Source organism: Cetorhinus maximus, chromosome 17 (genome assembly GCF_964194155.1).
Source record: "Cetorhinus maximus chromosome 17, sCetMax3.hap1.1, whole genome shotgun sequence".
Classification (NCBI taxonomy): domain Eukaryota; kingdom Metazoa; phylum Chordata; class Chondrichthyes; order Lamniformes; family Cetorhinidae; genus Cetorhinus; species Cetorhinus maximus.
In genome coordinates, this window is record NC_135895.1 from 59410190 (window position 1) to 59552415 (window position 142226).

The following is a 142226-nucleotide window of genomic DNA, read 5'->3' on the forward strand; positions in this document are numbered from 1 at the left end:
GCAGCTGGCCCACAGGAGGACAGTCAAAGCAGGCCAGGGCCCTCAAGGCCTCGGCTCTCCAGAGGAACCACGCTGAAGTCGTCAGAGGCAACAAGGCCAATCATTGCACAGGCTGTCTCCAGCCCTGCTGTGGATGTCAGGGCAGCACCTAGAAAAGTTAAGAATTTCTGATCACAAGTGGTTGCATGGGTAAACACATTTTGTCACTTATTAATCTGAAAACATATTCACTTTCACTGAATAATGTGTAATGGTGTCTTTCAGCTTCATTTACAGGCTTTGCAAGTCCTCCTCTTGCATTGCCCCCTCCACTAGCAGTTCAGCTGCATGCAGCCGAAACATGAGCGATTCTGGAGGGAGAAAATTGTGTGTGGCAGGGCCTTTCGGAGCCACATGCAGGCATTCTCCCACGCATGTGGAGCCTTCCCCCATCACACTCATCTCAAACATTCCAAGCATTTTCAATGCTACCTGCTGATTCTCTTTCAATTGTCCATCGGAGCTGATCTGCATCCCCTCCAACCCACTGATCGTACCCTCATGCAGCACCTGTGTCCGCCCAACACGAGGCTCCTTTCACTTTTGATTTTACAAGATGGTTGTTGTAAAGTCTTCATCTCCCTGCTTTCTTTCGCCTCCCCCAGTCACCCATGTTCCTTCCCCCATCACTGTTGACCCCCTCCCCAGCATTACCTTCAACCTGCCCAGCGTCACCTACCAGCCACTTTTCTTTCCAGGATGTCCAGGTGAACGTGTACATTTCCCCTATCTTCCCGAGAATCCCCCCCGCCATCCACATTGACCTCCCCGACCACCTCCTTCCCACCTCCAGGGTCTGTGTCTGCATCCAAGTCCCCACCAACCTCCCTCGCCGTCCCTTCTACCGCCTCACTCTACCCTCTGATTCTTACCATTCCCCCCTACCACGCACACCATCATGTCGCTCCCAAGGAGGTAATCAACTCCACAGACTCCTCCCTTGCACATACACCTCGACTTCCTCCCCCAAAACTCCTTCCTTTACACCTTCCCTCCTTCCTTACACCTACTCCTCAGTTTCCACACTCTCCCCCGTTACATCCGCCTCCTCCTCATATACTCTCCCCCCAACCTCACCCCCTGACACCATTGGTCCCCCCCTCCCAATCTCACCCCCCCCCCGACAGCATTGTTCACCCTCTCCCAACATCATCCCCCCCAACAGCATCGTTCCCTCCTCCCAAACCTCACTCCCCAACAGCATCGCTCCCCCCTCCCAATCTCACCTCCCAGCAGCATCGTTTCCCTCCTCCCAACCGCACCCTTGGCACGTCTCGAAACCAATTTTTGGCCTTCCCACCCTGTTGTCCGCTCACGCCCGTCATGATGTCCAACACCAATTGGGACCGAAAATTCCGGCCATTGAGTTTCTCAGGAAGTAGGTTCACTCATCTCCACAGTTTCTTCCATTTTTTTTTCCTTTTCTCTGTGGCCACACTACATTCATGGCTGAGGTTGCAGTTAAGCAAGCAATTCCCACACCTCCAATATTCCTTTGAAATTGGCTGTTGAAATGACTGTTCAACATTTTTCACTTTGTCGCTGTTAAAATTGTCTGGCCTCTGCTTGGCTGGTCTGGAAGGTATGTCAATATATGCATGGCTAACTGTATGGTTCATATGGATCAGAAGGGTCCCAAGTTTGAACCCTAATCTGTATTGAGCTATTTGATCTCAGCTGGTTGCTTGGGCGAGTGCCTGTTGAAGCTTTCAATTGAATTCATAGGTTGGATTTTCACAGAGTCAAGGAGAATCTGCAGACCTTTAAAATTGCTGGACGGGACCTGGATCTGGAAGTCCCCATTTGTGACAGATCCCATTTTTGCCAGTAGGAGAAAGGGAGTGGGGCGTGACTCACACATGTGGGAAACCCAAACTTAGCAGGACCATTTGAACATGATTGGAGACATGCAAATGGAATTGCAGGAAAGATAGGCACTCATTTGGGAGACAACTACATATTCAAGGACTTTGGAGATGAGGCAGTAGTTTATAAAAACAAAGGAGCCAAGGGTGTTTTTTTTTAAATAAAGGCTGCGATGCCAGCAGTTTTGTGAGGTACTGTAGCTGAGGAGAGGGAACTTTTTACAATGAAAATGGAAAATGCTGGAAATACTCAGCAGGTAAGGCAGCATTTGTGGAGAGAGGAACAGAGGTAAGGTTTCAGATCAATGACTTTTGTCAGAGCTGCAGTTCTGAAACAGGAAATGGTGGAAATGCACATCTGGTCAGTCAGTATAAGGAGGAGAGATGGTTACTTCACAGGAATGGTGATGCGTCGCACCGGAAATGTTAACCATCTTTCTATTTTAGACGCTGACAGATATGTGGGAAATTATTTTAACATAAGCAAATGGAAAATAAAAATCAAATGGGTGTAAAACGACTGACTGATCCAATCCTGTCAGTTTCCTGCTGGCTGGGTTAGGTTAAAATTATTCCTAATGCATTTCCACCATTTTCTTTTTTCAGTTCTGAATTCCAGCAGCCATTATGCTATCTTGACAATGAAGTAGAATGAATTTGGGATCATTCTTAATTGATTTCTTTTATGGTTGCTGGCTTGCAACACAAAACTGACTCCCAATTTTTTTTTGTAATTAGAGCCAAGGCGTTCTGTAACTAACTGAACTTTACTTGAGCTGGGAGCATTTGATGCCGACATTGGGGCCAGAGTTTCAAAGCGGGGTCAGGAACCTGACACCCAGGTGAATTCTGGGTCCCAACTCCATGCCTAACCACGTCACTCACGCAACACTATTTTCAAATGGTAATGCCCTAATCAAACAGGAGGTGGGTTTGTCTCCCAATTAGTGGCGCCAGCCACCTCCAGAAGGTGGGAGCTGCCTGACTGGCACCTGCAACAAAGTCAGGAGGTAGCCATGATGGGGCATGCCACTGCCTTGCTGAAAAAAAGCAGTTCCTCAGAGTTTCAAGCATTTACCTTGCTGGCTCTAAGAGCAACTGGGCCAAACTAAGGTAATGTGCATGTTCCAGTGCAGATTACTGGAGGGCCCAATGACTTTCGACCTTAAGGGAAGAACTTTTCTTTGTTCCCATGGTGAACCTGACAGCTGTGCATTCATGTGCAACAGACTGTTTAGACTCACCAAAATCAGCATTAAAACTTGCAGTACCAACTTCCCCCGCCTGTTATCAACCTCCTAAAGGAGCTCAGTGAGCCGTTAATTAGAGGCAAGCAGGTTCCTCATTCCTTCACCCTGCTAGCACTTTGAAAATCTCAGATTGTTCTGGAGGCATCAGAATCTGGAAAATCTGGCCCCCGCTTTCTGAAATGTGAAAGTTTTCTATCACTTAGGGTTGACATTCTTACCTTTGTAAGTACAAAAGCAACCACCCAAAAGAGTTATTAAGCCTGATGCTTATAATATTTGCTCAGGCTTTTGAAAAAGAAAGAAAGAATTGAATTTATATAGCATCTTTCATAACCTCAGGATGACCCAAAGTGCTTTCTAGCCAATTAATTACTTTTGAAATAACGTATGGTAAATGTTATAATGGAGGCAAATGCAGCAGCCAAATTGTATGTAGCAAAGCTCCACAAACAACAATTAGATATATGATCAGATAATCTGTTTTTAGCATGTTGGTTGAGGGATAAATATTGGTCCGTACGCTGCACTTCTTTGATTAACACCATGGGATCTTTTATGTCCACTTGACAAGGCAGATGGGACCTTGGTATAATGTCTCATCTGAAAGACTAATTTTTTTGTTGTTCTTAAATAATGTATTAAGTGGAAGATTTAATTTGTTTGAATTGGTGTTTATGAAAATTCTTATTCTTGCTACAGAGAGGATCCAGAATATGGCTGCTGATTTCGCCAACCTTGGATGTAAAGCAAGGGTACAATCTGCAACTTCACTAGCAGCATCATTAAAACTACCTAAGTGGAGCACAGAGGTGAACCAGAACATGGCTTTCACTCACTTTTGCGTACAGTTTTTCCTTAAAGTTGTTCAAAGCTGTTGCAGATACTTCAGGGTAACAATGATTGTAGAATGTCTAGTATTATTCCTTACAATTGGTTCTACACTAGGTGTAAGAGTTACATCTGAGAGCTGTATACCTTTTGCAACACCACACCTAAACATAGACTTAGTTAAAATCAAAAGTGGGTTACATATTTATCCTAGCATTGCACACCAATATATTTGAATCCAGCAAGGTAATCAGAATAAGCAAGAATAAAAATATCCCGAAATAAAAGCAAAATACTGCAGATGCTGGAAATACGAAATAAAAACAGAAAATGCTGGAAAAACTCAGCAGGTTTGGAATCATGGAGATTCTCTACAGATCTACCAGACCTGCTGAGTTTTTTCAGCATTTTGTTTTTATTTAAGGAGAAATATCCTCCTCTTCTGGGGAGCAAAAGAAAAAGCCTACAGAAGTAGAAATAAAAGAGAAAAATTTAAATTCTGGAAATCCGAGATAAAGACATAAGATGCTGGAAATATAAAGCAGGGGAGAAATTCACAATCTGGGTGACATCATTTGAATGCATAACCAAAGGTGTTGGCTGAAGACTTGATTGAGATCTGGCCTTGCGCTTCACTTGAATAAACCCAGTGAGCTGTAGAAATTGGGGTCTCAGAAATTGCCTGGCATGGGCAGAGGTAAAGAGCCTCCAGGTCAATTTGGCTTCGCAGTCTAAATTATAAAACTATCTAATGCCTTTTAGTTGCCAGCTTCTAGCTTCCAACATTCCCTTTATGGGTTCAAGAGATCACTACCTGAAATTCTTGCCCAACAACTCAGTTTTTTTTCTGAAACACAGGCACACAATGTCCAAGTTCTCCCCTAACCAAGTCAAATCGATGCCTGAAAGAAGGACAGCATCTTTGGTCAGGGATAGGGACTTACCAAAATTAATGTAAACAAACAAACAGTAATGAGGAAAATAATGGCAGTGAACAGTGGAAAATCCTCAGGACAAGGTGGTTTCCATCCCATAAGGAAGTAGGTGAGAACGTTGGAAGGTTATAGTTAGAGCATCTGCAAAGTTCTCTTGACTCAGGAATTGTTCCTTTAGATTGGAAATTTGCATTTTACTCCACTAAAGTCATGCTCCCTGAAGATGTTCAGTGGATAGGCCCTCCTGCTGAGAGCCCCTCTCATCTTCTTGTCCCTTTCACCTGCAACAGCTAGCGCTGCTCTGCCTGGCCTCATCTCCTCCTCCATTTCTTCACGCATAGCATTTGACTAAGCACTCCTTTTCTGCTAGTGTCTCCTATAGGGTAGAGTAGCCAGCACTCACTGTTTTTAGGTGTAGTCTTAGAGAATTTCCAGGAAAAATCTTGATAACATTAGTAACATTTTTGTGATGCTTAAACATTATGCCAAAATTTGAACCGTCAAACTTTACACTTCTTTTCACTTCAATTTGCTGAAAAAACAGCTTTTGAGAACCAGTTTTTTGTAATGTTTTGTTTTTGTATTATTATATAATGGCTGTATTATTAAATAACTTAAAAGATTATAAAATTTCCCAGGTAACACAGAATTTCCTAGAGTTCTTATCACACATTTTAAAATCATTCATCTATATTTTGAATCAGGAATTGTCTGTTGTCATTAATTTTGTTATTTGAACTTATAGACAAGTTAGTTTAGTATAATATTTTCAAAAGCAGCAAACATGGATGAATTATGTGATATCTATTCTATTCATAGATTGAGACAATTCCTCAGCTGCAGATGCTGCTACGTGACAATCAGGCCACTTCTGGTGCTTCCCGTGTCCATAAAGACAAATCACACTGGTACTCTATTACAGGAGCCAACAGTCCAAGAAAACAAACGCCCATCAGTGCCTTCACTGGTAAGTGAAAACAGAGCTGGCAACAGCTGAGACTGCACTGAAGCCTTGCCTTGTTGCTGCCAGCTTTAACTAGTCAGGGATCTGAAGCACTTCTTTTTTTTCTTTTTGCTATTGAGTCCATTCCCAATAAGAATTGGGTTAAGATGATCCAAACTAATTTCCAAACTAACATAGGGCCAGTAGAGAGGACACTTTGCTTCATCATTTTGATTCTAATCTTAAATTTGAATCTAGATACCAGAGGCAAAATGATAAACGTGTATTAACCCAACTGTCCCAACCAGTCCAGCTGAGTATAAAAATAGTCCACTCCTTTATCTTCAAGACAATAAGGAAACGTGAGCATACTTCTTTTCCATGAAGCTAAATAAAATACTAAATTAAGTATCTTCAAAACAGTATAAATTTGTTGCTTTGCTTTGTTTTGTAGGTGATCTAGATGGTACAATGTACTGTATTCATGGTGGAGTTGGAAAACTGGTAGCACAGCAGCTACAAGAGCACACTAAAATACGGGTTGGGAAAAATGGTCTTCAAAACGTTGACCCTCAACAATCAGAAAATGAACGGTACATATTTCCACTGTGACTTAAATTCAACATTTGATTTATCTGTACTGTTCCAATATTTCTATTTTATCATTTATTACTCTTTTCTGTAATTGTTGTACTCATCAAAATGAGGGATGTTGATCCTAGAATATATGCCATTTCAGGCACTGGTGTCAGAATGAAGTATTTCCAGTGAAGTATACCACAGGTTTGATGTAAGCTCTAATTTTACAAATGCCTGGCTAGCATGTGCCAAGCACTGCAAATCCATTTAGACCTGCTTTTCTATTTACAGAGGAAGCTGGATAAATACATGAGGGAGAAAGAAATAGAGGATATGCTGATAGGTTTAGACGAGGAGGGGTGGGAGGAGGCTACGGTGGTGGACAAACAACAGCATGGGCCAGTTATTAAGTTTAAAATAGTATTGGTCCTAATTATATCATAGATTTAGCAGCAGTTAAAAAATTGGCAAAGCTCCGCATTTGGAAATTGATGAACAGCTTTCTTTATTCATTCATGGGATGTGGGCATCACTGGCTAGGGGCAGCATTATTGCCCATCCCAATTGCCCTTGAGAAGGTGGCAATGAGCTGCCTTCTTGAACTGCTGCAGTCCAGGGTCATTATCCATCAGGTGACCTACACCAAGCTTACTGATGCACTGTATGGCACCATCATAAACTTCAGTAGTGTATCAACATACTTAGCTTGACAGCTGTTCAGAGACCAGCAAATTTCCTCTTGATTATCTTCCAGGATCTGTCTTTTGTTTATCTCCATCTAGCCTATTCTCACTCTGCTCTGCCAAGAGACATACCCTTCTACAAGTAATAACTATTCTCTTCAGCACTGTATGCCCAAACAAATACTCAAATTATTGATCAGTTATTGTTATGTGTAGGCCATCCAGAAGATTTTATCAAAGAATAACAAAAGCAATATAAGGGAGACCTTGGTAGGTAATTGCCAAAATGTGCTTACACCCATCAGGGGTCTATCTTGTGTTCAATTAATATTAGGCAAGTAGCATCCATATGAAGTACCGCCAAATCTGCACTTTGGGAGTAATGACAGCAGCGGGGAGGTGGTTAAAATCTAACAATCCTTCCCCAATTAATTGTCACATGTTACCTCAAAAAGGAAAAGGGGAAAATTTGCTTGCTATTTCATCCCTGGGAAAGAGCGAGAAGAAAAACTGCCAAGATTCCCAATCTTGATTGCTATCGAGTGATACTGAAAAAAAAAGGAAAATTTCCATTTTATAATGCTTTTCATAACTACTGGATGCCTTGCAGCACCTTACAGTCAATGACATACTTTTTGAAGTGTAGCCACTGTTTTACTATAGGAAACACAACAGCTAATTTGTGCTCAGCAAACTTCCACAAACAGCAATGTGATAATGACCAGATAATCTGTTTTCTTTGTGATGTTGATTGAGGGATAAATATTAGCCAGAATACCTGGGATAATTCCCCTGCCCTTCTTCAAAATTGTGCTATGGAATCTTTCACAGAGTTCCAGAGAACAAGGAGGAAGGTGATCAGGGTGATTGAGTTAGGTTGACAGCCAAATATTCGACTGAGAAATAGATTACTGAGGAGATACCTTTGCCAGTTACCAGACAATTCAAATTATAGCTCATAAGAATCAGGTTTTGCTATATCATTACTATAACCTGTGCTAAACCAGTCTCTTCATGGCATCCTCCTGTAATATCCAACCATCCATTTATATAGAGACCATTCTGCATACTACACAACCATCACAGAGGGCTTATTCATTCTACTAGTATGTTTCCCAAGTATTCATTTATGTTCACAGAATTCACATGCCACATTTCACTTCACTAAAAGCACTCTTTATTCCTTACTAAAATCTCTGCTGCTACTATTGCTTGCCACTGTGGCTGCCTTTGGTGCATAAAGTCGTGTTCTCTTGAACCCAACCTCCTATTTATCATTGGCACGCCTTCAGTCACAGAAGGTTGTGAAATAGGTAGCTTGTGCTATCCAGCTGGAGCATTCCAGGACCAAATCTTGAATGTTGCTGTAAGCCCAGTGGTACTGGGTGCTGGCTTTGCTTGGCCACTGCTAAGCAGGACGGTATAATAGTACCAATTAATTTTTTAAACCCCTGGATGACTGCTGTCTCCATCTGGGTGTCCAAGGTGCAAATGAAAGCAGTTGCAAGTGTCATACTGGAATACTGGAATCTACAACTGTCCTTCAGTTATCTGTTTGGGGAGGGGGAGGTTGGAGCAGCTGTTGCAAATTATGCAGTCATGAAGGATGTTCTTGTAAGATACTCTTCAAAATAATAAGTTCATAACATTGCAGGTCAAATATTCACATTTATTAAGCATATATGCATTATTAACAATTTTAACTTGGACAACCCATGCGTTAATAACAAAAATGGTCATCTGATCAGGCCTCATTGAACTTAGAGGTCTCTCTTCCTGTAGTGCCTGTTTTATATAATTTTTCCCCCTAATCCTGTTTTAGTATTTATTACCTACTGTTCCTTTCACACCCCCTTTTAATGATTTACACATCCTGATTGATCAGTCATTCAAATCCTTAGGATGGAGTCAGTTAGAGAATGAACTAACAATCCTGTGTACATGTAACTTTTCCAACATCCTAGGCCACATTCCTTTCAACTGATGTCATCTTTCAGATGGCTTTTGTATACAGCAGTTAAGGTATAAATGTGAATGCCTTCATTTTTCTCTCTCCCCCCATGTAGCATCCTCGTTATCTGAGGGTTGCCAATTATGGCTTACGCCATGATATCACTATGGGGCAAGGCAAGAAGCTAAACCCCAAGAACTACCTCAGTTGGTATGGGGATTGAACTCACATTGTTGACATTATTCTGCACCACACTCTAGCCATCTAACTAACTGAGTTAACTGACCACGTATCTTTACAGATATTTAACTACCAAGACATTGTCATAACTTTGTGTCACTGTGAAGTTTAAAGATGAATCTGGTGTTGACCTGCTGTCGACCAGGTTGCCAAGCTTTGAAGAACCTGGCGGCTTCCTCAAGGTTAGGACTTGGTGGATCCAGGAGGAAAGTGCCTTCACACCTACCTCTTGGATTCAGGTGCCTGCCTGACGAACCTCCCCACCAACTAGGGCTAGATATCCCACTACCACCAAGGCCGATCCACCCCCACTAGCACCAAGCTATTATTGGCAGAAAGATTAAGAACCAGAGGACATCGGCTTAAAGCAATTCGGAAAAGAAGCAATGGCGAATGAGGACATGTATTTTTTAAAGACAGGATCTGGAAACACTGCCTGAAAATGTGGTGGAGAAACATTCAGTCAAGGCCTTCAAAAGAGAATTGGTAATTATTTGAAGAGAATAGAATTTCAGGGCTAAGGGGAAAAGGTGGAGGAGTGGGACTAGGTGAGTTGCATTGCAGAGAACCGGCAGGGACACAATGGTCTGAATGATCTCCTTCTGTGCAGTAACCTTTCTATGATTCTATGACATGAGAAAAGGCTCTCTTATGTAGCAAGTAGTTTTGATCTGGAACGCACTGCCTGCCACGGTGGCGGATATAGGTCTGACTGTGGCTCTCAAAAGGGAATTGGATAAGACACTGAAGAAGATGATTTTTCAGAGCTCAAAGGAAAAGGGCAAGGAATTGAACTGGCTAAATTGCTCTTCCAGAATGCTGGCACAGGCTTAACAGACCAAAGGGCCTACTTCTGTGCTGTAACAATTCTACGATTCTATACATGGTACTAGTGGCCAGAAGTGGGGGGGGGCCCACCTCATCCCAGTGGTTGTTATCTGTTACTGGCAATAGTCACTTCCGCTTTCACAAACAAAGCAAATGGTGTGAAAGGCCTCTTATATGAAATTTCACCCAGGTATTATTAAACCTTATTTAATGATGTTGATAACCAGTGCAAGAAAAGAGCAGTTATCTTTCATGTGAGTCTTCTATTGCTACACTTTGTTTTATAGTTGGGAGTAAACACACAATGAAGGGGAAAATGGAATGTGAGCATGTTTGTAATACCTTTTTCACATTTGTATTACATTGATCAACACAGTAACAGCAAGGTAGTTATTGCTGTGAAACATACTTAAGTTTCATTTTGACAGGGTGTGATTTTCTTCTCTTACCTTAGCTGTCCTGGTGACGTCAATAAACTTCTTTCAGCCGTGATTCACCATGCATGGGGTGATGGAGATGGCACTAACTGCCATGTCCACCCCCTTCCATTGTGCCTACTCAATTGTTTTGTTTGAACTCCTTGCCTCACTGCCTGGTCAGACCCTTCTTTTTCCTATTTCCCACTGTAGAATTTCCATGGAGGAGCCATTAAACTTGGGGTCTCTAAACCCGCCTGTTGCTCCTTCAGCCTTGCTTGCTGTGTCTCTGCCAAGTTAATGCTGCAGATTCTAAAGTTGGTGCTCTTCTTCCTCCCCCCAACAGTGGTAGGCTCCCATGAGCATCTAATTGGTCCCAATCCAGAAAAAAGAAATGGGAGATAGAGAAGAATTGCCCAGGTTGAAGGGATCGGGGACTGAGGTGGGAAAAATCCACATGTAAAGAATGACCATTTGAGTAAAGTAGAAAAGGTAGCCAGCCGTTGTAGAAATTTACCTAGCACAAAAGACACCATCAGGAGAAAGGATATTGGAAAAAATAATGTTCACCTATTTGACTTGTTGGCTGCTGTTTTACAGAGAGGGGTCGAGTGCTATCACAAGAGAATGCAGCAAGTACTCAGGATTTATGGAAGAGATAGAAATGGAAAAAACAGACTTTGATTCAGACCTCATACCTCTCAGCATTGAGCAGCAAATGGAAAAACGTAATGTAAAGATCATTAACCTACATCCACAACAAGAAACGATCACAACAAAAGTAAGTGCTGTAACAACTGAAATCAGTGCTCAGTGCTAGAGGCTAAGTAATGGGAATTACAGTGAAGCCTTTAACACTTCATACAAGTTGCTAACAATAATAGAGGATTAACTGTATAGATTAGCATTGAGTTTGTTGTATAAGTACAGAAGATGTGCTTCTCAAAATCATAAAAAAGTAGTGAAGAGGGCATTCAGTAGAGAGCATACCTCTGCCATGCTGTGTTAACTGGACAATTATGATTATAATAATTGTTATTACAATTATGCAGCTCTTCTTGAGGTTTTTCCCTGCCTAGTTGATACTCTGCAACTACAAAGGTGAAAAAGAAATCATTTATTAAGAGCTCCCATCTCTCATCGAGGAGGTTTCAGCAAATCCATGTCCAACAACCTGCTCTGAAAACTCTGCTCACATTTTGACAGCTGTGACAATTTATCACATTCTAATTAAAACAACCCATAAACTTTTAAAAACAAAATTCAATTTGCCCTATTTCCCAATGTTAACGGATCCTTTCAAAAATTGCAGGATCTGAATCTGCATCTTTACCAAAAACTAATCAAGTCTTGCTAGGGACATTCCCTACTAGAAACAGTATCAAGTTTCGTTGAAGTTCATCCATTAGTTTTCAAGATATATAATTTATAAACAAACAGACTAACAAACAGGGATGAAAACCCTATAGTGGTAACTAGTAGACCTCCAATGTCAATGCTCAAAGATAATTAGCATTGGGGAGAGCCAGAACATCTGGAGAGGGGGAAAAAAAGGTCAAGCCAGCGATTGTTGTTGAGGGAGTCATAGTAAGAACCAAGAGCAGGGATGTTGGCTGCTTTAGCAAATACAGATGAGTATTGAATGACTAATAGGTTGGATTTCATACATCAGAGAAGCTGGTTCATGGTTATGTGGGACAGAGAATAGTTGGGGTTGGGTTAGGTAAGAAAGAGTCTTGAGAGATGGCCCATTCTTCCATGTTTACTTTTGCCATGTTCCTGCTGCTGTGTACCCCCTCAAAATATGCAATGGTCAGCATTAGAGTATACCAGTGCACAGCATTGAAATTTAGATATTTCTGCATGATGGCTGATCCCCAGCATGATGAATGGATATGAGAGACAGCTGTATACTGAAACTCAAAGTTTCCGTAACCCCAGACAGAAATTGTTTTCAGATGGGCACGTAAAATACAGCAGCTGGCAAGCCCACCATCTTCCTGCCCACCTGAGCTGTTCCCCATAACATGGTGGGCCCCAAAATTGACAGCCCGCCCACCATTTTTAAATAAATAATTAAGGGTCAATTTAGCTTGTTTACAAATCAACTGACTCAGTAATACGCTGCCCATACCATAATACAATTAGCTTGGACAGGCAGGCAGGAAGGAGTGGGTAGGCTGTGAAGTGTTTAAAAAGCAGGAAGAAAGTGGGGGTATGTCCTTTTGGGGAGTGCCGTGTGCTCATCAGGGCAAAGCCCTGAAAAGTTTTACTGCATTTCTTGTTCCCTCCTGCCTGGTCCCAAAACCAACCCATCCCACTCCTTGTCCCCCTCCATAGGCTGCCTGAACCCTCCCTGCCCAAAAAAGCCCAATTTCCTGACTCTGGCATCCATCTTATTTTCTTCATGGGCCTGCCTGCAGTCTTAGCAGCGCCCACAATTGAGGTCCGACGATGCCAGGACTGTTGGAGCTGCTGGCCACTTTCAGGTGAAGGGCGGGGGGTGCTAGTGGTTGTGGGGGATGGGGGGGGGTGGTCTTCAACCCTGTTAGGGGAGCAAGTCCCACTTTCACCTTGTTTAGCCTGCCCACTGCATGTTATGGCTGTAGGGCAGGCTTCTTTCAGGTGCGCCAGTTACGATCATTTGGAAGTGAAGTACAGCAGGATGCATATCACTGACATACTGTTAGGAGCTGCACTCCCTTTGAAGCAGGTTAATGATGCTAGTATAGAGTGTGAAATCTTCCAAATTCAATAAGAAACCACATGACATGCCCTGGAATTCATCAACCCAGCAGAGACATTGGCTAGAATTTTTCAGCCCCTCACGCCGGCAGGAACTTCCGGTCCCACCGATGTCAACAGAGATTTCAATGGCTCACCGGCCCTTCTGCGGGGAAGCCCGCCATGGGCAGGCTGGAAAATTCCGGCCATTGAACCCAGCAGACAAACGTCTTGCTCAGATTAAGCAAACTATGCATCCAGGTGCAACTCTCCATGTGCTGCAGGAAGTAGTGATGAAAGGATGCCCTGAAACCATTAAGGACACACCTGTTGCTATAAGACAATATTTGGCATTCAGGGATGAAGTGATTGCCCAAGATGGCATCTTGTACAAAGGAACTGAATAATTATCCCTAAGGATATGAGAAAAGAGATGCTGAACTGCATCCATGCAAGCCATCAAGGAATTGAGTCTAGTCTGAAGAAGGCAAGAGAAGTGCTCTACTGTCCAAACATGAGCAATGAGATTAAGGATCACATTAGCCAGTGCAGTGCTTACAATGAACATCAAGCTAAAGAGCCGCTCATGACTCATGACATCCAGACAGACCATGGATGAAGCTTGGAATAGACATCTTCACTCTGACTGGAACTGACTAACTATCTTGTCACAGTCAACTACTATTCAGAGAACTGGGAGTTAGACTAGCTGATGTCAATAACTACCAGATTGTAGAATGCCTGAAAGCACACTTCAGTCATTATGACATTCCTGACATTGTGATGAGTGACAATGGTCCTCAGTTCACCAGTGAAGAATTCAGGCACTTTGTAAATGATTGAAAAATTCAGCACTACAAATCTTCACACAACCCCCAGTCAAATGGAAAGACTGAGGGCAGTGAAAATTGCCAAAGGGATCATCGAAAAAAATTGAGTAGATCCAACACAGATGTGTACAAGACAATCCTAGAGTGGAGATACACAACTAGTGAAGGCATGGAAAGTAATTCAATCCCACAACTAATGTCACGCTGCACCCAAACTACTCTTCCAATAGCTAAAAGCTACTAAAGCCAGAAGTAGTAACAGGAGTGAGTGAAAAAAATCAAAATGAAAGCACAAAAAGCCAAATTTCACTTTGATAAAGCTGCCAAATCATTGCCAGAGCTGAGAATTGATGAACCAGTCAGAGTTCAAACATTCAACGTTCTCAACAAAAGTCAGCCAACTTGGGAACTGTGTAGAGAAGTTGTCATTTCGATCAGGTGAAAGTGAACGACCAGATATAATGTAACCATAGACATAAATGTGCAATTGGAGAAGCTGCTCCTTTACAGCAGACAGCTGATGAGGAAGATGCAAGTTCACAATTGCATAAGGAACTGAACAATCATCAGTCCCAGAGGTCAACCATTTCCAAACAAAAGCAACAGATCAGCGGCAACAATTACCACAGCAGCAACACTTGCCACGGCAACAACATTCCCGGGAGAGGCAACACCATCCCAGGAACAAGCAGACACCAGACAAACAGCCAATAACTCACATGTGTACCATGAGGAGACCTGAATGCTTTAAAGATTGTGCGCACAACACATGTGCAGGAACAGATGAATATGGGACAGAATAGAATGAGAAAACCATTTTCTGTGCATGCTAAGTGATTTTCGTTGTAGACAATGAATGTGCGTGACTTGCAATTGCAAATGATGGTGTTTGCATGTTATTAAGGGGGATGTTTGGGGAACTGCCTTTGTGCATGTGGCTTGCCATTGTCATGTGACCTCTGATGTCATCCTTTGTGTATAAAAGTTTGAGGGCAGAAGCCATTTTTAGTCACCATATGAAATAGTCGTCCATAAGGAAAACTTGGAAAAGAGCACAGAAAGACGGACTACATCAGTGTCTCATAGTCAGGGTCAGCTCAAAGCTTCAGCAATTACACTAAGAGTTTCAACTCTGGCATGAGGATTTAGACAGAGCTCCTCTGCTTCACAGTCCTTACTACATTCTTCATCGCTCCCTTTATCTTTCATTGAACAACATTCAAACTATTCAGATAACTTCTATATCAATCATATTCTGATAATACAGACTTAAGGTCTAAGAAACTGCAGCACTAATCAAAGCACCAAATATATTAAAACATAAGAACATAAGAAAGTGGAGCAGGCCCCTCAAGCCTGTTCAGCCATTCAAGAAGATCGTGGCTGAACTTCTGCCTCACCTTCCCACCCGATCCCCATATTTCTTGATTCCATTAGTGTCCAAACATCTGTCGATCTGAGTCTTGAGTATACTCAATAATTAAGCACCCACATCCCTGTGGCATAGAGAATTCCAAAGATTTACAACCCTATGGGCAGAATCGTCCTAGATTTGCACCAAGGCGGTGGTAGGCAGGGAAAAAGGACGTTTTACCCACTGGCCACAATGGCAGCTTTTCACACTATTGTCTCATTAGAGCCTTATTAATAGTTAATTCCCCAGAATCCTGGCGGGTCACCATCACCTCAGGCCTTCAGTGGCAGTGGTGATCAGCGCCAACACCCTGCAAAAGGACAGCCATCCAGTGCAGGAAGAGAATGAATGATCTCATCTGTTCCGCCAGGGCAAGTCACTCTTCTCACCACTCTCAACTCACACACTCACAAACCCATCACACATCCACAGGGATCTCACACCTCAAGGGACAACACCACTAACTCTCACACACACCCTAACATCTCCATCAGGCTCACATCCTCTGGAGCTCGTGCCCTCATCCTGCCCATGGCTCCACTCACCACACAAACATTCCACGTAGTGCCATGCTTCCTGCTCACACTGTCTCCATCTGTTTTCATACAGGAGAAGCTGGCTCACATCAGCAGGGAGAGGTCCCAGACCAGGGTGGAGTGGTCCTCATTAGACCCCTCACTCACTTTGAGAAGTGTGCGATTGTGCTGACAGGTGAGGACGTGGACCATGCCCGCACCAACTGTGAAGTCAGCGGCAAACACCACATCATCCCTCTCTCAATGCAACAGAGTGCTCTCTCTCCTGCTTTTGACTCTGCTGCCGTGCACCAATCATCTCAAACTTTGGTTCACAGGGAGCTCTGCCAAGTAACCCTCAGCCAGCCAGGGTTCACAATCTGGTGGTCACCGCATGGACACGTGTCTGCAGCAGGAGGAAGTGGGTTCAGCCAATCTCTCCAGCACTCAGAGGACTGCTGGGGAAGAGGCATCTGTGAGGTCCGAGTCAGATGAGGAGTCTCTGGATTTGCCCTTCCAACTCATCCTGGAGAGTCAGTAGAAGGTGGGGGAACATCACGCAGAGTTGTTGGAAGCCCTCAACAGAGTGGCACATGAGTCGGAGGAGTGCACCCGCCTGCTGTCCGATGAAGTGGTGCCCACATGTGCATGCATTGAGGTCTCCATGGGGAAGATGGTGGACACCATGGAGACCCTGGTCCAGCAGAATGCAGAGATGCACACAGACCTGTACTCCATTGTGGTAGCCATGGATGAGTTCCTGCAGTGGCAATGAGAGGGGAAAATTGGGCACCTCAATGACCCTCTAGGTGATCCTTTGCCTCAAGGAGTCAGGCCAAGGCTCTTGGGCACTCACAGGGAGAAGCAGCAGCAGCTGGACACCCAGGATCATCCACCCAGGATTCAGAGAGGTTATCCTCTCCCTCTGAGTCCCCTTTGCCCGTGACCCCCTCAACATCATCCCCTGTCAGAGGGGGCAGCTGGCCCACAGAAGGACAGCCAAAGCACGCTGGGTGTGTCAAGGCCTCGGCTCTCCAGAGGACCTGCACTGAAATCATCAGAGGCAACAGCACCAACCATTGCACACACTGTCTCCACCCCTCCTGCGGACGTGAGGAGGACCATGAGTGATTGTGGAGGGAGATGTGTGTGTGGGGTGCAAGGCATTTCAGAGCTTCATGCAAGCACTCTCCCACGCATGCGGAGCCTTTCTCCATCACACTCATCTCAATGTCCTAGAATTTTCAGTGCTACCTGCTGGGTTGTCTTTCAGTTGTCCATTCTCCCCCGACCTCGACACCCACCTGTAGCAGCCCATCGCCAAAACTGATATCCCGAAGCAGACAGACATCAACGGAGACCTCGCAGCATCCATGAGCTGCTCCGTGGCGGAGCCATGTTGATCAGAATCCACCCAACATGCAATGCACGTGTTCCTCCAGGGCCCAGTAGCTGTAGGGCTCCAGCATCTTCTGCTCCTTCGATGTCTGTGATGTGAGCAAGGCCCTAATGGTAAGTCCCAACTTCTGCACGTCACACTTGTCAAGACGGGTTCTGGGCCGGTGTGTTTTCCCGCCCATGTGAGCAGTAAATTTGATGTGGTGGGAGGATGATTCCGGCAAGCAGAGCTTATAATTCAACACAAATGTATTAAAATGCTGTCCCCAATGTACGATGGCAGGAAGGGCGACCCGCCATTGACGGGTGGAGGGGACAATCGCAAACTCGTTTCACAACGTGAAACTGATTTTTGGCCTTCTCACTTATATCGTCCGCTCATCCCCACCATGACGCCCGACGCCAACGGAGATGGAGAAGTCCAGCCTACGAGTGAAAACATTTCTCCTCATCTCAGCCCTAAATAGTGAACCCTTATCCTGAGACTGACTCCTAGTCCTAGACTTTCCAGCCAGGGGAAACATCCTCTCAGCATCTTCCTGCTCTCTATTATACTTTTGAATGAGCTGACCTCTCATTTTTCTAAACTCTAAAGAATACAGGCCAATTCTACTCAATTTTGCTTCAGAGGACAGCCCTCTCACCCCAGGAATCAATCTACTGAACATATTCACATCCTTCCTTCAGGAAGCAGACAAAAACTGTATACAGCACTCCAGATGTGGCCTTGCCAACATTCTACATCATTACAGCAAAACTTCCTTACTCTTGTACTCCAACCCCCTTGCAATAAAAGCTAACATTCCATTTACCTTTCTAATTACTTGCTCTACTTGCATGTTAACTGTGTGATTTGTGTATGTAAATTCCTCTGAATACCAACATTTACCAGTCTCTCACCTTTTAAAAAAAATATTCAATTTATATGAAGGTTAAAGTCCCTCAGGATTATTGCATTGCCCTTATTATATGCTGCTTTAATTTCCTGATTTATTTCCTGACCAACACTTTGATTACAGTTAGGGGGCCAATATAAAATGCTCCCATCAGTGTTTTCTCCTTATTTATTACATTCACTAATACTTATTCTGCACCTTGACTTTCTAGGCTAAGGTCCTTTCTCACTACTGCTTTTATTTCATGCTTTATTATCAGGGCTACCTCTCATCTCATCCTTGTTCATTTTGCCTATATTTTCTAAAAATCAAGGACCCTGGAATATTTAGTTCTCAACCATGTTCACCCTGGAACTACATCTCAGTAATGGCTACTAGATCAAGCCTATTCATCTCCATTTTTGTTATTAATTCACCTATCTGGTAACAAATGTTTTGTGCATTCAATTCTAGCATCTTTAATTTTAAATCTTTTACTATTTTCCCTGATGTAGTCTTAATTACTAACACCCTATAACCATTGTTAAACTCTCTGTACCATCTTAACACAACCTGCTTACCCAAATCACTACATTACTCTACAACCTGGACTTTTTCTCTTCAGACTTATAAATTTACCCTTATCTGAACCAGCCCACCTCTTTAGTTTAAAGCCCTATCTCCCACCCTAATTATTTAATTCGCCAAGGGATTGGTCACAGTCCCGTTTAATTAGAGTTTGTCCCAACGGAACATCTCCCTCTTTCCCCAATACAGGTGTCAATGCCCCATAACCCCTGTATGCCAGTCCACTTTTATGCCAAACATATCAAGTCACAAGCAGCCATTGTGCCCCTTGTTTGCAAATACACAGAGCCAAATACCTGTTTCAGACTAAGTGCATTTACTTTAGTGCCTCTACCAACATGATGGGTGGCACACTTCCATCTCATAATGAACATGCATTTCCTCCCTGCCATGTTGGGAGGTTTAGGTGCTCATTTACTGTCTGAAAAATGGGGATGACACCTTCAAATTTCTATACCATTAGGTGTTTAAGTTAGCTTATCAGCTAATTTGATTAAGAAAGTGAAGGATTTGAAAGCAAGTGAAATAAAAAATATGTGAAACAAAAGCATTTTTAATTTTAACTTTAAAAAAAAAAACAGCTAAAATCAGCCACTGTTCTTCCTCACAGGTTGAAAGTGAATCATGCCCTTTTGATCCTGAGGTTTGGGATCAAGAAATTGAAGAAATTAAAAATTTAGGTGGTCTTCACTCATTTAGCTCTTTAACTAAATTTGTGGACCTTCATTCCATTGGAAAATCATCTCATGAAGCAAAGCCCTGTGTCAAGCCTTTAAAGTCACCAGCAAGTACAAGGAGAAAAACCACAATACCACAAAATCAACAAATATATTTTCTGTCAGATGATGGGACAACCAAACCCTCAGTTGCTATACAGTACATAAAAAGTCAACCAGCAAAGAAAGTAACTGAGCAGACTCATGGAATGAAAAATGTTGCTTATCCAAAAAGATATTTTACCACTGCTCAAACAATCTCACCTCAACTCAGAAACATGAAAGAATCTTTACACTGCAAGAAACAGACTCAAGAACGGAAATCTGCAGGTATCACCAATCCAGCCAAGATTAAAATGAGCAATAATACCTTGTTATGTTTGACTAGTAAGGCACTGTTGCGTTCAGAAAATAATATTGTAAATGAGGGAGATCCTACATCTGGACAAAATCTTGAACCTTCCAATTCAATTACAAAGTCAGGTATTTCCTTATCTGGCACAAAAGGGTCCATGCACCATGAAGTCAAACCAGAAGCAAAAAGTTCCCCAATCATAGATTTAGAGAAACAGCCAGATGGCAATACACTGAAACTCTCTCTCCAAGATCCTGAGACCCAAGAAACATCTGCATTTTCACGTACATCTTTGCAATTACTTGAACCTATAACAACACCGACAAGTACAGTAACTTCTGACAACTCTTTGTCTTATACAAACTTCAGAACACCTTCCTCTTCATCCAGCAATGAAAACGCAGAGGAAGATGAAGATGTTAATCAATCAATAGGAGACAAAAAGATGGAAGAAACTTTGGAGGGTGGGCCTGTCATCTGATACCACCCAGTACCCTGTTCATAATATACCATTTACGCAGAATGATGACCTTAATATTTCTGGAGAAGCGAATTAACAGTTCAATCAACAATTGTCACAAGACACAACAGTACCCCTTGAAAGAATTGGAACTGAACCCTCCAATGTATCAATGATTGATAATGATGATGAAGGTAACAAGTAGTTCTGAAATATTAAATGTTATTTCAGTTAGTTGAAAATAAAACATGCTTGAAAAATAACTAATTAGCATTTCCTCTGAGGATATTACTAAACATTTTTTCTCTGTTACAAGAGCTACAGTTCAAAAGCAAATAACTTATCCAGCATTACTTACAATCTCAAGACATCGCAAAGTATTTTACAGCCAATAAAGTGCTTTTTGAAGTGTAGCCACTGATGTAATGTAGGAAATAATTTGCTAATTTGTGCACAGCAGGATCCCACTAGCAACCATGTGGTCATTTGTTTTAGTGGTGGTGGTTGAGGGTTAGTTTTTTTTGTACCCTTCCATGGGATGTGGCAGTTGCTGGCATGGCCACTATTTGTTGCCCATCCCGAATTGCCCTTGAATTGAGTAGCTTGCCAGGCCATTTCAGAGTGCAGTTAAGAGTCAACCATATTGCGGTGGGTCTGGAGTCATATGTAGGACAGACCAGGTAAGGATGGCAGATTTCCTTCCCTAAAGGGCATTAGTGAACCAGACGGGTTTTTACAACAATTGATGATAGTTGTCATGGTCACCGTTAATGAAATTAGCTTTACATTCCAGATTTATTAGTAGAATTTAAATTCCACCAGCTGCCATGATGGGGTTTGAATTCTTCCCCCCCCCCCCCAGGGCAATAACCTGGGCCACTGGATTACTAGTCCAATGACATTACCGCTATACCACTATGTCCCTTGGTCAGGCCACTGGGGAGAACTCCACTGCTCTTCTTTAAAATAATGCCATCCACATCCACCAGAAGGGGTAGGTATGTTTATTGTCTCACTGAGAGATGGAACTTCCAATGGCATCTCCCAGTAATGCACTGGAATATCAGCCTTGACTTTGTGCTCAAGTCTCTGGGCTGGGACAAAAACTCACAAATCTTCTGATTCAGGAGGTGGGAGTGTTTACCACTGTACCATGACTGACACCTTAAGTATTGATTGTAATAGATTTCTTTAATTCAGGAGGTAAATGTACCATAGTGTAATAATTTGGAGAGACCATACAGAAAGACCCCAGATTCTGAAAGGTAATTAGCTGATCTCACTTATGACTGTTGTAAGTGTACTAAAATTTGCAAGGCCCTGGGCCAAAGCAGAGAAATATCAGCCAGGATTCCCGCTCATGAACATTATCCAGTGACACCTACTGAAATCAGTGTAAGTGTATGTTGAGATAAAAGGTTCAAACTTGTTGTGAGTTCCCCACATCATTTAAATAGCGTGTTGATAGTAAAGCTTACGTTTGCTTATATCTCAATTTCCTGCATATTTTCGGATTTTTGATTTGCTTTGAGAAGTACTAAGCTACACTTCATTCTGTCATTTTTGGCCACAATTAATAAATGCGATTCATCAGGAATGGTCTGTGTGAGCAGTTAAAATCATGAAAATTGACTTACTGTCCAATTCCCAGCAGAAACCTAATGACTGCCATTTTTACTGTGACTTTGTACTTCTGACTCAGGTTGCAAATTCACCCGCTGCAAGGAGACAACACTCTGAAATGCCCTGTCCATTTTCACCACCAGTCACTCCAAGGGATGCAGAAGTCTGCCTCTCCATGGCAGAGTACAGAGTCTACATGGCAAACACATGAACTTCCACCAGAACAAAGGCTGGTGTTCTGGAGTTGATCTTCCAGGCAACGTTTCTTGGTGGACACATTTAACTTTATTTACAAGACAGCAGCAGCAGCTACATGTGTGCATCAAACTCTGTAACTAAAGAAGAACTCTTTTCAAGGTTCCCCATGCTGCTAACTTGTTGGTTTACACAGATCATGAGATCTTACAACACAGGACTATTCTTAAAGCTACACTCCTATGTTTATCAAAACCATAATTACTACATTCCTCCCCCTTTAACTTTTCTGTACATTTTGTATTTACAAGGATATTTCTCTCATGACATTACAATGTTTGCACAGGTCATGAAATTACAAATTCAGTCTTCCAGGTGGTTTCCTGATCCGTGTGGAACATCGTAGCTCCACGACTTCAGATTCTTTGACAGGAACCAGATTCTGTGGAACCGCATTAAACATCAGGTACCTCATTCAGCACATGCAGTTCAGTGTCCTCCACTCCGACAGAGACATCAGGCATGTCTATCCTTGGTTGAGCAACTTCAACAGGAACCACTGGTTCAGCAATGGTTACAGGTGGATCATCATTTTGTTGGGGTATATCCCTTTTTCTTAAATGATCCAGCCCTCCACTTCCATGTGGCACGACAATGGTCCAGTCACAGAGCTTACTCTACCAGGTAAGCACTTCTGTCCTCCACCAAAATTCCTTACATATACTGCTTCTCCAACAGTAAATTGCCGCTCATGAGTATGCAAATCATGAGTCGCTTTTTCATTCCCTTGACTTTTCTCCACCTTCCCCATCAAATTGGGAAGTATCAGACTTAGTCTTGTTCGAAGACAGTGCCTCATCAGTAATTCTGTTTCCTCTTTCTAAGAGTCTTCTTTCTACCATAGAATTTAGTCTCGGCCTTCTTTTTGACTTCACTGTTGGCCAGACCTCTTTCAGATGAATCTCATCTTGTCTTAATTCAGTAGTTGAGCTACCCATGACTTCATTATCTACTCACATCTTGTAAAGTTCTACGACTTTTGCTTTCAAAGCCTCTTTAGCTTCATTCAGCTGATTCTTCAGCTCTTCTCCTTCTTGTATCTGTTGGCTTCTTCCAGGAACCTTGAACATTGCTGCGTCTTCTCTGCCAACTGGTTCTTCAGTTTGTTCAGAGTGACTTTAAATTCTTCCTCTTTCTCTTCATAATTTTTCAGAGGTACAAACTTTGACCGGAGTTTGTAGTGTGTGAGGGTCTTTCAACAGGTTATTTTTCTTTGCGAAGCTCGCTCACTTCATCTTGAATTCTGTAATTCAGCAGAGTCTCTTTGGGTTTCCTCTGCTGTTCTTCCATTTCATTGTTTAAGACAGTCTTCATTTCTACAGGCTGCTGAATGCTTACACACTCCTTTTTCATCCTGTTGCAGTCCTTAGACTCTCCAGGCTCTTTCTGAAGTACCTTGCCTTGTTCCTTTTTCAACTCAGGAGCTCCTCCTGCTTCTTTTTGAAAATTCATTGGCCAATCAAGGTTAATTTCCCTCAACCAATTTCGACCTAGAAGGTTGTTCCTCTACCTTCTAATACCATCACTGGTAGCTGGGCCGATTGGTGTCTATAATGAATAGTTACTCCAGTGATACCTTTTACCTGGATTTCTTCGCCTGTGTATGTTTTCAAATTTGCAGATGTTTGTTCCAAATTTAATTGTTGACCACCTTTATTTAAATATCTGAAAGTGTGTTCTCCTATCACAGTGGTAGAAACATTTGTGTCTACTTCCATTTTTAATGGCTTAACATTTACTTGCACTGTGACAATGATTGGCTCTGTCTTCCCAACTTTCACGTTGAAAAGGCGAATAAATGTCAGAATTGAATGTTTCTGGCTCTTCCACACTGTATACTGTGTTTGTTGCCTGGAAGCCTGTTTAAATCTCGCTTTGCAAAGTTTCAATATGTGTCCACTTCTGCGACAAAAATTACACTCCATTTTTTAAAATTGCCAATCGTTAGGAGCATGATTGTTTCTGTGTCGATAAAAATTAGCTTTTGACTTTGCTGCTAAGCTGTTTCCTCTAAGTTTTCGGTTAGTGGGGGCTGTTTCCCGCTTCACAGCGGATTCCTGGCTTTGCGCGCCACTTTCGGCTGACTGTTCCTGCCCAACTAGGAGAATGGTGCCATTTTGTGTCCCTTGAATCGTTTGTGAATCCCTTACAGTGCTTTCCATCGCAAGTGCTACTTCTAACACTTTGTTAAAATCAAGATCCATTTCAGCCAGCAATCTTCACTGAATAGCATCCTCCTGCACGTCACATACCAAACGATCCCCGAGTGTGTCATTCAGGGTTTCACTGAAATCACAATATTCTGTTAGTTGTTTTAATTTCACCACATAGGTAGCAATGGTCTCTCCCGGGGCTCCATTCTATGAATTGAGCCTAAACCTCTGCATTGTGACTGAGGGCTTGGGTTGAAAACATTCCTTAATGAGGTCTACTAATTCACTGAAAATCTTCGAATCTGGGATGTTGGGGGCCGTCAAGCTTCAAATTAAGCTTTAGGTCTTGCTCCCACAAATACTCAGGAGAACCGCTCTCCTCTTTTCCTCCCCCATGATTTTGTGGGCTTGAAAGTAGAACGCAAGACATTCTATATAATGAGACCAGTCGTCTGTGGCTGGCTCAAAGGGATTGATTGTGTCAAACTGTGGCATCTTGGATGAGTATATCTTCCTTTCTTTTTAATGAACTTAGACACTCACAATCGCTCGGCGAGGTACAGCACCAGATCCAATTTATCCTCATCACCAGTTTGTTAGAGTTGATATTCCAGGCCACTTTTCTTGGTGGACACAGTTAACTTTATTTACAAGACAGCAGCAGCAGCAGCTATATGTGTGCATCTAACTCTATAACTAAAGAGGAACTCTTTCCTAGAGGTTCCCTGCACTGTTAACTCATGGATTATTCTTAAAGCTAGAGTCCTACATTTATCAAAACCATAATTACTACACTGGAGACACCACCTCTCATGAAGGTCCAGCTGTAGTGTCCCAGGAGATGGCCACACTCTCCAAGGTAGACTTCAGGGTTCTGATGCCTGCAAGATAACACTTAGTATGGAGGAGTCCACTTCCAAACTTTCAACCATGTTGCTGAAAGCTCTTCAAATAGAAATGCTGATGAGGAGTCTCACCCTACCAGTAGTAAAGTGGATTTTCATATACGTAAGAAGAAAACTTTCAGAAAACATTGCAAAAAGTAATATTTTATATCTTAAAGTGAATTGTGATTCATAGGCATGGATTCAGCAATATACTACTACTGAGATGGACTTGTGAACTTTATTGAACAATGGGGGTATGATTATTGTGTGCATTGCATATGGTGAGATAGTTGTTAAAATATATAACATATTGTAAGTTGTATTATTTTAAATGGCATTCATGAAAATGCATCGCATTATTGTTCATTTTTTTTCTGCGGGGAGGTGTTGCAAATGTCTGGTTCATGGGTCATGTTTATCGAAAGACTGGGCCACGTTGACATAAAAGGTCAGGGTAGAAGGATGAGAGTCATAAAACATCAGTGGAGAAACTTAAACCATGTATGTCCTAAGGGCCCTTTGGGCAGGCATGATGTTTGCAATCCTTATGGTAAGGGCAGTTGAGAGAGATATTTTTGTTTTGGGAGTTCGAGCTAAATTAGTTTACAAGCATTTAGTAAATCCTGAAGGGTTGTGAAATCCATTTCTTTTTTCAGATCAAAGAAGGAATTTTAAATGAGGGACACTTAACCTAAAGCCTGTTTGAGGACATCCCAGAGCATGTCACGTTGTCATGGAGATGGGCGGAGCTTAGGGAAATTCTCTGGTTTCAGTTTACCTATGTGTTTGCTGAGGGATTTAGTTGCAGCTTGGATTTTGTGTGTGGTGCAGCTCAGTGAGATAAGTTAGCCTAAGTAAATGACAGTTAGGCATGCAATATAAGCAGAGAAAAAGCAAACTTCATCACTTGCTGTGTGGAATGCAGCTAGGGCTTAATCTCAGTTTGGATTTCATTAGAAAAGAGAATCTGGAAAATTATCCAGTTTGAAGCTGGTGGAAAAATCTAGAGTGGTCTTCAGAGTCTTGTGGCAAAGAAAGCAATCAGCAGATTAGCTTGGAAATATTGAGAAGGTAACCAGAGCTAGTGACTGAGGCATCCACAGTCAAGAGATGGTAAATGAAAGTTTTACCTCAGAATAACTGGAACTGAGGAGAATTAAAATAAATTCCAGAGGACTATGGTATTCTTATGGGTGGCCTCTACAGAAGTAAATAACTTTAAGATTGATGTGTCTTATGAGGAAAAGGCTTGAGGGAAGAAAGGAGTAAAACTGAGTGCATAACATGCATAGTTATGAATCATATTGTTAAGTTAATAGTGCTTATTTTGATTAAGTCTTTTATATATAATAAACTTTGTTTTTGTTTAAAAACCTGAAATCTTGCAGTGTAGTTCTGTTGGTTGAAACAAGATGTTCAGATTTATTTTTAAATGTTAATGGTCCCTAACAGGGTTGTAACAGAGCACAGAGCACAGTAACCATGGAGTCAGATCATTAGTAATTTGATCCCAAGCCTGATTAGTTCTTGAAATGAACTATGTCAAACCAAAGGCAGAGCCAGGGCAGAGGACTCTGGATTCTGCCTGAAAATGGGGGAAGAGAAAATTTGGAAGGATGGTATTACTAATCTGTATCTAGTGCCTCTTGGAATCTGGCTAGAGGAGGCAATAGTTCTAGTGTGTGAACAGTTCATGTGCCCACTGTGCCAGTAGCAACCAGATGGACTTGAATAATTATTATATGCAATTTTAAGACAAAGTGCAAATAGAACTAGGTGTGTGATAAGACCTTTGCCAAATGTTTAAGCTGCCACTTTTTTACTCTGTTACAGGTAGATATGCCACCAACACATAGACTCACGTGCTGCTCTGCTGTGCCCCAATTGCTCCTATTCCTCATCACGAAATTACCTGCTACCACACTCTCCAAATACCTTGATTGTTGCTGTATTGTCCACTGTTAATCCATGCACTGTGCTTAATATTGTTTTACTTTCATTGTGCAATAAAGACTTCGCAACAGCAATAGACCATAAGACATAGGAGCAGAAATTAGGCCATTCGGCCCATCGAGTCTGCTCCGCCATTCAATCATGGCTGATAAGTTTCTCAACCCCATTCTCCCGCCTTCTCCCCGTAACCTTTGATCCCCTTACCAATCAAGAACCTATCTATCTCGGTCTTAAATACACTCAATGACCTGGCCTCCACAGCCTTCTGTGGCAACGAATTCCATAGATTCACCACTCTCTGGCTAAAGAAGTTTCTCCTCATCTCTGTTCTAATAGGTCTTCCCTTTACTCTGAGGCTGTGCCCCTCAGGTCCTAGTCTCTCCTACTAACAGAAACATCTTCTCCACATCCACTCTATCCAGGCCTTTCAGTATTCTGTACTTTCCATTTCTAAGTGCAGGACTATATGTGCATAATGACGCATAAGATGCTTAATTTGACATTTCCAAAAGTTTAAATTCATTAAGCAATTTTCTGGTTTGCTTACCCTTCTCCAGCCATCCCCCCACCCCCCTTCTTATCCTGTACATACCAACTTGTGCTAAACATTAAAATAGGAGGGAATAAGACCCCACACTTGTAAAAATAAATTTTCCAGAGAAGTTGCTTAGCAGTAATCAAGACTTATCACACTTTTAAAAATTCAGTTACACTTGAACAGGCAAGTCCTAACACTTTCTGGACTAATTAATGAGCATCTAGTGGATAAGTACCACAACTTCATGCTCTTCAGGTGTTTGAAAATTGAATCTCACGGCACAATACTGGTATAACGAAGCTTATAGAGGAACAGGGTAACTTGAACAGCAACATCCTGATTTCTGCATTTTACTGCACATGTAGAGATGCTGGAAACCGTGGTTTGATTTACTACAGAATTCAATGAGATCTGACGCCTCACCATTATTCCTACTGCAAAATCTGGACCATTGTGTCAGCTATGTACATCTACATGGTAATGTCATGATGTTGCATCATAATGCTACCACAAGAGAATTGTCCTGCAGTCATACATAATTTTTACTGGGGCCAGGTAGATCAGTGAAAGCCAGTGAGTTTCAATTAAAAAGTGCCCTTGAAATTCCAAGGGGATTTTCCTGATTCTCCTGTTGTCATGTCTAGTTATGGGGAAGGAGGAATTTTGTGATGGTGAAAAATGAGCCAAAGTAATTCAAAGAGCTACACAATGAATAACTAAAGCCTCATAAATAATAAATGGATAGCAAAATTTCTGAGCGGTTCTCCCGATTGTCCATTTTAAATCTTACACAATTTCTCTGGGGCTTTACTTGGATCTTCCATCAAAGCTCTGATGGATTGATCAAGAGACTCCTGTGATGATAAATAGGTTCCAGCTTTGCCAGATGAACTTGCAGGAGGGCAGATATGAGTTCAATATATCGTCTATGGCAGGTTCCTGAAATTTTGGGACACACCTCAATTCTATCCAGTAAAATATGAAAGGAATCGTTGTTTTCTCCATGATTTTAAGCTAATGATTATAAAAAATGGTTATGAAGAGCTGATGTGACAAATAATATACATCAGTAGGAAATCCAGTATCATGCTTTTAAACTGAGCACTGGACTGGTGCACTTCAGTGCATGGGAGACAGTCGCCAGGGTCATGAATGCAAACAGTGCACACAAGAGGACAGGATGAATGACCTCACCATGCCATCAGGGTAAGTGAGCCCTCTATTGCTCAAACTCACCTCAGAGTCGGAACTGGGACATGGACCTCAGTGGCCAGAGCACCATCTGTGCTGCCTATGCAGAAACGGCTTCTCAACGTGATGCTTTGTGCCCCAGTCATACTGCAGTGCGTGTAGTCTGCAAATAGGTAGGGTACTGCAGGTCACTGACTCTGCCACAGAGAGTTCATATTATGGAGGGGGCAGGGGGAATGGGGTAGGGGTCTGATGTAGAGGGCACCAGTAAGCACAGCTGATGACATGCCCCCTTGTGCCTTATCCTTCTATCTGCGAGATCACTGCTCTGGAGGGTGCTGCCAATTGAAGAATCCTAGTGGCTAGCTGCAGTGTATCTTTCACATGGCATACAGTAGTCAATGGGTTGCTGCTGTTGGCACACAGAGAGAGAGAGCTGGCAAGGGAGGATCGAGACCGGGCACATGGAGATGGCGAGTTAGGTGTCCGGCCTCCATCCAGTAAGGAACTATGCTTAATTTCTCTACCTAGAAACCCAAGGCTCATGCGTAGTGCCATGTTGGAGGCAGCCCATGCAGTCAGTGCTCACTCTTCACAATTGCATGTGCCAGCAAGAAGAGGGTGAGGCCAGGCCATCAACCTGGCTTCGCTAGCAGCTCCAGCATGCAGAGCAAAGGGGACGATCAGGGCAATGACGAGATTGCACCTGTAGAGCTGTCACAGTCAGCTGCACATTCCACCAGCCCAGAGACATACCTTGGTGGGTACAAGAACTAGTTCAAGCAGGGCCTCACATTCTGGTGGTCACCACATGGACACGTTTCCGCAGCAAGAGGAGGCAGGGGTAGCCAAGCTCACTGGCATTCGGAGGGCTGCTGGGGAAGGGACCCCTGAAAATTCCAAGTCAGACAATGAGCTTCTGGGAGCAGTCCTAGACAAGATGCTTGAGATGCAGCAAGAGGTGGGGAACATCAGGCAGAGATGTCAGAAGCGCTCAGAGTGGTACATGAGGTGGAGTTGTCCACCCGCCTGCTGTCTGATGAAGTGGTACCGACATGCATGCGCATTGAGGTCTCCATGGGGAGGGTGGCAGACACCATAGAGAACCTTCTCCAGCAGAACTCCTAGTTTCTGCTGGAGATGCGTGCAGACCTGCACTCCATCGCAATATCCATGGGCGTGGTTTTGCAGCAGCGATGCAAGAGAGGGATAGGGCAACTTGACCCCCATCCAGGTGCCCCTTCTCCTCAAGAAGCCAGGGAGGGGCCCTCAGGCATCCAAAGGGAAGAGGAGCAGCAGGCAGGCACCCCTAGGACCTCCACTCAGGGTGTGCAGCCCTTCAGAATTTCCTTTGTCTGTGACTACATCAGCTTCGGCCTCTGTGACCGCAAAGGGTGCAGCTGTACCAGAGCTGGAGATCCAAAGTAAGCTGGGGCCCTCCAGGCCTCAAGGACACAGAGGGCGCCCGCAAAGTCATCAAGAGCAACAGGCAGTGGTCAGCAGGCTGCCTCCACTCCTGCTGCAGATGTCAGGGTAGCACCTAGACACAGTAGCAGGCAACAAAAATTTAAGAAGTTCTGATTTCACATGTGGTTGCACAGGTGCACTTTTATTCTACAACGTTGATACACTTTTGTTAATAGACTACGCTTGCACTTTAATGAGGTCTGAGGTGCTTTCATTGTGATTCTTAGTTGTTAAGCCTGTGCTTTTCAGGGGGAACACACCAGGCTGGGTCTATGTCCCCTGGAATCATGCAGGCGCAGGGAGGCAAAGATCTTTGCCAGGGCCCTTGCGATGCATCTGCAAAAAGCCTCCCATGCTGATCCTTTGGCCTTCACGTGCTCATCAGTTCAGTTCAAACACCTTTGCATTGTAAAGGCTACATGCTGATGTTAGCCTTCAGTTGTCCAGTTGAGCTGATGTGCAGCTCTGCCCATGCAGTGAGCCAACTCCCATCCAGCATCTAGATTTCTCTACCTTGAGCAGCCATGTGCGAGTAAGCTTCATGGCTCGCCCGAACACCTTTTACCCTCCACATCCCTCCACCACACCCGACCCCCCACCACGGTTATCCACACCCTCCCCACCCACAGCCAGTGACCCTCCGAGTGTCACCGTGAACCTTCCCACAGTCACCCTTGGACCCTGCCCCACCCTTCCCCCAAATTACCTTCTGCCTCATTCATGTGCCCCCCCCTATCCGAGGAGCCCACTCCAGTGACTGTAGAAATACCCACCCTTGTCCTTTCCACTGCCAAAATCCATGCAGGCTTTTGTCTACTCTCAAAAAAACCCAAGTCCTGGATGCTCCGGCCATTCGAGGGTCTGCCTGATCAATGCTCCACCCATCCTCTGGTCCACGCGATGTTCCTGGGTCCACCATCGTGAGAGTGCTCCAACTCTCTGCCCTGACCTTCGTCCAGGTACGTACCGACATGCTCCGGACTGGTGTGCAAACCCGCCAGCGGAGGGGATGATTGGAAGGGGGTGGGGCTCATTTAAATCCCGGCAATGGGATGCAAAACGGCTTCCCGAAAGCCTCTGGCAGGAATGGCAATCCGCCATTGTCCCGCTACGATGGTCAGGACCACAGGCCCTCGCTGTCCATTCCCACCGTCAGGAAACAAATTTTACCATTCCCGGGGGATTATCTGCCCCCACCCGCCACGATGTCTGCCGCTGAGGGGGCCGGAAGGGGTGGGAAGGGGAGAAATTGAACTTCACCATTAAGGAAAATGGAAAAAAAGAAGTTGGATTGTAAATGACTGCCTCTTCCCCAGTACATATTCTCACTCCCAGGTTGTTACCGCTGGGGAGGAAATAGTTCCAAACCGTTTATTTTAAATATTCAAACTACAACCAGTTGGTGTTCTGTTTTTATTTAAGATTTATTTAAGATTATGCAGCATCTGCATAATTTTGCTTTTATTTCAATAATTTTTAGTGATGCCTCGCATGTAAACCTTGGCGATGGGTTTTCCAGCGCAGCAGGATTTGAGATATTTCTCATGGGAGAGAATGGGAAAAGTTGACCCTTGGCATGGAAGGCAAAGAAAGTAAAAGTGGTGAAGAGCACAACACCCACTGAATCTCTTGCTCTCACTGATACTGTTGATGTGGTGTTCTATTTGTCCAAGCTTTTGGAGGAAATGCTATATAAAAAAAAACAAAGAATAATACCAATAGAATGTTATATCGATAACTAACCTATGTGGGGTAATATACATTCTACAAAAAGTGTAAATAAGAAAGGGTTTAGGATAGTCATAGCTGGTTTAAAGCTAAGGTGGGCAGGTACCAGTCATCAAATATCAGTTTGTTTCACTAAGAGGAGTGCCTCTGCAGAAAAATTGTTGAAGGTTCTAGAAGAAGGATGTCTCACTGTGTAACAGTGGGGAATCTGTAATTATTTTTTCCCATATTTATATGTATGTACCCTTGTCTAAGTATAATTGTTGCTTTTTTTTCTTAAAAGAAAGGGAATCTGACAGTTAGAAATGCAGGTCCCTTTAAGAGTAAACCAGGACAAGCTTCAGAGTGAGTTAAGAGCAGGTGATACTCATTGAAGCATGTACTTAAGAGCTGGGCTTTCCCCCAGTAGGGAATTCTCTTTTGGATCCTCTCCCTGTCCAGAAGCTAAGAGTGGAAACTGGTATTTGCACTGAACTATGGCTTAACAATAAAACAGTTGTGATCCACAGAATGTCTTTTGCTGCCTGATTCGGTAAATGGATATCCACCTATTAAACAGTGTTCACTGACCTATCCTGTGAAGCAGCAACCACTGACTCTGCTCCTGTTTGAAAAACTCCCCCTCCTCTTCTATGGTTGTCTCATGTTCTGCTCTGGTCTAGGCAAAACTGATTTTAGTGGCAGGATCGTTTGGCTTCTAAAAAGGAGAAAAAGGCCAAGATTGATTCCCTAATTAAAATAAGCCTGCAGTAGACCAATTTAACAACCTATCATCAGGGAAAAGCTAAATGAAGAAAAGCCTATCTGTAAATTTGGAACTAATATGAAGGCTGTAAATGTTTCTGGTGGTTGCTTGCTGGTGGACTTGGCCACGGCCCCCATATTACTATGGCACACATATGGTACCACTGAGGATAGTCCCACGTTGTGACTGAAGTCTGTAACTATATTGTGACAGATTAAATACATGCATGCAGATTGTCATTTTATGGATTTCCATTAAAAATATTGACAGGTAGCTTCAATGTTTTTAGATAGGATGTAGGCGCAGGTGCAAGACTTTTGGTAGTATACTAGTCAATCTCCCTTGGCACTGCATAGAAATAAAGTACATGGAATTTACAACATGTATGTAGGCCATTCAGCCCAAACAGTCAATGTTAGCATATACTCCCCACACAAATAAATAGTTCTAATCACAGCCTGTTCTCAAATCCCTTCTTTCAACTACGCAATCTAATCTTAAATATTGACATGATTTCAGGGTTAGCAGATGAGGCAGAAACTGAGTCCCACAACCTCATAATACTGTGTTTAGAAGTTTATTCTGCTCTATTGTCTGTCATTTTGCTTGTTTTCCATTTTAGGATTTTCATACTTAGATGATTTCATGGCTTCTATTGGCTATGGAACATTTTGAATTCCTACAGAGCTTCTGGCAAAACATCTGTTTTTCCTGCAGGTTAGAAAGGAGCAAACAGTGTAGCTACACAGTAAGCAAATAGAAGATACTGAGCTCACAGGAATCCTTGCTCTTCCTGACATATGTCCAATGACAATACCACTATGCCACCACCTCCCCAGACTTAACATAAGTCATTAAAGGTAGAAAGACTGGTAGAGAGAGTGGTTTCTGAAGCAAACACACCCTAGGCTTCATTAATAGGGGCATAGAGTACAAGAGCAGGGAGGTTATGATGAACTTACATAAAACACTGGTTAGACCTCAGCTGAGAGTATTGTGTACAGTTCTGGGTGCCACACTATAGGAAGGATGTAAACGCGTTGGTGAGAGTGCAGAAGAGGTTTACGAGAAAGGTTCCAGGGATGAGACACTTCAGTTATGAGGAAAGATTGGAGGAGTTGGGACTGTTTTCCTTGGAGAGGAGAAGGCTGACAGGAGACTTGATAGAAGTTTTCAAAATCGTGAGAGCTCTGGACAGAGTAGATAGGGAGAAATTGTTCCTGCTTATAAATGGATCGAGAACCAGAGGGCACAGTTTTAAAGTGTTTTGGAAAAGAAGCAAATGCAAGGTGAGAAGAAAATCTTTTTCACACAGCGAGTAGTTAGGGCTTGGAATGCACTGCCTGGAAGTGTGGTGGAGGTAGGTTCAATTGAGGCATTCAAGAGGGCATTGGATGATTATCTAAATAGAAATAACGTGCAGGGTTACGGGGAAAAGGCAGGAGATTGGCACTAAGTTAAAATGCTCAGAGAGCCGGTGCAGACATAATGGGCCGAATGGCCTTCTCTACATCGTAACAATTCTGTGACTCTGTGATTACCCATGAAACAGATGTTCGTAGGCTCAGGACAACATACTTTGAGAAGCAGTACATAGAGTTGTGTTGTCTTTCTGCAACAAGATCAGCAACCTCCTCAATTCACCCCACCATTGATGGCTGTGCCTTCAACTGTCTAGTGTAATTCCTTCCCTAAATTCCTCCTCTCCACCTTACTCTTCTCATTTAAGACCCTCCCTAAAACCCACCTCTTTAACCAAACACTCAATCAACCATCCTAATAACACCTTCTTTGGCTTGATACCAATATTTGTCTGATTAAACTCCTGTGAAGGATCTTGGGATGTTTTCCTATGTTAAAGCCAGTACTATAGATGAAAGTTCTTATTGTAATGGCCCAGATTTCCTACACCCCAATGGAGATGGGTGACATAGACTAGAAACTTTGCCATCCAGCACAGAAATCTTAACATTGTAAACATAAAAGCAGGAAGTTATCAATGTTACAGCTTGTTATGGCATCTCATTAGCAGGGTAGCAATGGCCACTGAATGATTAGAGTGATGGGCAGGACAGGGATGGGGCTAGATTAAAATTTCAAAAATCTAAAACCCCAACCCGTCTCCAATTACTTAGGGTTTCAAGAGGCTGGGTTGGAGGTGGGTTAATTATTTAAATATGCTAATCAGGCTGTATCCCTCACGTTTTAAGAGATTTTTAGATTTAACAGCCGCAGGTCGAGCTCAGGAAAACTGGCAGCTGAAGTGAGGTGCAAATCACTTACCAGCAGGCAAGTGCTTTTCCAGCACAGTTTGTCTGCCAAGAGTTGCAGGAGAGCTTCCCATCAGCCCTCAAGCTAACCAGCTGCAATTCACCCACTCGTGATCCATGAGTGACCTACCTGACACACTCTTCAACCCTCCCTGTGCGATTTTGCTTACCTGCAACCATCCCCAGTCTGGAATCTCAAACTCACAGGAGGTCCTGCTAATCTGCATTCCCCACATATCCAGGTATTCAGGCTGCTATGACCCCTTTACCACCCCGTTCTCCAACTGTCTTCCTCTAACTATCAGGGCCATACTATAAGACAGCTCCATGTTTCAAAATGGCTGGGGGTATTGTTTCAAATGTGGCTGTGCTCCAACATTCATTTACCACAATCATGGAACAAATTTTGTTGTTAAACAAAGCAAAGACATCATAAACATTCCAACCCAACTGTTTCACCCTGGATGAGGTGCCTTCCCTTGACTTTTGGAGAGGATCTCAATTTTAGATTGAAACTTCCTACTGGTTATATGGTCTTCCTCAGAGCATATGGATTCAAAATGTTAAAACATTTCTCTCTCCAAAGATGCTGCCAGACCTGCTGAGTTTTTCCAGCATTTTCTGTTATTATGCTAAAAATGATTAATTTCACGTTATTGGGAGCACCCAAATCTGGGAACTTCAGCATACATTTCTCTAGTTTTAATTTTTCAATGTTTTATTCACTCTTAAGATGTCCTCCACCTTCGGATTTTTCATGACAAGACCAAGTTCCAGGACATCAAAATCGGCCTTGCCTGTGTGCCTAACCAATTGAGCTGTCCAACAAGAATCCTCAGCTGTTCCATCTCATCCTTGGTAGCAGCCATATCTTCCTGTCTGGATATAGTACGACTAATTGTGATGGGATTGACATTGTCCAAGTAAGTCAGTTGATGTAAAGTTGCGTCTGACTCACCCTGCTTCATTTCCAAACCCACATATTTGAAAGCCCCAGAAGCTTGACTTCCAATTTTAAATTCCTTCCTAATTTGATTAATAACATTTTCTTCAAGTCATTAGTGCCTCCCCACAAAAAATCGTCCACATGCATCCTAAAGATGCCCAAAAGATTTACATTGCATTGCATAGAACTTGGCTGGGTCCGCCTTCAGTTGTGAACACCGTAAATTTAACAGAACTGCCCTTACCGAAAAATACCACATCCGAGAAGCATCATTTAACACAAAACACATTTATTCAATTTCCAGAATTTTCCCTCTGTTCCTAGTACTTCCCTCAGAGGTTGTAAGAATACTTCCTTCTTGACAGGTTACCTTGAAGGAAAGCCGCTTTTGATATCACATTTCCAAGCATAAGTTGTTAAAATGGCTAAAAGGATCTTCATAATCACCTTTCCAGCTATTGGAGAGACTACCCTAAACTCTCTGTCCCCCAAGCATTCCTCAAAGCTTCTGTCTACCAACCTAGCCTTGGCTTTATAGGTCCCATTTGGTAGGACCTTTTCCATACAGATCCATCTGTGTGACAGAGCAGGTTGACCTCTATCATCAACCTCTGAATATACCCTGAATTCTTTCCAGCTTTGTAACTCTTACAAAGTTTAGCCTCTTTTATCACCCTATCTTCTAATCTATTAGTAGCTACAAACACCTATTAACTACCCTTCATGTATTTCTGGGTTTCATTCGCAGTAGGCTATCACCCCAATCTTGCAGTTCGCCTTGATCCATAAATCTATTAAAAGTATGATCCACCTCAGAACATCTTCCAGCAATTCCTTCATTGTACAAGTATCTGCGACTTATCCCCGTTGATTTTGAGAGTTAGTGATCATGGAGTCCTCCATTCTCTGTACCACTGCAGAATTCCCAACATCTCTCATGAAGGTAGCTGGAGACAATTGTTTCCCCCCAAATTTTTTTTAGGTCAGCAGTCATTTGTCCAAAAAGAGAGTCATCACCACAAAATTGAATACCGGTTAAAACCAAAAGCCTATCCATGTGTGAGATTTGTGCACAAATAATTTGAATGCAAGTACAGGCTCTGGAATTTCTAGATCAAATTTCTTTAGGCTTTTATATAACCTTTCAAAATCCATGACAAAGTCTATGGACAGATTGTCCATCTTAAATTTATTAAATATTGACCATAGGCTCATAGGCTTCTAATAAGTTATCTTTTTTGTAAATTCTGTCCATAAATTGTAGGAGAACCAGCAATCCCTCTTCGGCATCTAAGTCAGTTACATTCAGTTCCAAAAACACTATTTCTAATCTTACTTCTTCCTGGTAAAGACAAGGCCAAAGCCATACCTTGCTTTCTGTTGGCTACAGAAGTGATCCGAGTCCATACCTCCACCTCATCCCTCCATTGTTCGTATGGTTCCAGTTCCAAAAAAAACTGGTAGGTAGCCATAGGCCGAGATTTTCCATGCCTGCTGGTGTTGGGAATGTTCAGTGGCATGAGTGGACAATATGTCACAATCGGTTTCACGACAGCAAGAAACCAGTTCGCGATCGTCCATTCATCCCGCCGATGGTGGAGAACATGGCTTGCCATCAGGCGTTGGGAACCTCATTGTAATACATCAGCATATCATTATTAGGTCTGCCCGCCAGAATCATTCCCCCCGCTGGATCGTCTGCCCACGTCAGCGGGAAAATACGGCAATGTGTTTCACGACAGCACATAAGCGATGTGCACCTGGCGGGCTGCGCTTTGCTCGGGACTTCAAGGTTTGTTTGCCTACCTTTCTTTGGTCAGCACTCACAGTCATCAGCGCCAGGCTTCACAGCACCACTTCACTTTTAGGGAGGCTGACGGCAGGTCTCTACCTACTAGATCAGCCATATGTGGGTGGATTTTCAATGGCTGCAGGGCTAGGGCTTACTTGGCGAAGGGGGAGAAGTGGCCTCAGGCAAGGGAAGAGGCTGCAGAACAGGAGCTGTACTGGGGAAGGAGAGTAACCCAGGGTGTGTGTGTGGGGGATGTTGATCTGTGCAAGTGACCTCAAGATGGTGAGGACTGAGGGGGGCAGTCTCCAGGGGAAATGAGGCCAGATGGACATGTGAGGGTATGTGAGAGAGAATGGGTGGTGATGTCCCTTGAGCTGGCAGTGAGTGAGATGCCAGTGAATGAGTGATGGGCTTGAGTGTGAGAGTTTAGAGTGATGAGATGGTTGCCATACCCCGGCGGCATGGATGAGATCATTCATTGTCTATCTGCATTGGATGGCCAACCTCTTCTGTGCAGCATTGGCACTGATCACCACTGTCATCGCCTCCCAAGCCTGGTTGGTTATGCCACAGTCCATCCTGCAGCCAGAGTGGGGGGTAGAGGATATTGCGGCAAGCCTTTGGGGAGTCCAAAAGGCATTCCAGTGACGCATCACCAAACTTGGGGGCTGCAGTATTTTTGCCTTTCGTGGACACCTTCCTGCAGTAGTCGTGGGCTGGAAGCGCTGACTTGCATGTACACGGCTGGACTTTAAATATGGCGCCAGCAGATTCCAGTCACAAGACGCTCAGCCAATCTGTTTCCTGTTGTCGTGAATTGCACAAGTTGCCCAAAGCTATCACCTGATCAATTTTATGATGGGTTGTGCTCAACATTATATTCATTCCAGTCAAACAAGCACACACATGGACATGAACAATAATTTTTAAAATTTGCCTCCAAACTTTGCACTGCTCTCAACTAATGTTGGAGCACAGCCCTATCAGCGCAATCTGATACCTCAATCTCCAATCTTCTTGTATATGTCAACATAGTGAGGGCTGGACAAAAAATGCCCAATATAAAAATGATTATGAAATGGTAAATAAATCAAAAATGGAGTGAAACAAAAATAGCTGGAAAAACTCAGCAAGTCTGACAGCATCTGCAGAGAGGAAGACAGTTAACGTCTCGTTAATGGAGTGATGTGGTTTATTGCCACAATTCTGTCACCAAAAATGGTCTCCAACCATTTGCTTAAGGAAACCTTCTAGCCACCCTTGCCATCGGCTGTGAGCTCACATTGCCAGTTGCAAATAGGAGTAGATGGGAATGACCAAGCCTTTCCCTCCAATTTTCTCCAAGCAGTACCTCTACCCTGACTCCTATACAAGTGGCAGCATGACAGCATGGTGATATCCATATATATGATATCATGTGGAGGGGCTATCACAATTCAAGCTTTTCTAAACTTTATCAATACAGAGATTTTTGTTCTTTTCATAATTTCATAAGACTGTTAATTAAAAAGTGAAAAACAAAAAGCTAAAAGCTACTGCGGATGCTGGAAATCCAAAACAAAAACAGAATTACCTGGAAAAACTCAGCAAGTCTGGCAGCATCGGCGGAGAAGAAATCAGTTAACGTTTCGAGCCTTCATGGCCCTTCGGCAGAACTGGAGCATAGATTAGAAGAAGGGAGAAATATAAATTGGTTTAAGGTGGGTGGGGGGGTGGGGGGAAAAGGGGGGGAAAGAGACACATTGAGGGTGTGGTGTGATGTTTGTGGAGATGAGCAGATAATCAAAAGATGTCACAGACAAAAGGGTCAAAGAGGTGTTGAAGGTGGTGGTCTTTGTCTGAGAAAAGTGCTAATTAAGAATGGAAGACAGGATATTCAAAGTACAGCTCTAGTGGGGGTGGGGTGGAAAGACTAAAGGTTTTAGTTTTAGATTTAAAAATAATGGAAATAGGTGGGGAAAGAAGAATCTATATAAATTATTGAAAAAAAAAGGCGGGGGGGGGGCAAAGAAACGGGGTGGAGATGGGGGGAGGGGGAGTTTAAGATCTAAAGTTGTTGAATTCAATATTCAGCCCAGAGGGCTGTAAAGTGCCTAGTCGGAATGAGGTGCTGTTCCTCCAGTTTGCGTTGGGCTTCACTGGAACAATGCAGCAAGCCAAGGACAGACATGTTGGCAAGAGAACAGGGTGGAGTGTTAAAATGGCAAGCGACAGGGAGGTTTGGGTCTTTCTTGCGGACAGACCGCAGGTGTTCCGCAAAACGGTCGCCCAGTTTGCGTTTGGTCTCTCCAATGTAGAGGAGACCGCATTGGGAGCAACGAATGCAGTAGACTAAGTTAGGGGAAATGCAAGTGAAATGCTGCTTCACTTGAAAGGAGTGTTTGGGCCCTTGGACGGTGAGGAGAGAGGAAGTGAAGGGGCAGGTGTTGCATCTTCTGCGTGGGCATGGGGAGGTGCCATAAGTGGGGGTTGAGGAGTAGGGGGTGATGGAGGAGTGGACCAGGGTGTTCCGGAGGGAACGATCCCTACGGAATGCCGTCAAGGGGGGTGAAGGGAAGATGTGTTTGGTGGTGGCATCATGCTGGAGTTGGCGGAAATGGCGGAGGATGATCCTTTGAATGCGGAGGCTGGTGGGGTGATAAGTGAGGACAAGGGGGACCCTATCATGTTTCTGGGAAGGAGGAGAAGGCGTGAGGGAGGATGTGCGGGATATGGGCCGGACACGGTTGAGGGCCCTGTCAACGACCGTGGATGGAAAACCTCGGTTAAGGAAGAAGGAGGACATGTCAGAGGAGCTGTTTTTGAAGGTAGCGTCATCAGAACAGATGCGACGGAGGCGAAGGAACTGAGAGAATGGGATGGAGTCTTTACAGGAAGCGGGGTGTGAGAAGCTGTAGTCGAGGTAGCTGTGGGAGTCGGTAGGCTTGTAATGGATATTGGTGGACAGTCTATCATCAGAAATTGAGACAGAGAGGTCAAGGAAGGGAAGAGAAGTGTCAGAGATGGACCATGTGAAGATGATGGAGGGGTGGAGATTGGAAGCAAAATTAATAAATTTTTCCAGGTCCCGACGAGAGCATGAAGCAGCATTAAAAAGTGAACCCTGAAGAAAGTTAAATTTCTGGGAAATCCACCTCTACCTGTTATATGAAGGATGGAAGAACAAGGAAATGGAAATGGCTAGATTGGAAGGACGTGGAGAGAAAACATTTGTTTCCAATATGCTGATACCATATATGATTTGAAGTGATGCAATATGCAAACATTATGCTGGCTGCTCATTTTCATGATGTGACTTGTACTCAAGCCACAGTACTGCCCAGTACTGAATGCTCTGCTGAGCAGCTGGGTAACCCAGCAGCAACTCAGGTCTGTGCCAGGTTAGCATGACTTGAAGCAAGCCTACACTACTTAAAAGCCAGTCTGCATCTTTTAACGGTAAAGTACATTAGAAGCTGGAGGTTTCTGGGCAGCATTGGAAGAGCTTGACAAAGGACCCAAAATGGTGCAACAGGTAAGTGTGTGTGATGGCAGGTTCTTTTGATGCAGCATTGGAGTCGTTGGTGCAGGCGGTGGACTGGAGGACAGAGTTCACTTGTTTTTTTTTTTAAGGGGCCAGGAAAGACCCCTCCAACAACTCAGCAGAAGTCAGTGGGAGCAAATGACTGTGATGATCAATGCCAACAGTCCGGGCTGAGGATATGGTTGCAGTGCCACAAGAAGTTTAATGACCTCACACATGTGGTCAAGGTCAGTGAATGCATTCTTACATGTCAAGTCCTACCATAGCACCACTGCTCCAATCACTACATCTGCTCCCCCCATGTACCAGCAATCCAGATCAACCACAACGTAAACCTCATATTTATATACTTCACCTCATCCTCACATACTTGGCACTGCTGGGATATGTACACACATATCTCACAGCTACTACATACTGCCAGCTATTCATCTGTGCCAGGCACATCACCTAAACATATTACAACACACTCAGTGGCACACTTCCCTTGCTTTTGGAGGACAAGGTGGCCCATCATAGACGGTAGCAGCAGCAAAATAGCTGGGTGCTGATACATTTACATATGTTAATCCCCATGGGGAAAATGCTGCTGGAAATAATTGCCATAGCCAGAGGCTTCACTGGAACCACCCATGATGATGGTGTTCTCCTGCCTTATGCACCTTCTCAAATCTGACTTCATCCTCATCCCACAGTCTATTATAATGTACAAGATACCAGATGGTATAACCATCGACCTCTTGCTTTCCTCCACATTCCTTTCTCTCACCACAACCTTCCCCTTGTGTATGTATAATTTCAAAAGCCCAAGAACTGCTGTCTGACCTGCCAGATGAGGCCCAAACCTGAAGGCCATTACGAAGAGTCGATTTCTGAGGAAGAAACACTGTCACTTGATCTGACAGTTGCAGCCATCAGCTGGCATATTGGCACTGCACATACCTTACAGGATAATGTAGAGGGAGGGTCTGCACATGGCGAGTCCGGGGGCATAAGCAGGCTACAACCAGGCCTGGGAGAAAGAATAGCGTATCTCAGCTGACTGAAAGGAGAGGTTGCAGATCAGCACCTTGATGGTGTGGCATACAGGAGAACATTGATGATCCTGCATACAAAGTTACTTCAGTGCATTGACAGGCCTACCAGAGAGCCTGATGTCACTGTCAAATTCTTCTTCAGTTGGGTTAAGGACTGGACTTTATTAAATTCCCTTGTTATCAAATCTGAACAGAATACTATGAAGTTCATTTCTGAAAGTGAAAGCATTGACACCACTATAAAAGAAACCTCTGATTATACTACTTTATGTAGCTTCAAAGTGTAGTGGAAATTGCTCAATCCTCAGAGCAAGAAGTGATATAATCAGGAATTTATCCATGGTTTCCAGTTCATACCAATCAGTATGGAAACCAGATGCTTTGCCTGCAATCAGCAATATTATTTCTGACAAAATTGACCAGTTCAAACGAATGACAAGACCTTCGGATTCTTAATGAATACTGTCCAGCAGCACAGACTTCACACCATCTTATGCAGGTTTTGGAAGGCAGTCACAAAGTGAATGAGGAGGAGTTCTGGATTTTCTTGCACTACAAAAAGCAGGAACTGTTTTGAAAAGTGTTATGATCTCAGTGGTGACAAGTACCATTTATTTATTTATTTAAAGAATCTGAAAACCCAGGTATTTTCTAAAAGAAAGAAGCCACAGGGTCCACAGTTTAAAATAAAATAATGTTACATCACTAAAATCAAAGAACATGAATACTAATAACTACACTCTATTTTAAATAGTTAGTTATGTTAAAGATACTAAAAGTGCAATGAACACAGATACTTACACTTTCAATTGAACTTCTTAACTCAACTTTCCTTCAACATGCTTATACACCCAATAACTCAAGTCAGATACTTACCAGAAATTGGAAGATTAACCACTTGGGCTGAGTACCATTTCAAAGATTTGTATGAGGGTTGAGATTTCTTGGGCCTTCTCTGACAAGGTTGTCCCTTCAAATCTCCTCCAACCATTCCATGGTTGTAGACTCCCAGTTTAACACAGACAGCACTAGAATCTTAAGTGTAGGCACTTCAGATCAGAATGTTCCTGGTTCTAGTATTCTTTAACTCTGGAGTCTTGCAGCTAAAACTCTCTCTCTCTCTCTCTCTCTCTCCTCAACTTGGCTATCTTAGAAGTCCCACTCACTATTAGGACTCCTTCAGTTAATAAGAGTTTCAAACTCTTTTAGCCAATGCACACAGCATTTTAATTAAATCCTGCTCAAAAGAAGTGTTTCCTAGCCACCTTGTCCTAAAGGAAAAAGTAAAACCCAGCTTCAGATCAGCCACACCCACAGTCTACTCATCCCTATAATTAACTTCCTGTTGACCCTTTTCTATTGTATTGTTTATCTCCTGGGCAACTTGGTCACGTGATCAATGCGACTGGAGGCCAGGTGCTTTACCAGAAATCATATCTTACAGAAACCTAGCTCTTAAAGGGACCATCATCCCAACGTAAAATATAGTTTTTTGCCCCAAAAACACATAAGCCATCACAAAACTGAGAATTCTGAACAAACATAAATGTTTCAATAGTTAATGAAGCAGAGCCAAGAATTGACAATTGACACTAAGCAACGTTTCTCAGAAAAGTCCAGATGTTTTGCCTAGTCCCATGTGTAACAAGCTAACCAGTTCCCAGGGTGTTGTTTGTGCTCTGATTCCGGTGTGAACTCTCCCAGACAATTTTGAAAGAAAATTGTGAACTATGACAGTGTTGAAACTGGACTGGACCTACAGCTCCTGTTGTTAGTGACAGTTTACCCATTGTAAGCCTTATTCAAAGATATCCTCAAAGGCCAAGAAAACCTCAAAATCATTTGGTCTTGTAGATAGTTAGGAGTGCAGTGGTTTCATTATGGTTCTAGTGTTGGCATGTCTCATCTTTCCAGTGTACAGCCAGGACAGTGTTATGGTTCTTTTTTTAATCAGGTTATTGTAGGTGCTTAATTTCTCTGAGTCCTCTTTGAAACAGTGGCATGAGATTTTTACATCCACCTGATAGGGCAGACGAGGCTTCAGTTTAATACCTCATCTCCAACAGTGCATTCACGCAGTACTGCATTAGCGTGTAGAAGAAGGATAGTACAGTTCTGCAGGCTTCATTTTTAGTTTTTTTTTGTATGAATTTGCCATGTCTTAACTCCAGGCTTTTATAGAATCATAACAGTATTACAGTACAGAAAGAAGCTAATCTCCTCTCAACCTTCTCTAAAAAGAATAGCCCAGATCCTCTAATCTATCCTTGTAACTAAAGTCCCTGATTCCTGGAACCATTCTTACAAATCTTTTCCATACCCTCTCTAAAGCCTTCACATCCTTCGTAAAGTATGGTGTCCAGAATTGGGCACAATACTCCAGTTGAGGTTGAAACAGTGTTTTACAAAGGCTCACCATAATCTCCTTACTTTTCTACTCCATGCCTCTATAAAGCACAGCATCCTGAATGGCTACTTTGTCAACCTGCCCTGCCACCTTCAATGATTTGTGCATAAAGATCCCCAGGTCTCTTTGCTCCTCACCCTCTTTAGGATTGTATCACTTCACACGTTTCTACAATAAATTTCATCTGCCATCGGCCTGCCTATGTCATTTTGAAGTCTATCTCTGTCCTCACAGTTCACAATACTGCCAAGTTTTTGGTAATCCGCTAATTGTAAAACTTGCACACACAAGTCAAAAGCAGTGGTTTTAATACTGACTACTGGGGAACCCCACTATATATCTTACACCAGTCCGAAAAAAAGTTCACCACTACTTTCTGTTTTCTGTCAATTTCCAATCCATCTTGCTACTGTTCCCCTTATTCCACGAGTTTTAACTTCGCTCGACATTCTGTGGCAATTTATCAAACACCGTTCCCAAATAAAAGGATTGGTCTCATCTAATTACTACTTAATGATTTATTTTGTCTTCTACTAGGTTCGAATCTTACTGACTCCTCGCCCAGGTTTGTCAATAACATATCTAACGTACACAATTATTCGCAATTTGCCTTTCGGCACAATGTAGACCCCTGTCCTAGGTAAGTCCCTTTAACGGTGATTCGGTACGTACAGCACGTCGCTCAGCGTGGCGTGGCGTGACGTCAGCACGCTGTGGGAACGCAGCTCCGGAGGCCCTGGTGAAGACATGTTGGAGGTCCGTCAACGTCACGATGCTGTGGTTAAACGGAGGCAGGAAAGGAGCGAAGCAGCTGGAGATGCTGCTGTTCGTGTCTGCGCCCGAGCTGGGGACGGGGAAATGTCGACCGAGACGCTGACTGTTTTCTTGAAGTTGTGCGCGGCAGTGTTTTACGGAGTCAGCTCTTTTTTTATTGTGGTTGTGAACAAGAGCGTCCTCACCAGCTACAGGTGAAAGGAATGGCGGGGCGAGGGAGCAAAACGGTCTCGGGGATTGTGCGGGACCCCCGCGCCCTGTCCTCTTTCTCCATCCAGCCTCCCCACCCCCGTCCCCTTCCAGCCCCAGCCCCCCGTCCCCTTCCAGCCCCCCCCGTCCCCTTCCAGCACCCCCCCCCGTCCCCTTCCAGCACCCCCCCCCGTCCCCTTCCAGCACCCCCCCCGTCCCCTTCCAGCACCCCCCCCGTCCCCTTCCAGCACCCCCCCGTCCCCTTCCAGCACCCCCCCGTCCCCTTCCAGCACCCCCCCGTCCCCTTCCAGCACCCCCCCCGTCCCCTTCCAGCACCCCCCCCGTCCCCTTCCAGCACCCCCCCGTCCCCTTCCAGCACCCCCCCCGTCCCCTTCCAGCACCCCCCCCGTCCCCTTCCAGCACCCCCCCCGTCCCCTTCCAGCACCCCCCCCGTCCCCTTCCAGCACCCCCCCCGTCCCCTTCCAGCACCCCCCCCGTCCCCTTCCAGCACCCCCCCCGTCCCCTTCCAGCACCCCCCCCGTCCCCTTCCAGCACCCCCCCCCGTCCCCTTCCAGCACCCCCCCCCGTCCCCTTCCAGCACCCCCCCCCGTCCCCTTCCAGCACCCCCCCCGTCCCCTTCCAGCACCCCCCCCGTCCCCTTCCAGCACCCCCCCCGTCCCCTTCCAGCACCCCCCCCCGTCCCCTTCCAGCACCCCCCCCCGTCCCCTTCCAGCACCCCCCCCCGTCCCCTTCCAGCACCCCCCCCGTCCCCTTCCAGCACCCCCCCCGTCCCCTTCCAGCACCCCCCCCGTCCCCTTCCAGCACCCCCCCCGTCCCCTTCCAGCACCCCCCCCGTCCCCTTCCAGCACCCCCCCCGTCCCCTTCCAGCACCCCCCCCGTCCCCTTCCAGCACCCCCCCCGTCCCCTTCCAGCACCCCCCCCGTCCCCTTCCAGCACCCCCCCCCGGTCCCCTTCCATCACCCCCCCCCGGTCCCCTTCCATCACCCCCCCCGGTCCCCTTCCATCACCCCCCACCGTCTCCTTCCAGCTCTCTCTCTCCCCCCCCCCCGCCCCCCCACCCCAAGGCGCGCTCCTTCCTCGCCTCTGTCTCTTCCCGCGTTCTCTCCCCCGCACCCCCCCCCACCGTCTCTCCCCCGCCCCTCATGTGTCTCCCGGTCTCTCCCACCCCCACCTTCCCCTTCCTCAGGCCTCTTCTCCCCCTTGAGCCCCTATTCCCCCCCTTTAGAAAATCTGGCAGACAGACTATTTTTCAAAAATGTTACTGTTAACTGTTTCTTTTGATGTTTATGTCATGTCCGAAATTAACCTTTATTTTCGTGTAAGTGATGTCAGGTTTTTACAGAAATGTTATTTTATGGGAAACGCAGTTACTCAGTCCAGTTTTGAAGTTTTTATTCTGTTGTTTAGAAACTGCTTTTTTGATTAGTGCACCACGAAATCGCTTTTCTAACGTTTTGCCAGTATCGCTTTCTGCATTGGAGCACTATCGAGTTTTTTTCGGGAGAGAAACTGGAGGCGATCCGGTGGATGTTCATGTTCTGTACTTAATCTGCGGTTTGCACATTTTGGGAAAGGGACAAAAAGTAAACGGTGGCTTTTTTTCTCTTTCTGTCCTGACTTGTATAAACCATTTGACTAGAACCACTACTTAATATCTTTCTGATTACACTTGCAGATTTCCTTCAGTAGTATTTGTGGGCATTGGTCAGGTACAGTTACTTTTATATTTAAATTGTCAAAGTAAATTTTCATAAGCAAACGTGTGAAAAGAAATGAGGCCTACTTTTAAAACCATTTCTTTCTCATGTAGATGTTGGCAACAGTGACCCTGCTGTGGGTGGGTAAGGTATGCAGGGTGGTAAAGTTTCCCAGCTTAGACTACAGCATACCTCGAAAGGCAAGTCCAATGTTTTTGTTTCTTAATGTATAAAAGTCCTTTTGCATTAAAGTAATGTTAATCATATAAACTATTATTTTGCATGGTTTGAACAGAAACAGGCTTCACTGATGTGTGTTTCTGACTATTTGCATTGTTTTGTAAAAATCAAATGACAGAATATTGTTATGAAGACCTTTTAATTCTTGGTCATTGTCAATTAGGCATTAAAAAATCTCTCCCCACACTCCTCCATCTTAATAAGACCATAATGAGACGTCGGAGCAGAAGTAGGCCATTCGGCCCATCGAGTCTGCTCCACCATTTCATGAGATTGTGGCTGATCTGATAATCCTCAACTCCACTTTCCTGCCTTTTCCCCATAACCTTTGATTCCCTTACTGATTAAAAATCTGTCTATCTCCGCCTTGAATATACTTAACGACCCAGCTTCTACAGCCCTCTGGGGTAAAGAATTCCACAGATTAACTACCCTCAGAGAAGAAATTCCTCTTCATCTCTGTTTTAAATGGATGACCCCTTACTCTGAGATTATGCCCTCTGGTCCTAGACTCTCCCACAAGGGGAAACAACATCTCAGCATCTACCCTGTCAAGTCCCCTAAAAATCTTTTATGTTTCAATAAGGGTGCCTCTCATTCTACTAAACTCCAATGAGTACAGGCACAACCTCTCCTCAGAAGAACATCCCTCCATACCCAGGATCAACCTAGTGAACCTTCTCTGGACTGCCTCCAATGCCAGTATACCTCCCTTTAGATAAGGGGACCAAAATTGTTCACAATATTCTAGATGTCTAGTATAGTTTTAGCAAGACTCCCCTATTTTTATACTCCATTCCCTTTGAAATAAAGGCCAGCATTCCATTTGCCTTCCCTATTATCTGTTGAACTTGTATATTAGCTTTTTGGGAATTCTTCCTGCCAGAGTGCAAAACCTCACATTTTCCCACATTATATTCCATCTGCCACATTTTTGCCCTCTCATTTAACCTGCCTATATTCCTCTATGGACACCTTGTGTCATCTTCACTACTTGCCTTCCCACCTATTTTTGTAGCATCCGCAAACTTGGCAATAGTACACTCATTTCCCTCTTCCAGGTCATTTATATATAATGTAAATAGTGGAGGTCCCAGCACTGATCCCTGTGGCACTCCACTAGTTGCAGGTTGCCATCCTGAAAATGCCCCCCTTCTCCCAACTCACTCTCTCCTGTTAGTTAGCCAATCCTCTATTCATGCTAATATACTGCCCCCATCACCATCGGCTCTTATATTAAGTAGCCTTGCATGCAGTACCTTATCAAACACCTTTTGGAAATCCAAATATATTACATCTACTGGCTCCCCTTTATCTATCCTGCTAGTTACCACCTCAAAGAACTCTAATAAAGTTGTCAGGCATGATTTCCCCTTCATGAAGCCATGCTGACTCTGCTTGATTAGATTATGTAATTCTAAATGCTTTGCTATTACATCCTTTATAATAGACTCTAGCATTTTCCCAGTGACTGATGTTAAGCTAACTGGCTTATAGTTACCTGTTTTTTCTCCCTCCCTTTTTAAATAAGCATGTTACATTGAAAATTTTCCAATCCTCTGGGATTTTTCCAGAATCTAAGGATTCTTGGAAGATTACTACCTGTGCATCCACTGTCTCCGTAGCTACTTCCTTTAATATCCTAGGATGCAACCCATCAGGTCCAGGGGACTTATCGGACTTTAGCCCCATTAGTTTCCCTAGTACTTTTTCCCCAGTGATAGATATTGTATTTATTTCCCCCCCCTCTTTTGCCCTTTGATTATTTAGTATAGGAATGCTATTAGTGTCGTGAAGACTGAAGCAAAGTATTTATTCAACCCCTCTGCCATTTCCTGATTCCCCATTATTACTTCCCCAGCCTCATTCTCGAAGGGGCCTATGTTCACTTTGGCCTCTCTCTTCCTTTTTATATATTTAAAGAAGCTCTTACTGTCTTTATATTACTTGCTAGTTTACCCTCAAAGTTTATTTTCTCCCTCTATTTTTTTTGGATATCTTTTGTTGGTTTTAAAAACCATCCAAATCCTCTGGCTTACCACTAATCTTTGCCACATTGTATGTCTTCTCTTTTAATTTGATACTATCCTTAATTTTCTTGGTTAACCAGGGTTGGTTTATCCCCTTGAATCCTTCTTCCTCACTGGGATATATCTTTGTTGTGAGCCATGAATTATTTTCTTAAATGTCTGCCGTTGTTCATCAACTGTTTTTTCTGTTAAAATCCTATCCTAGTTCACTGCAGCCAACTCTGCCCTCATTCCTTTCTAATTACTCTTATTTAAGTTTAGCACAGTTGTTTCTGAACCAAGTTTGTCTCACTCAAACTGAATGCTAAATTCTACCATATTATGGTTACTGTTTCCTAGGGGATCCTTTATTCTGAGATCATTTATTAAACCTGTTTCATTACTCATTACCAGATCCAAAATAGCCTGACCCCTGGTTGGATCCACAACATATTGTTCTATGAAACTGTCCCAAATACACTCTAAATTCTTGCTCGTCGCTACCTCTGCCAATTTGATTTTCCCAATCTACATGAAGATTAAAGTCACCCATGATTAATGTACTGCCTTTTTTACATGCCCTCTACATCTCCTGATTTATTCTCTGTCCTACAGTATAGCTACTGTTTGGGGAGGTGCCTAAAGACTACTCCCACCAGTGTTGCCTTCCCCTTGTTATTTCCTACCTCCACCCACATGGGTTCTACATCTTCTGAACCAAGATCCATTCTTGCTATCATACTTATTCCATCTCGTACTAACAAACCTACCCCACTACCCTTTCCTTCCTGCCTGTCCTTTCAAAAAGTCACATACCCCTGAATATTTAGTCCCCAGCTTTGATCTCCTTGGAACAGTGCCTCCATAATGGCTTTAAGATCATACCCATTAACCTCTATTTGTGCCATTAATTAATTTTGTTCTGAATACTACACGCATTTAAGTAAAGAGCCATTAATTTTGCCTTTTTGCCATTTTTTTCCCCCCCCTTTGACTCTCTTTGCTGCTTTTTTTAATATGTTTGTACACTCTGTCCCTTCCTGTCACACCCTGGGTATCATTACCTAAATAGCTGCCCTTCAAGGCTGCCATACCCTTTTGCTTTGTAAGCCTACGTATCCCCTTTCCAGAACCCTCCTCCACCCCCCCACTTTGTTTAAAGTGCTCTCTTCTGAATTTTCAGAAGATGCTTCATTAAGTACTGTTTTAACCCTGAATAGGAGATTACAGTATTTTGTATATGATTTGACAATTTACAGCAGTGCTGCACATCAATGTTTTGTTATTTCCTGATTTTTTTTTCATATTAGTTGATAGACCTGAGTTTTGTTTGAACAATCAAAGTTGAATTAAATGTTGACCATTTTGCCTTTTTCAGAAATGTTAGCTGTTAAAATGATAAATGTTTTAAGGATGTTAGCAGATACACAACACCCAACTTTCTTTACTATTGGCCTGAGGAATGAACCATCAAATGGCTTCGACAAAAAATGTCGTCGTCTTTTCAGCAAATCCTAAACTGCTGTAATTTTTTATGTTGGATGTAATGTAAAATTTATCACCATTTTATTTGTCTTTATAATTCAAGTAAAGACTTCATACTACAGAAGTTCTTTGTAAATTCCTCTTACATAAATTGTATCCCATGGTAATAGAATTTAGAGTACTTTTCTAGAAGAAATTGGACTTAGTTCTTTGCCCATCTTTCCCAAAATTACCCTGATCATAAGGTTGAAAATGTTACTCAAAATCACGATTGCCATTCTGTGACTGCAATCATGTTACAGATTTTGGGTCGGCCTTATGTATTTTCTCAGATACAGCAGTGCTGGTCATTGTTGTAAGCATTCCAAGCAACTTGTACAATTTAGAGTCATTGAATCATTACAGCACAGAAGGAGGTCATTTGGCTTGTCATGTCTGTGCTGGTGCTCTGCAAGAGCGATTCACTTAATGCCTTTGCCTGTAGCCCTGCAAATGTTTCCTCTTCACATTTCCAATTACCTTTTGAAAGCCACGATTAAATCTGCCTCCACCACACTCAGTGCATTCTAGGTCCTTACCACACACTGTGGGGGAAAGGTTTTCCTCCTGTTGCCACTGCTTCTTTTGCCAAATCAATGTTCTCGGGTTCTTAATGCTTCCACCAATAGGAACAGTTCCTCCCTATCTACTCTGTCTAGACTCCTCATGAATTTGAATACCTCTGTCAAATATCCTCTCAACCTTCTCTGTCCAAGAACAGCCTCCGCTTCTCCAATCTATCTATAACTGAAGTTGTTCATCCCTGGAACCATTCTTGTGAACCTTTTCTGCACCCTCTCTTCACATCTTTCCTAACTGTGGTGTCCAGAACTGGATGTAAAATTCCATTTGAGGTTGAACCAGTGTTTATACAAGTTCATAATTTCCTTGCTTTTGTATTCTATGCTTCTGTTTATAAAGCCCAGGATCCCATACACCTGATCACTTTCTCAGCCAGCCCTACCACCTTCAATGATGTGTGCACATATATGCCCAGGTCCCTCTGCTCCTGCACCCACTTTAGAATTGTACCCTTTATATTGTCTCTTTTTCCAGTCTTCCTACCAAAATGTATCACTTCACACTTCTCTGCATTAAATTTCATCAACTTGCCTGCCCATTGTACCAACCTGTTTGTCCTTTTTGAATTTTTACAGTATTCTCCTCACAGTTCAAAATACTTCCAAGTTTTATGTCATCACGGATTTTGAAATTGTGCCCTGTACACCAAAGTCTAGGCCATTAATATATATCAAGAGCAGAGGTCTGAACACCAACGCCGGGGAGCCCTACTATGAACTTCCAGTCCAAAAAATAACTCTTCACCACTGTTTCCTGTGACTCAACCAATTTTTTATACATGTTGCTACTGCCCCTATTATTCCATGAGCTCTAACTTTGGTGTTATGCAGCCCTTTAGCCTTTTTGGAAAACAATGTACACCACATTGACCTCATCTGCACTCATTAAAAAAAACTCAATTTGCCCTTTCATTATTAACCTGCATTTGCCCAAGTGGCTACTTTGTCCAGTTAATCGTTTCTGAAAGCTACCCTAATATCTAATTAAACAATAGCAGAGCCCAGCTGTGCAGGATTCCCTCATGAACTGAAATGGATGTTATGCCATTCTCTTGTATCCATCTCTAATCTTTCCGAAGGTGCACTGCAAAAGACTTAGTGTGACAAGGTCAGATATGCTAATCTGCTTTATTTACAAATGGCAAATGAATGTACACAGTGACAGTCAAGATAAATTTTACTTATTCAACATCGCTTCTCTCCTCAAACAATGGAGAAAACTCATGCCCCTTCTATAAGTTTGCTGAATTGTTTTTGCCATTACAACTTTTCCTCGACAGATTGTAACTGTGGTTACAATTTCTTTGCGGTTTGCTTTCCAGCTTCAGGCCCCCAGTCTGTATATTGTAATCTCTTGCTTTCAAAGAAAAAAATCCTTACTGTTTGAAAGTGGTTTTATCTTTAGGCTATTTCTGATCAGAGGAAGCAGAAGCGTGATGTATCTGACACCTTCCCATGTGTGGACTTGCCATTCAATTTGCCAGCCATATTGACTGACTATCCCTTTCCCATCAGTGTGTTTGTTGGGGCACAATGTGCCCACACGATGGGAATTACCCACGCTATAATGATTGCCTCAGATGGTCAACATATATTCACAACGTCATGAATTGTTAAATGCCCTGGTCATGGTAGAGGCCGCTTAAATACTTGTGGATAAAATCCTAGTTATTTACCCCTCCCCCAACCAACCCTGAGTTTCACACAGATAAATTCTTTTTTCTTTCGCCTCTGATCCTAGATGGTTATCATTTATGTTTTCAGTCTTCATCTCGCTCCTCTTACTCTCTCTTAACATACGGTTCTCTCTAAACTCCTCTTGTCAGATAAACTCTCAATCCCATATTCACGGTCATCTTGGAATCTTGTCGTCTCCTATGGCCTCCACTTCCATTGTCAGCATCATAGGTCAGTTATCTTTGACTACTCACTTATTTACTTGATCAACCAAATCACCTTGCTGTTTTCAACCCTATTTTCTTCTGTGTCCATCCCTAGGTAAATTCTTCACTCCCTCACTCATGTCATCTGTAAATGCACTTCCTAAACCCTAATTGTCTGGCGTTTGGCCCTCCATTTGACAATCCTCGTGCTTAACCACTCCCTAACGCCAATTTTTTAATAACCTGTAGCCAAACCTTTCCTGTCTCCCATTGTGGTTGCTTCCCCTGTTATGGCCCCCACCTTTGCTCTTATGTCCAGAACATGAAGATGTGAGGGTACCTGGCACATAACTGGTTTAGCCATCCACCCATGATCTGTTTGGTCAAGCACCGTCGAGCCCCGCCCCTGCCAAAAATGAATACTCCACTATTCTAGGACCCTTCTGGAAAGCAAAAATGACCCCAGCTTCTTTTCTCTACTACCAGCTGTCCCCTTAAATCTCTATTGCCATTTACTCCACCATCACCTCCAACAAATGTGAAGAGTACAAGGATTTCTTTGTTACCAAAATTGAGATAATCTGTTCAGCTGCCTCTCCTTGTCTATTAGTCCCATGCTTCCTATTGCCATAACTCTGAACTCACAACTTTGTCATGTTTTCCTCCATGCTTGTTGACATTCTGAATGCTCTCCTCTCCTCAGGCACCTGCCCCTTCCCTTTCAGAAAAATTATCATCACCTGCCCTTGACCTCTCTGTCCTTGCACTTGACCACTCCATCTCCAACCTCCCACTTCCTTTCCAAAGTTCTCATGTGAGTTATTGCCTCCAAGATCTATTGCCTCAAGTTCATCTTTACTGGAACTCTGTTTGAATCTCTGTCACTGCTACAGCACGAAAACTGCCCTAACCAAAACAACAAATGAAATCCTCTGACCATGGTGTGCCATCCCTCCGACTATTCTGCAGCCTTTGATATGGTTGAACATCCCATCCTTCAGCGCATTTCATATCTTGCCCAGCTGAGTGAGAATGCCCTTGTTTAGTTTCACTCATTTATTTTATTTGATGAGGCCAGTACGTCTCCAGCAATGGCATTTCTTCCCACCCATGCAGTTTCTTTGAGCGCCTCCAAGGATCTGCCCTTTGTCCCCTCCTCTTCCTCAACTGTATGCTTCCCTGTAACTAGATTATCCACAAACATGGATTAGGGCTAGCTTGGATTAGGGCTAGCTTGCATATTTATGCTGATGATATCCAATGCCACTTCTCCATGACTACTCCACTGCTTCTGTGCTGTCAGGTAGCCTGGCCTCACTGACATTCAGTCGTGGGCAACCTGCTATTTCCATCAGTTAAACATTAATTAGCAAGACTGAAGTCAACCTCCTCTCGCTGTGCCCCTGCCCGTCCCCCAACACAAATTTCATACCCTTGCCATTGACCCAGGTGGAACTAGACTCTTTGCAGTTTTCGCATCATACCGACCTCGAACTGAGATTCTGACCTCCATATTCTCCAGCACAAAGACTACCTATTTGCACCTCTAATATTGCCTGCCTCATTTTTTTCAGGCCTTAAAACCCGCAATCATCCTTTTGGCAGCCCCATCCTGTTTAAAAGTTGTCTTGGCGACCCTCTATACTCCAGACTTCTGTAAATTTCAGTTTTTCTAAATTTCTGCTGCCAGTACCTTATTGCAAACCAGATTCTGCTTGTCTTTCACCCTGACCTCATTGGCTCTCAATCCCCCAGTGCATAGATTTATGCATTACACATTTTAATGCACTCCTCCACTATACTTCACTATTTGAAGAAGGGCAGGGGAGTTTTACCTGACCTCCAGATCAACATTTGTCCCTCAACCAGCATTACTAAAATAGATTATCTGGGCATTCTCTCATTGTTGTTTGTAGAACTTTTGTGTGCGCAAATTAGCTGCTGCATTTCCTACATTACAACAGTGACTATATTTCAAAAGTAGTTAATTGGCTGTAAAATGCTTTGGAATGTTGTGAAAGATGTCATAAATGCAAGCCTGTCTTTTCCTATCATCCTTCAACTGCGATGAATATCATAGGAGATCCAAATTTAAGTGAGTGTATGTATTAGATAAACAGCCAGATCCAGTTTTATACTTTTTTGTAAATGAAGTCTCTGTTCCCAACCATTTGACTTGTGGCATTCAGTTAGTAATAACTGTAATAAATATTAATGTTCTGAATTATGAATAATTTAAAAAGCAATTTCAGGTTGGTTATACTATTTGGTTAAAGAATTGCATGTTTTGAGGCAGCAATGATCTGCGACTTCTCTGGGTTTCTTATCTGTGAAGTGGATCCTGTAATACACTTTTTGTTAATATTTAAAATTATTTACTCTTTTAGGTGTTTCCACTACCCCTCTTATACCTAGGGAACCAACTTACAGGATTGCTCGGCACTAAGAAGCTGAAGTACGTTTGAATCAATTTTTGGGGGAGGTGGGGAGAATATTTTCGTTTGAACAATGATTTTTTCTAACTTGATTTAACTTTCTTTTTCCAGTCTCCCAATGTTTACAGTTCTAAGGAGGTTTTCCATTCTGTTTACAATGATAGCAGAAGGCTTGTTACTGAAGTAAGTAACGACAAAGTTTTAGTTGCTTGCATATGTAATACAGTATTCATTTCTATTTGTTTGAAAGCAAATGTTTGGGACCCCCTTTCTACATTGAGGTGTCTCTCTCAATGGGGGAAAATCTGATTTTGAGAGTTATTGTGAAACCGATAAAGAAAATTATGTATAGGGCAAATGTTTCATTGTGGGGAAACTGTCAAGCCACTGAGCAGTTGCAAGTCCTGTTTCCCTAAAATCAGGTCCAGCCAGAGTCAGCCTGCTCTATATCACAGCTGGTCATGCCATGCAAACCAGGTTAGGTAATTGATGACAGCAAGCAGCCAGTTTAACTCCATCGCAAAGAAAAACTTTAAAAGAATATATCTCCCACTTCACCCCAACTGGCTCCCAATGCAGTTTCCTACTTGATTTTCAAAAATTGCATAGTGTTACCAAAAAAAGTGCAAAACATCATGGAATGCTATTGTGAAAAATCATTAACCTTATTTATAACTTCCTGGATTAAAAACAGCTGCATTGTTGAGAGAATAATGTGTGTCCTGTGTGTGTGTGTGTGTGTGTTGACTGGGGAAAATGCATTACAGGATCAGGGATGGTGTAATATTCCCCGGATTGAATTTTACATTCATTTTGAGGGAGAAACAAGTGTGTCCAAGACTAGTATTTTAAACTTAAATAAGGGCAATTATGAGGGCATGAAAGCAGAGCTAGCTAAAGTGAACTGGCAAATGAGGTTAAGGGATATGTCAATAGAAGTTCAGTGGAAAACATTGAAAGGGTTATTTCAAAATACACAATGTATACATTCCAAGGGGAGGGCCCACCATCCATAGTTAACTAAAAAAGTTAAAGACAGTATCAAACTTAAAGAAAAAGCATATGATTACACAAAGACAGGTGGCAGGTCAGAAGATTGGAAAGAATATGAAGAACAGCAAAGAATGGCAAAAGGATTAAAGAGGGAAAACTAGAGTACAAGAGAAAGCTAGTTAGTAACATAAAGATGGATAGTAAGAGTTTCTATAGATATTTAAATAAGAAAAGAGGTAAAGTGTTGGTCCTGTAGAGAGTGCGTCTGGGGAATTGATAATGGAAAGTAGGGAGACGGTGGATAAATTAAACAGGTATTTTGCTCCGGTCCCCACTATAGAGGAGACAAGTAACATCCTGAAATAGCTGTAAACCAGGAAGTGGAAGGGAGGGAGGAACTTGGGAAAATTACGATCACCAGGGAAGTGGTATTGAGCTAATTGTTGGGGCTGCGGGCTGACAAATATTCAGGTCCGGATGGACTTCATCCTAAGGTCTTGAAAGAAGTGGCTAGTGAGATAGTTGATGCACTGGTTTTAATTTTCTAAAATTCTCTAGATTCGGGGAATGTTCCATCAGATTGGAAAATAGCAAATATAACCCCTTTTAATCAAAAAGGAAGGGAGACAGAAAGGAATCTATAGGCCAGTTAGCCTAACATCTGTCATAGGGAAAATGTTAGAAGCTATTATTAAAGATGTTATAGCAGGCTGCTTAGAAAAATTTTAGGCAATCAGGCAGAGCCAATATGGTTTTGTAAAAGGGCAATCATGTTTAACCAATTTATTGGAGTTCTTTGTAGGAATCACATGTGCAGCGGATAAAGGGGAACCGGTGGATGTACTGTACTTAAATTTCCAGAAGGCATTTGATAAACTGCCACATCAAAGGTTATTGCAGAAAATAAAAACTCATGGTGTAAGGGGTAACATATTGGCATGGATAGAAGATTGGCTAGCTAACAGGAAGCAGAGAGTGGGCATGAATGAGTCTTCTGCTAAGTGGGATGTAACGAATGGTGTGCTACAGGGATCAGTGTGGGGGCCTCAACTTTTTACAATTTATATAAATGACTTGGAGGAAGGGACCAAAGGAATGGTTGCTAAGTTTGCTGACAACACAACGATAGGTAGGAAAGTAAATTTTGAAGAGGACATAAGGAGGCTACAAAGTGACATGGGTTAAGTGAATGGACAAAGATCTGGCAAATGGAGTATAATGTGGGAAAATGTGAAATCATTCATTTTGGCAGGAAGAATAAAAAGAAGCTTGTTATCTAAATGGTGAGAGATTGCAGAGCTCTGAGATTAGAGGGACCTGGGTGTCCTAGTGCATGTGCACCAAAAGGTTAGTGTGCAGGTACAACAGGTAATTAGGAAAGCTAATAGAATGTTATCATTTATTGTGAGGGGAATTGATCACAAAAGCAAGGAGGTTATGCTTCAGTTCTGTGGGCATTGGTGAGACCACATCTGGAGTATTGTGTACAGTACAGGTCTCCTTATTTAAAGAAAGAAGTAAATTCGTTAGAAGCAGTTCAGAGGTTTACTAGACTAACACCAGGAACGGGCTGGTTGTCTTATGAAGAAAGGCTGGACAGGTTAGGCTTGTATCCACTGGAATTTAGAAGAGTAAGAGGCGACTTAATTGAAACCTTTAAGATCCTGAGGGGTCTTGACAGGATGGATGTGGAGAGGAAGATCCTCTTGTAGGAGAATCTAGAACTAGGGGTCACTGTTTAAAAATTAGGGGTTCCTTATTTAAGACAGAGAAGAGAAGAATTTTTTTCTGAGGGTTGTGAGTCTTTGGAACATTCTTCCTGAAAAGACAGTGGAGGCAGTCTTCGAATATTTTTAAGGCAAAGCTAGATAGAGTCTTGATTAACAAGGGGGTGAAAGGTTATCAGGGATGGGCAGGAATGTGGGGGTTGAGGTTACATTCAGATCAGCCATGATCTTATTGAATGGCGGAGCAGGCTCAAGGGACCGAATAGCCTACTCCTGCTCCTAAATTGTATGTTCATATGTATTATCTTTACTCTTGGTGTATTATCATCTTCATTACTTATAAGAGTTTGGAATAGTTTTTTGGTTAGATATAATGATCTACTCCTTTTCCAGGTACTGTTGAATTCCTAGTGATTTTGATTTGGTGATCTTTAAAAACTCCGATCAACCCATTCCTGGCTTTGCTCTGCATTGTAGCCCAGCATATGCAGCATTGATATTTATTTGCCCAGATACTGGCCTGGGATCTGATGCCAGAATCACTTGAGATTTTGCTTTGCTGGAGAAAATATTCCACTGCTTCTGATGTGCTTTAAATTGTCAGATTTTATTCTGCAGCTGGTTGGCTAACCATAGAATGGTTACAGCACAGAAGAAAGCTATTCAGCCTGACATCTCAATGTTGGTCTCTGAAGGAGCAATTCACCCAGTGCCATTCCCCCTGCCTTTAATGATCCAATTCCCTTCTGAAAGCCTCAATTGATGCTGCCTCGGCAGTGAATTACAGATCCTTCCACTCACTGCATGAAAAAGTTTTTCCTCATGTCGCTGTTGCTTCTTTTGCTGTTAGTTACCTTAAACCTGTGCATTCTGGTTCTCGATCTTTCCACCAATGGGAACAGTTTTTCCCTATCTACTCTATCTAGACCGTTCATAATTATCAATTTTGAATACCTCCATCAAATCTCCTCTCAACCTTCTCCAAGGAGAACAGTTGCAACTTCTCCAATCAATCTATGTAACTGAAGTTCCTCATTGGAACCATTTTCATGAAACTTTTCTGTATCCTCTCTAATATCAAGGGCTGGTACTCTCACCTCACTTTGCATTCCTTGAATATAAAAGATTAAGGGATGATCTAATCGAGATGTTTAAAATTGGAATGATTAAAGAGTTCGATAAGGAGAAACTATTTCCTCTGGTGGGAAAGTTCAGAACAAGTTCATAAGAACATAACCTCAGAATTAGAGCTAAGCCATTCAGGGATGATGTCCAAAAGCACTTCTTCACACAAAGGGTAGTGGTAATCTGGAACACTCTCCCACATTCTTGCTAACGTATGGTGCCCAGATGGGTCAGAATACTCCATTTAAGGCCAAACCAGTCTTTTATACAGTTCTAACGTAACTTACCTGAGCTGTGCTTTAATATAGGCCTTCCTGAGTTTTTAAAAAAAATAAATTAGTCCAGTAATGTATTTGGGTAACATAGCAGTCCTATCACGAGGATCATCCTCCAGATTGCTACTTCATTTAGGTTATCAGTCAGTTATTTCGTGGCCACCTGTAGATCCTGAGTTTTTAAAATTATCAAATGAATGACTTTTGTTGCCTTTAGCCTGAGTACAGATTTTATAATTAAAGGAACAGTGTAGGCCATTCAGCCCTTGAGTCTATTCTGCCATTCGCCTAAGATCATGGCTGACCTGTACCTTAACTTCACCTATCTGCCTTGGTTTTATAACCCTTAATAAGCCTTGCCTAAGAAAAACCTAAAAATTGACCTCCGCTCTGAGCTTTTTGTGGGAGATATTTGCTACAATCTTAAGCCAGAAGTGCCGAGTGGGTGATCCATCTTGGCCTCCTCCAGAGGTCCCCAGAATCACAGATGCCAGTCTTCAGCCAATTCAATTCACTTCAGCCATTTCTTGAAATCAGGTGAAGGCACTGGGTACTGCAAAGGCTATGGGCCCTGACAACATTTCCGCAATAGTACTGAAGACTTCTGCTCCAGAACTTGCCGCACTCCTAGCCAAGCTCTTTCCAGTACAGCTGCAACACTGGCATCTACTTCGGCTATCTGGAAAATTGCCCAGGTACGTCCTGTACACACAAAACAGGACAAAACCAACCCAGCCAATTACCGCCCCATCAGTCTCCTCTCGATCATCAGTAAAATAATGAAAGGGGTCATCAACAATGCTATCAAGCGGCACTTGCTTAGCAATAACCTGCTCACTGATGCTCAGTTTGGGTTCCGCCAGGACCGCTCAACTCCTGACCTCATTACAGCCTTGGTTCAAACGTGGACAAAGGGCTGAACTCGTGAGGTGAGAGTGACTGCCCTTGACATCAATGCAGTATTTGACTGAGTGTGGCATCAAGGAGCCCTAGCAAAACTGGAATCAATGGGATTCAGGGGGAAAACTCTCCGCTTTTTGGAGTCATACCCAGCACAAAGGAAGATGGTTGTGGTTGTTGGAGGTCAGTCATCCCAGCTGCAGGGGTTCCTCAGGGTAGTGTCCTCAGCCCAACCATCTTCAGCTGCTTCATCAATGACCTTGCTTCCATCATAAGGTCAGAAATGGGGTTTGTGCAATCATCAGCGAACATGTTCAGCACCATTCACGACTCCTCAGATACTGAAACAGCCTATTTCCAAATATAACAAGACCTGAACAATATCCAGGCTTGGGTTGACAAGAGGCAAGTAACATTTGTGCCACACAAGTGCCAGGGGATGACCATCTCCAACAAGAGAGAATGCAGCCATTGCCCCCTGATGTTCAATGGCATTGCCATCACTGAATCCCCCACTATCAACATCCTGGGAGTTAGCATTGACCAGAAACTGAACTGGACTAGCCATATAAATACTGTGGCTATAAGAGCAGGTCAGAGGCTAGGAATTGTGTGACGAGTAACTCACCACCTGAACCCCCAATGCCTGTCCACCATCCACAAGGCACAAGTGAGGAGTGTGATGGAATACTCCCCACTTGCCTGGATGAGTGCAGCTCCCACAATATTCAAGGAGCTTGACACTATCCAGGACACAGCAGCCTGCTTGGTTGGCACTACATTCACAAACACTCATTCACTCCATCACCGACGCACAGTAGCAGCAGTGTGCACCATCTACAAGATGCATTGCAAGAATTCACCAAGGCCCCTTTGACAGCACCTTCCAAACCCACGACCACTATCATCTAAAAGGAAAAGGGCAGCAGATAGATGGGAACACCACCACCTGGAAATTCCCCTCCAAGCCACTCACATTCCTGACTTGGAAATATATCGCCATTCCTTCACTGTCGCTGGGCCAAAATCCTGTAACTCCCTAACAGCACTGTGGGTGTACCTACACCACATGGACTGCAGCAGTTCAAGAAGGCAGCTCACCACTACCTTCTCAAGGGCAACTAGGGATGGGCAATTAAATGCTGGCCCGACAGCGAAACCGACATCCTGGGGATGAATTTAAAAAATGACAAAGGTCATCTGGCCCAGCTCATCTCATCTATCCAGAATTACCTTAAAAGTGCTCGACTCCTTCCTTCCCCATCACAGCATCCAGTTCACTCTAAAATGATTCTAAGGATTTCACTTGCTATTTTTCAACCAGATTTGACCAAGAGTACTCCCATGATAGTTGCTTTGTGGTTTTCTGCCGGGCATTTAAAAAAAAAAAAATTGGAACCACGAAGCTCCCCGAAGATTGGAAGCAGCAACTGTCATTGACAGTGACCTGAAAGACGGATTTAAAGAAAATTGGAACTGACAGTTGCTATATTTTACTTTAAAGCCGGCCTTTCAGGGCTGAAGCTCTGACCTCTGTCTGGACAATGACGCAAATTCCATTTAGGACCCCGAGCCTGGGCCCTGATGTTTTACACCTTGTTTACCCCCCTCTCCTGGACCCTGGGCTGAGGCAGTGTTGTTGACTGCACAGTGCTATAAGTAATTAATGGGATATTTTCTTGTCAAATGAACAATATTTCGCGATGCTGTTAAAATAGCATTTGTATTCTCTGATTTGTTTAATAGTCGCAGTGGGATCACCTGCAGGTTGCGCACAAACTATCACTGCATTATATCGATAATAATAATATTAATGACCATGTTGCATACATATCGGACAATATTTGTAAACGTGCCAACGATGCGTATTATCATTTTACAAGGACCTTACTTTGATTATTTAGTGAGTAGATTGGTGAATCTTGTAAGAGGAAAAAAATGACGTGCTTGATTGAGGGGGAGGTTTAAAAATGGAGCTTGGGGGAGAGAAATAAGGGGAAACAGGAGAAGCACCAGGGCCCATGATTTCTCTCCCTGGCCCTGTTTAAACGCTCCAGAGTTTCTACTCTTAACTACAATGACAATGCCACTAAACAAATGTAGACTCAAGGAAGGAGCAGTTGTAATGTTGCTACAAAACCTGAATCTGAAACAAGGAGTTTATCGTGGATCAAGGTTTGTGCTTATTGGAAGCTTTTTTTCCTGGATGGTTGCTGAAGGCAGATTTCAAGAAAATTAAAGTTTTTATTTCTGGAATAATACTGAGTCCATCAAATGTAAACTTTCCTTTTCAACTCGGGAGAAAACAGTCCCCGTTACACTTTCGTATTCTATGATTGTAAATAAGTCACAAGTCCAGATTCTTGACACAGTTTGTTTTGTTACAGCCAGGAAGGGTTTTAATTTAAACAGCCCTGATTTCTCTTATCACCACCCATCCCGTAAACGGGTGTTTTGATTCTCCCCTTTATAAGTGGTGGCAGTTTTGGTGTGATCCAATTTCTATTAATGACCCCACAGCAAACATCTGATAGGATGAACTCGGAGTTTATTTGCACACATTCAAAACATGGGAGGGGAGGCCACCACGTAGCCCCTTGTGCACTCATACAGTTAAGTGGGATAGAAAAAGATTTACAGGGCAAAGGTAAAGCAGAGAAAAGAATTATTGTTGTGTGCCCAGGGTCCAGGATCAAAGTCCAATGGTGTATTCCTTCACAGAGGTCAGCAGGCTGAACTGATGCTGAATAATTCACTTTTCAAGTAGAGTTAACTTCCAAGATGACATAGGCATGCAGAGATGAATCAGTTTTGTAAATGATGGTACAAAAGGTCTAATGGATACAGTGTAGACGGGGCCAGGAATTCAAACCTTGACTGAGCCCCTTTTCTGTGCTGCTGCTTGGTAGGTGGAAAGATGGCAGGCTGAGATTTCGTAGTACCACAAGGCAATAGAACTGGTTCTGCCAGCTAGGGGTATCATGTCACATGACTCCCACCTCTCCACCTTGTCTTTGACAAAGGGTCTGTACCCTTTGTTTGGATCCCTGAGATTGTTAAAGTTTTAAAGGAAGGTTCCAGGATCATTTGTCCTAGCAGATGAATCTGTTCTGGTTGGTCAGGCTTGGCTTATGATATGTAGATGGCCTTTGTGTAGTTCCCACTGAATTTGGTCTCTGCAGCCCACAGGGTAGCATTAGGGTCTTTCCAGAGATAGAGGTGCAAATTTCCTCAATGCTGCCAAATAGGCCTTTTGTTCAGGGTCACAGACAGACATGGCTTCAACCATTTTTAAAAGATCTTTGTCCAATTTTAAAGCTTTGGAAATTAGCCATATATAATATATACATTTAAAAAATTATATGTACTTGAGGCCTTAGCCCTATGACAATATTCATAGGCCTGCATGCACACTTTTCCAGAAGTCTTGATTATGTTAAAATCTTTGATGAAAGAATGACAAGAAATCTTGTATTTAAAGAAGTACTGTTGCAATGAAGGTACTAATTTAACTGCAAATGTTTTGCAGGTCTCTACTAGCCTAAAGCATTAACAGGTTATTTAGTTATCTGGGGCAGATTATGAAAGGCTTACTAGAGATCAAGGCAAGTTGAGATAATTCTCTGACATAGGGATAATGAGTATAAAAATCTAGGAGGGTAGAAAAGACTTTTTTTTAAAAAAACTAGGTCTTGTGTTTTTAGTGCATTAATGGTGAACAGCATATAGCTTAGGCAAGTTTTGCAAATTATTTTTATGATGTATTCTTAAAACTGTTTGTGGGCTCCCTTGACATTCTTAATATTTTCTACCAGCATAGGTTTCTTGTGATTTTTTTTTCCCCAATGGACTTGTATGAATAAATTTTGCAAAGTCAAGATAAGCGAACGTGTCTTGAATCACCTAATTCAGCAGAATTGTTTTGGCCATTTGGGGAGCTGCTCTTTAAGGATTTAAAGTGGAATCTTATCAATACTCAGTTATAAAGTTTGAAGCCTAATACTGTAAACAATTACAAAAGAGGATCCTGCTTTAGTGTTGGGCAGCACAGTTCTATACTTAAGGACTCAACAGAAGCAAATCTATTACCAAGATTTTTTTTCCCCAGTAGTTGAAGCTGCTCTTTCAAAATACTCTTAAGATCCTTTGCTTTGAGCATGCCTTTTTTCTCTCTTTCCTTTCACCCCCTGTTCCATCTTTATTCATTCTGTCCTCCCATGAAATGCTCGGTGTTGCAATGCGATTACATGTATATAACCAAGTTACTGCCAGTTAAATCTTGGATTATAGTTTAACATATTTAATTTTATTTGAAGATTTGTGTTTTATCTGCTACTTTGTAATTTGTGGACTTCTGATGATTAGAAATGTTTCTGTTATTGAAAATCAATGCATTATTAATAACCAATTTAAAAAACAGTTGTCTTTGTCATTTGTTTATCTTTGTATCTATTTGTGAAACGCCTGGGTTGCTTGTTACTTTAAAGGCGCCATAAATGCAAATCGTTCATTTTCAAGTACAAAGCTAATCTTTTTTTCCTGTCCTAATTGCAGTAAGAACTTCTCTCGATCTGTTCAGGTGACTGTATTTGCGATGATACTTGGTGCATTTATTGCTGCCAGGTAAGATTGAGTCACAGAATCACTGAATGTTACAACCACACAAATAGACTATTTACCCAGCAAGTTTGCTAGTGTTTTTCCCTGCACACACTATTGAGTTTAATCCCAATCTCCCTAATCCCATTCTCCTCACTTTATTACTTTGTAATATTCTTTTTCAAACAACTATCACATTCCTTTTTTTTAATAAAGGTAAAATAATTAATGGAATCCACTAAAACAATGATTTGTTGAAACAATATTGACATTACATACCATCTTTAAGTAATTTTTTACTAAAGCCCACTGATTGTTTTTTTGATTTTAAATCTTTCCTCGCAAATGCCCATTTTTTTTTAAGAATTGGGCTCTACTCCTCTAGCCTCTCTATCAAAGGATTGGAGAGGAGCAGACAATTGAGTGCTATTGAGTTCCTTCTCTTCGTTTTGGAGATGTTGGGCCAGGATTGTCTCAAATCCTACTGGCTGCTAGTTTTCGATAATAGATGGTAGGCTGCAACCGTGGTAGTCATTGTTATGGTAGCCAGAGTGCTATCTGATGTCAACCTTCCTCCAGTATTTTCAGGCACTAAACCCTACTCAGGAAGAGGTGTACCTTGGATACAAACAAGGCATGTGCATGACCTAGCTCAATAAATTCTGGTGTACTGAGGACAGCACAGACTCGGTATACTTTAAGCTACATCTGTTCAATGAGCCAACAGGTGACCAGTAAAATTGGTCACAAAATTGCCAATATGTGCACTTAAAATTAGTTATAATTTTTATGCAAGGTTAAAATTACCTCTAATCTCTCCTGATGCTTGATGCTAAGAAGATGGATGATGAACTTTTGGCCCTTACCAATTGTTCTGTTGAGTTAATGAGGGGAACCTTTGGGAAGGAAACAGTTTCTTCCTACAGGGGAAGAAAAGGGGGGCATTGAGCATGGGAATCACAACTACACCTTTCATTGTTGGGAAACCCCTGTAATTCCTACTTTTAAAAAATTTCTGTTGAGAGGAACCTTAATATTAAAAGACTTACAAAAGATTACTGAATGATTTAAACAAATGGGTTGTCACCCAAAGCACTTTGGATTCAGGTTTCATAACACGGGGTAAGAAGGCTTAATATTGGATTGAAGTGAAGATTTTGATGCTATCCTTCAAATAATAAAACTGAAAGCACACTTGTGTGCATATTTAAGTTTTCTCCTGAGATGCATTCTAAATATTCTAAATTATATCCTAAATACAATATTAGTGGCTTGTGTGTATTTCTGTTTTAATGTACAAACTGAGTGCAAAAAAAAACACTGGTTTCTTTCTTTCAGTTCTGACATGACATTTGACTCTTTTGGATATGGATACATTCTTACAAATAATGTACTAACAGCTGCCAATGGAGCTTATGTCAAGCAAAAATTGGAGTCAAAAGTGAGTAGTCATTTTTAAAATTTGTTTCAAAAACCTAATTTTGAAGATTTATTCTGAAATATTTTAAGAATTGTTCAGATCTTTAGATATTCACTTCTTCCATTCTTGTGAAACTTTGCCACTTACAATTCTATGGTGTCTCCACCTATAGTTCTTGCATTTCCATTTATATTTTAAAAATTGTTCAGATCTTTAAATATTCATTTCATCTATTCCTGTGAAACTTTTTCTGTGATGTCTCCACTTACAGTTCTATGGTTCATTGAAAATATTTTTTCTGAGGTAGTTGTACTTAGATATGTTTCTCTTTTTGGCTTTTGCTCTCCCAAGAGAAAATCAGTGGGGCTCAAAAGAGCACAGAGGACATGCATAAAATTCTGTTTCAGATTGTGGCCAATGAAGTGAAGTTTTCTTTTCCCCAGTTTTCTCCTCATGCCTCTTCAAGGATGCTGAAGAGCCATTTCAGAAATTACAGTTTCTATACAATACCTCACCCATGTGGCCATTCTTATGAGCATAGATGATGATGGGTTTGTTGGAATTCAATCCGGTGTCTGTGTTTTTAAAAAAGCCTATTTTCCAAAAGAACTATCTGAATAATGTCAAAGATTAGGAAGTCGAGCTGATTTATTTCCTTCCTGACAGCCTCCACTTCTAGGCATAGTATGGCTTAGTACAACATTGCCTTTTTTGCTGTGCATCCCAGAATTGTGCGTGGGTTTGAAACAAAGTATTCCTATAATTCTTGACACCACCCCCAGGCCCTACAGTGTGCAGCTGTCTGCTCTTGTCACCAACTGATGGTGTGGATTTCTGCTTTTCTCTCTCTCACTGTTACTGATGCTGCCAATATTGCCGCAGTTATGCATTTTACCCCCAGTTGCTGCTTTCCGACAAAGCAATGAGGATAATCCTGAAGATAAAGCACAGTCTCTAGCTCTTACCCTGCCAAACAGCAGCACAGAAATTGGCATCTCATTTGAATTAATGAGTTGGAAGAGACTACAATGGGGGGATTTGCTGAACACAAGTGAGGTGGTCGTCGTGGCAAGGAAGGCCCAGGAAAGAAGCAAACTAGGGAGTCAGTTCATGTCCTAGCTCCGTGGAAGAGGAAAGGGATGCAGGCTTTAGGGTCTCCAGCCTTTTAAAAGAACGATTTCATGCAAGGAACTCACCAAATACCTTGTGCTGTATGGTAGAGTCCACTACTAATTTTTCTGGCTTCCACTGGGGAACACCTCATAGATGCACAAGAGAGCACTTGAGAGGGGCTTTGGGCTCACACCAGAGCAACAAGGGGCAGAATTTTATGGCAGCGGGATTTTGCGTTCCCGCTGAAGTCAATGCGGTTTATAATGGCTCGCTGTATTTTATGGCCCCGTCCCGCCGAAACGGGGCCGTAAAATTCTGCCCAAGCAGTTTTTAGTGTAAGCTAATTTTGTGCAAAGAATGTTCCTGTAGTTTTGGTGATCCTGCTGTGTTATTCATATGAAAAATGGCATACCTTTCAGGAGTGGAAGAACAGGCTTGGACTCTCTTCCCTTGAAAAGAGAAGTCTGAGTGGTGACCTAATTATGAAAGATTTTGAAATAGTAGACAAAAAAGAATGTTTCCACTTGTGGCAAAGAACAAAAAGTAAAACCCATCAATATAAAATAGCCACCAAAAAATCCAGTAGGGAATTCTGAAGAAACTTCTTCACCCAGAGAGTAGTGAGAATGTGGAACTCAATATCACAGGGAGTGACTGAAGTGAATAGTATAGATGCATTTAAATGAGGCTATCTAAGCATAGGAGGCAGATGGGAAATAGAGAGTTATGTTGTGTGTTAGATGAAAAAGATGGGAGGAGGCTCACCTGGAGCATAAACTCTGGCATGACCGTCAGTGTCAGACACCGAGAACTCAATACTATGGAAAGCTGAGAGGAGTATAGGAAGAAGAGGGGAGAAAGCAAAGAGGGGACATGAAAGAATATTGGCAAAAAAAATCAAGGATAATCCAAACTTATTCTATCAATACATTTACTTAAGTAAGAAGATAACGAAGGAAAGAGTAGGGCCCATAAAAGACCAAAAAGGTAATGTGTGTGTGGAGGCGGAGAATGTTAGTATAGTTCTTAATGAATACTTTGTATCTGTCTTCACAAAACAAGGGAACAATGAAGACATTGTAGTTAAGGAGGAGGAGTGTGAGGCGTTGGATGTGATAAACATAGGGAGAGGAAGTATTAATGGGATTAACATCCTTGAAAATGGATAAAACACCAGGACCAAATGAAATGTACCCCAAGCTGTTAAAATAAGCCAGGGAGGAAATTGCGGGGGGGGTTTGACCATTGTTTTTCAATCCTCACTGGATGCAGATGAGGAGCTAGAGGATTGGAGGCCTGCTAAAGTTGTATCTTTGTTTAAAAAGGGAGCGAGGGATAGACCAAAAAATTACAGGCCGGTCAGTCTGACCTCTGTAATAAAAACAGAAACCGAAACAAAAACAGAAGCTCTGAAGAAGAATAATACGTTCTCAGTGTTAACTATTTCTCTCCACTGATGCTGTCCGACCTGCTGAGTTTTTCCAGCAGTTTCTTTTAATTTTGGATTTCCAGCATCTGCAGAATTTTGCTTTTGTCTGACTTCAGTAGTGGGCAAATTATTGGAATCAGTTCTGAGGGACAGGACAAACTGTCACTTAGAAAGACACAGATTAATCAAGGACAGTCAGCATGGATGTGTTAAGGGAAGGCTGTATCTGACTAATTTGATTGAATTTTTTGAGGAAGCAGCAATGAGGATTGGTAGGTAGTGCAGTTGATGTGGTCGACATGGATTTTAGTAAGGCTTTTGGCAAGTTCCCACGTGGCAGACCGGTTTTAAAAAAAATAAAAGCACATGGGATCCAGGGGAATGTAGCAAGCTGCATACAAAATTGGCTCAGTGGCAGGAAAGAAAGGGTAATTTTTGATGGATGTTTTTGTGACTGGAAGGCTGTTTTCAGTGGGGTTCCACAGGGCTCAGTACTAGATCCCCTGCTTGTTGCGGTATGTATGAATGATTTGGACGCAAATGTAGGGGAAATGATCAAGAACTTTGCAGATGACACAAAAATTGGCTGCGTAGTTGATAGCAAAGAGGACTGCTGTAGACTGCAGGAAGATATCAAAGGTCTGGTCAGGTGAGCAGAAAAGTGGCAAATGGAATTCAATCCAGAGATATAAGAGGTGATGCATTTTGGGAGGTCACACAAGGAAAAGGATTACACAATTAATGGGAGAATATGAAGAGGTGTAAAGGAAGTGAGGACCTTGGAGTGAATGTCCACAGACCCCTGAAGATAACAGGACAGATCAATAAGGTGGTTAAGAAGGCATGTGGAATTTTTTAATTTGTTAACCGAGGCATAGATTATAAGAGCAGGGAGGTTATGTTGGAACAAAAACAAAAATAGCTAGAAAAACTCAGCATCTGCAGCTATTTTTGTTTTTGTTTCAGATTTCCAGCATGTGCAGTATTTTGCTTTTATCTTGGGTTATGTTGGAACTATATAAAACATTACTTAAGCCATAGCTTGAGTACTATGTGCAGTTCTGGTCACCTCATTACAGAAAGATTGTAATTGTATTGGAGAGAATACAGAGGAGATTTATGAGGATGTTGCCAGGACTGGAAAGTAGCAGCTACGAGGAAAGATTGGTTAGGCTTGGATTGTTCCCCTTGGAACCGAGGAGGTTGAGGAGAGATTTGATTGAGATATACAAAATTGTGAGGGGCCTGGATAGAGTGGATGAGAAGGGCCTACTGACTTTATCAGAGACGTCAGTGTCTAGGGGGCATAAATTTAAAGTGATAGAAAGATTAGAGGGGAGATGAGGAGAACATTTTTTCACGCAGAGGGTTGTGGGGTCTGGATCTCGCTGCCTGAAAGGGTGGTGGAGGCAGAAACCCTCAACTCATTTAAAAGGTACCTGAATATGCACCTTATGCCATAACCTGCAGGGCTATGGACTAAATGCTGGAAAGTTGGATTCAGCTGAGTGGATAGCTTTTCGCCTGGTGCAGACATGATGGGCCAAGAGGCCCCTTTCTGTGCCGTAAACTTTCTATGATTCTAAACATCTGGACCTGTCCCTAGGCTATGTAGGTGGTGGTAGTGTTGTGGTAATTTTTCTGTCACGATATGTGGGTGCTGCTGCCTAGGCCAGCATTTATTGCCCATCCCTAATTTCCCTTGAAAAGATGGTGAGCTACCGCCTTGAACTAATGAAGTCAATGTGGTGTAGGTACACCCACACTGCTGTTAGGAAAGGTATTCCAGGATTTTGCCCCAGTGACAGTGAAGGAATGGCAATATAGTTCCAAGTCAGGTTGGTCTGTGGAGGAGAACTTGCAGGTGAGTGGTGTTCCTGTGCATTTGCTGTCTTTGTCCTTCTAGGTGATAGAGGTCACGTTTACAAAGTGCTGTCGAAGGAGCCTTGGTGAGTTGCTGCAATGTATCTCGTAGATGGTACACACTGCTGCCACTGTGTGTCAGTGGTGGAGGTGTGAGTGTTGAAGGTGGTGGATGGGGTGTAAATCAAGTGGACTGCTTTGTCCTGCATGGTGTTGCCATGAATGTTGTTGGGGCTGCGCTCATCCAGGCAAGTGGAGAGTATTCCATCACACTCCTGACTTGTGCCTTCTAGACAGTGCAAAGGCTTTGGGGAGTCAGGAGGTGAGTTACTTGCTACAAAATTCCAGCCTCTGACCTGCTTTGTAGCCACAGTATTTGTAGGGCTGGTCCAGTTCAGTTTCTGCCCGATGGTAACCTGCAGGATGCTGATAGTGGAGGGTTCAGTAATGGTAATGCCATAGAATGTCAAGGGAGATGGTTGGATTCTCTCTTGTTGCAGATGGTCGTTGACTGACACTTGTATGGCGCAAATGTTACTTGCCATTTATCAGCATAAGCCTGAATGTTGTCCAAGTCTCGCTGCATATTGGCATGGACTGTTTCTTTATCTGAGGAGTCACGAATGGTTCTGAACATTGTGCAATCATCAGCAAACATCTCCATTTCTGACCTTATGATGGAAGGAAGGCCATAGATGAAGCAGCTGAAGATGGTTGGGCTGAGAACACTACCCTGAGGAACTCCTGCAATGATATCCTGGAACTGAGATGATTGACCTCCAACAATCACAACCATTTTCTTTTGTGCTAGGTATGACTCCAGCTAGTGGAGAGTTTTTCCCCTTATTTCCAGTAACTACAGTTTTGCGAGGGCTCGTTGTACTTGGTCAAATGCTGCCTTGATGTCAAGGGCAGTCACTCTCACCTTACAACTTGAATTCAGCTCCATGCTTGGGCCGAGTCTGTAATGAGGTGTTCAGTGACCTTGGCAGAACCTAAACTGAGCGTCAGTGAGCAGGTTATTGCTAAGTGGTGCTTGATAGCACTGTTGACATCCATTTCCATCACTTTGATGATCGGTAGTAGACTGATGGGACGGTAATTGGCCGGGTTGGATTTGCCCTGCTTTTTGTGGAAAGGGCATGTCTGGGCAATTTTTCATATTACCAGGCAGATGCCCGTGTTGTAGTTGTAATGGAACAGCTTAGCTAGGGATGTGACTAGTTCTGGAGCACAAGCCTTCAGTACAATTATCAGAATGTATCCTTCACTGTCGCTCGATCAAAATCCTGAACTCCCTTCCTGACAGCACTGTGGGTATTCCTAAAACACATGGACTTCATTGTTCAAGAAGGCAGCACAGCACCACCTTCTCAAGGGAGGGATGCGCAATAAATGATGGTCTTGCCAGCAATGCTGATAATCCATGATCAAAGAAAACATCCAGTGCTTTCATCCATTTCTTGATATCACGTGGAGTGAAGCGAATTGGCTGAAGACTGGCATCTGTGATGTTGGGGACCTCGGGAGGAGGCTGAGATGGATTATCCACTCGACACTTCTGGCTGAAGATTGTAGCAAATGCTTCAGCCTTGTGTTTCGCACTGTTGTGGTGGGTTCCCCTATCATTGAGGATAGGGATATTTGTGGAACCACCTCCTCCAGTGAGTTTAATTGTCCACTACTCTTGGCAACTGTCACAACTGGATGTTGCAGCGTTGCAGAGCTTAGATCGGATCCATTGGTTGTGGGTTTGCTTAGTTCTGTCTATCACTTGCTGCTCCTGCTGTTTGGCATGCAAGTAGTCCTGTGTTGTAGCTTCACCAGTTTGATACCTCATTTTTAGGTATGCCAGTGCTGTTCCTGGCATGCCCTCCTGCACTCTTGTTTGAACCAGGGTTGATTACCTGGCTTGGTGGTAATGGTAGACTGGTGGACATGCTAGGTCATGAGGTTACAGATTGTGGTTGTCTTCAATTCTGCTGCTGCTGATGGCGCACAGCGCCTCATGGATGTCCAATTTTCAGTTGCTAGATCTGTCTGAAATCTACCTCATTTAGCACAGTGGGTTGTGCCACACGACACGATGGAGGGTTTCCTCAATGTGAAGATGGGGCAGTGGTCACTCTTACCAGTACTGTCATGGACAGGCACACCTGCAATGGATAGATTCATGAGGACAAAGTCAAGTAGGATTTTCCCCTCCTGTTAGCTCTCTTGTCACCTCCCACAGACCCAGTCTAGTATCCTTTAGAGCTCGGCCAACTCGGTCAGTGGTGGTGCTGCTGAGCTACTCTTGATGATGGATACTGAATTTCCCCACCCAGAGTACATTCTGTGCCCTTGCCACCCTCGATACTTTTCCCAAGTGGTGTTCAACTTGGAGTACTGATTCATCAGCTAAAGCGGGGGTATGGGAGTAGGTGGTAACCAGCAGGAGGTTTCCTTGCCCATGTTTGATCTCATGCCATGAGACTTCATGGGGTGCAAAGTTGATGCCGAGGACTCCCAAGACAACTCCCTCCCGAATGCACATCAGTATGTATGTTAGTGGACTAGTAATCCAGAGAGCCAGACTAATGTTCAAGGGGCACGAATTAAATCCCACAACAGCAGCTGGGGGGAATTTAAAATCAATTAATAATTCTGGGATAAAATGTTAGTCTCTTTGATAATCCTGAAACTTTGTTGTAAAAACCCATCTGGTTCACTAAAGTCCTTCAAGGATGAAATTTGCTGTTCTTACCTGGTCTGGCCTACATGTGACTCTTGACCCACAGCAATGTGGTTGACTCTTAACTGCCCTCTGAAATGGCATAGCAAGCCACTCAGTTGTACCAAGCTGCTCCAGAAATGTCATACTAGATGGATCAAGAAGGTAGCTCAAAACTACCTTAAGGGCAATTTGGGGTGGGCAGCAAGTGGTGGCCTTGCCAATAATGCTCAAATCCCATGAGAGAATACAAAAAAAAATCTGTGGTTTAAATTCCCTATCTAAATTTGACCTGTGCAGCAATTTTTTTGAGAAAATGTTTATTCTTCTGCTGTCAGTATCTTTAGTCTTTTGGGAAATGCTGACAGAATAGCTGTGATTCTCTTTGAATTTATGAAGTAAAAGGTTGGTTCTGGGTTATTAGTTTAAACTATTGTTGAATATCACTGGGCAACAAAGACACAATGTACTCTGGGTGGGGAACTTTAATATCCGCCACCAAGAGTGGCTTGGTAGCACCACTACAGACCAAGCTGATCAAGTCCTAAAGGACACATTAGGCAAACTGGGCCTGCAGCGCGTGGTGAGAACACCAACAAAAGGTGAAAGCCTACTTGACCTCATACTTGCCAACCTACCTGCCAGGAATGCATCAGGAAATTAAAAAGCTAACCAAAGGAGGAGGCTCCAAGAACATCCCCATCCTCAGTAATGGGGGAACCCAGCACATTCGGGGCCAGAGAGAGAAATCATGGACCTTGATGCTTCTCCTGTTTCTGGGCCCCTTATTCCCTTCCCCCACCTCTTGCCCACCTTTAAATGCCCCCCCCCCCCCACCCACTGAATCATGCATGTTATTTTTCTCCTTACAAGATTCACCGTTCAATTCACCAAACAATCTCAAAAGTCCTCATAAAATAATAACGCCCATTGTTGGTGTCTGTTTTTTACAAATCTCGCCTGATATATATGCAGTATGGGTCACTAATAAGACCATAAGACATAGGAGCAGAAATTAGGCCATTCGGCCCATCGAGTGCGCCGCCATTCAATCATGGCTGATAAGTTTCTCAACCCCATTCTCCCACCTTCTCCCCGTAACCTTTGATGCCCTTACCAATCAAGAACATATCTATCTCGGTCTTAAATACACTCAATGACCTGGCCTCCACAGCCTTCTGTGGCAATGAATTCCATAGGTTCACCACTCTCTGGCTAAAGAAGTTTCTCCTCATCTCTGTTCTAAAAGGTCTTCCCTTTACTCTGAGGCTGTGCCCTCGGGTCCTAGTCTCTCCTACTAATGGAAACATCTTCCCCACGTCCACTCTACCCAGGCCTTTCAGTATTCTAAGTTTCAATCAGATCCCCCCTCATCCTTCTAAACTCCATCGAGTATAGACCCAGAGTCCTCAAACATTCCTCATATGTTAAGCCTTTCATTCCTGGGATCATTCTCGTGAACTTCCTCTGGACCCTCTACAGGGCCAGCACATCCTTCCTGAGATACGGGGCCCAAAATTGCTCACAATATTCTAAATGTGGTCTGACCAGAGCCTTATAAAGCCTCAGCAGCACATCGCTGCTTTTATATTCTAGTCCTCTCGAAATAAATGTCAACATTGCATTTGCCTTCCTAACTACTGTGTCAACCTGCAAGTTAACCTTAAGAGAATCCTGGACTAGGACTCCCAGGTCCCTTTGCACTCCAGATTTCTGAATTCTCTCCCCATTTAGAAAATAATCTATGCCTCTATTCTTCCTACCAAAGTGCATGACCTCACACTTCCCCACGTTGTATTCCATCTGCTACTTCTTTGCCCATTCTCCTAACCTGTCCAAATCCTTCTGCAGCCTCCCCGCCTCCTCAATACTGCCTGTCCCTCCACCTATCTTTGTATCATCTGCAAACTTAACCAGAATGCCCTCAGTTCCTTCATCTAGATCATTAATGTATAAAGTGAAAATAATATTAAGAACGTGCAGTGATGTAAGGCAGTGTTAGTTTGTGTGCATCCTATAGGTGATCCTTCTGTGACTATTAAACCAAAGAGTACCAATTTTGTTAACAGCATAATGCAATGTTGTTCAGTTGACTGGAAAATGCCCCATTAATTATTTTTGACACTGTGCAGATGAAAACATTGATTTTGGTGACTGTCTCAGCCTTCATTAACATGTTCTGCAGATTGTAGCATATATACACGGTGACAGTAAATTCATATTTGGGGGAAAGATTCAATACTCTCCCAACAGCCATAGCAGTGCTGAATGTTAATTGCTTTAATTTTGCAACATGGCTTGACCGTTGGTTATGGAAGGATGAGCGCATAATGATCCGGGGGACAAGGATGCACTTTGTCATTGTCTCCGAGTTAACTGATCCAATGTCCTTGTTCTTCCTTTCAGCACCAGCGGAGCAGGGCCAGGAGGAGGAGCAGCAGAGGCCCCCCTCTCACACCTGAGGGCCCTGAAGTCTCACCAGTGTCATACCATCTCTGCCAGGCAGGCACCAGTGCAGATAGTAGCACCTCGGTGGGAGTTAGACTATCGGCTAGTGTCCCAGGGCACAGCGGTGTGGGCACTTCACAGTCGTTAGAGGAGTTGGAAGAGACAGAGTGCCCGTGGCGCCAACAGTCGGAGGACTGCAGGGGACCAGGCACATGCTCAGTTGGTGCCTGATGATATGCCTCTGGAGTCGTCCGCAACGCAGCAAGGGCATGAAATGCGGCCATGTGTGCGGGAGCATCGGGGGGGAGATACATGAGGCTATTCTTGGCTTGGTCTCCGTGGTGGAGGAGTCTACGTGGAAGATCGCTAAAGCAATGAGCCACATGTCCGAGTGCCATGCGCCCTCTGTGGAAAGACCCATCAGGGCTTCCTCGGGATGCGCTCTGACCGGCAAGCCCTCACATCGGCATTGACCTCAGCTGGTGAGTGCCAGTGTGGGAGATGGTGCAGGCACCAAGTTTCCCAGCTCGGTGCCCATCCATCTACGGTGAGATGGGAGGTCTGAAGCAACCTCAGGTTGGTGCAGCAGCTGCCTGTTGTCTCTGCAGGCACCAGTCAGGGCACTCCGGATGAGGACAGTAGCTCCTCCGCCCCTCTCCCAGTGACCGTAGCATCTGGTCAGACTGTGACGACTAGGGAGAAGCCAGCTGTGGAACTAACAGATCCCTCCCAGGAGGGGCCAGCACAGGCTCCACAGGCCAGAGGATGACCGCCAAGGTCATCGAGGCCAACAGGATGGCAGAGTCAGCAGGCTGACTCAGATGCCACTCCCAGTGATGGGGCAGCACCAAAACTTAGTGCCCGGAAACGTAAACATAAGGCACCTTAGGCACACCACAAGTTTATCACTGGTGCTTTTGTGTTTGCCCAAGAATTTGCTTTGAATTGGAACACCATTGTCATTTTGTTTCATTAAGTTTCTTGGCCTGTGATATTAAACTCAGGCATGTGACCATCGCTAAGGGTGCCTCTTCTTCTGCATGTGTATGGTTTCCAAAAATGTTAGGAGTGCTTTGTGGGACATTCAGCTTTATTAACAAGGCCCTTAGTTACTGTTCCTAACCTGGAAGATTTGGCACTTGGGTATCGAGTATGGAGCCTTACAGCCCAGGCTTGTTCTGGAGGTCCATCTGTGGTGTGCTAGCTGAAGGTTGGTTGGATTAAAGCCTCTTGGGTGTCCCTGCCTCCCTGCAGTATACCCGGGTCAGCATCTACCCCTTCAGCATTTCCCTGTGCATGCTCATCCTCGGACTCACTGCTGGACTCATAGTGTGCAGCCGCAGCCACTGTGTCAACGTCTTCATCGTCCACTGCATCCTCCCTTTCAAGCGCAAGAGTGTGGAGAGCGCAGCATGCAGCCACTATCACCAAGACACGATCTGGGGGGGGGGTACTGGAGTGCGCTCCCTGAGCAGACCAGGCATCGGAAGTACATCTTGAGAAGACCGATGGTTCTCTCCACCACAGCCCTAGTGGAGACGTGGCTCCTTTTGTACTGCTGCTCAGCTTCTGTTCTTGGATGGCGGAGAGCCATCCAGAGCCACCTTCTGAGGGGATAGCCCTTGTCACCCAGCAGCCACCCATCAAGCCGGGCTGGAGCACTGAAGAGCCCCGGGACCTGGGAGTGTCTGAGGATGTAGGTGTTGTGGGAGCTGCCTGGGTACCTTGCACAGACTTGTAAAATCTGCACCCTGTGGTCACACACTATTTGCACGTTCGTGGAGTGGAAGCCCTTCCTGTTGACGAAGGCACCGGGCTCACCTGCTGGCGCCTTGATAGTCACGTGTGTGCAGTCTATTGCACCCTGGATGCATAGGAAGCCAGCAATTGCCGCGAAGCCTCTGGCTTGCTCTGTCTGGCTGGCCTGGTCCCAGCGGCAGTGGATGAAGGTCAATGCACGCCTAAACACAGCGCCTGTAAGCTGCTTGACACAAGCGTGGACAACTGATTGGGAGACACCGTGAAGATCACCCATTGACCCCTGGAAGGAGCCAGAGGCATAGAAGTTGAGGGCAGCTGTGACCTTTAGAGCCACTGGCATGGGGTATCCACCCACACAGTGGAGATCTCAGGCCCAATCATCTGACAGATATAGTTAACTGTCCCCCTTGAGAGACGGAGCCTCCTTCGGCACTGCATCTCAGACATATTGAGGTAGCTGCTTCGCCGCCTGTATACCCTGGCAGCAGGATAGTGGCGTCTTCTGCGGCCCCTTCCATCTTGGTCCTGCGCCCCTTGTGCCTGCGCCTGTCCTCCCAAAGGTAGCTCCCCTGGAGGCTGAATGTGTAGTCCTGGCCTCCTCCCCCTTCTAGCCCTCCCTCCTCAGAGGAGGTGCCTCTAGTGGGCAGTTCAGTTCCCATTCCCAGGCTATGGGAAGGCTTCCAGAAACCCGCAGGCCTAAAAAAGATTCCTCACTGCAGAATGCTGACCTGAGGGGTAAGAGCCCAGACAAAGCAGCTGGTATGCATTATGAAGTATTGCAGATCATACAGGCAAGTTTCAAAAACTTTTAAAAAATCAATAGTTGATGGAGCACACTCGCAACCCCAGTGAGCCCTCTTATCTCGCCCGTGGATGAGGTTTATACAAATGTGCCCTACCTGCCTGCTCGTTGCGCCCGTGTGCTGACCTGAAGCTTGCACGGACACCGATAAATCAGTGCCGATTGGTGAGTCAAGGGCATTAAGTGGTCTGTTAATTAATGGGCGCACAATGGATATCATCGTGCTCCCGCCCAACAAAATATTGTGATGGTGCGCGGTGATGTCGGGTCACTCGCCCATGTCACCGCGCATCATTTTACTTGCAGATGTGCGGGCCCCGCCCCTGCACACCAACGGGAAATTCTGCCCCTAAGGTTAATCACGTTGCTCTGTTTTCTCCCTACATCAGTGCTTCCCGAACTTTTTTCTGCTGTGACTCCCTTTCAATGCTTCACATTTGGTATGACCCCAGTGTGAAAATTGGGGGTGGTGGGAGGGGGCAGATGTTGAGCAAGGTGGAGGTTCAAAAAGCAGGATTACAGGCCTAAAAAATGATACCTAACATTTTGGAGGCTCTGGTGTCAACGATCAAGCCTTGGAGATCATTGGATTAGGCCATGTCCACAGGTTTTTAAAAAAATCAAGCACATTCAAAGAGGTCTTGCAGCCAATCCAAGACTGTCAAACCTGAGTCTGTGCCCCATAGCTGCCATTACCTTGAAGCTTGTAACCCCAATTGGGGGTCCACAACCCCACTGGGGTCGCAACTCACAGTGTGGGAACCCCTGCCTTACAGCCCTGTAATTTTTTCTGGTTCAAGTGGTTCAGCTCTTGCCTTAATTGATGCAGTGGTCTCTGCTCTCTGGCAAAACATTGCATGCTGTAACAACCCTATGCAGAAATTTCTCCTTAACTGTCTCCTCGCTTTGTGACTATTTTAAATTGATGACCTCTTGATTTTTTTCATTTCATTCTTGGGACTTGAGTGTCACTGGCAAGGACAGTATTTATTGCCCATCCCTAATTGCCATTTAGAATGCAGTGGCGAGCATCTTTTTGAGTTGCTGCTGTCCATATTTGAGGTGTTGAATCGAGTATCAGTCAAGCAGGCTGCTTTGTCCTGGATGATGTTGAGCTTCTTGCGTTGTTGGAGCTGCACTCATCCAAGCAAGTTGAGATTATGCCATCACACTCCTGACTTGTGTCTTGTACTTGGTGCACAGGCTCTGGGGAGTTGAGTTACTCACCGCAGAATTCTCAACCCCGGATCTGCTCTTGTATCCACAGTTTTTATATGGCTGATCCAGTTAAGTTTCTAGTCAGTGGAAACTCCAGGATATTGATGGTGAGGAATTCAGCGATGGTGATACTGTTGAATGTCAAGGATTGGATTCTCATTTATTGGAGATGATCATTGCCTGGCACTTGTGTGTCATGCATATCACTTGTCACTTAACATTCCAAGTCTGAATGTTGTTCAAGTCTTGCTGTATGTGGGCATGAACTGCTTCAGTATCTGAGGAATTGTGAATGATACTGAGCACTGTGCAATCATCAGTGGGCATCCCCACTGTTGATCATATGCTGGAGGAAAGGTCATTGATGAAGTAGCTGAAGATGGCTAAGCCTAAAACACAACTCCTGTAGCAATTGTCAAGAAGATATAATAATTCTCATAATGTTATTGGAATTTATTGTAAAATAGAGTAATAGTTGGGGGGGCGGTGTGTGTGTGAAGAGAGAGAGAAAGAGATTCAATTGAATTATAGGCAGCTAGTCTGGGTATTTTGATCAAAGAAAAGAGGTTAGGTTTGAAATATTAATTCGATAAACATGGAAGTTTAGAAACATAGGTGTCAAGGGAACATTTGCATTTTGAGATAAACCAGACTAAATTGTTTTCAAAGGAGGGGTGAAATGTGTCACCTAGCCAGGTGAAGTTTAGAAACAGTGTGTTTATTTTTTCCAACGATTACTGGTAAAACTTAGTGCTATGAAGAGAGTTTTATTATCAGCTAGATAAAGTCCAAAGACATAGTGAAACAATGGTATTTGCATTCAAAGAGGAAGATATGTATAAAGAAGGAACAAGGGCTCTGTGTAAGGGAAGGCATTTTTTAAGATCTTACAAGTGTGTGAAAAAGCCTTCAGCGTCTATGCCTCAAGCCGCTGTCTTCAAAGGACCAAAATTAAAACTAACTTGGAAGTCGACTTGTTCAGGGTATCACATTTCTTTGCCTGGGCCTTTTAAAATCTGTGTCTTACTGTTGCCTTAACCGAAGTGTAATTGGGAGTTAGATTGATTAAAGGATTTAGAAATTATCATAGTAATAATTTATAGATCTATATATGTACTTAAAGTCATTTCTTCTATTAATAAATGTTTAATCTAGTTTTGTAAAAACCTGTAAGAGTTGGTGGTCTTACTACTGAATTCGAAACACGCATCTCAAAATTTATACAATTTGTAAAACAAGTTGTGGCAGTTGTTTCAAGTTTCCCTTTGGGATTTGAACAACTCAGCATTTACCATTGGCTGTGCCATAACACAATATACTGGAGCTGAGATGATTGGCCTCCAACAACATGCATCTTTCTTTGTGCTAAGTATATTGCCAACCAGTGGAGAGTTTTCCCCTGATTCCAATTGACTTCAATTTTGCTAGGGTTCCTTGATGCCACACTCGGTCAGATGCTGTCTTGATGTCAAGGGCAGTCACTCTCATCTTAGCTCTGGAATGCAGCTCTTTTGTCAATGTTTGGACTATGTATGCAATGCAGCCTAGAGCCAAATAGCCCTAATGGAATCCAAACTGAGCATCGGTGAACGGTTGTTGCTGAATTAGTACTGCTTAATAGCACTGTCAGCGACACGTTCCATCACTTTGATTGAGAGTAGATTGATGGGGTGGTAATTGACAGATTGGATTTGTCCTGCTGCTTTTGTTGGATAGGGCATATGTTGGCAATTTTCCATATTTTCAAGCAGATACCAGTATTGTAGCTGTACTGGAGCAGCTTGTCTGGGGCTGCGGCTAGTTCTGGAGCACATCAGTACTACTGATGGGATGTTGTTAGGTCTCATTGCCTTTGCTGTATCTAAGTGTCTTCAGGTGTTTCTTGTTAAGTGCACTATATCAGAATTTGTCAACAATAAAATTGGGCGATTTTAGAAACAGCAAGGAGGACAATAAGATACTTTAAGAGAATGTAGTGCACCTGAGGCAGGTTCAATTTAATATATGCATGCAATTTAATGTAAGTGATGCACTTTGGGAGGAGAAACAAAGAATGGGAGTGGATAGAATTGTCTGGATACTAGCATCTCTGATGTTGGGAACCTCGGGAGGAGGCCAAGATTGATCATCTGCTTGGCACTTCTAGCTGAAGATGCTTGCAAATGCTTCATCAACTTCCCATTCAGAGGAAATACTCTCTTTTTCCCCCATTCACCCTATCAAATAACTTAAAACATTTATTAAATCTCTTTTCCACTTGAAATGTGGATGAATTATCTCAGATTTCTCCACCTAGATATAATCTCTCATGTTTAGTATCTTCCCGTGTATTAACTTATGGTCTCTATAGCTTTAACATGCTGTCTGTAATAGGATACCGAAGCTTCCCACTCTCAACTATGGTCCAATCTTGTGTCTTAGAAATTTAGCGTAACCTCTTTGTGCCACCTTTCCACTATATTCCCCGAACATTTTTTATTGTCCCGCTTTTTCTAAAATCGCCTTATTTTGTTGCTGGCAAATTCTAATATAGTGCACCTATTCCCAAATCCAAATCATTGTTATACATCCACTCCTGGCCTCTGGAACACATTTATTTCCTAACCTTCTCTGATCCGAGCATCGCTTGATTACTTAACCTTTTGTCTGTCAACCAGCTTTTTACATGCTGCCTTTCCTCTTATACCACATGCCAACTAATTCCTGAAATTTCATATGCAATGTATCTTTTGCATTCCCTTTACTACTTCAGCCGGTCACTTCAGGGGGAAAAAAAATCTCTTAAATTTGTTAATCATGGCTTTGCCTTTAATAAACCCATGCTGGCTGTCAATGAATAGCCAATGCAGCTCTAAATACTCAACTGATTACATCTTGAATTATAGATCCCAAAAGATTTTCCCAATTGATGTTAGGCTAACTGGTCTATAGTTGCTTCACTATCTTTTCCATGAACAAAGTTGTTCTTGGCACCGGTTGCATATCTGAAGCCTAAAAAATTTCCCCTCTACTTCATTCAACAGCCTAGGGTGTATGCAGAGGATCTGGTGACTTGACTGATTTGAGTTTAATGTTTTTTTTAAAACCAATTTCCTATTCCACAGTTTTCCTAAACCATTTTTCACGTATGTTCCTCCAGTATATCTACATTTTCATATTTGTTTACAAATGATTCTTTGATACACTTTTTTGTCTTCTAGAACTATAGTTTAAAGATTTCCTGATGCATTGTCTTGTTTTGATAACTCTTCTGATAACTGAATTTAATTGATTGCTGTTTCCCTTGGAATGCTTTGTAATTGGGAGTAACTGAGATGGAGGCATCATCTAAGGAAAATGTGGATAAATGTTTAAAGCTGAGGAGTAATACTGTGTTACAGCTCGGTTAAGAGGGATCTGCTGATTCCGCTCTTCGTCTTGCTCCTAGATTGGTTATGACAAGAGTTTGAATTTTTTTAAAAGCGTGATATTGCCAATTCAACATGTATTTAACTGGTAATAAGAATTAAGCCAGCTAGATGCTTTCAGTTAACAAGGAAGGAGTTAGTTTTATTACTAAAACACACTCATAAAGATATAGAACTTATTAACTAAAAGGTTTAAAATGTACAAATATGTCCAACTTCCCACTAATGCAAAAAATACACAACTTCCTTAGGTATGCACAAAAAAAACTTTAGAGTATCAAATGTAAAAACTTGGCCGAGTATATTAAAAAAAATAAAGTCAGAAGAATTATTCACGGATTGTCCGGGTGCTTGTTTGTAGCTAGAGAGTCATTTTCCATGGTGGCTGCTAGTACTTTGGTTTCCTGCTGACGCAGTGGCTCTGCCATTGTGGCGGGTTCTTCTCTTGACGTCAGTGGTGTTGAGTTGGAATCCTTTTTTAACATCTCTGCAGCAGAGAGGTCTTCTGGTGTACTTTCAAACCAAAAACAGGGCTCAGCTTTTTGAGAGGGGGGTGGGGTAAAGCTTTTGCCCCTCCTGTCCTTGTGGTAGTCTTTGTTAGTTACAGTCCAGTATCTTTTACACCGAAGAGTTGGGACATGTGACCTTTCTCCGGTTTCAATCTGGGGCTTGTCTTAGCCGTCGCCTCTAAGAGCTCCATAAATTCTGTCTGGATAAGTGGCTTGTGGCCTTCATAAATGAAACTGTGTCTTAGTCTTTCTTTAGCACAAAATGTTTGTTTCAATAAGTTCAATACGCTATCAAGCAGATGATATTTACAAATTAATATTCGTATAGGAAGAATGCAGAGAAGTACAGTTAGTTTTGTAACTGGCACAGATATGATGGACATGGTTTCCTTCTGTAAACACCTATTGTTTTCTAGTCAGTCATTTGTCATGGGCATCCTGTATGAGTAATTTCCTGCAATTGGCTATAATTGTTGAACTGATTCTACCACAACTGTGCCCAGTACAGAACAAACATGCAGATTTCGACTTTATCTGCTACTGGAAAGAAACTATGTGCACAAAGAAAGGAGATTGGACTAGGCCTGAATTGTAATTGCAAGTAAAATAAGACTGACCCGAACCTTTGGAGCAACAGCTCACGTGTCTAGCTCATGGAAATAAACAAAGTAACATCAACTGTGATGCTACATATTGCTAATCTTTCTGTTATTTGTCTGCAGAGTGGCCTTGTAGTTCATTGAAAGAGAGGGGAAATTTGCTTTAAAATCCTTAAATGAGGCACCCACTACAGGTTTTGTATCTGAAGGCAGCTGAATTGAAAATAAACTGGATGGTACAGTAAGATCAGTGTGCTACATATTTACCCCTTGAATCCATGTTTGAATACAGCCCAGACACCCTTCCTTTCTTGAGCCTGGAGTGGAATAAGTTTTGATCAGTTTCAGCTTTATTAGTGCGAGCCCACATAAGCTGGTACTCCTCACTTGCAAGCAATGAAAGTCACTGATATGGAGAATTGTACTGGAAGTGTTTTTTTGAAGCTGAGCTCTCAAGTTTATTAACGTATACCAATACAACTTTGAAACAGTCAAGCTCTTAAAAATAACTCTTGGTATCACCATAACGGCCCAACTGCAATCAAGAATATCATGGGTGGAAACTCTGGGTGCAACAACCCCTTTTGCCACTGTTTCGTGTGTGTTCGTCTTCCTGTGCTCAGTAGAAGACTCGCTATTTTGAATGCCCACTGTCAGATGCAGAGCAAAAGTCACTCATTCTCTCCCAAAGATGTGTGCCTTCTACTGCATAAATGTGATATTTTTCTAATTTCCATTTCAACCATACAAATGAGATAGAGAATGGTGTTGAATTAGTTTTTATACTGTGGGTCCTTACTTGAAGAGACTGAGATTGACGACAGAGTTTGAACTCAGTTACTAGGTGGTTGGCAAGAAACCCTCCTCCCATACAATTCAAGCTTGGGTCTCAAATGAAAGGCAACTATTATTCCACTGCACAACCTAGACCCCCAATATTTGTGTTATGTGATTATACTGATTACAATGGTTTCTTTTTAGGAGCTGGGTAAATATGGACTACTTTATTACAATGCCCTCTTCATGATTTTGCCTTCTTTGGCCATTGCATATTTCACAGGCGATCTTCAGAAGGTAAGCACTTGTCTTTTTAAACAAAAAAATGATACACTAGTGTTTTAATTTTCGTAGAATTTTTAACATTTTTTAAAAAATATGTAACAGTCACATCAAGACCATCATAGAAATTTGCAACACGGAAAGAAGGCTTTTCAACCTTCCCTTCCTCATTTGCTGCTCAGAATTCACCCTTAGTCCTTTCACTTTCCTTTGTGTTGCATTGTTCGCTGCTCCTCTGTCTTTTCCTGTTCTGCACTCTCAAACTTACAGCAGTCTTCAAGTTCTCAAAATATGGGCCCCACCCCTTCTCTCTCTGCTACAAGTTAGAATGATTCTGGGATATGCATCAATCTCTCCCTGATGCATCCTTTTTCTTTCAACTGTCTCCCCTCCCTCAGCATCCTTCCCTTCTATTCCTTGATGCATCCACTGCCAATCAATTTGTCTTTGCAGCTCTAGAATCTTGCTTAATGTTGTGTTGCCTTGGGTGCAGACACACTTCCTGATGCTGTTGGCAGAAATTCTTAATCCTGCATTAATTGTTTGGCACATCAAGAATTCCTAGCCATAATGTGGCTTTGAGCCTGATTCCAGAATAAAACAATGACTGGGTAGTAAAATTTGTATTAAAGATTTTTGGGCTTTCTGCACATATATCACTAGTATTGAGTGCAAGAGATCATTCTTAAAAGCAAGCCCCTTACAAACTGAGGTGTGACCTAAATGTATAATATCTGGAAGTGTAGCATTGCTCTGGTTGATGACATGAACCTTCTCGTGTACACCTATTCGGTTTTTCAAAGACTAGGTAGCTTACGCTTATCTATAAATCTAAGTAAACATTAAAAGCATTGAAAAACAAAAACAGAATTACCTGGAAAAACTCAGCAGGTCTGGCAGCATCGGCGGAGAAGATAAGAGTTGACGTTTTGAGTCCTCATGACCCTTCGGAAGAACTGAGTAAAGTTAAGAGAGGGGTGAAATATAAGCTGGTTTAAGGGTGGGGTGGGGGGAGAGAAGTTGGGGGTGGTGGGGGGTGGTTGTAGGGACAAGCAAGCAGTGATAGGAGCAGATAATCAAAAGATGTCACAGACAAAAGGAACAAAGGGGTGTTAAAGGTGGTGATATTATCTAAGAAAATGTGCTAATTAAGAATGGATGGCAGGACACTCAAGGTACAGCTCTAGTGGGGGTGGGGTGGAAAGACTGACGACAGGGTATTACAGTTATAGATGTAAAATTAATGGAAATAGGTGGGAAAAGAAAAATCTATATAAATTATTGGAAAAAACAAAAGGGAGGGACACTTCCTCCTACCTCTCCCTGGACCATGACCCCACCACTGAACATCAAGCCATTGTTTCCAGGACTGTCACTGACCTCATCTCCTCTGGAGATCTTCCTCCCACAGCTTCCAGCCTGCTAGTCGCCCAACCTCGGACAGCCCGCTTCTACCTCCTACCCAAAATCCACAAACAGAACTGTCCCGGCAGACCGATCGTGTCAGCCTGTTCCTGCCCCACGGAACTCATTTCTCGTTATCTTGACTCCCTTCTCTCTTTCCTTGTCCAGTCCCTTGCCACCTACATCCGTGATTCCTCTGACACCTTATGTCACATCAACAATTTCCAGTTCCCTGGCCCCAACCGCTTCCTCTTCACCATGGACGTCCAATCCCTCTGCACCTCCATCCCCCACCAGGATGGTCTGAGGGCCCTTAGCTTCTTCCTTGAACAGAGGCCTGGACAATCCCCATCCACCACTACTCTCCTCCGTCTGGCTGAACTTGTTCTCACACTGAACAACTTCTCCTTTAACTCCTCTCACTTCCTCCAAATAAAAGGTGTGGCTATGGGTACCCGCATGGGCCCCAGCTATGCCTGTCTCTTTATGGGATATGTGGAACATTCCTTGTTCCAGTCCTACTCCGGCCCCCTCCCACAACTCTTTCTCCGGTACATCGATGATTACTTCGGTGCGGCTTCATGCTCTCGTTGGGACCTGGAAAAATTTATTGATTTTGCTTCCAATCTCCAGCCCTCCATCATTTTCACGTGGTCCATCTCTGACACTTCCCTTCCCTTCCTTGACCTCTCTGTCTCAATTTCTGATGATAGACTGTCCACCAATATCCATTACAAGCCTGCCGACTCCCATAGCTACCTCGACTGCAGTTCCTCACACCCCGCTTCCTGTAAGGACTCCATCCCGTTCTCTCAGTTCCTTCGACTCCGTTGCATCTGTTCTGATGATGCTACCTTCAAAAACAGTTCCCTCTGACATGTCCTCCTTCTTCCTTGACCAAGGTTTTCCACCCACGGTCGTTCACAGGGCCCTCAACTGTGTCCGGCCCATCTCCCGCGCATCTGCCCTCATGCCTTCTCCTCCCTCCCAGAGACATGATAGGGTCCCCCTTGTCCTCGCTTATCACCCCACCAGCCTCCGCATTCAAAGGATCATCCTCCGCCATTTCCGCCAACTCCAGCATGATGCCACCACCAAACACATCTTCCCTTCGCCCCCCCCGGCGGCATTCCGTGGGGATCGTTCCCTCCGGGACACCCTGGTCCACTCCTCCGTCACCCCCTACTCCTCGGCCCCCACCTGTGGCACCTCCCCATGCCCATGCGGAAGATGCGGCACCTGCCCCTTCATTTCCTCTCTCCTCACCGTCCAAGGGCCCAAACACTCCTTTCAAGTGAAGCAGCATTTCACTTGCATTTCCCCTGGCTTAGTCTGCTGCAGTCGTTGCTCCCAATGCGGTCTCCTCTACATTGGAGAGACCAAACGCAAACTGGGCGACTGCTTTGCAGAACACCTGCGGTCTGTCTGCAAGAAAGACCCAAACCTCCCTGTCGCTTGCCATTTTAACACGCCACCCTGCTCTCTTGCCCACATGTCTGTCCTTGGCTTGCTGCATTGTTCCAGTGAAGCCCAACACAAACTGGAGGAATGGGACCTCATCTTCCAACTAGGCACTTTACAGCCTTCTGGGCTGAATATTGAATTCAACAACTTTAGATCTTAAACTCCCCCATCCCCACCCCCTTCCCGCTTCTTCCCCCTCCCTTTTGTTTTTTCCAATAATTTATATAGATTTTTCTTTTCCCACCTATTTCCATTATTTTTATATCTATAACTGTAATACCCTGTCATCAGTCTTTCTACCCCACCCCCACTAGAGCTGTACCTTGAGTGTCCTGCCATCCATTCTTAATTAGCACATTTTCTTAGATAATATCACCACCTTTAACACCCCTTTGTTCCTTTTGTCTGTGACATCTTTTGATTATCTGCTCCTATCACTGCTTGCTTGTCCCTACAACAACCCAACCCCCCCAACCAACTTCTCTCCCTCCACCCCACCCTTAAACCAGCTTATATTTCACCCCTCTCCTAACTTTACTCAGTTCTTCCGAAGGGTCATGAGGACTCAAAACGTCAACTCTTATCTTCTCCGCCGATGCTGCCAGACCTGCTGAGTTTTTCCAGGTAATTCTGTTTTTGTTTTGGATTTCCAGCATCCGCAGTAGTTTTTTGTTTTTATTAAAAGCATTGTATTAGATATGTTTAACTAACAACACTCTGTTCATCAAACAATAAGATGCAACCAAATAATACCCACTTTGAGTCCACCCTTTGGGACCATCATCTGTTCATCTCTACACAGGCTGCAGTACAGTAGAAGGGGAAGAGCTGTTGGAAGTGGCCTAAAGCTGCCAAAAATATCTCTCTGAGCATAGAGCTGTCAGTCAAAGCCATCAGAAAACCCCAAACTCCCACCACCACCCATCCCCAGCAATTCAGGATAGGTTGGTAGATAGCTCTGACCTTCCTCTTACAGCCATTGTAAACCACTTCCAAGCAATAACAACTTCTGGGTATAAAAGGCTTTTGATGCTTGTATGTGTACACCAGCCATATGGTTGGGACAAGCCAGCTTTCAAAGTGGATGACTGAGACATATGCAGCTGTTTTTGAACTCCAGGGAGGTATGAGTGTGGATTCTTTACTAGTACAGAGAAACCAAACCTGCAGTGATCAGTTTAAAGTGATCCTCAATTGAGCTTTAATTTTAAAAAAACCTGAAGTCTGACCGTTGGAAACAGGTTCTATCCTTGCAAGGATGGAAATAGGATGTCAAGTAGAAACTGTACTGAGGTTAAAGAGAAACAAGTCAGGGTCAGCACCTGAAGTGCTGTAACATGCAAGGCTACAGGCCAGGTGCTGGAAGGGGGGAACTAAAATGGACGGCTAGTTTTTTCAGCTGGTGCAGACATGGTGGGCTGAATGGCCTCTTTTTCTCTGATGTAACTTTTCTATGGTTCTACAGATGTATGGATCAGCAGAGAACACATAAGAAATAGGAGTAGGGGTAAGTCATTTGGCCCCTCCAGCCTCATCCATCATTCAGTAAGCTCATGGTTGATTGACCTCAGCAGTTCTTTCACAATACTGGAATATATGAGCTACACTAAAGTTGGTGTCAGCATTTTTAAACCTGAAAATACACTTCAGCTTTGGGTACTGTACAATGTGTTCTAAACTTAGATCTGCTGTATTAATACAGCAAAACCATCCCAGGATTTTCTATTTAGGGATGCCCTTTTACAGAAAGAGAACATTTTGCAACTGCTGCTTGTAACTAGAGTTAGTCCATGATGAGTTTATAGCAGTGGTCTTCAATTTTTTCTGTGGAAAGGACTCCTAGAAAATACCAGGGTCTCTAGTTTGAATTTCAGAAAGAAAAGTTAAAACAGTGACAAAAGTAATGTACTGTGCTACTAACTCAAGTATAAAAATATGATCAGAGATTTTTTCATGAATCCCTTCGAAGTTAAGTACCCCAATTTCCTAGCTTATAGTTTACAGAGACACCGCACTGTTTCCCCACATGCTTCAATTTTTAGGCATTTTTTTCCCCTTCACATCCAGGCCACAGATACACTTTCCTTCTCTTCCCCCTCCCTCTATTCAAAAGGCACTTACTTCCCCACCCATCCCACCCCCAACAAATTCTGTTTATAATGGCATTCTTTATTTTGCTCCCTCCAGTTCAGAAAGACTTTTTTTTCGCACCCACTCCCACGTTGACAGAGACACTCCTTTCTTTCCTCTCCGTTCTCAAATAGCACACTCTTTTTCTATTTACATTCAGAGATGCTGCTTCCTTTTTCCGTTTCACCCATTCGCAGGTAGTCGCCTTTCTACCCCTTTATATGCCTATATTCGGAGGGAATCTGTCTCTTCCACCTCTGCCCTGCATGCAGTTTCCTTTCTCTTCCTTCACCTACACTATCCGCTGTTCAGATGTGTTCTTTGTTTTCTCTCTTCCTCCAGCTTAGAGGTATTCTTGTCATTTCAGTGCATTTAAGGGGTTATTTTCTTGCTCCCCTTTCAGTTTGCAAAGACCATAGAACCATAGAAAAGCTGCAGCACAGAAAGAGGCCATTCAGCCCATCGTGTCTGCACCAGCTGAAAAAGGAAAGATAAAAAATTAGCCACCCATTCTAATCCCACCTTCCAGCACCTGGTCTGTAGCCTTGCAGGTTACAGCGCTTCAGGTGCAGATCCAGGTACCTTTTAAATGAGCTGAAGGTTTCTATCTCCACCACCAAAACAGGCAGCGAATTCCAGACAGACACCACCCTCTGGGTGAAGAAGCTTTTCCTCATGTAGGAAATGTAAATTTAAAAGTAAATCTTTACATACTTTTGTTTTTTTTATACTGTGTGGGGTTTAGGAATTCCTTTTAATGTGCATTTTGTAACTCTTTCGAGGTATCAACAGTCACAGATTGTAACTCTTTCGAGTACATTCACAGTTCTTGGTTTCCGGGAGTGGGACATGAACCCACAACCTTCTGATTCAAAGGCGAGGGTGCTATTGGTTCCTGGATAGATGAAGGGTTAATTGTCTTGAGAGTGCTGCCTGCATGGCTTAAGGTAATTGGAACCATATGTATGGATGAACTGTGGATCACGATCACAATTGTCAGTTAATGTAAGCACTGATGAACAGATAACATGATCAGAATATGACAACACAGGAAGAGCCCCTCTCCTGATTACAGGGGTTAAAAGGAAAAGACTCAGAAAAGCTCGGCACAGATTTTGAAGTTGACAGAGGGGCGAAAGAACAACAGAAGTCACAACAAGCTGCCTGTAGCTGCTAAATTCAGTGGGAAGCAAGAGCTACCTGATCTAGGATATTGACTGCCTCTGTTTAAGTATAACTTCTGTTGCTTAATAAATTATCCTGACACCATGGCATCCAGTGTCTCCTTGTCCAAATCCCGTGCACTTTCCTCTCCACTTCACACCGGCATGATAGAGACTCATCTTTCTTTCTACACCCTCCCCCCATCCCCTTACATCTAATTGCCTCACCCATTCAGTTCACAAAACACCTTCAAGTTATGCTTCCCCCTACACTGCCCTCACTTCAGCAATTGTGTGTCTCCCTTTTCGACCTGTGCTTCTCATTCACAGAGCTGGGTGGAGCACCACGAGAGCAGCCTAAAGGATTTAAACCTCAGAGCAGCAGCAGAGAGAGGTGTACAGCAAGGGAGATTTTTTTTTAAAATGTGATGTCATAGCATGTTGGGGGTGGCTACAGGGTTAAGTTTACAGATAAATATTTAAGTTGTCCATAGTTTATACTAAACCAAGTAATTAGTCTAAAAGCTAAAAAATAAACTCAACTGATCAAATACATACATTTAAAGTTTAATTAATTAAATAAAACAAGATTAGAAAGTGTTATCAGTGCAGAATGTGGGATTGCAAATAAGGATGTCCACAATAATTGTCTGCACTGAGGAACTTCAACTGTCAAAGCAAAATACTGTGGATGCTGGAGACCTGAAATAAAAACAAAGTGCTGGAAAAACTCAGCAGGGTTGGCAGCATCTGTGGAGAGAGAAAAACAGAATTAATGCTTCGAGTCCCAATATGTGTTGTTTTCGGAACTCTGGGGGTCATATTGGACTCTAAACGTTAACTCTGTTTCTCTCTCCGCAGATGCTGCCAGACCTGCTGAGTTTTTCCAGCATTTTCTGTTTTTATTTCAGTTCAGTGTCGTTGAGCTGACACATAGACACGGCAAGGCATCAGGGAGGGGGAAGAGTTACCTAGACACTGATCCAAAGGGTGGTCATATCCCGAGATTAGGCAGTGGTACAGGTTTGGTTTGTGGCCAGGGATAGGACTTGAACTGAGTCAAGCAGGTAAAGGGACCTTGAGTGCAGTCCTGGAGGAGCCTCAGCCAATGCCCTTATGAATGAGGGCATGGACTGCAGGGTGGATGAGCAAATTAGTCCATGGCACCATGGTGCAGGAGGCCATTCAAGTGGAGAGAGTGAAACGAAATGTGGCAGTGATAGGTGACAATGTAGTCATGGGCATAGATACTATTCTCTGCAGCTGCAACTGGGAGCTCCGAAGATTGTGTTGCCTGCCTGGTGCCAGGGTTAAGATCATCTTGTGGTTGGAGAAGAACTTGGATTAGAAGAGGGAGGAGCCAGTTGTCATGGTCCACTTAGGAGCCAACAACATAGGTAGAACAAAGAATGTAAGCATGCATACGAATTAAGAGCAGGATTAGGCTGCTCGGCCCCTCAAGCTTGCTCTGCCATTCAATAAGATCATGGCTTATCTGATTTTAACCTCAACTTCACGTTCTTGCCTACCCATAATAACTTTTCACCTCTTTGCTTATCATGAATCTATCTACCTCTGCTTTAAAGATATTCAAGGACCCTGCCTCAACCACCTTTTGAGGAAGTGAATTCCAAAGTGTCTCAACCCTCTGGGAGAACATTTGTCCTCATCTCTCCTAAATGGCCGACCCCTTATTTTGAAACAGTGACTGAGTTCTAGATTCTCCCACAAGAAGCAACCTCCTTTTCACATTCACCCTGTCAAGTCCCCTCAGCATATTACATGTTTCAATCAAATTGCTTCTTACTCTTCTAAACTTCAGATACAAGTCTAGCCCTGTCCAGTCTTTCCTCATAAGACAACCTGCTTATTCCAGGTTTTAATCTAGTAAAAGCAAAATACTGCAGATGCTGGTAATCTGTAACAAACAAAGTGCTGTAAAAGCTCAGCAGGTCTAACAGCATCTGTGGAGAGAAAAACAGAGTTAACGTTTCAAGTCTGTATGACTTCTTCAGAGCTAAATCTAGTAAACCTTGTCTGAACTGCTAATGCATTTACATCCTTCCTTAATAAGGGGACCAATACTGTATACAGTACTCCAGATGTGGTCTCACCAATGCCCTGAAAACTGAAGCAAAACCTCCCTACTCTTGCTTATTGCAAGGGGAATTAAAAACGATAACATTCTACTAGCTTTGCTAATTACTTGCTGCACCTGCATACGATCCTTTTGCAATCCATACACTATCACACACAGATCCCCCTGCATCTCTGAGCTCTGCAAGCTCTCAACCATTTTGATTATATGCATCCTACCAAAATGGACAACCTTTAAATTTTTCCTCATTTGCCAGACCTTTGCCTGCTCGCCTAACCTATCTATATACATTTGTAACTTCCTAATGCCCTTTTTATGACTCACTTTCCTACCTACCTTTTCATCATCAGCAAATTTAGCGACCATACCATCGGCCCCTTCATCCAAATCATTTATATAAAATGTAAAGGATTGAGGCTCCAGCACTGATCCCTGTGGCACACCACTCGTCATATCCTGTCAACCAGAAAATGACCCATTTATGCCTGCTGTTTCCTGTTAGTTAGCCAGTCTTCTATCCATGTCAATATGTTATCCCCTACACCATGAGTTTTTATTTTCCATAATAATCTTTGATGTGGGATCTTATCAAATGCCTTCTGAAAATCTAAGTACGGTATATCTGCTGGTTCCCTTTATCCATAGCACCTATTACTTCTTCAAAGAACTCCAGTAAATTGGTTAAATGAGATTTCCTTTTCATCAAACCACGTTGATTCTGCCTGATTGCTCTGAAATTTACCTAAATGCCCTGCTTTTAATAATAGCTTCTAACATTTTCCCGATAACAACAGATGTTAAGCTATCTGGCCTATAGGTTTGTGCTTTCTGTCTCCTTTTTTGAATAAAGGAGTTGCATTAGCTATTTTCCAATCTAATAGGACTTTCCCCAATTCTAGTGAATTTTGGTAAATTAAAACCAACACATCAACCATTTCACTAGCTGCTATTTTTAAGACCCTAGGATGAAATCCATCAGGACCCGGGGACTTGTCTATTTCTGTTTATTTCCCATGAACTCCCCAGGCTCACTTTCTATAAGACTTTGTTAACCCTTTTCTTTTTTAAATATCTATAGGAACTCTTACCATCTGTCTTTACATTTGTAGCCAGCTTCCTCTTGTACACTAAATTTTCCTTCCTTATTAATTTTTTAGTCATTCTTTGTTTTTTTTTTATATCCTGTCCAATCTTCTGGTTGCCACCCATCTTTGCACAATTATAAGATTTGTCTTTAAGTTTGATACTAGCTTTAACTTTTTTAGTTAACCCCGGATTGTGTATCCTCTCCTTATAATTTTCTTTCTTGTTGGAATGTATCTATTCTGTGTATTCTGAAATATCCCCTTAAATGTCTACCACTGCATCATTATTGACCTATCCCTTAACCTAAATTGCCAGTTCACTTTCGCTAGCTCTGCTTTCATGCCCTCATAATTGCCCTTTAAGTTTAAAATACTAGTTTTATACCCACTCTTCTCTCCTCAAACTGAATGTAAAATTTAGTCATATTATGATCACTACTACCTAGGGGCACCTTCACTATGAGGTCATTAATTAACCCTATCTCATTGCACAATACCAGGTCTAGTATAGCCTGCTCCCTGGTTGGCTTCAGAATGTGCTAATCTAAGAAATAATCCAGAAATCTTTTATGAATTTGTCATCCACGCTACCTTTGCCCATCTGGTTGTTTCACTCTAAATGTGGATTAAAATCCCCCATAATCGCTGTAACTTTCTGACAACCTTCCACTATTTCTTCTTTGATACCCTGTCCTACCATGTGATTACTGTTAAGAGGCTTGTGCATCGCTCCCACAAATGACCTCTTGCCTTTATCATTCCTCACCTCCACCCAAAACGCTTCTCTGTCCTGAACTTAGGCCATCCCTCTCTATTGTGTTAATGTCATCTTTAATTAACAGAGCCACTCCACCTTTTTCTAACTTCCTATCCTTCTAAAAGTCACATACCCTTTAATATTCATGTCCCAATCTATGCCATCCTGCAACCATGTCTCTGTAATGGCTATTAGATCGTACTTATTTATCTCTATTTGCGCTACCAGTTCATCTGTTTTGTTTCAAGTGCAACGTGCATTCAGATACAGAGCCTTAAGGTTTGTCCTTTTTATTATTTTTGTAACCTCTAGCCTTACCTGTTGGTTTACTCTGAGACTTGTACTCTGTCCCTTCCTGTCATGGTCTGTCTATCATTTCCCATATTAATACCTTCCTCTCTTACCTTGTCTCTACTCTTTAATATATCACATCTTCCCACATTTGACCCCTTGCCCCCGCTATTTAGTTTAAAACCCTTTCTACTTCCCTGGTTATGAAATTCGCAAGAACACTCGCCCCAGCACGGTTCAGGTGTAGAGCGTACTGCTTCTTAATTTGGTACTTAACTCCTCACCCTGACTATGCAGACTCTTTCCTTGTCCTGCCTATGTCGTTGCTACCTACATGGACTACGACAACTGGATCCCCCTTCTCCCACTGCAAGTTCCTCTCCAGCCCTGAGCAGATGTCCCAAACCCTTGCACTGGGCAGGTAAGGCAGCCTTCTGGACTCTCGCTCTCTGCTGCAGAGAACAGTGTCAACCCCCTCGCTATACTGTCCTCTACTACAAATACATTCCTGTTTACTCCTCCTGTTTGAATGGCTTTCTGTGCCATGGCCAGTCTGCTCATCCACCTTGCAGACCTCACGTTCATCCACACAGATTGTGAATGATCTGCTGTGAGAGCTTGAACCTCACTGGAAATATCTCTGGATTGTTACTGAGCCCCATGCAAATTGGCATTGGGACAAATGCATCAGATCAGAAGTTTAAACACATAGCTGAAAGAGTGGTGTGAGGCAGGGGTTTCGATTCATGGAGCACTGGCACCAACACTGGGGAAAGAGGAGGCTAATTTGTTGGAACAGCGTCCCCTTTAACCAGGCCGGGACCTGAGCCCTGATGAATAACTAAGGCGGTAGATAGGGCTTTAAACTAAAGAAAGGGGTGAGAGGATTCAGGAAAGGATAAATCTTAAACCTGTAACAAATGTCAAGGCTGTAAAGCAGATCAGGGATTTGGGTAAAAATAAGCAGAGTGAGTCAAGATGGGACAGATAGCTGAAAGAAAATGATGCATTGTGACTTGGGTGACATCAGGGGAAATAGAAAAATAAGCTAAAGGCACTCAATTCATCTATTTCTCACATTCAAATAAATAGCCCAGATAGAAATTAATGGGTTTGATCTGATAACTATTATGGATATCTGGTTGCAGGGAAACCACGGGGTTGGGAATTAAATATTCCAGGATACTTCAACTTCAGAATAAAGATGGAAAAGGGGGTGGGGTAGCCCTGATAATAAATGGAATGAAGATAGTAGAGATATAGGATCTTAGCTTGGGAAATTAAGATGTAGAATCACTATGGGTGGAGCTAAGAAACAACAAGCAGTAGAAAGCAATGGTGGAAGTAGTTTATTGGCCCCTAGCAATAATTGTAGAGTCAGACTGTAAATCAAGAAATTAGAGGTCCAACAAGGTAATCAAATAATCACGTGGGACTTGATCTTCATATAGTTTGGGGAAACCAAGTTTGCAGTAAGAGTGTGGAAGACGAGTTGATGAAATGCATTCAAGATCAGTTTTCTGAATCAGTATGTCAAAGAACCAACTAAGGAACAGGCTTTGAATCTAGAATTATGTAGTGAGACAGATCATTTACTCATCCATAGCTGGGGATGGTGCAAGATCATCTTGATGCTTCAGTCTTGTATATTAAAAAGAACTTAATTTTATGAAATGTGGGTGTAAACATTTTTTGATTAGTATGATTGTGATATAGAACATTTTACAGAAATATGACAGTCTTCAAAGGCCTAACATTCAAAATCACTCTAATTTTATTACTCAAATGGTGGAGAAAATGACCTCGTCAATTCATGACTTAATAGTATAACCATCTACTGAGATCTGGAGCGCAATATAATTTGGCAATCATGTATGAAGTACAAGTTCAGGATCCATTACATGTTAAAGACTTCAGTTTTGCCAGTTACTTGTTTGCTTGACAGCACCTTAGTTTTGAGAGGGTATATTTCAAAGTGCTCTTTCCATCCATGAGACAGCTAGTTTTTTCATCTGATTGTCAGATCTGTTTCATTACACTCACGGGCACTGACTAAAATTAATGTTTTTGTGAGGGGAACAAAGCACATGCAGACTACAAAACCAGCCAGTCCCTATAGCAGCTGGTAACGCCCAGCATAATCAGGTGAATGAAGGGAAACAAAACAATGGCACTTTAATACATTCTCTGATTAACGTTAAAGTTCCAGCTACTGGAGAAACTAATGAAAAAAGCTGTTGGAAAAATTACACAGGATAGCTGGCCATTGATTGCATCCAATGCCTTTAATAACACTCCAGAGGAGTATTAATCTTGTTTAGCAGTGTGAATGGTAACAGAACTAGGATATTTGTGAATGTTGTGTTGATGCATTTATGTCCAGAGTTTTTCTAATATTGATAACATGAAAATGTTTAGTTTTTGTATCCTGGAAATTTATTATATACAGTATGGAGCTTCTAGAATTTTTAACAAACTTTTTCCGCTAAGGGTGCCTCAATGGAGAAATCTCTTCACTAAAAAGGCAAGAATTTTATGAGCTGCGAGGAAATTTAAGAAAAGGAAGGCAAGAAATGTTTAGAAGGATTTTCACTCACTGCCCCAATACCAGAGTGCCAGTGCCACCGCCCCCCCACCCCCACCCCTAGGAATCAGACGAGAGAGCCTGAAATTAGCTGTGTGTTGATTTTATGATTTTTTTCATTTTGGTGAAAGACTTTTATAGGATTCTTAAAAAGTGATTATTTAACTTGGACAGTACTTTAATTGTATCCCTCCTGTCCCAAAGTAATTTGCTGGAATGTGGATGGGGCAATGTTTAGCATGTGAACACAGGATCATTTGTGAAAGGCCCTGGCTTGTGGCTGTTCTAACAGTACAGTGTTGTTGGAGTAAATACTCAGACTTGATGTCTGCCCAGTTGGAATCTCTTCAAGAAATGTGTACCTTGTGGGGGGGAAAAAAGAGACCAGGGAGCCTTGAGTAGAATAGAACTTCTGTTTCAATATCTTGCAGTGGTTTAATTGACCCTGCTCTTGGCAGTACTGTGGAAAGTTCTAGAGAGAGAGAGAAAAAATTTGAAACCACGGCCCCCAAAAAATTTGCAGAAACTTTTTTTTATTATGCCTGGCATTACTAACCAAAGTTCCTTTTACCTTTTGAAATAGTTGCATTCATTGGTGAGATGTATTCAAAACTCTCAAGGTTTACCAGTAGAATGTTTAGTTGCATGATGACCTGTTCCATGAAGATAGTTCATTTTTTCCTAGAGTATAGAGTAGGACAGTGAAAAGTACTAGTTTTTCAAATATTTTGTGTAGAAGAAAGTGTTTATATACCATGGAAATTATTAAATTCTTTCCAATATTATCAGTCTAGCACAAGCTGTGCAGTGAATTAATCTGATATGCAGCATTCCAAAAACAGTAGAAGTTTACTATATTTACTATGATTCATCATGTGATGCATTCCTAGTCTTGCACCATTCCAAGTGACGTTTAGGGTATGCATTCCATGCTAGTGAGGAATGAAATTAGAAGATGAGCTGCTCTAGACCTGTGCATTTTGCAACTTCTGAAATTGATGGATTTGACAAGTGCTTGGTAGCATATTGCATATTGGTGTCCCCCAAATTAGCATGATGGAGAAGGTAGAGTGGAGAAAGAAAAATAAAGCACTGCTGTGTGAAGATAAGGGAATCAAGCTATCTGGTTTTCAGGGGTTGTGGAATTGTATTCATTTAAATTCTTTACCCCCTTGTCTGTTCTCCTTGGGTAAGCTCATTAAAACCTGCATTTAGGTTTTACTAGATTTAATAAGAGTTTATTATATACCATACAGGGATCCATTTCAAGCCAGTTAACTTCAAGATGTGGACAAAAATTAATGAGGGCCTCTAAAAGAAACCTATATAGACCAAGAGAGTGTGTGTGCGTATTTTAATTTATACACAACTGCCAATATTCTGTTCAATGGAACCAGCTCGGCAAAGTGACCTTTTGTTCATTGTATCTTGAGGACTGACAGCTGTGAAAATGCTGCATTTGTCACTTGACCATTTAAGAAAGAAGTTGTTTTATTGCAGTTTGAGTTTTGCAGTGATAATTTTAAGTTATTTTAATTTTTAGAAAGCTACAGAGACCTGACTTCTTACAGATGATTTTATATAATGGGAGAGGAAAGGTGCAGTCTTTGAATTTTTAACAGGGTACATGTAAGTCTATGCATAACCTGCTTTCTATGTTTTTCACAGAAGAATGGGAATTGTTGACCTTCCTTGATATATCTCTGTCTATGCTGCACTTCTACTGAATGCATTCAAGAAATGTTCTTCTCTACTTCATGGCTGCTATTTTTTGTGGTTTTCCTCACATTTTTTCTGACCAGTTTCCTTCCTCCTTGCTTGAAATTACGGACTACTACTTACTGGAGTATAATTCACAGGTGTCAGTTTTTGTTCCCTGGTTACCATCTTTATAGGGGACAGTGTGTGACATGAGCCCAGCTTATTTACTTTCAAGAATTATTTACCATGCATCAAAATAAAGTGGTTGTCTTTTCATAACTTTTCAAAATCATATTTGGATCTGCAACATCATTAATTCGTTGATCCTTCTTAAACTGAAGAAAATTGAGAACCTGACAGAATATGCAGATGTTTTAAAGCAGAATTCTGCCCCTTTGCTAAACTGCTAGAATTAGTTAGCTCAGTACAACATTGCAACAGTTTTCGTTCCTGCCTTGGCTGAATCTTTTGGATCACTGAATATTTAGCGACATATGTTCACAGTGCTTATAAATCATTAAGTTGAAGCATAGGCGTACAGTAATGATTCTGGATTGTCCCTGTCCCCCTCGTAAAATACTGTTAACACTCTCTCCTGCTGACTAAGTGATGTGTGGGATCCATGGAGCCCACAAACTAAGAACATATTGCAATGACTGAGTTAGAATGAGTTGACAGTCTGCTGGGTAAACTGGTGTGTGAGGTCATTGGGTTTCTGCGCATGCCCGAACCAATGCTCATGTGTAGATGGGTATCAGCTGGCCATATTGCGTTGGCAGGAGACACAGTGGCCCTAATATTAATGTGGTTTGCTACTCAGTGGATAAACAGATATGTTTAACATATGTTCTTCACCTTCCATGTTTTAAGAAGAGATTAAGTGAATTTGAAGTTATTTTTCTTTCTAGGCAGTTGATTTCGAAGGGTGGTCAAATTCAGTGTTTGTCATGCAGTTCCTGCTGTCCTGTATAATGGGGTAAGTGCATTTTGTGTTTAAACTCCTCCAAGTAATTGAGTCCTACTGGTGTATAGGAAAAAAATTACTTAATATGTGGCTCCTTTTTCCAATGAGTAGCTTTCAGTTAAACTTGTGGCAGACGGTAATAGATCAATGCACCTCTCAGCACAGTATTCGACTGTACAGACTAGGAATGTTCTAGGTTCAAATCTCTACTCTATACTGAGTTAACTGATTTCAGCTGGGGTAAAAATAGAATGATTCAATTGGTAATTGTATCCCTGGGATAAGAAAGAGGGATTGGGGAAGAGAAAAAAAATCAGTTTATGCTTCAAGGCTGTACAGTGACCTCTAGTGGAAAAAGTGCATACATGATCATTGGATGAGGACAAGATGCAGTTCTGCTGGGATACCGCCCATAATCGGGTACTATCCTCATTTGCATATTTCTAGGACTGTACCCGAGCTCCAGCAGTGTATTTAATCTTTGTAAAGCATTTAGACATTCTTTGCCCTCTCCTTGATATTCTGTAGTACCCACTGCACTCCCAGAACCAAAGACCAACTGTCCCACCTTGAGTCAACCTGTTCTCACAATTTGACCCCCTAGGTCCAGGTATCTCTTTGGTGAATCTGACACTCCCGAAGCCAATCTATCCTTCTTGCAGTGCAGTACCCAAAACTAACACTGTAATCCAGTTGGGCTCTGACCAAGGTTCAGTACATCTGAAGCATAACCTCCTCTCTGTATTCCAGTCTACTTGAGATAAAGGCCAACATTCCATTAACCTTTTTCATTGCTTTTTGTAACTGTCTATGAGCTTTAACCTATTGCTATACTAAATTGTACCTGGCCCTTCTGCTAATCTGATTTATAATTTGTTTTTACATATTTTTGTGTTTTGTGTGTGTGTGTGTGCCTGTAAGTAACATATTTATATAGTGCCATTTCTTTGTAGTCAAAGAAAGACTTTGAAGTTTAGTCACTGCTGCAGAGGGAATTGGCAGCGAATTTGCATACAGCAAGCTCCTGCAAACAAGGTCATCTGTTTCACTGGTATTAGCTGAAGAATTAATATTAGCAAGACATCAGGTAGAACGACTCTGCTGTTTGTATAGTGCCATGGAACCTTTTATTTTCATCCAAGATTGCAGATAGGGTTTTGGTTTAATGTCACTTCCGAAAGACAGCAGCTTTGACAGTGCAACAGTCCCTTAAATTGACAACCTGGATTATCTGCTCAAGTCTCTGGAGTGGGATTTAATCCCACAATTTTCTGACTCCAAAGCGAGAGTATTACCACTGAGCCAGGGTTGTCACTTTAAATTAGAGGGCGTGGCAAACTGCAAGCAAGGCTGATTTCCTAGCTGGTGACATCACCAGAGCAGCTGTGGAAGATATTATTGTCAACTTAATCCTGTCCTTATTCATTACTCATATGCAGGATTCAACACTGAATTAGAAAATTGAATTGAAATGTGCAGATTCACAGGGGGGTGGCAAGAGAATAGACTAGGTGAAATGCTCATCCAGAGAGCTGGTGTAGATACGGTGGGCCGACTGGCCTCTTTCTACCTCTTCCTGTGATTCTGTGATAAAGTTAAGGCCGATTTCGGTCTTAAAATCAATGTCTTATTTGCATTCCTTTGCCAAGCAGTACTATGATGTATAAACATAAAATGTTGGAAGTACTCAGCAGGTCAGGCAGCATCTGTGGAGGGAGAAACAGTTGGTGTTTCAAATCTGTGGCCTTTCGTCAGACCTGGAAAATGTTACAGATATGTGCAAGTTAAGTATGCAAGTTAATGGTGGTAAAAGGGGAGCGGAAGGGAATAAAGAGAAAAAGGGAGGGTCTGTGATAGGGTGGAAGAATGGAGAAATTTAATGACAAAAGGAATGATGGTACAAGGCAAAAGAAGGTCCTAATGCCAAAAGTAAATAAATAAAATATGGGTCCAGAGGAGCTGTAAATGGCAATAGCAGAATCATTACCAGCACCTGCTGTCAATAAAAATAGGAGTCGTGATTATGATCGGAAATTGTTGAACTTGATGTTCCGAATTGAAAGATTATTTAAGCTTGCATTGAGATTCATTGGAATAGTGTAGAAGGTTGAGGACAGAGAGGCCAGGTGGAGAATTAAATTGGCAAGTGACCAATTATGCTTGTGGACTTAATGGAGGTATGTTGAGAGTTGATTCCCCAGGGTTAAGGCAGTGAAAATAAAAAAAGATGTGTCAAGTAAATTAAAATATTAACCTAGTATGATGGCATGTTACAGACGTGGAGACTTAAAAATATCCTGAAATGACTGTGCATGGAATCTATATAACGTCAGTGGCTAAATGTTTTGGGAAAGCTGAGATTTTATGGTGTTGTTTAATAATTTGACTTTTTTGGTCTGCAGTGGAGCAAGATCCTGATGGCAAAAACTAGCAAGTTCATATCTGGAAAATCCATCATTGTTTAAGAAACTGAGGGCATATCAGCTGATGGAGCAGAGTTATGACTTAGTGTATTTATTATGTTGATAGCAATCACTATTTACATTTGAGGAAATCTGTGCTTTTATCTTGTCATCCTTTGGGTGAGAGATGAAATAAAGACACCATCTACCCTCTCATGCATGGAAAAGATGACCAGGCACTAATTAAAGGAGAGTTCTTTCTGGTGTCCTGGCTAATACTTATTCCTTAAGCAACATCTGAAAAATAGATTATCTGGTTATTTTCTCATTGTCATTTGTAGAACCCTGCGACGTGTAAATTTTGTCCCTTTTTAAAATTCATATATGGGATGTAGGTGTCACTGATTAGGCCAGCATTTATTGTCCATCCTTAATTACCCTAGAGAATGATGGTGGTTTGAACCCCTGCAGTTCATGTGGTGTAGGTAGACCCACAATGCTGTTAAGAAAAGAGGTCCAGGATTTTGAGTTAGCGACGATGAAGAAACTGTGATATATTCCCAAGTCAGGGTGGTGTGCAATTTAAAGGTAAACATGCAGGGGGTGGTGTTCCTATGTGTCTGCTGCCCTTGTTCTTCTCAACAGTAGAAGTTGCAATTTAGGAAGACCCTGTTGAAGCAGCCTTGGTAAATTGTTGCCATGATGCACAGGTGGTAGAGGGAGTGAATGTTTTAAGGTGGTGGTTGTAGCGCCAATCTAGTCAGCTGCTTTGTCCTGGATGATATCTAGTTTCTTGTGTTGTTTGAGCTTCACCTATCTAATGGAGATAGGCAATAGAAAGCATTCCATCACATTGTTGACTTGTGCCTTGTAGGTAGGAGGAGGTTTTGGGGAGTTAGAAAGTGAGTTACTCACCGTAGAATACCAAGCCTCTGACCTATTGCTGTAGTCGTGGTATTTATATGGCTGGTCCAGTTAAGTTTCCGATCAATGGTGATCTCGATCTCAGTGGTGATTTGTGAGGCACAAATGTTACTTACCACTTATCAGCCCAAACCCGAATGTCTGGGTGTTGCTGCACGTGGGCAAGGTATGCTTTATTATCTGTGGAATGGAATTTAGCATTGTGTAACCTTGAGTGAACATCCCCACTTCTGACTTTGTGATTGAAAAGCCTGATAAAGCAACTGACATGGGCAATTAGTATACTTCAAAATTATTTGTCCTGAGGATGTGAAAATTCTTTATCCAGGTTTCTCTTGCCTCTCCCCCCCTCTCTAGTTTCATCATTTGTTTCCAAGACCTCACGTTGCTTCTGCTTATCACCACCGCTAGTAACAGACCCTTAATCATCAGTACCTTATTTCTATATTATGCCACTCCAATTTCTTCTTTGGTTCTCTGCCCGAAGGCAGGTCTGATCCACAGTGCCCCAACTTCCACCACGGGTAAGGCAAGGAGCCAGGACCTGAATCCACCCCAGCTGGAATGGGGATCCAACCCTGTGTTGTTGGCACCAACACCTACACCAGCTGTCCAGCCAACTGAGCCACGCAGCCCCCCAAGCAGTCAGAGTTGGTGTGTCAACATACACTTTTACATGTGTCTTGTAGTTCAAAGCTCTGAATAAATACTCAACCTGTTTGGCCATGTTGTGAATGCACCTTCCTTGGCCATCAAGTCCTGAAGTGGGACTTGAACCCAGATCTTCTGGCTCGGAGGCAGGAACACTATCCACTGTGCCACAAGACCGCTGCAGCTCATACACACTAGATATAATTTAAATCTTCAGTTACACTATCAGATTTTCACATTGCAGAATTAATATGAAAATTTCACACATCTGCCATTTGCACTTTACTGAAATTCTAATGACAACATTAGTTAGGGTTTTGGCTATAAATTGAGGCAGTGGTGTATCTGTGTAGAAAATCGAGGAAAGTGCCCTGTTTTGTTCCTGCTTCCTTCTGAGGTACAGTTCCATATATAACTGTAACTGTCTTTAATTGGTCATTCTTCGTATATGAGATGAGACAGTTAAAGCCAGTAGACTGTCATAGCCAAGTCTGCTTTTCTTCTCATTAGACATGCATATTTAAACATTAGTCTTGGATGGCAATCAGCACTGGGATGCTTACCTTCCAGGCAAACCCAGGGTACTAATGGCATTTTCAGTTTTGGTGTCCTGGCTGACAAATGGATCCAGGTGCCTTTGAGTTTGCATGGCTCGGCTGCAGGCCAGTGAGAATTAGAAGATTGATGTCAAGTGACACCATTTAAACTCTCAGCATCATGTATTGGTTACCTGCTGCTTATAATCTAGCTGTCTCATTTGGCCAGGTGAAAAATCAGGTGATACAGGTAACTTAAGTACCAGCTATTACTGTAAATGGATGAGCTGGGGGATGGGGATGGTCTGTGAATAGTTCAGCTGCCAACCCTGTCACTTTAGTGTGTGATATACCTCATCTTAAAGAAATGTAATTTCTGATAGATAACTCCTCAATGCCTGAGAATGATTGTTTTCTCCTCTTGAATTTATTGAATTTAAAATTTGATTTTGTTATCACGTTATGTTGATTTTGTAAAACCATCAGACTTTTTGAGCTTGTTTGGAACAGTTTCTAAAGGTGAACGTTTAATTGACCATTCCATTTTCATTTTATAGGTTTATTCTCATGTATTCTACAGTACTGTGCACTCAGTATAATTCTGCTCTTACTACCACAATTGTTGGCTGTGTAAAGGTAAGATGTGACAAGCTTGTTTTAAAAATAATTATTAGTTTTCTGTCGTGCTTTTTAAATCCCCTTTACTGAAGGAGATGCCTTGAGCTAGGTAGAGGTTGAGTATCTTTTATCTGAAACCCTCAGGTCCGATTGCATTTCGGATTTCAAATAATTTCAGTTTTCAGATACTGCATCTAAACTTAAATTACAGTAACCTAAGCCTAGACTAGCTATAGTCTAAAGTAAATAAAATGACTAGAAAATAAGATGTATCACTGAATAATGAATATAGCACCTTTAATAAGTTTCTTTGACATGCTCACTGCAAAAATCACAAGATAAACAGTGCAGACAAAAACTAGACTTCCTGTGCTAAGGGTCGATGAGGTTGGAAAAAGTGCAGTTTTTGGATGTGTTCGGTTTTTGGAATAACAGATAAAGGATACTCGACCTGTATTCTGTAGTTGCATAGCTGTTAGCTGTGTTCCAGTAGCAAGTGGCCAATTATCATATGGAAGGTAGAAGCAAAGCATTTTGGCCACTTGACCATAGTGAGAATAAGGGGTGCACAGATGAATCTAATCCTAGCTCTGTGCTCAGTTGGCTCCAGAGGTCGCTTGATGGCGATCATCATTGGAAACGTGAGTGTATTATCTTTTTCCTCCCTGCTCCAGTGCAACTCCAAACCTTGGGGCACTGATGTCCATTATGTGGAAACCTTTTCATTGTGTTATCACACATTTTATCCAGATTTTAGTTAGCTAACCATATTTCATGACGAGGGTTGGAGGTAGGAGATGTGCCCCTTTTTATTGTCCCACCAGAGAAGCACACTTCCTGGGAACAAACAAAAAAAATTGAAAGGTTTGGGGTGGAAGAGGAGGGGACGAGAGTACAGGATTCAGATTTTTCAGATGAAAGGAAGCTGAAGACTTCTCATGCAGGATGCAAGGGTGTTCTCATGGCAGCTGGAGTATGTAGGTAAATTGGAAACATTGACTTTAACATTACAATGGTTTTACGTAACAGTCTTTTCAAAGATAAGAGAGAGAAGAATTGGTTAGAATTGTAAATTTTGTAATTTTTCAATATCAGTTCATGTAAATTTTAACACAGGAACTGACTGTTCTTTTGGCTGTTTAGTCATTTCAAAAATGTAACCAGCAATCGGATTTCACTTGCCGAAGTGGTATTTGATGTGGAGTTGGCAATCTTTTGAAATTCAGATTTTAACTGCATTATAAATATTCCTATGAATAAATTTAAATAAAATGTTGCACACCTAAGTATTATCCATGCTGCCTCATTTCATTTACAGCTGGCCAACCACCACCTTTGCTCTGCTTTCTCAAAAATAGATGCAGTTATTGCACGTTTCTTTTTAAAATATATACTAAGATCTTTTTACCTCTCCTCAGAATATTTTGGTGACTTATATTGGAATGTTTTTTGGTGGAGATTATATATTCACATGGACCAACTTCATCGGGTTAAATATTAGGTGAGTGACAAGTTTCTTGATTGAACATGGGAAATAGGAACAGCATTTTGCAACAGTTGTTTTCTCTGTCATGCTGTTTTATAGTTTTGAATATATAAATCTGTGACTGCATTGTAAGAAAGAACTAGTATTTAGAAAGCCTTACCTCCTGTGTCAGCACATGGCAAATACAACGTAAACTGTATTTTTCATGTGCAATCACTGTTACTCCATGGCTGAAAATGGTAACCATTTTGTACCCATTAAGGTACCTCAAATGGCAATGAGATTAATTACCAGTTAATCTATTAGCTGATGGTGATTGAAGAGCTTGACCGGGAATTCTTGGTTTAACACCTCATTTGTGAGTATTTTACTGAGGATTCAGCCTAAATTATGTGGTTAAGTCTTGGAGTGGGATTTGAATCCCTAATCTTCTGACTCAGCAAGACATTAGATGTTGTTATGAAACCTGGAAAAACAAAGTATCTGTCAGCTTGGCATTCTTCACCCTGGATTGATAATCTGCATACTTGGAGTTTTGCCCGATTCAGTTTTCAAAGTAGGGGTCATGAGAAATGAATTTGAAGTATAGAAGGAGTTGTGCAAAGAAACTGGGGTAATCCCAAAGGAGCAGCTCCAAATCTAGCACTTCACGTACAATTAAAATGAGTGTACCTTTGGAGTTCTGTGATCCTCACTTTGATCTAATTCTCTTAATCCCTCTTCCTAATATCTATCTCACTTTTGCTTTGTGTTTAACTTGTTCCTTTTCAGAGCCTATAATGAGTAATCGAAAGCAGAATACTGTGGATGCTGGACAGAGAAACCTTTCATCAGAACAAGGTCATTGACCTAAAACATTAATTCTATTTCTTTCTCCACAGATGCTGCCTGACCTGAGTATTTCCAGCTTTTTCTGTTTTTATTTCTATAAAGACTAAACAGGCTGTCATGATATTTTAACACATTTTGTTTTGACAGTATTGCCGGAAGCTTGGTCTATTCCTACATTACGTTCACAGAGGAGCAGTCGGCCAAGACATCAGGAAACAGCAACAGTGTGGATATCAAGGGGAAAATAGCAGTATGAATGGGAAGGAACTTCAGAGATGTATCAACTATTTTTAGTGCGTTATTAATTTTAACTTTTAAAAAAAAAGTGGTGTTGTAAAGAAATTGTAGATTTTGCAATTTTGGTAGATTGATATTTGAAGGACCAAAAAAAATTTTTTTAGAGGGCCCTCTTTCACTAAAGCCTCGGAGTATCTGACGGCACTGCCAATCCCCTATTGTGGTCTTCACTTTCATTCCAGTGCTCCAAGAAACAGTCCCTACTCATTGATATTTCAATTTCATTGTGTTTCAAAATGTCTGTGTTTTTCCTCTCCCCACTCCTATAACAGTGAAGGAACTGGTACAGTAATAAGGTGGTCTTAGAATTGGGGTATATGCTCTGCTTAAAATTAGATTGAATTAAGTGCTTACGAATGTAGCATGTCTAGTTGTAAGACTACTTGATTGCTGTGCCATCCGGTAACTTCCTTCATTGTTGGTACTCTGACTTTCTCTGCTCACCAGCAATTTTCAACATGCTTCTGATTCTCAATTCATGAACATAATCTTAAACTAGGGATGCCCTGTGGAGTATTGAGTGGCAGGTCAGCTATCTTGTGCCCTGGTACTATCAAATTTTGTTCTGCTACCAGACCCCTAGTAGAATGGAATTTTACTGTAACTGTAGGTAAATTGAGTCTTGATCTTACAGAAGACCAATATTCAAGAAACCTGTAGAAAGCCTGAGTTACTACTTATGAAGTTGTGGCATTGAGTAGGAAGACCTCTTATTGTTCTATATTTTCCAGTTTTCTAATTTTAGAAATGAGATTGGGGAACAAGAATTTAGTTAATGATGAAAGTCTGTCATTTCAGCACATTTACATACCGTTAAAAAAAAATGCATAGAAAGATCTCTATGCAAAGAATACAGTCCTACCAGTAAAGTATCCCAATAATCATGACATTTATAGATGGAATTTTCACGTGGCATGTCATAATCCTTTTCAAAATCAACTTCATGGAATACTGAACTAGGTTTTTATAGAATTATTTCTGAAATGCAGTTCATCCTGGCATTGTTAAAATGAATGCAAAAATTAAACTTAATGAAATTTGCTGATTGAGTTGAATGTTAAAATTTCAGTGTATAAATTTGAATCATTAGTATGAGCAGTTTTCCAATGGTAACATTTTTAACTCGAGCAGTAAACCATTTTAAATGTGTTTATAAAGTCTGATGTATCTGCTAAATCATTTGTGCAATTTGAAGATTACAAAACCCTAGTTCAGATTAAAAATGATAGTAGAGTGGGTACAAATTATTCACTCTTTATTCTTTCCAATCTCTTTTCAGGAAATGCTTAGTATATTAAATTAATGCTTCATATTTTGGTCTAATCTAGATGTACCAGAAAGTGTGGCAATTGTTCTGCACTTCAACAGCTTGCTTGAAGATCTGCAGTGTGTTGTTAATATGATGACTCCATTACTTTCTTTATATGGAATGTAGATTTGAGGGCACTGGTGGACTGTAATATCTTCAGTGCATACGTGCAATGCTTTAATGAGAAAAAGTTTTCTAAAGTTTCAATTTTCTGAAATACATGTTCTGGCAGAGCAGTTCACCCAATGACATTTGCTAATTGTGATTTTATGAATGCAATTATGTGAATGATATTGATGATCATGTACATTTAAAGGCTAAGTGGGTCCTATGGACTTATAAGATACTGCACTGCCCAGACCTTTTGATGACTCCAGTTACAATGTGGCAGCATTTGCTTTTGTGCAGCACTAAATGTGCTTATGTAATGATACAATAAAGCTCCATGTAGAGCTTTGCTGCAGTCCGCCAATATGCTATTTGTTACATGGCTGGTTTTAGAAATGCTGCTTTTAGTATTAAAAAAAAATCAAATGCTGGTCTTGATCTGTAAACATGTTGCATTGTTCAATGTTTATAAACACAAGTGCCTGGATATTGAATTAGAGCTGACTTATGAACATTTTTTGAATTAATATTTGTGTATTTAACCCATCAGAATCTAGTTGTAATCTGGTTCTGATTTTGTAAAATCTAGATTTTTTTAATGCAATTAGTACCAAAATTAGATAGAAAGAAGCCTATAATAGTGTTTTTTTTTGCTATTTCCTGTTCCAATGATTCTACTTTTTCTGCTTTTTAATGGTGCATTTTACCCATTCTTTGGATTGTGATTCGAAATTGACAAATACACTTTGTAATATAGTTTTTTAATGGCTCTGATTAGCTGTGATAGCCTTTTGAGGAATTAATATTAGGAATTAATAAATCAGTTAATTGAGGAATGGACTATTAGTCTGCATCCTGTAGTCTCTATACAAATTATGAATACAGATGGATTACTGAAAATTGAAACCTCACAATTTAAAATTCATTTTTATAAAATTTAAGATTAATTTGAAAATATATGGCAATAGATCTTTTTTCATTTATTTTGTAGATTGGGTGTTCATTTTTTATTCTCAAAAGTATTGCTGAATAAAGAGATGTTGAAGCTTTACATCTTGCAATTCAGGACACTTCACAAGAATACCAATATAAGGGGAAACCAATGATTTATACTGTATGTGAAGAGAGTGCTGATTGCTTAGCAAGTGGACTCAGATTGTTAAAGGCGTTGCCATGGAGAATGAACCAGTGATGGTGACTGACAGTTAACTGCCAAGCATTGTTTGAAAGTTAAACCAGGCAGCTTAACCCTGATTGGTCAAGACATTGCCCTGAGGAATGAGTCAGCGAATGGCTGTCATTTTTTTTTTTAGCTGAAACAGGCGCAATGTGTATATATCTCCTTTCTGTCTGCAAAGAACAGGGCTCTGCATTAATATATGTAGCTTCCAGTACACGGAAAGCCTATTGCAAGCCCGATTGACAATTTTAATAGTTGTCAGCATAATTCTTAGCATGCTGAGGATCACTTGAGCAAATGTTGTCCAATCGTAGAATCATATCTAATGCTGGACACTGTTTTGAGTTTTGCAAGCACAGGCTGGTTCAGTACAGCCTATTCCTTGCCTGTTGCGAACAGCAGCTGGGACATGCTGTTTGAAACGATCCACCAGCCTTTGGGATGTATGGCCTACATACTTAGCCTCACGCTGGCACTGAAATTCATATGCCACATTACTCATTTGTGTGATAGGCAGAACATCTTTTGGCTTGACGGCACGTCCTGTTAGTGGCAAATAGCACTTGTTTTGCTATTGCATAGCAGCGGCGTGAAACAGCTAGCTTCACCTGTTGTTAAACCTTCCAGGGTAATCTGAGGTAGACTGCACACTTTTCAGGGACGAAAGTGACAGCCTTAGGCCATCCATGAGTTTGCTTGATATACAGCGCGAAATGATCTGATCATGGTAGCCTTTACCCCATAGGATGTTATTGATGCGCCCTATTTCAGCATCAAGCTTGCCTGGTGTGCAAATGGCTCGGGCCCTATTTACAAGGTTGCTGATAAGACTGATCTTATAGTCTGTGGAACTGTAAGAATCCCAATGTGTACACTGACCAGTGAAGGTAGACTTGTGGTAGAGAACTCACTGGCAGATTTCTCAACTAGTACATCAAGGAAGGGGAGTTCATTTGACTGTTCCATTTCAAAGGTGAATTTGAGAGCTGGATGGAGCCCATTAAGACATGTAAAGAAATTGTTACATGCAGCTGCAGATTGAAATACAGCAAACGTATCATCCACATATTGGAAATATGCGATGGGTAAGAGGTTAGATGTCATTCCATTGAAGACACGTTTCTCATGGAGCCCAACAAAGATGTTTGCAAGAGCTGGACCTGGAGGGGATCCCATGGTAACACCATCTATTTGGGCATACATGGTGTCATTAAAACTGAATTCAACTACACGAGTTGCTGAGTTCATAAGTTCAATGAATACTGATTCAAGCAATGGAGGTGGGTCTAGATCAGCATGATATAGTACTGCAGTGCAAATATCTATGGCTTCGTTAAGTGGAACATTGGTGAATAGGCTAGCAATGTGCTTTTGCATGTACTGGAAGCTACATATATTAATACACAGGGCTCTGTTCTTTGTAGACAGAAAGAACATGTACACATTGTGTACATGTCCTGTTTCAGCTAAACAAAATAAATGACAGCTATTCACTGGCTCATTCTTCAGGACAGTGCATTGACCAATCAGGGTTAAGCTGCCTGGTTTAACTGTCAGTCATCAGTGGTGCATTCTTCATGGCAATGCCTCTACCAATCAGAGGCATTGTGGTGGACCGTGGTACCACGTGGTCCATTTGCCAACCAATCAGTACTCTTCATAAACAGTATAAATTGTTGTTTTCCTCTTATATTGGTATTCTTGCAAAGCATCCTGATGAACTAAACTAAAAGCTTCAACCTGTCCCTTTTTTCAGCAATACTCAAGTTCTGTACTACCAAACAATTATTCTCAAATTTGAAGATTTGGACAAAAAAGCTGCTGCCCCTAGAGAAAAGGATTTTGTTTATCTTTTAGATGACAATGCATAATGTAACAATTGATTTTAAATTCAACTTCATCAGTGACTAACTATGATTATTGACTATAAAACCCTTATCCTAATCCAGTGGTGATCATGGATTTCAATAAAACTCTACTATCAGCTCTGTTGTGATTTTTAAGCTTCTGGTTTACCCAGAGAAATGATTTGCAAGTTGCCATTTTATACTGTGAGAACTCTTGGACTGTAGTTAAAAGCAGTCACCCTATTTATGTCAGTGGTATGAGTCTTATTTATATTTGGAACAAGCACCATTGCTCTTAAAACATACAAATGTTTTCTAAAGAGAGTGCAAGATAGATCTGTAGGTCTGGATAAAGAATGCCTTTGGCCAACTTCACTTTTGTATGATACAAATCTTTCCATTTTCCACATTGTACTATGTGATGCTTTAAACATAAGATCATAAATAAGTTTGGAAAATAAAAAATAAAGGTGACAAGGTTACCAAATTGGCATTCATGGGAATGAACAAATCTAGGGCATGAGAGGTATAGGGCAAATCTTTTAGCTTGGTATATTTCGAAGGTTTCATTTTAATTTTGCTGTGGGCTTATTAGGGCTAGAGAATGTTGGAGGGAGTTGCTTCAGTTTATTTTCCTCCTTGCCAATATTTACATAAAATTTGCAATAAGTACCACTGAGATAAAGTGCTGCCACCAGTTGTAAATAGACTTAAATACAAAGTGTGCAATATAGCTGCTTTATTCAGACTGACCAAAGGTTCTGAAATTATCCAAGCACCCATCAATACAATCCAAATTTTAATTATTTTATCCTGATTTTGTATAGCAGACAATGGTTTATTTTTAGTATTCCCAATCATATCCACTCCAATTATGTTTTTAATTTCATGCTATTAATGTATTCCAACACCAAATTCAACCTTTGTTGCCCAGAGAGGCTTCAGTCACCACTTACAAGGTTTAAGCCAAGTAACATAATCATGAATTTCCTGGAGTACTCTAGGTATTACTTGTTACAGGATTCATCAATAATTAGTAGATCTGTCTCAATAAACCAACCTGCTCCATTAGTTTCCACTAGATGTATAAGTTTTTTTTAAAAGGACACTATGTGCCACCACATTGAAAATTATCTTGGATGCACAGCATAGCATGCTAGTGCAAGGGCATGGTAGAAGTATTATTTTGATTAATTTTAGTTGAGTATTTTGCAATGCTAACATTTCACTAAGGGATGCAGAGAGAATATAAAATGTTTCAGAATGTCATTGTTTTGCTAAATGGCACAGTAAGAAAACTTTGTACAGTTTATCTAAAATGAGATTAAAGTGAACATGAAAGGCAATGTTGTGTAAAAGTGCAAAATTTTGAAAAATATTGTGCAATCTTCACTTGAGGAATCACTAGTTGATGGATCTTTTTATATCTTCACCAAAATAAATGACTTTGCACAAATAGTGTCATGATTGCCTGACAACTATTAGGTTTATGCGTTGCTAACTCATTTGGGTAATTATGCACGCCTGAGTAAAATTAGGCTGTTCTCTGAGGTTTGTCACACGGCTATGCCCCTTTATTTTTGAAAATATGACATTCAACTTTCAACTGACTGGAAATTTTGCCATTTGAACTGAGACAGAGCAAACTGCTTAAAAATGAAAGGCCACCTTCCAAGGTGAAGGTGGCAACGAATCCCCGGGGGGGTGGGGGGGGAAGGGAGTATGAAGAGTGAGACATTTCCTATGATTCGGATGCCTGTTGAAACTTGTTAACTGTCTAAGGAAGAGACATTAAAAATGTAAAGTACTGGATATTGAAGCAGTGACTCCCACAGACAGATACACACCCAGAACCTCTTGGGTGTATTGAAGTATTTCAAGGCAAGGTTGCCCAGCCGCGAGAGGGAGATTGCAAGTTTGTCAAGAAGGTCTTTAGCAGAGGAACAGCCTGAAGGCTGCTCTCTCTGTGCCTCATTTCGAAAAAAGTATGTTTCCCAGTTCCTGAAGCCAACTGTCAGAAACCTACCAACAAATTGTGATCTCGTAAAAAAAAAACATCATCCACATTCAACCACATTCCAGAAACCAGCTAACCTAAGTCAGCCGCAGCGTTTAAAATCTACCCCTTAAGGACAATCAAAGGGCACAACCACATATTCTTTTTCCTTTTGTATTGGACTCTGTGTGATAACCTAAGCTTAAATATATGGGTCAGTGGTATAGTGGTAATGTCATTGGCCTAGAAATTCAGAGGCCTGGACTAATGCTTTGGGGATGTGTCATAAGTGCTTTAAATTTTTGGTTCAAATCCCAAGTCCACCACTAATTAATACATCTGGAATTAAAAGATTATCTCAGTAATGGTGACCATTAAACTATAGGATTGTTGTAAAAACCTATTTGATTCACTCATCCTTTAGAGAGAAAATCTGCAGTCCTTATCTGGTTTGGCCCACAGCAGTGTGGTTGACTCTTAACTGCCCCTGAAATGGTTGTACCAAACTGCTACATCTAAGTCAAAGGAATAACACTGGAATGATCATCTGGCATTGATTTAGGCACTGTAAATAACAATGACACATTACATGCAGTTGACCCTGCAAAGCCTTCCTTGCTAATATCTGGAGGTTTGTGACAAAATTGAGAGCTGTCCCACAGACTAATCAAACAATGGCCTGACATAATCATATTTTCAGAATCATACCGTAGACCCAATGTCCCAGATATCACCATCCCTGGGTATGACCTGTTCCATCAGCAGGGCGGACCCAGCAGAGGTGGTAACATAGTGGTATACAGTTGGGTGGGAGATGCCCAGGCATCAGGTCAAACATGGGCAACGAAACTGCTGCTGATTATCACCTGCCACCCTCCCTCAGCTGATAAATCAGTCGTACTCCATGTTGAACACCACTGAGAAATGAAACACAGGGCCACAGAATGTAATCTGGGTGGAGGACTTCAATGCCCAACACCAAGATTGGTTTGGTAGCACCACTACTGACAGAGCGTGCCAAGTCTTGAATAACATCTGCCAGACTGGATCTGTAGCAGGTTCTGAGGGAACCAACTAGTGGGTAAAATCTACTTGACCTCACCCTCACATCTACCTGTTGTAGATGCATATGTCCACGTCAGTATTGGTAGGAGTGACCACCACACAATCCTTGTGGAGACAAAGTCTCATCTTAACGGTTAGGCTGCTGTCCATCATGTTTGGCACTACCACTATGCTAAATTGGATAGATTGAAAACCATTACAGCGGTTCAAAACTGGGCATCCATGAAGTGCTGTGGGCCATCAGCAGCAGCAGAATTGTATTCAACCACGATCTATAACCTTATGGTCTGGTTTATCCCTCACTCTACCATTACCATCAAACTAGGGGATAAACGCTGGTTCAATGAGAAGTGCAGGAGAGTACACCAGGAGCAGCGACGAACAGTACTAAAAATGAGATGCCAACATGGTAAAGCAACAATGCAGGAATACTGCAGAGGCAGCATGCAATAGAGCTAAGTGATCCCACAACCATCAGATCATATCAGTCCTGTCACATCCATTTGTGAATGGTGGTGGATAATTAAACAAATAACTGGAGAATACCCCAATCCTCAGTGATGGGAGGGCCCAGGACATAAAAGATAAGGCTGAAGCATTTGCACCCATCTTCAACCAGAAGTGCTGAATGGATGATCCATCTCAGCTTCCTCTTAAGATTCACGGCATCAGAGATGTCAGTCTTCATCTAATTCAATTCACTCCACGTGATATCAAGGAATGGTTGAAGGCAATAGATACAGCAAAGGCTCTGGGCCTTGACAATATCCTGGCATTGTGCTCCAGAACTATCCACCCCCTAGCCAAACTGTTCCATTAGACCTACAACAATCACATCCCAACAATACGGAAAATTGCCCAGGAATTTCCACAAAAAGCAAGACAAATCTAATCTGGCCAATTACCACTGCATCAGTCTACTCTCGATCATCAGCAAAGTGATGGAATGGGTCATTGACAGTGCTATCAATCTCACTTAACACAGAAATAACCTGCTCAGTTTGGGATCCGCCACGGCCACCTAAGTCCTGACAACATTGGTCTAAAAATGGACAAAAAAGCTTAATTCGAGGTGAGGTGAGTGTGACTGCCCTTGATATTAAGAAGCATTTGACCAAGTGTGGCATCAAGGAGCCCTAGCAAAATTGAAGTCAATGGAAATCCAGGAAACTTCTCCACTGGTTGGAGCCATACCTAGCATGAAGGAAGATGGCTGTTGTTGTTGAAGACCAATCATTTCAGCCGCAGGTCATCGCTGCAGGAATTTCTCAGGGTAGTGTCCAAGGCACATCCATCTTCAGCTGCTCCATTAGTGACCAGAGAAGTAGCAAGCCCTGGACAACATTCAGACTTGGGCTGATAAGTCGTAACATTTGCGCCACACAAATGCCAGGTAATGAAGACCGAGAATGGGAATAAAACTGCATTAAGCAGCTCCATATTTATTAAGAATTGCAAAATACATTTCTTAAAATGCCTATAATTAACAGAAGGATATCTGAAATTCTTAAGGCTACTGTGCTGTAATCTCAGGTATCCCTCCTAGACTGAAATCAGGTTGGAATTTTGGACAAATGTCAACCAGCTGAGCAGCTTTACTTTTCACAGATGAGGTTTTTGAAATTTCGGGTTGCCTGTGGCTGGTATAAGAAGTCATTTTTTAATAGCTTTTTAAAAAAAACTTACCACTGCATTCCCTCAAATACTGTAAAGGACTGATCCTTTTCCACGTATTTCCTATAATATTCCCTTGGTCTGCAGTATAACATTTATTTCACCAGGAAGTAATACTCTGCATATTTCTAAAAGGACTTAAAATTTACTGCAGGTGAGCTGTATTTTAAAAGACCAATGTGGCCAAAAGATAGCCACTTTGTAGCCGCTTTTATTACAATAGATGGTTAGAGGAAGAGAAGCTATTGTGTTAACTCTCTACTCTTAAGTACTGTCCAAATTTAAAGGAAGTAATTTTCCTGAGGCACCCATATGGTACACCTACAAATAAGTAATCAAAAGCTTCAGATTTGTCAGTCCAGAATTGGTCTCTATCAGTGATAAGGGACACTGCATGAAATTCTCAGGTTACACGCTATGAAAAAATCAGCTTCTTTAACCCAAGCTGCTACGTTGTTAATTGAAAACCTGAAAACATTACATTTTTCCCTTCTATTTTTTCCTTTCCCCTTACTCTATTTTAACTCCACCACCCCCCTCCCCACACTATTTTCTGTAACATTCACACTCATTATGAAGGAACACAATCTTAGAATCAGCTGCACCTGACAGCAACTCATTCCTGAAATACATGTGACTGCTCAACACAAGCTACTGAGAGATTACAAAAAATATACATAACCTAAATGTTAGGTAGCATTGCGGTGGAATATGGTATACTGAGATCACAAGAATCCACTACTTTTACCTCTGAAGAAACAATCTGTACATACAGATTGAACCAAGTTGCTTTCTGCCATTATATATTCTTTTATAGAAGTTTCAAGCGTAATGACTCATAGAATGTAAACTATTTTATAAAGGGGGGTATTTTACAGGGAGAGAGACACAAACGGAGGTGGAGTGGGGGATGTGGAGTGAGGGAAACAAACTGGGAAATAAGAGAGCGAGAGAAACTCAAACAGGACATAGAGGGAGAGAGAAATATAAATGCAAGGAGTGAGAGTTCAGATTGTCTTGTGATGTGCACTGTTTTATAATGTGTTTTGTTCCATAAGTTAGCTTGACCACTGGTGTCTGAGCACTGAGCTTCAAAATCATTCTGGGCTTCTGCAGTTTGTGTGTGTGTGTGTGTGTGTGTGTATTGAGGGCTGGGGGTGGGGTGATGGTGGTGTGGAGATGTGGGGTGGGGTGGTGGTGGTGTTATTGTATTGAATTAGATTTGGTGTCATTATTTTATAGAATGACTTGTGTATTGCGAAAAGTGTTGAAATTGTGCAAAATCTTTGGAAGCTCCTTTTGTCTATGATGCATTTGTTGAATCAGTGGAATGTGCTTCATGTTTCTCATTGCAACCAATACTGTACAAACATCACCAGTAGTATTTTTTTAGGAAATAGAGATAGTTTAAATAAGTTATATTTGTATTTCTGGATGTTAGGAATGAGTTTTAGCTTTAGCTTTGATTTGTATTTCTTTATGTATGTTAAGAAAAGGTCAATTCCAGTGACTCTCCAGTGACTCTGTTCAGTAGCCCCTCTACGTATCTAACCAAACAAATAAAAGTTAGAAACAAAAACAGAATTACCTGGAAAAACTCAGCAGGTCTGGCAGCATCGACGGAGAAGAAAAGAGTTGACATTTCATCTATCAAGCTGGATTCTGCTCTGGGATCAGGCTTGCCCAGTGGTAACCTCAGCTGGGGATCATAACAAATTGGGGGATTGTCTGGGATTTGAAACATGGACAGTGGGTGATTGGATGCGGAATAATAATTGGTCAGAGATTATTGTTAGAAGGTGGGACCTGTGAGTCCTTTAAAACGAGTACGTGGAGGTACAAAGGTACTGGACATAGGAATTGGAGTTGCTATGAGGTATATTATACGGGTTGAAATTTGAGATGGTTTTGGAGGTTGCTAAAACTTTTTTACAGATGGAAAATGTAACTCTGACTAGTTTACAGAAATTAACTAAGAGTAAGCTAATGGAATTGGCGGATAAACTGAAGTTAGAATTACCCAAAGAGGTGAGGAAATCAGATATAGTTGAGGTACAGCATTTAAAACTGGAAGGGATACCATAGAGACCACATTCACAAGGGGGTAAGTCACAGCTGGAGGTAGTGACACTTCAGTTACAAATGAAGGAGCTTGAATTTGAACAAGCAAAGGAACTGAAAAAAAACTCGAATTAGAGGCAAAAGAAATAGAAAAGGCAAGAGAAAGGGCATTAGGAAGCTGGAACTGGAATTTCAGGCCAGTGAGAAGGAATGAGAAAGGGAATACCAGCTTAAAAGGTTGGACCTTAAAAAAGAGACTTCAGATGCTGAGGAAAGTTCTGAGGATGAAAAAACCTTCAACCTAAAACCCATGTTTAAATTTGTGAAGCTGTCCCAAAGTTTGAGGAAAGGGTTGTAGAGGCATTCTTCATTTCATTTGAAAAGTTAGCTAGGCAAATTAAGTGGCAGAAAGAAATCTGGGCATTGTTTTTACAGTCTAGGTTGGTAGGTAGAGCTCATGAGGTTTATTCTTCACTTTCAGCAGAGGTATTGATGGATTATGATGCAGTATAAAAGGCTATTCTGAGTGCATATGAGTTAGCTCCTGAAGCATGCAAGCAGAAATTTTGGAGTATAAGGAAACAGTCTGGGCAGACCTATATTGAATTGGAAAGGGTAAAGCAAAGTAATTTTAAATATTGGATATAGGAATTAAAGTTAGAGATGACGTACAAAGCTCTGAGGGAAATAATTCTCTTGAAAGAATTTAAAGATTCACTTCCTCTTGTATTTAGAACCCATGTTGAAGACCAGAAGGTTAAATGATGATTATGAACTGGTCCATAAATCTAAACCCTTTTTCTGTCATCCTCGTAAACCCGAGAAGGATAGAAGATGGGAAGGTGAAAGGAAGGCGAGTAGCCATGGAAGAGAAGGGACAGTTGGGAATTCTCAGGAATTTTCTCCTCAGACCAGAAAGGAAGGTACTGAGCATGGCAGTGACATTTGAAAACCTAAGTGTTTTCATTGTAACAAGGTGGGACATGTTAGAGAAGATTGCTGAAGGTTAAATGATAGACCTATTGCAGTAGTAGGAATGCCTAAGGAATCCTCAGGAAAAGTTGTGCCAGAAAAGGAAATGATTGTTTAAACTGTGGCAGTAGTACAGGTGAAACATGTTCCCTCAGAACATACAGGTAAAGGTGATATGGTTCAGGATAGTCCAGAGAATTCTTCTTTGATTACTGGTGAGGGGAATCAGGCAAACAGAGGGTCTGGATGTTTTGTTTCAAAGGGAGAAGTATTCCCTTACTCTTCCAACAAAATAAGTAAACACATTCGAAACTTACGACTGCTACCATCTAGAAGAACAAGGTTAGCAGATACATGGGAACACCACTACCTGAAAGTTCCCCTCCAAGCCACTCACCATCCTGGCTTGGAAATATATCATCGTTCTTTCACTGTTGCTGTGTCAAAATCTTGGACCTCCTTTCCTAACAGCACTGTGGGTGTACCTACACCACATGGACTGCAGCGGTTCAAGAAGGCAGCTCACCATCAACTTCTCAAGGGCAACTAGGAATGGTCAATAAATGCTGACCCAGCCAGTGAAGCCCACATCCTGTGAATGAATTTAAAAACAAATAAAACTTTGAGAGATACAAGGGCAGATCAATCATTGATAGTGGCTGAAGATACAATTTGTGTTCCAGGTAATTTTATGAAAGAATAAGTATTAGTAAGAAGTTTTAATGGAATTTATAAGCCTGTTTCTTTGTCTGCAGTTAACTTATAAAGTCACTTTGTAAATGGAATTGTTATGGTGGGAATTATTCCTAAATCACCCATTGAAGGGGTGGATTTTATTGTGGGTAATGATTTGGCTAGTGGAGACAGTAATGTGGCAACAACTGTATTGCAAGAGGTGGTTGATCATGTTCACCTTAACCAGCTTCATAGAACTACTGTGGCCAAAAATGAGGCACTTATTGCCAATAATAAGAAATTGAAGGAAAACCTGATTAATGTAGAGAACCAATTTTCATGCATGAAAGAGGAGTTTGCTAATGAATGAAGATAATTGATGAGAACAAGTAAGAATCAGTCAGAGACTGAGGACTTGAAATGTCTAAATGATTAACTGGTAGAAGCAAATTTAACAAAGGTCAATCTTCAGTTAAAACTTGATGAACTTCAAGTATCAGAAGTTGCTATGAAATATCAGGGAAAATGCCTTGAACGAGAAAAGGAATTGTTGATAAATCAGAATAATTGGTTGAATGCAAGATTAAAAACCAAAACTGATGAACTGTTAGAACTTCATCATGAAAAGAGCAATGAGATTCTTGACCTACAAAGAAAACTGGAGGAATGAAGAAGAAGATGTGTGATATGGAGTGTCACAGTTCCAAAGTTGTTCATGTGATTGAGAACTCTTTGCTGAATTGTAGTCCAGTTGAGCAAAGAACTGATTCAAGTAAAATTGCTGATGTATGGACAATATGAAAACAATTAAAGTGCATGGAGAATTGGAAATCAATGATTACCAACAAAAAGGACTGAACGCTCAAAATGGCATGGAAAAGTCAATGACCAGAGAAGTTCATTTACAAGTGATTGCTGGTGTTAATACACAGTTGTGGGGAGATGGTGGTATAGTGGTATTGTCACTGACTAATATTCCAGAGACCCAGGTTAATGCTCTGGGGGCCTGGGTTTGAATCCCACCACAGCAGATGGTGAAATCTGAATTCAATTAAAAATCTGGAATTAGAAGTCTGATGGTGACTATGAAACCTTTGCTGATTGTTGTTAAAAACCCATCTGGTTCACTAATGCCCTTTAGGTCTGGCCTACATGTGACTCCAGACTCTCAGCAATGTGGTGGTTGACTCTTGACTGCCCTCTGAACAAGGGTGATTAGGGATGGGCAATAAATGCTGGACTAGTCAGCAACACCCACATCCAATGAATTAATTTTTAAAAATACAGCAGTTGGAACCCAGGTAAGGGGCCTGGAAAGGAGTGGAATGATATAGTTTGTGGATTATGCAAAAGAATTGAAGGGTTGGAGCAAACTAGGAAACACCACTGCTCAAAGAGAAGTGGAAAAGACCTGTTTGAAATAGGATCTGGAGAACGACAATATCATAAAAAGTTTGAAGATCAAACCAAGCGGAGTGCATAAACCTTTTTGTGTGAACATAAGAAGCATCTCAATAACACCCTTGAAACAGCAGAAAGAGATTATGACCAGAGAAGAAATGAGATGTTAATGCACAAAAATGCCATTTTTACTTTGCTAAATTGAAATGAGAATTCACGACATTTGAGTTCGAAAAATGAACTTGAGGATGGAATTATGCTTACAGTGAACAAAAAGGATGATTGGGTTGCAGACTTAAATGAAACATTCTTTGCTGAGTTAAAGACTGGGAATAAGAGAAAAAAGAAACATAAGGGTTGCATTATGATAATGCTATGATGTACAAACTCTACTAATCTTGTTACATTTATTGACTTTGTTTAAGTACGTTTTTGTAATTGTACAATATGATGTGTAGTTGCGAAACAAATTAGAAAAATTATTTGTATAATAGATAATAAGCTGGTTTTGAGGTTTACGAGTTAAGTTTGTATGAGGTGGATGTAAGTCCATTGTAAAGAAACCCTTCACTGTTGTGAAGCTTTCTTTCCCCCAAAGGGAAGGTGTTAGGAAATAGAGATAGTTTAAATAAGTTATATTTGTATTTTTGTGTGTTAGGAATGAGTTTTAGCTTTAATATTTGAGTTTGATTTGTATTTCTGTATGTGTTGAGAAAAGGTCAAATAGAGTTTTAGTTTCACTTAAAAAGATGCTTGTATTTCTAATGAGAGTTTTACGACTCTAAGCTAAGTAAAGCAAACAGGAGTAAAAAAAAACTGGGCTGTTGCCTACCAACAGGGGTCCAGGGAGGCAGCTCCCTCCCATAGACACACACAGAAGAAACTAGAAACAGCAGTTTGATATGGAAGCTGTTTGAGTTCAGTTAGTTTTGAAAGTAGCTGCCAGGAGAGACTGAAGCAAAAGGGACAGATAGCCAGTCCCAAGCTAAAGAAAAGACCCCAAAATCCAGGGGATTGGAACAGGACCAAGAAGACCTTCTCATCAAAGGTAAGGACAGGGACCTGGAAAAGGTCCTGTTAGGTGAAGTTAAGAGTGAGGAGCAGAGAGGAAGGCCCCAAGATTCAGATTTAAAGAGACAAAAGACTGCAGAAAGCAGATTTAAAATGAGACCAGCTTGCAAGAGGCAAGAAGGTTCAAAAAGACAACCGAAGGTCTGTAACTCTTTACAAGGACATGTGAAGCAGTGATGTACTGTTGACAGTTGAGTCAGTGAGAGAGAGTGCATGGGTAGAGAAACATCAGAAGGGGTGTTCGAAACCCTGGAGGTGAACCCTTGCGGAAGGCATCTGAGAGAAAGCATTGGTTTTGGATAAGGTTCCAAAGTGAGTCCTATGGGAGTGGAGATCGGAAACCCTCCTGTGAAAGACAGAGTTCAGTGAGACTGGTTGGCTCACGGTGTGACAAGCTTTTGTGATGAAGTTGAGGAGAGATCCATAGCATCTGTCTGGAGTGGCATCTGTCACTTGGTTTCAGAGTGTGGTGTGCCTGACCACAGGTTGCCTAATGGTTTACATTGACTGTGTACTTACTGTGAACATTAGAGTATAAGATAACTTTTGTAACTTGTGGTATGCTTAAAAATCTATATATATCTGTAAAGGTATAGTTGTGGGCGAAGGAGTAATGTAATATAATTCATACTTTCTTGTTAAATAAATGTTTTATGCCTTTGTTAAAAGTTCATTAGCTGACTCCGGTGACTCTGTTCAGTAGCCCCTCTCCATGTATCTAACCAAACAGATAAAAGTTAGGACCTATCAAGCTGGTTCCACTCTGGGATCAGGCTTGTCCAGGTGTAACCTCAGCTGGGGATCATAACAATTTATTTAAGCATTACTTATCCATAAATGTTTCTATCCTTTTGTGATCGTTCTTTATTTTATAACCTTTTATTCATTTCTTGACTTATTATTTTTATGTGATGGATAATGCTTCTAAAAGGATATCTAGTTTGTCTATCCATTCCATGGCTTTCTGAAATGCTGAGTGGAGAACTGAGGTGTCTCCAGCAACAGGTCATAGTTGGCAGGTTGATGTGGTGTTCCATGGTCTGGGGTGCATTGCCACAATCAAACTTCTCCCTCAACTTCCACTTGTGGAGCAGGTGGTGCACATGGTGCATGCCCTGTGTGGGTTCAGTTGAGTGCTGGCTAGTGTCTTTTAGGGAAGTCAAAGCCAGGGATCTCTCCTGTTGGATCAGTGATGAATCATAGAATTTTAACGGCCCATCATGTCTGCACCGGCTCTCCAAGTGAGCATTATGACCTAGTGCCATTGCCCTGCCTTTTCCCCATACCCTTGCACATTGTTTCTATTCAAATAATCATCTAATGCCCTCTTGAATGCCTCAATTGAACCTGTCTCCACCAAACTTCCAGACAGTGCATTCCAGACCTGAACCACTCGTTGTGTGAAAAAGTTTTGTCTCATGTCACATTTGCTTCTTTTGCAAGTCACTTTAAATCTGTGCCCTCTCGTTCTTTATCCTTTTACGAGAGGGAACAGCTTCTCCCTATCTAGTTTGTCCAGCCCCTTATGATTTTGAACATCTCTATCAAATCTCCTCTTGACCACCTTCTCTCAAAGGAGAACAGTCCAAACCTCTCCCATCCATCTTCGTAACTGAAGTTTCTCATCCCTGGAATCATTTCTGTAAACCTCTTCTGCATTCTCTCCAATGGGTTCACATCCTTCCTATAATGTGGCGCCCAGAGCTGTGCACAATATTCCAGCTGAGGTCTAACGAGTGTCTTATATAAATTCAGCATAACCTCCTTGTTCTTGTACTCTATGCCCCTATTAATAAAGCCCAGGATATTATATGCTTTATTAACTGCTCTCTCCACCTGTCCTGCCACCTTCAATGATCTATGCACATATACACGTAAGCCTTTCTGCTCCTGCACCCCCTTCAAAATTTCACCCCTTGTTTTATATTGTCTGTCCATGTCCTTCCTATCAAAATGTATCACCTCACACTTCTCTGCATTGAACTTAACCTGCCACCTATGTCTATGTCCTTTTGAAGTTCTACACTGTCCTCCTTGCAGTTTACAACACTCCGAAGCTTCGTATCATCCGCAAACTTTGAAATTAGCCCCTGCACACCAAGATCTAGATCAATATATATCATGAAAAGCAAGGGTCCCAATACCGACCCCTGGGGAACTTCACTACAAACCTTTCTCTAGCCCGAAAAATATCCATTGACCATTACTCTCAGCTTTCTATTTTTCAGCCAATTTTGTATCCACATTGCTACTGTCCCATTTAGTCCATGAGCAATAACTTTTCTCACTAGTCTGTTGTGTGGCACTATGTCAAATGCCTTTTGAAAGTCCATGTACACCACATCAACAGCATTACCCTCATCTACCCTCTCTGTTACCTCTTCAAAAGTCTCCAGGAAGTTAGTTAAACATGATTTCCCCTTTAGAAATCCATGCTGGCTCTTCCTTATCAACCCATAATTTTCCATGTGACCACTAATTCTATCTCAAATAATTGTTTCTAGAATTTTGCCCACTACTGAAGTTAAATTGTCTGGTCTGTAATTGCTGGGCTTATCCTTGCAACCTTTTTTGAACAAGGGCGTAATATTTGCAATTCTCCAGTCCTCTGGCACCTCCCCTGAGTATAGGGAAGACTGAAAAATTATGGCCAGTGCCCCTGCAATTTCCACTCTCGCTTCCTTCAATATCCTTGGATGTATCTTGTTCGGTTTTGATGCCTTGTCAACTTTAAGTAGCAACATTTTGTTCAACACTTCTTCCTTATCAATTTTTAACCCTTCTAGTGACAGAGTTTTCTCATCTGCCACCATGGCCTGGGTAGCATCTACCTCCTTGGTAAAGGCGCATGCAAAATAAAATGTTGATTTTGATGCTGCATCCGTCCCATGGTTTCATCATCTGAATAATGAGTTGATACCAGCTGCACAAATCACAGAATCACAAAATCACAGAATCACAAAGGGCAGAAGAGGCCCTTCGGCCCATCGAGTCAGCACCAACACTTGAGAAACACCTGGCCTACCCACCCAATCCCATTTACCAGCACTTGGCCATAGCCTTGAATGTTATGATGTGCCAAGTGCAGATCCAGGTACTTTTTAAAGGATGTGAGGCAACCCGCCTCCACCACCCTCCCAGGCAGTGCATTCCAGACCATCACCAACCTCTGGGTAAAAAAGTTTTTCCTCACACCACCCCTAAACCTTCTGCCCCTCACCTTGAACTTGTGTCCCCTTGTGACTGATCCTTCAACTAAGGGGAACAGCTACTCCCTATCTATCCTGTCCATGCCCCACATAATGTATACCTCGATTAGGTCGTCCCTCAGTCTTCTCTGCTCCAACGAAAAACAACCCAAGTCTATCCAACCTCTCTTCATAACTTAAATGTTTCATCCCAGGCAACATCCTGGTGAATCTCCTCTGCATCCCCTCCAGTGCAATCACATCCTCCCTATAATGTGGCGACCAGAACCGCACATACTACTCCAGCTGTGGCCTCACCAAGGTTCTATATAACTCCAACATGACCTCCCTACTTTTGTAATCTATGCCTCGATTGATAAAGGCAAGTGGCCCATATGCCTTTTTCATCACCCCACTAACATGCCCCTCTGCTTTCAGAGATCTATGGACACACAAGCCAAGGACCCTTTGTTCCTCAGAACTTCCTAGTGTCATGCCATTCATTGAATACTTCCTTGTCAAATTACTGCTTCCAAAGTGTATCACCTCACACTTTTCAGGGTTAAATTTCATCTGCCACTTAGCTGCCCATTTGACCATCCTGTCTATATCTTCCTGTAGCCCAAGGCACTCAACCTCACTGTTAACCACCCAGCCAATCTTTGTGTCATCTGCAAATTTACTAATCCTACCCCCCACACAGTCATCTATGTCATTTACATAAATGACAAATAATAGGGGACCCAGCACAGATCCCTGTGATACGCCACTGGACACTGGCTTCCAGTCACTAAAGCAGCTTTCTGTCATCACCCTCTGTCTCCTACAACCAAGCCAATTTTGAATCCACCTTATCAAATTACCCTGCATCCCATGTGCATTTGCCTTCTTTATAAGTCTTCCATGTGGGACCTTGTCAAAGGCTTTGCTGAAATCTATATAAACTACATCAACTGCACTACCCTCATCTACACACTTGGTCACCTCCTCAAAAAATTCAATCAAATTTGTTAGGCATGACCTCCCTCTGACAAAGCCATGCTGACTATCTCTGATCAAACCTTGCCTCTCCAAGTGGAGAAAGATTCAGAAGTTCATGGTGAGGGGCAGGAGGTTTAGGGGGGATGTGAGGAAAAACTTTTTTACCCAGAGGGTGATGAAGGCCAGGGATGCACTGCCTGGGAGGGTGGTGGAGGCGGGTTCCCTCACATCCTTTAAAAAGTACCTGGATGAGCACTTGGCATGTCATAACATTCAAGGCTATGGGCCAAGTGCTGGTAAATGGGATTAGGTGGGTAGGTCAGGTGTTTCTCATGTGTCGGTGCAGACTCGATGGGCCAAAGGGCCTCTTCTGCACTGTGATTCTGTGATTCTATGATTCTGCGATTCAGAATTTTCTCCAATAGTTTCCCTACCACTGACGTGAGACTCATTGGTCTGTATCTCTACAACCCTTCTTAAATAACCCTGGCTTATCTCTACAATCCTTCTTAAATAGTGGAACCACATTGGCTGTTCTCCACTCCTCTGGCACCTCCCCCGTGGCTAGAGAGGAATTAGAAATTTGGGTCAGAGCCCCTGTGATCTCCTCCCTTGCCTCCCTCAGCAGTCTGGGACACAAATCTTCCGGACCTGGAGATTTGTCCACTTTTAAGTCTGCCAACACCTCCAAAACCTTGTCACTCCCTATATCAATTTGCTCAAGAACATTGCAGTCTCTCTCCCTGATTTCGATACCTTCAGCCTCATTCTCTTGGGTGAAGATGGATGTGAATCATTCGTTCAACACTCTAGCGATGTCCTCTGGCTCCACCCATAGATTGCCCATATTAGCTGCTGTTTTCCAGAATGGCTAGAGTGATTCTAAATGCTTTCTTGATGGGTTTTTCAAGTCTCCCTGAATGAGAGGGTCGGCTTTGCTCATGACTTTTTCTCAGCCCTGAGAGCATCATGTCAACAGATTTAAAAGCAGGCAGGGCAACGTGGGACAGCACCTGGAGCCACTCAGTCGGAGTGGATACACCTGTCATGTCGTCTCAAGGTGACAGGTAGCTGAACATCCATGATCTTTGTGTGATGGCTGCAGTACCATGAGGCAGGGCAGTATTCTGCAGCAGAGCAGACTATAAGACAGTAAGACGTAGGAGCAGAAGTAGGCCATGCGGCCCATCGAATCTGCTCTGCCATTCAATGAGGTCATGGCTGATCTGATAATCCTCAACTCCACTTTCCTGCCTTTTCCCCATAACCCTTGATTCCCTTACTGATTAAAATCTGTCTATCTCAGCCTTGAATATACTTAACGACCCAACCTCTACAGCCCTCTGAGGTAAAGAATTCCACAGATTCACTACGCTCTGAGAGAAGAAATTTCTCCTCATCTCTGTCTTAAATGGGTGACCTATTACTCTGAGATTATGCCCTCTGGTCCTAGACTCTCCCACAAGGGAAAACAACCATTCAGCATCTACCCTATTAAGCCCCCTAAGAATCTTATATGTTTCAATAACATTGCCTCTCATTCTTCTAAACTCCAATGAGTACAGGCCCAACCTACTCAATATCTCCTAATACAAGAGGCCCTCCATACCAGGATCAACCTAGTGAACCTTCTCTAGACTGCCTCCAATGCCAGTATATCTTTCCTTAGATAAGGGGGCCAAATAGGGGCCAAAGGGGGCCCTATTTTTATACTCCATTCCCTTTGAAACAAAGACCAACATTCCATTTGTCTTACCTATCACCAGCTGAACTAGTATATTAGCTTTTTGTGATTCATGCATGAGGACCCCCAAATCCTTCTGTGCTGCAGCTTTCTGAAGTCTTTCTCTATTTAAATAATATCCAGCTCTTCTATTCTTCCTGCCAAAGTGCATAACCTCATTTTCCCATATTATATTCCATCTGCCAAGTTTTTGCCCACTCACTTAACCTGTCTATATCCCTCTGTAGACTCTTTGTGTCATCCTCACCACATGCCTTCCCACCTATTTTTGTGTCATCCACAACTCGGTGATAGTACATTTCCCGCATCCAAGTCATTAACATAGCATTTATTCATATAGCCAGCATGTATTGCCCATCCATAACTGCCCTTGTTCAAGGGACATTTAAGAGTCAACCACATTGCTGTGGTTCTGGAGTCACATGTAGGCCAGGCTAGATAAGGAAGGCAGCTTTCCTTCCCTAAAGGACATTAGTGAACCAGGTGCGTTTTTACGACAATTGGCAATGGTTTTGTGGTCATTATCAGGCTTTTAATTCCACATTTTTATTGAATTCAAATTTCACCATCTGCTATGGTGGAATTTGAACCTAGGTTCACAGAGCATTATGGTGGGTCTCTGGTGACAATACTACCAAGCCACTGCCTCATAGGGTGGAATCATCCCAGATCTGTACTAAGTGGGGTAGTGAAGGGGAAAAAGGACGTTTTACCTGCCGGCCACAATGGCAGCTTTTTGTGCCGTATTGCCCCTATTCCTGTCTCATTAATTATGCAGCCACAGGAAACACGCTGTCTCGCTGTCGGGCTGAGAGGAACAGTTGTAGAACCAAGAAAACACAGATAAATTTGGAATAAAATAGTTTTTATTTTGAACGCTACCAAACATTCAAACAAACAAATATCATTAGCTAAGCCATTTTATAAAAATATTACTGAGATAGTGAGCTCTCTTGTTGCTCTAGCAGAGCTATTAGGGATCATTCAGTTTTTGTTTTTTTTGTGATTTGTACTGATTTTTTTGCTTTAAGTGGAAAATGGTTGCTTATAAAGTAGAAGGTAAGGAATCAAGGTGAAGTTGTGAGTTGCTTGGCATAACCCTTATCATATTCCCCAGAATCATCCAATAACAAGATTTATTGACCTGCCATTTGCCAAATCGATTTTAAAAAGGCTAATTGCTGAAATTTTATTGACAATCTAATGTCAAATTCTATGTGAATGCTTAGAAAGAATAATCATTTTTGAATACCAGCAACATAATACATTGATTGAGGTAAAATTCCTTTCCTTGTATGTATATCTCAACTAAAATTAAACAGTTGGTAACAAGTGTGAAACTACCTGAAACATTCATTCCTTCATTCCATTAAATCTACAGGTTCTTTAAAAAATGATTTGCCAAAAAATCTCATCTTTTACACCACGAGGAACCAACCCCTTACAGTTTCATTGAGTATCCAACTGATGCATGTTCCAAAATTGCATACATTGCATAGACTTGGATTGCAGTATCTGAAAAAGGTGATTAGAAGATCCAAAGTGGATAAATGAATGAGATACAAGGATATATAGAGGGTCTTTGTTAGCATATAATGGTGGTAAGAACGATCAGGACAAAGGCAAGAGGCTAATTGGGATGAAGATATGGTGGAGTTATTAAATAAATACTTTGCATTGGTTTTTATAAATGAAGTGGAAGACAATGTAGGCGTATGGAAGTAGGATATGGAGCAATTTTGAGATAAGTGTAAAAAAGGAATTATTTATTTAAGAAAACTTGTTGAGCACAAGATGAATAAGCATTAATGGCATGCATCCTAGTGCATTTGAAATAAATTGGAGTGGCGATAGAAGAATCTTTGGCCTTAAATCTTCAGTCCTCTTTAAATATGCAAATTGTGCTATGGTGACAATGTGAAGTCACAAACTTGGAGATTTAGCAAATGGGAAAGCAAGACAAACCAAGAAAAGATAATGCAGCTTTCTCTGCCATGCAATTTTACTGGATACCACATTTTAAAGCTAAGGCCTTTTCCTGGACAGTCAGTCACATGTTATTCCATGATGGATTAAGGATACTGTACTCAGAACAGGGTGGATGACTGAATGAAAGGTGACAGCAAAGGAGCAGGCATTGTTTTACATATTGAACTGACAATATTCCAGCACAAAATATTCTCTTAGCAGAAAACTACAGAAGACCGAAGAAGTTAAGAGAAAGGTGATAAAGTTGTGGTCACGTCTTCCAATTGTTACAGGGTAATCGGAGAGTAGGAGAATCAGTGGTCTAAATGAATGGTCCAGCCATTCACTTGGACAACAGGGTGAAGAGAAGCTGTTCAGGATGGATGATTCACATTTGAATTGTTTAAGAATGAAGGTCCACCATATAATCTAATTGAAACTCAGGTATTTTTAGTTGTCTCTTAGGAGCAAGTCCTTTAGGAGAAGAAGCCAGAGCAAAACTATTATGAAGTCTCAGTGGGATTAAATAGTCAGCTCCAGACCTCATTACACCCTTTGTCCAAACAGTGACATGAGCTTAATTCCAGAGGTGAGGAGTGACTGTCCTTCACATCACAGAATTGTTACGGCGCAGAAGGAGGCCATTCAGCCCATCGTGTCTGCACCAGATCTCTGAATGAGCATTATGACTCAGTGCCATTCTCCTGCCTTTTCCCTGTAATCCTGCACATTGTTTCTATTTAAATAATCATCTAATGCTGTTGTGAATGGTGGCCGAGTTGGTACTATTGATAGAGTTGATCTGCAGACACTTTTTGGGTGGAAACATTAAGTTTATTTGCAAAGTACTCAGCAGCAGTTACACATGTGTGTTCAACTCCAACTCTGTCTCTACACTACTAACTCCTGAGGTAGTCCACGTTACTCTCCTATTGGTTACTATAGATCATGTGATCTTCCTGAACAAGCATTATTCTTAAAGGTATATTACACACTAAATAAAACCATAATTACTACATTCCTCCACCCTTTAACTCGGATATACATATTATATTTACAAGTACAAATTTTTCAAGACAACAAAATATTTACACTGGGTAAGGAATTTACAAGTTCAGACTTACAGGTGGTTTTCTGATGCGTGTGGAATGTCCCAGCTCCACATCTTCAGATGCTTTTTCAGGAACCTCCTTTTCCGGAGTTACCTGAACATCTGGTGCTTCGGTGGGCACCTGCAGTTCTGTATCCTCAACTCTTACAGGAACATCAGACATGTCAGTCCTGGGTTGAGTATCCTCAACAGGAAACGCTGACCCGGTTGTGATCACTGGTGGAACCAATTCTTGGTGATTTGTCTCTCTCTTCCTTAAATGGTTCACATGTTTCTGGATGATCCATCCTTCCACCTCCACGTGGTAAGATAAAGGCCCGGCAACCACTTTGGCCCTTCTCCGAAGTTCTTCACGTATACCGTCTCTCCCACGGTAAATTTCCTCTCACGACTATGCCAGTCATGTCTAGTTTTCTGGCTTCCCTGACTCCTTTCCACCTTCCCCTCTAAATTTGGTATTATCAAGCTCAGTCTTGCCTTGAGATGGCGTTTCAACAATAACTCCACAGGTGTGACACCTGTTGTTGTGTGAGGGGTAGTCCTATAATGAAAAAGAAAGCATGCTAGTTTGGTTGCTAAGGAATCACCAGTTAGCTTTTTCATGCCTGTCTTGAACGTTTGAACCGCCCTTTCGGCCAATCTATTTGAGGAAGGGTGGTAAGGTGCAGTTTTTACATAAGTGATACCATTGAGACTGATAAACTGTTGAAACTCAGCACTTGTAAATGCTGTGCTGTTATCAGAAACGGCCAATTCTGGTACCCCTTGAATGGCAAAACTTTGGCGTAGTTTCTCAAATGTGGCAGCCAATGTTGGTGACTTCACCTCACGTACATCCAATCATTCTGAATGGGCATTGACAATGAGCAGAAACATTGTTCCCAGGAAAGGTCCAACTTGTCAAAGTGTAACCGCACCCAGGGCCTACCTGGCCACTCCCATGGGTGTAACGGAGCTGCCGATGGCAACTTTTGCAGTTGCTGACATTGCACACAATGCTTTACTAAACGCTCTATTTTGTCATCTATTCCAGGCAACCATAGATAGCTGCGTGCTACGGTCTTCATTCAGGAAATTCCTGGATGGGCACTGTGTAGTTCAATTAAAAGTGGCTCCCTTCCCTTTGGAGGAACTATCACTCGTGCTCCCCACAATAAGATGCCATCCTGGTTGGTTATTGCATGTCTTCTGTTGAAGTATTGTTTCAATTTGTCAGATACAGGCTCTTGTGACCAATCATGAAGCACTTGTACTTGAGATAGGGCTGGGTCGTGACTTGTCCAGTCTCTGATCTGTTGAGCACATACCAACGATGAATCTAAGTGATTTAACGATAAAACAAGTTCCTGTGGAACTTTTCTTGTAAAGGCAAATGACTAAGGGCATCGGCGTTTGTGATTTGATTGCCAGGCCTGTGTATGAAAGTGTGTTGGTATGCTACCCGGATTAAAGGCCATTGTTGTATTCTTGCTGAGGCAATAGGTGGTATAGCCTTGTCCTCACTAAACAATCCTAGCAATGGTTTGTGGCCTGAAACGATTGTAAAATGGCGACCATGTACGTACTGGTGAAATTTCGTGACACCAAAGATGATGGACAGGCCCTCTTTTACCATCTGCGAGTGAGCATTCTTGATACATAACCTATTGGCCTTTCCGTGCCATCGTCCATCCGATGAGAGAGCACTGCTCCCACTCCGTAGGGAGATGTGTCACATGTCAGCACCAATTCTTTTGTCTGGTCATAATGCACTAATAGCTTGGACGAGTGCAACAATTGTTTCACCTTTATGAAAGCTTCTTTCTGGGGTGCCTCCCAAGACGAATGTTGGTTCTTTTTGAGTAGAGAATACAGGGGGGCCAGCACTGTAGACAAATTGGGTAAGAACCGCCCATAATGGTTGATCATTCATTGGAATGATTTGAGCTCTGAGGCGTTCTTTGGCGCAGGTGCCTCTCTTATGGCTCTTACTTTCCCCTCAACTGGGTGGAGGCCCTGTGAATCTACCCAGTGACTCAAATAGATTATATCCCTCGCTTGGAACATGCACTTTTTAAAAAAAATGCACTCCAAGCTTGTGAGAAATGTTTTAAGACTTCTTCTAAGTTTGCTAAATGCTCTTTTTCAGTGAATCCTGTCACCAAAACATTTTCTAAATAGACTACAATCTGGGGCAGTCCCTGCAGTAAGCTTTCCATTGTTCTCTGAAAGATGGCACAAGCTGAGGAGACACCAAAAGGCAATCAAATATATTGGTACAACCCTTTACGGGTATTAATTGTGACAAATTCTGGGGAAGCATTATCTAACTCAGTTGTTGATAAGCATGACTCATATCAAGCTTTGCGTAGGTCGTTCCACCTGCCAGCTTGGCATACAGGTCTTTGATTTTTGAAATGGGGTGCCTGTCTATCTTAGCCACTTTATTAACCGCCAATTTGTAGCCTCCACAAATTCAGACGCTTTGGTTGGGTTTGAGGACGGGGACTATGGGTGCTGCCCGTTCTAAGAACTGAACAGATTGTATAACGCCCAGTTTCTCTAGTCTGTTCAGTTTGGTGTCGACTTTTTTTCACCATGCTTATGGTACCAGTCTCGCCTCCATGAATTGATGGGTTGCTCCCGGATCCACATGAATTTTTGCCTGCAGCCCCCAGATTTTCCCAAGTACGGTTTTGAAGACTGTGGCATACTTTCGAAGTAGCTCTGGTAACCCACTTGCTCTCAACTGGAAAATTTCAGCCCACTCTAACTTAATCTCCTTTAACCAGTTTCACCCCAGGAGGCTTGGCCCCTCGCCTGCTACCACCATCAAGGGTAGCTTTGCCGATTGACTTCCATAATGGATAGTTACTCTGCTTATGCTTTTTACTTGAATGCCTTCGCCAGTGTATGTTTTTAGTTTGGCAGCTGTTTCTTCTAAACTTAACTGATGTTCACCATTATTCAAATATCTGAAGATATGTTCCCCAACTACTGTAGTGGAAGCTCCCGTGTCCACTTCCATTCTAACAGGTTTGCCATTTACTTTCACTGTGACAAATATTGATTTTGTCTTTCCAACTTTTAGATTAAACGAGTAAATATCTGAATTTGTTGCTTCAGGCTCTTCTACACTGTAGATTTCATTGGGCTTCTTCTTTTGTTTACAAGCCTGCTTGAATCTTTCCTTGCACTGCCTCATTATATGCTAATGGTTAAAAGACTGCTTGTTTCCACCCCTATTGAAATTATACTTTGATTTCGCTGCTGTTATTTTTCTTTATTCTTCAGCTAGCTGTTTCCCGCTTCATTGGCAGAGTCTTGTATTTTCGTGTCCTTTTTGGCTGGGGTTTCCCACCCGATGCGGAGGACGGCGCCATTTTGCATGCCCTGTATCTCTATAGCGCCTTCTTGAAATCGAAATTTACTTCAGACAATAATCTCTTCTGAATAGCGTTCTCTTTCACACCACATGCTAAACAATCTCCGAGCGTGTCATTTAGAGATGTACCAAACTCACAATGTTCCATTAACTGCTTCAAATTTACCACATAGCATGCAATTGTCTCACCCGGGCCCTATTTCTCGAATTAAATTTGAACCTCTGCATCATTACTGAGAGCTTTGGTTGAAAATGAGGTCCACAAATTCATCGGAATTTTTCGAATCTGGGGCACTGGGTGCCATCAAACTCTCAATCAAGCTGTAGGCTTTGAACCCACAAGTGCTTAAGAGGGTTGCTCGCCTCTTCTCTTCCCCCGTAACCTCATTTCCTTGAAAAAGAATGTGAGACATTCTATGTAATGAGATCAATAGTTTGTGGCTGGATCCAAAGGATCAATTTTTCTGAATTGCAGCATTTTGAGTAGGGGTGTCATTTTCAATTCTAACCATGCTTTCTACTTACAATCACTGGGTGAAGTACAGTGTTGATTTCTTTTCAACTTGATTTCTTCTGTTCATTCCTATTTTATCCTCGTCACCAGTTTGTTGAGTGGTGGCTGAGTTAATACTATTGATAGAGTTGATCTGCAGACACTTCTTGGGTGGAAACATTAAGTTTATTTACAAGGTAGTCAGCAGCAACTACATGTGTGCTTTCAACTCCAACTCTATCTCTACGTTACTGACTCGAGGTAAGCTGCGCTACTCTCCTATTGGTTACTATAGATCATGTGACCCTCAACAAATATTATTCTTAAAGGTATATTACACACTAAATAAAACCATAATTACTAAAAATGCACTTGAATGCCTCGATTGAACCTGCCTCCATTACACTTCCAGGCAGTGTATTCCAGACCCGAACCACTCGCTGTATGAAAAAGCTTTTTCTTATATCACATTTGCTTCTTTTGCAAATCACTTTAAATCTGTGCCCTGTCGTTCTTGATCCTTTTATGAGTGGGAACAGTTTCTCCCTATCTACTCTGTCCAGCTCCTCATGATTTTGAACACCTCTTTCAAATCTCCTTTTAGCTCTCTGCTCTCCAAGGAGAACAGTGCAAACCTCTCCAATCTATCTTCAGAATTGAAATTTCTCATCACTGGAACCATTTTTGTAAACCTCTTTTGCACTCTGTCTAATGTGTTCACATCCTTCCTATAGTGTTGCACCCAGAACTGTACACTATACTACAGCTGAGGTCTAACTAGTGTCCTATACAAGTTCAGCATAACCTTTTTGCTCTTGTACTTTATGCCCCTATTAATAAAGCATAGAGTATTGTATGCTTTATTAACTGCTCTCTACACCTGTCCTGCCACCTTTAATGACTTATGCACATATACACCCAGGTCCCTCTGCTCCTGCACACCCTTTAGTGTTGTACCCCTTATTTTATATTGTCTCTCCATGTTATTCCTACCAAAATGATTCACCTCACATTTCTCTATATTGAACTTCATCTGCTACCTATCTGCCCACCTCCAATTTGTCAATGTCCTTTTGAAGTTCTAAGCTGCCCTCCTTGCAGTTCACAATACTTCCAAGTTTAGTATCATCTGCAAACTTTGAAATAGTCCCCTGCACACCAAAATCTAGATCATTAATATATAATCAGGAAAAGCAATGATCCCAAGATCTGGCCCCTGGGGGACTCCATTACAAACCTTCCTCCAGCCTGAATAATATCCATTACTCGTTGTTTCCTATTACTCAGCCAATTTTGTATCCACATTGCTACAGTCCCTTTTATTCCATGAGCAGCAACTTCTCTCACAAGTCTGTTGTGCGGCACTGTAGCAAATGCCTTTTGAAAGACCATGTACACCAACTGCATTATCCTCATTAGCACTCTCTATTACCTCTTCAAAAAACTCCAGAAAGTTAGTTAAACACGATTTTTTCTTAAGAAATAAATGCTGGCTTTTCCTAATCAGCCCACATTTTCCCATGTGACTATTAATTCTATCCTGAATAATTGTCTCTAGAATCTTCCTCACCACTGAAGTTAAGTTGACTGGTCTATAATTGCTGGACTTATCCTTGCAGCCTTTTTTGAACAAAGGCATATTTTTTGCAATTCTCCAGTCCTCTGGCACCTCCCGAGTCTAGGGAAGACTGAAAGATTATGGCCAGTGCCCCTGCAATTTCCCCTCTCGCTTTATTAAATATCCTTGTTAGTATCTCATCCAGTCCCGATGCCTTGTCAATTTAAATACTGACGGTTTATCTAATACCCACTCCTTATCAATTCTGAAGTGACAACAGTTTTCTCCTGTCACCACGGCCTGGGTAGCATCTGCTTCCTTGGTAAGGACAGATGCAAAGTATTCATTGAATACCTCAGCCGTGCCCCCTGCCTCCATGTGCCTCCTTTTCTGTCCCTAATTGGTCCTACTCCTGTGCCTATAGAAGACTTTGGGAATTCCCTTATATGTTGGCTGCCAGTCTTTTCTCATAATTCCTCTTCGCTTCTCTTAATTGCTTCTTCACCTCTCCTCTGAACCTTCTGTATTCTGTTTGGTCTCAATTGTATTTTCTACCTGACAACTGTCATGTGCACATTTTCTCTTCTAAATTTCTATCTCCTTTTTCATTCAGGGAGCTCTGGATTTGTTTGCCCTACCTTTCCCTTTTGCGGGAACATACCTTAAATGTGCTTGAACCATTTCTTCTTTGAAGGTAGCCCATCGTTCAGCTAGCTTTTCCCGCCAACCTTTGGTTCTAGTCTATCTGGCTCAGCTCCATTCTTGCCTCATCTGCTTTTCTGCAGTTAATTATTCTTATTCTGGGTTGCCTATTGTCCTTTTTGACCGTCATCCTAAACCTTACAATGGTCAGTTTACTAAATGTTCTCACACTGATTCTTGACCTACTTGGCCCACCTCATTTCCAAGAACCAGGTCTAGTAGTGCCTTTCTTGTTGGACTGGACATATACAGCTATAGAAAATTCTCCTGAACACATTAGGAACTCTTGCCCCTCTCTGCCCTCTATAATTACCTGACTATAGACTGGGATAGTAGTAGCAAAGTCCCCCATTATAACTACTCTATAATGTTTGTACCTCTAATTTCCCTGCAGATTTGTTCCTCTACATCCTTCCCACTTGCTGGTGGCCTAAAGACTACACCCTACACCCAGCAAAGTAATTTTGGTCCTTAGCTCTAGCCAAATTGATTCTGTCCTTGAACCCTCTGGGACATCCTCTTTCTCCAGCACTGCAATGCCCTCCTTAACCAATACTGCCACCCCTGCTCCTTTTCTTCCTTTCCTTGAACACCTTGTACCCAGGAATATTTAACACCCAGTCCTGCCCTTCCTTGAGCCAGGTCTCTTATAATAATAATTATAATTCTGCTTGGCAATCTGCACCTGTAACTCACCAATCTTATTTACTATGCTCCGTGCATTCACATTCATGCAGTATAACCGATTTGGACTTCATTACTTTCTCCCTTACTCAGACTTCACCTATTAACTTACTCTCCTCTATTCTAGTGCTCTCTCAGTATTTTGTGTACCTTGGCATTACTCTCTAATATTCTCTCCTGGTTCCCACACCCCTGCCAAGTTAGTTTAACCCCCTGATCAAGGCATCATTTGACCAAACATGGCATCCAGCAGTCCTAGTAAAACTGAAGTGTGGGAGTTGGGGGAAAATTCTCTCCTGGCCAGAGTCATACCTAGCACAAGGGAAGATAGTTGTGATCGTTGCAGGCCAATCATCTCAGCCTCAGGACATCCCAGCAGGAATCCTTAGAACAGTGTCCTAGGCCCATTTTCATTTGTTTCAATAAACTTATCTCAATCATAAGGTCTTAAGACGGAGTGTACACAGATGATTTCAGTGTTCAGTTCCATGCGTAACTCGTCAGATACAGAAGCAGTCCATGCCTACATACAGCAGAACCTGGACAACATTCAGGCTTGGGCTGACAGTGACAAGTAACATTTTCACCACATCAAGTTCCAGGCCAATGGCCATCTCTGAAAAGATAATCTAACTACCTCTTTCACAATCAGTGGTATTACCATTGCTGAATTCTCCAACACCACTCTGGGGGTGGATGGGGGGCACGGTTACCATTTGACAAAAAAGTTACTGAATCAGCACATACTTGACTACAAGAGCAGGTCAGAGGTTTGGAATTTTGCACCTCACAATGAACCTCCTGACTCCTCAAAGTCTATCTACAAAGCACCAGTGAGAAGTGTGATAGAATACTCCCCACTTACCTGGATGAGTGAATCTCTAACATTAGAGAAGTTCGACACTAGGACAAAAGCAGCCTGCTTAATTGGTTCCCTGTTCACCACCTTAAACTCCCTCCACCACTGGTGCAGTGTGGCTACAATGTGCACTGCAGCAATTTGCTAAAAACATCTTTGACAGCAATTTCCAAACCCATGAGCTCTACCACCTCTGGTTAAATAGGTTACCCTCTCCGAACGGCAAAATAATGGGAGAAGCCAACACATGCAACCATTTTCTGTGGCTTCATGTGCATTATGTTAGATCAGAATCCTCTAATTTGCCCAGACAGCAGAATCTTACTTCAGAATTTAAGTGGAGGCATAAATGGTGTTCTACTAATTACTGTCCATGGTTTAGGGGTTTCTCCATTGGGTAGCTGTGGCTCTGTACAATCCATTCACTCAGTGCCTGATCCTTGTAATAACGCTGGCTTAGCTGAGGTAATACAAAATGAATGCATGATGGCTGCTGTTGGGATATTGCAGATTCATCTGCATTTCCCGACAACTGTGTCCAATTTGATCTCCCAAAATGCTTTGCAGCT

The 142226-nt window shown here is 42.2% G+C and overlaps 1 protein-coding gene across 1 annotated transcript; it reads left to right on the forward strand.

Annotated features, from left to right (window-relative positions):
- Positions 1-45652: 45652 nt before the first annotated feature.
- Positions 45653-110460, forward strand: slc35d1a (solute carrier family 35 member D1a). The gene is made up of 12 exons (XM_078561277.1): positions 45653-45915; positions 47607-47640; positions 47742-47828; positions 56253-56320; positions 56412-56483; positions 65875-65943; positions 67258-67360; positions 86183-86275; positions 101846-101913; positions 106972-107050; positions 108451-108533; positions 109497-110460. Exons 1-12 carry the CDS (start codon positions 45695-45697, stop codon positions 109603-109605), a joined length of 1086 nt encoding a protein of 361 aa, XP_078417403.1. The 5' UTR covers positions 45653-45694; the 3' UTR covers positions 109606-110460.
- The last annotated feature ends 31766 nt before the right edge of the window (positions 110461-142226 follow it).

Coding starts and splice junctions, on each gene's coding strand:
- slc35d1a (XM_078561277.1), top strand. CDS start 45,695: ATGTTGGAGGTCCGTCAACGTCACGATGCTGTGGTTAAACGGAGGCAG. Junction 47,641..47,741: donor TATTTGTGGGCATTGGTCAG/GTACAGTTACTT, acceptor TTTCTCATGTAG/ATGTTGGCAACAGTGACCCT. Junction 65,944..67,257: donor GGTGCATTTATTGCTGCCAG/GTAAGATTGAGT, acceptor TCTTTCTTTCAG/TTCTGACATGACATTTGACT.